At 42.6% G+C, this 124,772-nt stretch overlaps 1 protein-coding gene across 3 annotated transcripts; it reads left to right on the top strand.

Annotated features, from left to right (window-relative positions):
- The first annotated feature begins 44,388 nt into the window (after window positions 1-44,388).
- Window positions 44,389-120,106, top strand: MXI1 (MAX interactor 1, dimerization protein). 3 transcript variants are annotated; one of them, XM_067537119.1, is made up of 7 exons: window positions 58,390-58,493; window positions 59,050-59,296; window positions 60,018-60,150; window positions 85,263-85,292; window positions 114,634-114,748; window positions 115,911-116,082; window positions 118,198-120,106. In XM_067537119.1, exons 2-7 carry the CDS (start codon window positions 59,224-59,226, stop codon window positions 118,359-118,361), a joined length of 687 nt encoding a protein of 228 aa, XP_067393220.1. In that variant the 5' UTR covers window positions 58,390-58,493; window positions 59,050-59,223; the 3' UTR covers window positions 118,362-120,106. The 3 variants fall into 3 exon arrangements, with proteins under 3 accessions (XP_067393218.1, XP_067393220.1, XP_067393219.1); XM_067537117.1 differs by lacking the exons at window positions 58,390-58,493; window positions 59,050-59,296 and adding an exon at window positions 44,389-44,752; XM_067537118.1 differs by lacking the exon at window positions 58,390-58,493 and having other exon boundaries at window positions 58,891-59,296.
- Window positions 120,107-124,772: the final 4,666 nt, after the last annotated feature.

Here is a 124,772-nt window from a genome sequence, read left to right as displayed (position 1 = left end):
AAAGCCCAGAATGCTCAAACTGGATTGCCTAATGCACGGCCCGATTATCAGAGGTCTGAGCATCCACAAGTTCCACTGAAGTCCCTGGGAGCTGATGCCCAGAGCTTTCGGCACCCTCGTTTGAATGTTGCAACTAAATAGTTGGCTGGATTTTCAAATGTGCTGAGCACCCACTCCCCCAACTTACGTGAAGGGCAAACAGTCAGGGCTGCAAAGTCCACCTGAGATGGGTGAGTCCATCTGCACACGCTCTGCCTTGCATCACTGGCAATAAAGACTCTGCAGTCGTGGCTCTGCTCACTGTGCCGATTTCACTCTCCTGTGGCTGCAGAGGCAAGAGGATATGGTTGCCATAATAAGGGCCAAACTAAAGCAGATGCTCCCAGCACTTGCCAACCCTGTTGCCTCCATGCACTTCACAGTATCCCACACGCTCTGGAAAGCCTCCCAAGATAGGGTCCCTTAGCCTTAAGCCTCCCAAACAAATGAGATCACTGTAACAGCACCAAATAATGAGGCAGCCTTTGACCCACTCCTTATAGTATATGAGATCATAACCTCTTTGCTGCATAAGAGGCTCACAATGGGCCCTTTCAAAAAAAATATAGGAAGTCATTGAAAGAGAATAAGCAAAACACACACTGTCTGGGTTGCATTTACCGTCTGAGGATCAGGTTTCACGGCTCAAGTTCTGGTGATTGAGCCCCCTCCATTGGGGATAGGGGAAGGATGATTGTTGTGGATGACTGATTTTCTATTTCAGTGTATTCAGACCAGCTAATTGTCAGTTAGTAAACATGTCTAAAGAATTGTGGGCCCTGTGTGTGGATGGGGGAATGTCGCTAAAGGAGCAGATGGCACTCTGCCATGTTCTGTATGAGTGGCTCTATGGCTTGTCTAGCTGTCTGTGTTAGCAAAGTGCAGCCTTTATGTTCACACAGACTGTGTGCATGTGAAGTGGGAACAGTGGGGCGGAAGATGCTCCTCAGAACTTGGTGGCATCCAGAAGCAAATGAAGGCACACGTACGTGGTGGCAATTAGCAAGCCAGGAGCAAAATTCTTTTTAAAACTCTTTTTGGCCCAAAAGAAAATCCTGCAGGTTGGATGCCAGGTCTGTTTCCGGGGGGAGCATACTTTGGCTTGGATACGCATCTGGTATCTCATCTCTGCTCTTCTTTTCTTAGGAGCCCTACTGGATTTTTATAAGGCTTACGTTTACAGTGCTCTTTATTTTCTCACCGCTATCCCACTAAGAAAGGCCTACAGCGCTAATGACAGTGTCAGGGCTAGCTCTTGAATGTCATGCATGTTAATGTTTAGCACAGTGGGGTGTAAGGGAGAGCAGGGGCTTTAATTCCCATGCCAACTGCCACTGCCATGGCTGCTGGGAATTAAATGCTTTGACAGAATTTCTCCTGCATGGTGTGTGTCTATAAAACTCAATATGGGTGGATGAGGGCAGTGTTTCATTTCTGGCCTATTTTGTTGTTTGGATGTGTAATGACTGCTTCACAGCAAAGGCTGAGTTGAGTCTTTCAATTAAAGCAGGGATTCAACCTCTTTGTTCTATAGGAAGAATACAGTGTATCCTCCCCACAAAATCACAGCATTTACTAAGAGTACAGAGTGAATTTTCAGAGACTTGACAAATCCATTAATTTTAAAACGGGCCCTTTAAGAAATCTAACATGTGGTGTCTGACCTGTCTTTTGTCCCACCTGATCTTAATAACTAAATAACAGATTCTACAAACTTTCAAAACCTATTAAATTTGTATAATCTTCCTGAAATCTCATGCATAGGCTACATTTGAAGAAGTTGGGTTGTAATTCAGCAGTGCTGTTCATCATTACTGAATCTAATAGTTACTACCATGGGGGAGATTTCAAAAGCACTAAGGGATTTAGGACCACCGACCCCATTGACAATGAATAGGCCATGTGCTCCTAAGTGTTTTTAAAAATTCCACCCCTAAACTATAATAATAATATAATAATAATAATAAATACCTAATTTCTAATGTATTTCTTTAGACAGGGCTGGGACAACTGCTGAGGTCACTCTAATGTGTGGCCATTGTGACTGGAGAGGTCACTCAACCAATCACTGTCCTTCCTCTCCAACTAATTTGCATGCTACTGTTCTATTGGCTGATGTGAGTAAGTAGCAAGAGGGGGACGGTATGTGTGTTGAGTTTTCATTGGTAAATGACCTGACCCTAACTGTCATTCAAGTTCCACAGCTGCATGCTACCATCACAGCTGTTCCTTTTGACAAAGCTCTTGCCCTTCATCAGAAGGGAATTCCATTCCAAAGGGCCAGATCAGGTTCATAGGAGCAGAACTCCCACTGAGCAAGGTGAAAATCTCCCTCGGGAGCACGGAGAGCATGAACTGGGGGATATGGGTGACACAGAAACACACACAGTTCTCCAGTTATCTCCCCTTTGTTCCCCTGCTTCCATTTAAATATGTATTCAAAATTATTTTTTTTTCTTATTGACATTTTAATTAAGGCATCTAAACAACTTTAACTTTTCCCTGTAGTGGTACTATGCAAAAGCCATATTACTATGGTTAAGGCATTTTATTGTCTGCTAGCCCAGATTAGATTAAACTTACTTTTAAAGCTAGATCAGGGTTGTTTTGGGTTTTTTTTTCCTATTTCCCTCCTGGTGTCACTGCAGGGTAGATTTAAAGATGTTTGGGTGCCTTCCATGAGCATTCTCTCCACCTGTGAAGTCAAGCATCCTTGGTACCATGAACCCAACCACATGGATCTCAGAGGGAGAGAAATTACAGCTAATATGTTTTAGAAAACTCTAGAAAGGATCTAAAACCGCTTCTGTCAATCACTGTTGGGATTTAATGTTCAGTACCTCATGATCTGTCAGGGCTAGGAATACAAGCTGATTCCTACTACCGTGTACCTGTTTGTATCCCAGATGGATCATGGAGTCTTTAGCCTGCCACTTAATCATCGAAGACTTAATATTGCCTATCCAAAACCACCAGGTAGTGAAATCTGGATGGAAATGAAGATGTGTGTTTGTGGCAGGTTGACTTTTCTTCAGTGGTGGTGGCTGTTTGGAGAGTACATGTGAGGCTTCAGGAAAATAATAAATGTACCTTATCACATGGTTCTGCACTTGCTCACCTGAGACTCACACCATGTTATGTGAAAATATGTATGTAAGTGTTCGCAATGTGAGCAATTTATATGTGCCTTTCGCCCAAGCAGCTCAGAGTTTTACAAAAGTTGGTACGTCATATTATCTCCATTTTATGGATGGGGAAAACTGATATGGAGAAATTAAGTGACTTGCACAAATTCAAGCAGCAAGACATGGAAATCAGGAATAAACCCTCAGAAACCTTGATTCTCAATCTCCTGCTCTAACCCTAGTAAATTATGCTGCTTTTCTGTTGTACAAAAAAATATTTTGTAAGTTTAAATCTTAACTACTCTTCTGTATCTGGGTATATGACAGTCTTCTCTCCCACAAAGTGTGTAACTATGGGCTAGTTCACACTTACTGTGCGATTCGGCGGCAGTCGACGGGAGTTACGCAAACTAAGCACAGTAGTTTGCATAACTGACGTCGACTGCTCTGCTTCCTTCTGCGCGCTGTTCTCACTGCGCTTCCCGTTGGCTCAGCGCTACGCTAGTTGAGGGGGTGGACTTAGTCGACTTCCTGATCGATTGAGCAGGTCTCACTGACTGCTCAATCGATCAAGAAAGATCGATCTGGCGGTGGCGATTTTGCCGCCGTCAGTCTGAACATAGCCTATGTCTTACACATTTAATTATATCCACTGACACTGAACGTCGTCTTTCCCATGGCTGCTTTTTATTTTTCAGCTTTAAAATAAAACTCAAATCAGGGGCTCACAAATCATTCTTTTGTTGTTCAGGCAGGGTAGGACAATATTTTGCAAATACTTAAAAGGTGAAATTCATAGATAAGTTTATAGATTCCAAGGCCAGAAGGGACCATTGTGATCAACTAGTCTGACCTCCTGCATGATACAGGCCAGAGAACTTCCCCAAAATAATTCCTAGAGCACAGCTTTTGAAAAACATCCAGTCTTGATTTAAAAATTGACAGTGATGAAGAATCCACCAGGTAAATTGTTCCAATGGTTAATTACTCTCATGGCTAAAAATGTACACTTTATTTCCTGGCTGATTTTGAATCTTCAGCAGAAGTACGGGTAACCATCTGAAATTATAAAACTACTGAATATGTAAGAGTAATAACCATTCATTTCTATCCCTCTACTGTTCTCGCTTCTGGTATATTATCAAAATAATTTCATTCTCCTTCATCTAGACCAGTTGATCCTTCCTGGATTTGATTAATCTGGTTACATCCTGACATTACCTGAACGAAGCAAGCTTGGGAGACTTTGTTCTGCATGCATTCGGGTAATTTGAGAAGCTAACCTACGTTTACTCAAGTGGCTTGCTGATAGCCAGATGCTACTTGGGGCTTACTTAAACTGTACTGATTGTGCACTGATTCCTGGGCTGCAGGTTGCTTTATGATTGAGAGACCCTGACTATCTGCCCAGTATGAGGATGGAAACCATGATTTTGCACGCTGGCTGTTTCTCTGCCATCAAGACAGCGCGGCACCATGCACATTGTTTTGTACTAAAAGAGCAGATATGTTTGTTTATGAAAATTTCAACAAGTATCACAATACAGTTTATTTTTTTAAAACTTGACTCAGAAAAGAAACGGTATGGCAAGGAGGAAATGTACTTGTCAATTTTTCTACATCAGCCTTTTTTAGATTTAAATGCAATTCACAGCTAGTAAGTCTGACTTTTTTTTGTCCTTTCCTCTCAGTCTTCCCCCCTTCCCCCCATATAACTTAAACTGAAGAGAGAATGGCTTTTAAATTCTGCCAAAATCCCAGTTATTCTCTCAGAATGCTGAAGAGGAAATGTTAATTTGATTATATTATAAATAGTGTGTGTAAGTGAATAGTGTATTATGTATTTTAGATATAAATTAAAAAAAAAAGCTTTTCCACCTCCATACTGATTACGTTACATACAAGATATTATATGCCCACCCACCCCCCACAAATACACACTGTATATGTGAGGCCTGGGAGGGAGGGGAGTTGTGCATGTGTATATATAGTTGTAACTTCTTGCTAAATGGGAAATAGGACGTTAGCAAGAGACGGCATGCAAAGCAGACTAATAAGATATAAAATTTGGCCAGAGAAACTAGTCTGTTTTACAAAGGAGTTCAGCACCTTTTATCTGCATGACAATAATCTTGTCTGAGCTCTCCCTTGACCCTGCTGAGTTGGTGTGAGTATCACAAGCACTTGTGGACACAGTGCAGTGCATTTCAGCCATGGATCCCAATACATCTGCAGCCCCCTACCATCTGCACTCATTGTCTGCTCTTCGACCTCACTGAGCATGCATGGCTAAGCTAACGAGTTCTCACTTTGTGCTAAATCACATGTTGGCTTTAAAGGAGACGACAGTACAAATGACCCTTTTGAATGTGCACCCTTTTAAAATGAAATTTCCTTTACAGCTGGTGAATCGAGCTGACGGCCGGACATAAATATATCTGTTTTAGATGGAACCTGTTTAGGAATGGGCAAGAAACAGTAAGATAAATCATAGTTGGATCAGAATTTTTTTTATTTTGCAGGTGACAAGAAGATGCTGTTTTGAGGCTAATAGTTGGGAAATTTGTTTTGAAAATTTTTCAACTTCGGCTTGGAAAATGTCTAGAGAGACTGGGTGGGTCTGAGTTCTATCACAGTGGTTCTCCTGCAAGAATTGATTAGCTGGTGGTGGTGCCTAAGCAGAGCTGCAACCTCTGATAAAAGCAGTCCATGCTCTCATTTGGATACAACTGATGCTTTCAATGTTGTTGGTTTTTCTATACACAAAGCATAGCCATATTCTTAAGGGACAACAATAAAACAAGAAAGAACAAAAGGAAAGTCTCCAGGAACGAGAGTACAGTGTGTGCATCTCCTCTGTAACAGGCTGCACCTGATCTGAACACACAATGGCATCTGCCTCCAGCAGGCTTCTAGAAATGTAAAGATGCAGTATGCAAAACAGTTTAATAACAAATACATAGCTTACATGCACCACAAAACTCTGCAGAGGAAGCACAGAATCTTGCAATCTGATCTAGACAGGTAAGTGAATTAGATGTCTATTTCCAACTTTAAGACCATGAACCTACATTATGTGCCATTACTAATTTGTGATCTTAAACAGTTTTTGAATTTTTTTTGTAATCTTTGCCTTACATGTTTGTTTACATCAGCAAATGAGGTTCTACTCAAGGATTATCCCAGTTCAGGGAATCTTTGAGAGAAAGAAGTGGTTCTTGCGCGTGTTCAGTGACTTTGAGCCAAGTTCTGTGGTCTGTAATCAAGCAAAACTTTCACTGGCTGCCAAATATGGCTCAGGGTTGAGCTGGGTGAATAACTGATTTTTTTGGGTTTCCTGGCAGTTTCAAAAAAAACTGTTTCAGATTGAACCAAATTATTATTTTTTTTTTTTTGGCATACTGAATAATAATAAAAAGGTTTCAGGCCAAACAAAATGTTCTGTTTCAATTTTGAGTTTTACATTTTATGTTTAATAAAACTGAAGGAAATTTCACAACAAAAAGTAATCTTGAATTAAAATATTAAAACGTTTTGTTTTGAAATGTCAAAATGAAACATTTAGACTTTTTTCCAGAATTTTTTTTTTAGGTTTGGTTTTTCAGAACAATTTGGTGAAGCTGATGTGAATCTGCAAAATGTTGGGGTCAACCAAAATCAGCATGTTTCATCCAAATTTTTTTTGCCAAAAAATTTCATCCAGCTCTATCCCAGAGAAATTGCCTATATGGGCAGTTTTCAGAAAATCTCTCACATTATTCTAATATCAATTCAGCTCTGCTGGTGACCGCAAGGGTGGGAGAGTGAGTGTATACATGATGCTGGCAAATTTTTTTCTGATTTGTAGAGCCCTGAACAGACACACAAATGTGATTCCGCATCTGAACCGCATCCGCGAGAATCAATTTATCCGCGAGAATCATTTTATATGCCGTCTGATGGAATTTCAAGACTTTCTCTGTGTGCTGCTGGAGCTACAGTGTCCTAGAGCTGTCTCCATCCTCCACCCATGTGATGCTCATTGCAGTGTTTGGTAGTTTGTTGCTTTCAAGTTGGGTAGTTTTGTGGTTGTCATAGCCAGTTACAGATCTCCTTGATAAATCACAAGGTAAAACATTGTACGGAACAATACCCTGAAGCCAGCCATGATTTTTTTTGTTCATCTACTGTCCATTTTCCACTTTTTAAATTTGCTTCCCCTTTAATATATTTTGGCAGGCATGCTTAAAAGTACTGACCAAAGTGCTTGCCAAAAAAACAAGCAGGCCTTGAGTGTCAAGGAGGTGTGGTTATTTTTTTGGGGAGTGGGGAAGTGGATTTTGGAGTGGGTTGGGGTATGGCCCAGCAGCTTTTAAGTTGACATCACCTGACCCAGAAATGACTATTTTGTTCTGCTTGCAGATATGTGCTCTTGGAGGAATCTTCTGTATGGAGAACATGAACAGCAAGTAGTCACTGACCAGGCTATGGATACGCAGTAAGGATAACTTCGCAACATACATCTGTGCCTGCTTTGGGAGAATGTGCCAAACTACATCCAATAGACGTAACTTTCCAAACTAATTTTTAGCTGTATTTTTAAAAAGGCAAATTCATCAGACCCATGGTTTGGGCCTGATCAGCTTTTCATTCCCCAGCCAAGCCCACAAAACTATTCTCCCTGTCATAACTCCCCAATGTCTAAAGCATGTAAATGGCTTACTTGCTGGAAAATTTAAATTAAATGGGGCAGCATTTCATAAGGAGAGAAAAAAAATCCTGGTATGCATGGAACATTCCTCCATGTTAGTCTGTGTCCGGCATCTGAATTAAAGACCTTTTTGTTGTGTGGACTCCGCCATGCTCTTACTGAGGTATTTGAATGTGTTATTTTTTGACAGCTGCCTCTAATTTGATAGATGTGATTAAGGGATTGATTTTAGGATTAGTCATCGTTACTTCTCTGGCCCTAAAGGAATTACAATACTCCTTAACTCTCTTTGTTAACCAAAAGGCTGTCAAAGTTGTAGCTAGGGATTTAGCCCTTTATTCCTGCTATCTGACTTCAGCAACCGAAAAGGACATTCGTACTGGTCAGCCAGCTGCATAGACTGAGGAGCGTGGCTAGAACAATCCCACACGTTTTCCAAGCAGACAGAGATAATGTCAATTTCTTGATTTCTCCTATTGTCCCATTATTATGAATGACCTTGCTAGCCTAGTTAATTTGTGTACTATTTGCATTCATTTGGTTACCAGTGTTGGAGCAATTATTATAAAAGAATAGTAAAATTAGGGAATATTTTTTTCAGCTTCTAGAATTCTTGGTGGAGCATCTTTGCAGTTCCCACTTCAGGTTATTTCCATCAGATTTCTCATCTCCGTCAGTGGTTACCACTGTTTAAAAAAAAAAAATGTACACAAGATTTCAAACAAAAAAACCCCTCTATTTTCCATATTGCATTTAAAAAAAATCACTGGCCCTGGTGTTTAGGGCCTGTTGTTATAACCTTTCCTCACTTATGCTCCAATCAGCGATTGTGTTTAAGCATGTACTCAACTTTAAGCGTGTTAGTAGCCTGACTGAAGTCAGTAGCACTACTCTCATGCTTAAAATTAACCATGTGCTTAAGTACTTTGCTAGATTGAGGCCTTAGATCCTGATGCAACAAATCATTTAAGCAAATGCATAAGTCCATTGCTATTCAGTAGAACACTTAAGAACATACTTAAAATTAAGCATATGCATAAGTCCCTTTAAAGTCAGTGGGATTTGAGTATATATTTAAAGTTAAGCATATACTTCAGTGCTTTCCTGAATAGAGATGGACTGCTGAACTGGGGCCTAAGAAAGTCATTACTCACGTGCAAAACAGTAGTATAGAACTATTCAGATGAGTAAATATCGCAGGATTGAGGCCTTTAGTGCAGTATGCATAGTTTGACCAGGCAGTTTACACAAGTTTATAACTATCAAGCAGAGAAGTCTGATTGGGTGGGGTTTTTATACAGTATTAACTGAAATGTTTTTATATTTTCTTTCTAATACTTCAGAGAAAAAAGTTTCTCCTCCACTGCGGGTTTAGAATTGGGGAAATACGACAAAAAGAAAAGCTCATACATTTTGGCTTTTATTAAAGAACAGTCTAGCCTTGTGCTTGGGTTCCTTGCCCTTAGGGCTTCATCTTATCCAGTTGATTTTGGTCAGGTTTTAAGCCCTTTTGTATTTGCTTTTTGTGACTATTTGAGTAGCAATTTAACTTGCAAAAATGCTTGTGCAAAGTGCATATTGTGCTTGCATGGTCAAGAATTTGATTTGATCTATGCTAAGGGTGCCCGACCTACAGCCCGCGGGCCGTACACCGCCCACCAGGGCATTTTTAAGGCCTGCAGCCGGCTTCAACACAATATATTAATGGCCAATTAATTTGTGATTAGGCATAAGGTTGTGTGTTGTTTTCTTCCTGTTTTCTATCATTCTTATACACGGTTTATGCATTGATTTCTTTTTGTTTTGAAATGGACAATACTGTGCATAGAAACAGGTTAAATATAAATCAGTACAGGTGATTTTAAAGCTGATTAAAATATGTAGAATCTGTTTGGCCAACACAAGGTTGTGCTTAGGTTTATGTGGCCCTCCTATGTAAAAAGGTTAGGTGCCACTGATTTAGGCTAATTGACAGGTCTGCTCATTAGCGTATTTTTAGAAGATTGAAAGATTGACACAGGCCCCCAGAGCACTGACTAGATCTTCTTTTTTAGTCTATTTTAAAATGTGAATAAATAGACAAGATCTAAGAGATTCAAAGCCTCATCGACTTCCTTAAAACTCTTCCTGATTCCATGTTACACTTCTCCAATTGGGAAACACAAACAATACCATGTGACTTCCGCCCAATCCTAGCTCAAGTATAAATGCTGAATTCTTCCAGATAATTGTCATTCCATCTGCAGAAAAATGTAATTGCAAAACAATTCATTTAATTATGAATAATAAGTAAATTCAGGAAATTGTGAACTAGCACAGACACGCCAGGATCAAAAAACAAGACTAACTTCACCACAAGTTGTGTTATGAAATGTCTGCTTGTGTGTGAGAATCAAACAGAGAATTTGCTAAAAATATATTTATCAATTAAGAAATGGTCTCCCATTATATAAGAAAAGCCCCGCTGTTTTCTAGTACTCAAAATCTAATCTAATTTTTATTCTTAGAATCATAGACTCATAGAACTAGACAGGACATTGAGAGGTCTTCTAATCCACTCCCCTGCACTTAAGGTAGGACTAAGTATTATCTAGACCAATGGTTCTCAACCTTTCCAGACAACTGTATCCCTTTCAGGAGTCTGATTTGTCATGTGCACCCCCAAGTTTCACATCATATAAAAACTACTTGCTTACACAATCAGACATAAAAATACAGAAGTGTCTCAGCACACTGTTACTGAAAAATTGCTCACTTTCTCATTCTACCATATAATTATAAAATAAATCAATTGAAATATCAATATTGTACTGACATTTCAGTGTGTAGTATATAGAGCAGTATAAACAAGTCATTGTCTGTATGAAATTTTAGTTTGTACTGGCTTTGCTAGTGCTTTTTAGGTAGCCTGTTGTAAAACTAGGTAAATATCTGGATGAGTTGATGTACCCTCTGGAAGACCTCTGCATACCCCCAGTGGTACACGTAGTCCTGGTTGAGAACCAATAATCTAGACCATCCCTCACGGGTGTCAGTCCAACCTGCTCTTAAAAATCTCTAATGACTGAGGTTCCACAGCCCTTCTAGGCAATTTGTTCCAGTGCTTAATTACCCTGACAGCAAGTTTTTCCTAATGTCCGTCCTAAACCGACCTGGCTGCAATTTAAGCCCATTTCCTCTAGTCCTGTCCTCAGAGGCTAAAGAGAACAATTTTTCTTCCTCCTCCTTGTAACAACCTTTTATGTACTTGAAAACTGTTATCATGCCTCCTCCCTCCCAGTCTTCTCTTCTCCAGACTAAACAAACCCGTTTTCTTTCAATCTTCCCGAATAGGTCATGTTTTTAGACTTTTTTAATCATTTTTGTTGCTCTTCTCTGGACTTTCTCCAATTCGTCCACATCTTTCCTGAAATGTCGTGCCCAAAACTGGACACAATACTCCAGTTGAGGCCTAATCAGCGCAGAGTAGAATGGAAGAATTACTTCTCGTGTCTTCCTTTCAACACTCCTGCTAATACATCCCAGAATGACGTTTGCTTTTTTTACAACAGGATTACACTGTTGACTCACATTTGGCTTGTGATCCACTATGACCCCCCAAATCTATTTCCACGGTACTCCTTTCTAGGCAATCATTTCCCATTTTGTACATGTGCAACTGATTGTTCCTTCCTAAGTGGAGTACTTTGCATTAGTCCTTATTAAATTTCATCCTATTTATTTCAGACCATTTCTCTGGTTTGTCCAGATCATTTTAAATTTTAATCCTCTCCTCCAAAGCACTTGCAACCCAGCTTTGTATCGTCTGCAAACTTTATAAGTGTAATCTCTATGCTATTATCTAAATCATTGATCAAGATACTGAACAGAATTAGACCCAGAACTGATCCCTGCGGGACCCCGCTCAATAGGCCCTTCCATCTTGACTGTAAACCACTGTAAACAAAGTTTGTTTGTTTATGAGAAAATCCTGTGAGACAGTATCAAAAGCCTTACTAAAGTCAAGATATACTATATTATGCTTCCCCCCCATCCACAAGGTTTGTTACCCTGTCAAAGAAAGCTATTAGGTTGGTTTGACTTGATCTGTTCTTGGTCAAGGAAGCCAAAGCCCTCCTGGTGACACCATTCTTGCAGCCAGGCATTCACCTCCAGGATGCATCTGTCTCTGCCCTGGGCCTCTACCTGTGACTGGAGGGATCAAAGAGAACACCACCCACGCCCCCAGCTCCTTCATCTTTATTCCCAGAGCGCTGTAATCACCTCTGATCTGCTCAGGATCAGACTGCAAAGTATTATTAGTGCCCGCATGGGATAGTAGTCATAGGGCCCAGTGATTGACAATCCCTCCATAACGTGTCAGATGCGGGCCCCTGGCAGGCAACGTACATCCCAGGATGCCATGTCAGGCCAACAGATGGGTGCCTCTATCCCCTTCAGAAGAGAGTCACCAATCATCACTACCCTATGTTTCCTCCTGAGAGTGATGGCTGCAATCTTCCCATCCTTGGGGGGTACAGAGCTTCTCCTCCTCCACCTGTGGGGGCAATTTCTCATTGCTCATTGCCAGTGCAGCATAACTGTTCTTTATCACTATGGTGGGTGGGTTGGGAGCATGGGTGGAGCACTGCTTGCTGCCAGTAGTCACCAGCACCTGGTGTCCTTCGTGTGACAGAGCCACATCATCCTCCCCCAGGGGCGTGGCAGCAGTCCTCTAGCTGGATAGCTTCGTCAGCCTTGGATGTTTCTATATGAACGCGCTCAATGAATTTCTCATGTGCACGGATGCTCCTCTGCCCAGCCACCTTCTCCTGTAGCTCTCCCACCTGTTTCCTGAGAGATTCCACCAGGAGACACCTTTCACACTGGCTGATCCATGTCTCTCCCTCTTTCCCCCCCAGCCTGGCTTTCTGAGATCAGGAAATGCAGGCCACAGTCTCTACAAATCCACACAAGAATCTGGGTAGATGCATCCATGGTTAGATTCTCTGTCTGGATGCAAGTGCAGGAGACAAGCAGCATTGGCACTGGCAATGCAGCCTTTCCTAACCATTGCGACTGTATTATGACTCCCTCTCAAACTCCCTTGTCTGCAGTCCCCTGTTCGCTAGCTCCCCGGGTCGCTTTATTAGCCTCTGGCTTTTAAGGCCTTCTCTCCTAGTTAAGCCCTACACCCCTCGTTAATCTCAAATCTTATAAAAGATGATCAAGGCTGATCCAGAGAATAAAGCCTCAAATAGTCACCCCACACACAATCCTATCTTGTTGATGTGTTATCTTTAAGTTAAAGCCATGAGTTGGGTGTGATCTAGTGGCTAAAATACAGAACCATGTAATGGAATTCCTTGGTTCTATTTCCTGCTCCACCACTGATGCTGTGGGTAACTTTGCGTGTGTCACTTAACCACTCATCTTCAAAAGGGGAATAATGATTGTACTTACTTGAACTTAGTAAAGCTCTTTGAGATCTGTGGATGGAAGGTGTTGCTGCATAACTGCTAAGTATTGTTTTAGTATAAAAATGGATCCCTTCAAAGTTTGTTTGCTATGTATATATTTGAAAGAATACTGTGAATTTCTGTAGCTGTTGTAATTCTTACCTTTCATTATTACAGAGAATTTAAATTTAAAAGGTGGAGGCAAAGAATCTAGAGATGGAAAAGACCTACTGAGTGCTCCATTCCATTCATCTATCAATACAGGTTCAAGCTGTCTTAATTTCTGCTGAAGCCAATTACATACAAACACTCTGTAGCCCTGGTGGTCTGCAGATTATTTCTAAGGGATCTATGAAAGACTTAGACTTAAAACTGACAGAACAGAATTCAACTATATATGCAGACGATAGATTCCCAAAGGGGTCTGCACCTCCGTTCAGAATTTTCAAAGGAGTCCATAAATGAGAAAAGGAGGAAAACCACTGCCGTAGCCTGTATGTCTCAATATATCTATGTATTAGCAGCTCTCACAATAAGAGCTGCTTTCAGAGATTTCCTTCAGTGTCCTTTGGACCTGCAATTTGCATCAAGGATTCTTGTATAAACCTTTCTCGTTATCATAACAAATGCCACTAAGCAGCTGAATGGCTTGAAATTAAGTTGTGCACTCGGATTCTTTTCCCATTTCTACACTTGCGCTTCATAAGCCCAAGAGAGAGCATGATTTTGATCAACCTCTAACTTCCAGAAAGAACCATTGGATTCTACAAGCCAACTTCTCTGCTGGCATAAATTGGCAAAATGCCACTGAAGTCAATGGAACTGCACCCACTTAGACCAGCCCTAGATATCAGGGACGGAAAATCTCCTGCTTCAACCCTTGTAACAAAAGAACTCTAACCCACTGTAAGATAGCAATGCCTGCCAAAGTATCCCATGGACCAGTGGGTATCACTTCCATCTGACCCAAGCCATTTCACTTTCATCCATGCTCCTGAAACAGTCAGGAACTGGGAAGTAATGAGACTGCAGAATGTTTGAGGATGGGGCACTGAGCTGAGAATCACCAGTGTGATGATGACACTGTAGCCTGTGTAGATAAGGCCTTAGCCTCGAGTGTCTGTTAATGGTGCAACCAGTTTAATGGCACCTGTGGCTTAGTGCATAGTGCACTGATCTGGGACTCAGGAAACCTGAGTTCTAATCCATTAGGTCAGCTTGGGTGAGTCTCTTCATATCTCTCTCTGCCTCAGTTTCCCCATCTGTAGAGCAGAGATAATTATACGGACCTTCTTTGTAAAGCTCTTGGTGATCTACTGATATACAAGATATTGTTGCCTGTTTTCAACATGACCGGCTTGTCAAAGTCAAGGCCCTGGGATGCGCCAGTTGGAAGAAGAAATTGATGGAGTCTGATATTTTCTTTGAGGCAATCGTGTTTATTTCCAAGGAATGTAGAAAGTCCTGTGTCTCTGAATGCAGAAGGAACCAAGAACAAAAGGAGCAGCTTCTTAGCTTACGAGCCCACAAGCTACTTTAGCCAATACCAGACCCAAAAGTTCTCTCTAGCTTTTTCCAGGGTCACTCTGTGTTCACCGGCTCCTTCTTGGCTTTCTTGCGCCTCTAGCTGTGTTGCTGTCTTTTTTTTCATTTTTTAAGTGACCTCTCTTCCCACACCTGCCTACCCAAAACAATACCCAGCCAAAAGCTCCTAGCGAGTTCACACACCTTTTGGCTTAGGTAGGGATTTATGTTTACAGTTCTGTTAATTGAAGGGTGAGTTCACACCTATCAATCTCAATGGGATTTTAACTCAACCTATAACAAGGTTTAATCCAGCTCATAGCAATATACGTAAAATCGAGATATTCTTAAATATTCCAGCTCATCTTGGTTCTGATCTTGGGCAATCTGTACTTGACTGTTAGCCTCTTTTTATGGTTCCTGTCTCAGATATTATGTTTCAGTAAAGTAACTTTCTCTATATCCTTGCCTCTTACAGCTGGAATATCGCATTGCATTGAAGAGATCATTTCCCTTTCTCTGAGTTGCCTGCTGCCTGTTTCTCTAAGATACTCGCCTTTCAGATACTGGTTTGTGTTGTATGTGGGTGAAGATCCAGCACCACTAAGTCAATGGGAATCAATTGATGTTAGGGTAGAGAGGGTGGTTTTGTGGCTAGGGCACTGGACTGGAACTCAGGAAACCTGAGTTCAATTCCCTGCTCAGTCACAGACTTCTTGTGTGACCTGGAGCATGTCACTTAGTCTCTCTGTGCCTCAGTTCCCCATGTGTACAGTAGAGATAATAGCCCTACCCTACCTCACAGGGAAGTTATGAGGACAAAATCCACTAATAATTAGAAGAGGCTTAGATACCATTTAAAGGAGGACATGGAGGTACATAGATAAATAGATAGGATGAGGCCCTAAGTGCAGGGAACCCGAGCACAAGGCGGCTAGACTGTTCTTTAATATAAGTCATGCATTGTAAGAACTCTTTTAAGCAAACCCATGAATGGAAGCCAGAGCCCAGGACAGAGATTCTTATCACATTTTCCATCGTTTATGGTTTGTTAGAATTTTTTTCCTACTCCCCATTGTTTGCAATGACTCTCAGGGAGGCTTAAAAATAAACCCTCTTTCCCCAGAGGCTTTGTCCTTTTCCCTTTTGGCAAGCTTTGATTTCCTGTCCTCCTAGCACAGCCTGAGACAAAAGCGGCCCTTTCTATGTTTATTTGCTTCCTCCCTGTTTGTGTTCATATAGTACCATCGCCCCACCTGTGGGAACAGGGTTTAATAAGTAGCAGCTGCCGCAGTACTAACAGAGAGCACAGGAAAGCATGACGTTATTGTCATAAGGGCCTACATAAATTAATCTTTTGTTTTAGGGGTCATGTGTGTGTCTGTTTTAACATAGTAGTGAATGCATGATGGATATTACCATGCATGGGTGACATGAATATTTAGATCCCTGAAAAAGCTAGATTATGATGCCTAGGACCCCTCTGCTATTCAGGGGCATTGGATTGGAAGTCAAAGGCTACATCTACACACCAATCAAAGACCCATAGCATCAAGTCTCGGAGCCCTGGTCAGCTGACTCAGGTTTGTGGGGCTCAGGCTGCGGGACTGAGAATAGCAGTGTAGACCCAGCAGCCCAGCCTGACCCCGTACATCTACACAGTAATTTTTAGCCCTGAAGCCCAAGCCCCACGAGCCCAAGTCAGCTGGTCTGGGCCAGCCGCGGCCCTGCGGCAGGTCTTTTATCCCAGCATGGATGTACCGGGAGCTCAGTGCTGTGGGGCTTTTATTGCTGTATATATGTATCCTAGGAGACCTGGGTTCTGTTCCTGCCACTGACCAACTGTGTGACCTTGGGCAAGTCAGCTCCTGTCTTTATGTATCCGTTTTCCTCTCTGTACAGTGGGGATAAACTACACTTAGGCTTCATTTGTGAAGCCCTTAGAGATCTGGGGATGGGAAGTGCTATGTAAGGGATAAATATTTGCAATTATTCTGTAGATAGGCCATGTTTACCTCTATATCAGTGTTGGATGTGTGGGTTTCTACCTTTGTATACATGGTAGTGTTACATAAAGTTAGTATGTATAAATCTGTGCACCGAAAAGGGAAGGGGATGGGCATTTGTAGCTTTTTATACTGCAAGGCATTTCACACTACAAGGAGAGATTTATTTTAATCACCTTGCTCTTATTTGTAACATCTTGGGTGAAACTGACTTCACCTGCCTACAGCCCAGCTAATAGTGTGATGGGAACCAGGGCTGGGAAGGTGAAATTCACCCTCAAGCCTATGACAGGGAGTGGGGCTATAGCTTTTACTCTATCCTATAGTTACAGCCCCTCCCCCTGAGAGCTCCACTTTCTCCCCAGCCTGTGCCAGTTGCATGTGATGTTAGGGCCACTGGATTCAATATCCTCCTTCCCTAATGCCATCATCCCATGCAGAATTAACACAGAACCTGCCCCAAAGATCCCAGAGGGTACAGAGTCCCCCATGTAGCGGCTCCTCTCACAATCCGCACCCCCCTGGTGAGGTCGCACTTCGGTGATAAGTGAGAAGAGGACCTCCCTTGATTATCTCTAGCCACTCTGAATCCCTGGGAATTCCAGGAAACCTTCCCAAGGTTCCCCTGTAGTTACACACCAATTTGACTGTCGGAGTGGGTAAGGGCCATACTGATTCACAAGGGATCACCTGCTTCTCATGTGACCTTACTCAACTTAACACTCTTCTCCCCTTCCCACTATGCCACCACAGACCCCAGCGTTTCAGTGCCCAGTGACCTTCAGGACCTTTCCTCCAGGAGAAATGACCCACAAAGAAAAGAATCATTAGTGCTGTTTAGCTCAAGACATGCTTTGCTGTGTGTCTGTAAATTCTAGGCCAAATTCAGCAGAAGTGGGAGGATTTGCTGAAGACAGAGTATGCCCCTTATGGATAAGAATCGGAGGGAGTGTAAAGGCTTAAAAACCAGAGGATCAGCAGGTGTTTCCACATGATGGCAAACTCCAGGGCAAGTGATGCAAAGCCAGCCAAACCTCCAGTAAGGCCAGTGATTAGTCTAGACTGAAGAACCCAATTTACTTGGACTGTGCTGTAGTCTCCGTATATAATGAAAGCAGCCTTTGCCTTCATTTCCATAAGCCCCCTTGTGCTGCTGCCCAGTCCACTAATCAACCAGTGGGTTTCTAAAGAACTGATTATTCCCACTACCTTCTTGCAATTTTGCTTTTATGAATTTAGTTTGTATTTAGCCCACTGGCCAGCTGAACCCCTACCTTACTTGTTAAGCAGCCGCTCTTTTGCTTGTTAAAGACTTGAGTGTCTCGCAAATGCAGTGATTAAGAAAATGACTGATATACATATGGAACAGCCAGTGGATTTCTACATGTGACTAATAGAAGCCATTCAAGCTCTGTGCAAGTGACGTGGCTTTCATTTTCTCCAGGATATTTGCTTGAAGACTAATCTCTATAAAAAGCAAATACATTTTAGTGAGGACAAAAAACATACTTTACACACTGGAATTTTGCTGTCTGGATTAGATGCATGGAATTTGTTGCATTTCACATGCTTGGTCCTGATATGTTTATCATACTGGCACTTAGTTGCATTTTGACAAACCAGGTTAGTTAATCACACACATTGTTTTAAAGGTCACCTGCAAAATCAAACAAAAATGGGTTTGGGTCCCTTTTATGTGCCTCTTTATGGTCCATAAAGAAGGAAAGATTTTTATTTGTATATTCTATTTTTAACATGGATTGTTTTGAATTTTCTTCTCTGCTAGATTCTTCTATTAGAAATTCAGAGCTTGTTTTACCCTGACAGATTCTATGGACCACTGGAGAACTGTTATGATTATGACAACGCAGAGCTAAGGTGTGAAATCAGATTAATTGAGATAGGAGGTAATTTTCAGTCAGCCTCTTTAGAATTCTTGGGTTTTGATTGCTTCTTAAAAACTCCTGTTTAATTCAGTTGCCTAACAAACTCTTGAAACAAATACCTTTGCTAAAGAATCAACACTTCAGTCCCTTCAGTTATGGTCCAACAGAGCTTTCAATCCACATCTCTGAGACCACCCCACAAGTTCTATGGCAAAAGCAGGGAAGAATAGGCTTGATATTCCATATATTGCTAAGGTGAAAAGTACCGGGGGGGAACCCCTTAAAGATGTCTCAGTCCTTTATAAGTATAAAGTGGCAATAAATAAAGAACATAAATAAAATAGAGGCATGACCCTTTTTTTCCTCCGCCTTTGTGGATCATTGCTAAAGGGAATAAACTGAATCATAAAAATGTATGGCCAGATCCTGAGCTGATGTAAATCAGCATCGCTATGGTGACTGAAATGAAGCAGCACCAGTTTACAACAGCTGAAGATCTCCACTATAATTTTTGTTTAAAAGCTTTTCTTCCGGTGTCACAAGATTTTCCTACAACTCCCAGAAAAATCTGAAGATGTGATGTCAGTATGCTGGTGTCCCACCCTTGTCTGGAGCCACTAACTACAGAGGACTCCAGAATTAAACAGAAACGATTCTCTGCTCTGATAGCTGTTTGTGTAAACCTTGCTTATCTGTACAATCTGGCCAGCAATGCTAAATTACACTCTGTTTAATGTGTAGTTAGGCGCAGATAATTAAATACCAGTGAAACTAGTATCCCAGCCAACAGGGCTGAGGAGAAGCAGCCATAATCCATGTGGCAGCTGTGGGAGACGGGCAGAAAATATTAACCTTCTTATTTATGTCTTTTATCTAAACTCCATTTTATCTCTGTCTGTCTTGTCTTGTCTTGTCTTGCCAGCATTGTCTGCATAGCAAAATTGAAACCCCTACCGAGTGCGACTTCCAGTAATTGGTTTGGCTGAACTGCAACTGAGCATGGTAAAGATGCAAGTAAATACAAAGAGAAACTGTGTTCAGCAAAGGTGCTGAAGCCCAAATTCTAAGCATGGTCCTTCCTCATCCCCACTCAAAGTCTGATGACACTCAGGACCAGTTTGGCTAAACCAACGGCTGACAATACACTTAGCAGCTTCATTTTACAGTGCAGACAAGTCCTCTGACTTTCTTTGATTGGTTTCTAGGACTAAAAGCCCACTGTGCTCCTCATCCCATCCAACTAGGGAAGCATCAGAGTGCCAGGGAATGATAAAACTAGGACCAAAGGGCCTGATCCAGTGTCCACTGAAGTTAGTGGGATTGTCTTCAGTGAGATTGGATAAGAGCAAAAGCACAAGGAGAGTTGAGCTGAGGTTGCCCCCTCAGGGAGTGGAAAGGTTCTGTAAGGTGGGTCAAAGAGCAGTTTCCATCAGTAGTTAGAGTTCACACCCAAGGTGTGATTGCCGGGAGATCCAGTTCAAGGGGACAATGCAGTGAGGTGGGTGGTGTTAGGGTCAGATGAGGCAGTAGGGCGGGGGCAGGGCAGGAGGTCAGACAAGGTCAGCAGGGTCTGAGAAGCAAGCAGTGGGCAATGACTTGTTGCTCAGGCAAGGCCAGAAAGGAAGAAGGAAGTTGATATATAGCCACAAGCCAATCAGGGTCAAGACTGTGGCCAAGGAGGAAGCAGGTTGCGGAGCCCTGGAAGCTGACCCAGCCAAGGAATTCTCTGGTAATCCAATGTGTCAGGGTGGCATGACGGCCAGTGTCGCTTCTCGAAAACCCAATGGGCCTGGGTTCGAGACCAGGGTCCTGACAGATTTCCATTGACTTCAACAGATGCTGGATCAGCAGATGCTGGCCCTTAAACCTTTGTTGATTTTCAGTGGGAATGGGGTGCCAAACTCACTTAGGCCCTTTGGAAAATCCCAGACCAACAGCCATTTCCTGCATTAGAACTCTCTAAATTACTAGTCCTATGGTTCCAGACCCAGATACTCTTGGAGTATCAGGAATTTAGTTGCCTTGTAAACAAATCATGATTTGAGACCCTCTGTGGTCTTTCTCTGCCTGTTGGAGCCAGGATTTATCATTGGGCTGAACACAGGAGAAAGGTGTGAAGGCAGGCATGGCCGATATTTCCACAAGTATAATTTCTGTATGCATGCAATGCTGTCTCCAGTTCACCACACCCCCACCTACATCACATTCAAGTCCCTCATTAGGATTCACTTCTCCCTCAATACTCATAAGAGAACCATGCCAAATATTTTAAGGTACCAAAACCCTCCTATGAGTTGTTCCTTTTTCTCGGCTTCCCAGTAAATCCCATCTTCTCCATCTCTTTTAGACTGTGAACTCTTTGTGGGCAGGGACTGTCTCACTTTGGGTCCTCTGCGGTGCTGAATATTTTACTGGTGCTTGACAAATGTAGAAGGGTTGGAGTCCTGTACTCATTGAGGCTGGCTTGTGCACAGGATGAATTTGAGCACTTCAACAAGGCACAGTTTAGACTGTGCCCTGATGATCCAGGCTGACTTAGGCATGGACCTGTATAAGTGATGTTTACAAACAGACAAGCAGGATGGGGTATACAAACCCCACACTGGGCCCAGTTGGTCCAGCCCTCCAGGCCTGCCAAGCATGCTCCAACTGGAGAAATGGGTTAAAAGGGATTTCTGAAGCCCAGGAAAAGGGTAGTGAACAGGCTGCAAGAGAAAGAAATCCTTCTCCGGGAACTGAGACAGAAGGTTGTGCCTGACGGGACTACAGAGTGGGTAGGGCCTTTTCTCCTCACCACCCCTTTTGAGGACCTGATGCTTTGGACTTTTTTTTGTTGTTGTTGTTTGAGAGACTGCTTGTTTGACCATGCCCCAAACTGAAGGGGTCTACTGGTAACAAGTAGTCCAGGGAAGTGAACTTGGACGTGCTGCAGGAAGGACTCTGCTGGTATTGCTTCCCACAGGGCCCTGGATGGGGCAGAAATTGGGTGGGCTAACCACTAGGTCACCCGGCCTTCCAAGTCCCCTATCACAACAAGGTAGGCTAGAAAGTGTGTTCTAGTGGCTGAAGGACAGGACAACAGGATTCCAAAGTCTTATTCCTGTCTCTGCTACTGATTTACTGTCTGGCATTGGCCAAGTCACTTCACTTCTCTGCATCTCAGTTCACCAATCTGTAAAACAGAGAGAACCATTTGGATCCATATCTACCATAGGTCTTGTGAGGTTAATGCATTAGCATTTATAAATTATTTTGTGAGCCTTGAATGAAAGTGCCCTAGATATGCATAGAAAGTTACATGCTCTATCAAATAGTGAATAATTCTTAGCAAATAATGTATTCCAATTCTTTCTGTTCACAAATTGTCCATAATCAGCTGTTGATCTTCTCAAATGGATGCATTATTTGCAGTGATTTGCCAGTTAATGTGATTGACTAGCCCCTGGCAGGGTGTTCATGAGCAGATTGTAATGAGGGTCCAATGTTTGAATTACAAGCCATGGTGGTTGAGCATGATCTATGAGCTCCTTGGTGCTCACATTCTGGTTCACACATTCAAAATTCACTTTCTGTGGATAGTTATTTAAAATTCACCATCTCTGTGTACATTTCATGCCCACAAACTAATTCACTAGGAAAGCCATAGAAAGTGAATGCAAAAAAAAGGAAACACAAATGTACCCAAAGTGAACTCTGCTTTTTATTCAAGCCAATATGCATGGAAAACATTTTTTAGGTACTTGTCCAGTTCTGCTACCAAGTTCTCATAAAATACTCACAGCCCACTCCAGAACATCTCCCACAAAACCAACTCTGCATCTGCTGGAGAGACCCCTATGCCCAGGTCATATCCCAAGGGGAGACTTCTGGCTCCCAGCCTGTGGCCACTTTATGCCAGCAAAGCTGATGCGAAGTGGCCACAACACTGGATACTGCACTTCCATCTGTCACGTGGGGATATTTGCCTGCTCTGTTGGATCCTGTGAGACTTAATGCACTATAAAGTCTTTTGAGATTCTTGGAAGAAAAGGTGCTATAACTCACTGAGAAGTATTTGATGTATATTTCAATAATAACATGAGCTCTTCACTAATAATATAATATGAGCCACCACCATGTTTCAGGCCCTATGGTGGCCTCCGTGGAGACATCATGACATCAAGTTTGCTACAAAGGTGCGGATCTATAGAACCACGGTTACGTCAGTGCTATCATACAGCAGTGAAACGGGGGTATTGAGGATGGCTGAAGAACACCAGATGGTTTTTGACATCTTCCTCAGCTGCTTCATGTTAAATGGCAGGACAAGATCAGAAATGAGGATTTTTGTAGCCCATCCCACTAACCACGTCCATCAGCCCTGGCTCGGTTTCAGTGGCTTTCTTGGTTCAGACATATTACTAGGATGGAAGACCAACAAATTCCAAAACATGTTTAGCAAGGAATGCTGCTCTTCAGCCAATGATCCTGTATGTGTCACCAAATGCTTCAGTGCTGCAATAAGACTCCCAATGATGGAAGTAGATGGTCTGGCTGGATTTTCAGTCTTAAGGACCTACCCAGAGATTGACCTGTGTGGCACTTGATCTGCAAGAAGACTATGTTCCTTTGGGATTTGCTGGGATGATGAGCTCCATGCTCTGAAGTAACCAGGCATGAGCAAAATTGCATGAAACCCTGCTGAACTTTGAGGGTTCTCCTAAATGAACCTCCGATCTGAACTGCCCCTTGTTTCACCCGCCTCTACAAATAACTTCATCTTGTGTAGACAGGGGCACATTTACGTATCACGGGCCTGATCCTGCTGTCACTGAAGCTCTGTTTCTTTGCTTTTCCCCAGCAGGTGCTGCAAAATACTTCACCCCCTCTGGGTCTGAAGATGCCACTTGTGTAATGAGTGGAGATCCACTTATAAGGTTAACTTACTTTCTTGCCCAAAAGGTAAGTCCTGTTGAAAATGACAGAGCACAAGGCTGTCTGCTGCTATGGCCAGTCCCTTTGATAAAGAAAGAACTTGGGGAGATAATTTTGTGGGCTTTGTTTTCTTCGTTGTATAGTCCCACCGCTTGGACCTCAGTGCTACCTGAAACAGCAGTGAGCTAAAGATGGGTCCTGTGACAGGGTGAAGGTGTGCTCTCTGGTCGCCTGTGAGCAAGGGATTAATCTCAGCTCAGCTGCCCCTCACAACCACCACCGCTTGCACCAGTATTTGGGGGAAAGGCTATAAATTAGCTGTTGGGAAGACAGAACGGAGAGGAGCTGCCTAGGCCTGTGTGGACTCCACATCTGGGTCTAGCTTGACGTTATCCTTTTGAAGCGAGACCTTGTCCCTTTGTCTTGTTTCTGCCATATCAGTCTCCCAGCTTGCGAGGCCAAACCCAGACCCTGGCACTGCACACGGAAAAGAAGTGTAGAATCAGATCTGAACCAAACAGCCGCAAACTCTGAGAAACAGATTAAGCCCCTCTCTCCAGCAATCCAGAAAAAAGGCATTGTGGGTACTGCCAGGCAAAGAGCACCACACCCAGAACTCCCTGCTTCAGTGCTGGCACAAGAAACCCTGGTTAAATTGGAGCAGGGTTTTCTGAGGCCAGGTAGGTAACATCGCATTCCTTTATCTTACTGATACCGCTTGGAGCCTGGAGTTAGCTTTGGGGGCAGAGTTCACTTCCTGTTCCATAAAGGAACAGAAATGTCCAGATTTATGGTTTGCAGAGCACTTGTATATGACATGAATTAGTCTCTTCTTTGTCCTTCATATCCAGTAACTGGGGAACATTTGGCTGTAAAGTCTGTGGCCAGTATATTATCAGGCTTCCCCTAATGTTAACTTCCAGACCTTGATTGAGGTTGTTTATTTAGCAATATTATCACCGTCATTTGAATTCTGGGAGTGTCTAGAGCAGGGCAACTTAGAGATCAGTGGCCCTAAATTCTACAGGAAGCATGTCTTGTAGCAGAAGGCATGGGAATTTTGGCACAATTGCCAAAGAAGAGAGGAATGAAATGGAAAAGATTTCATGATGACACATCTGAGCCTGGGGAATCATGTTCTACCATCTCTGAAAATGACCCAGAGTCTTATTCAGAAGGAATGTTTTCAATGCAACTTTGGACAATGTCATCTGCGAATTAGAGCACAGATTTAAAGCAATAATGATATTTGTTTGACATTCCGTTCAGTCCTAAAATATGTGATACTAGAGCCTGGGGAACTGAAAGAAGCTTCTAAATGTCTACTTTACAAGTATCCTACAGATCTTTCTGAGAATTGTCCTTGTGAAATGTTGCACCTGAAAAATATCTTCAAGTCTACTTTTGGAAAAGAATATGAACTACCCCCACTTACCTTATTAAATGAGATTTACAAAAAAACAACGGCAACTAATTTTCAATGATGTGTGCATAACCCTATAGATTTTTTGCACACTGCCAATGACTGTGACAGAAGCTGCAAGAAGTTTCAGCAAGCTAGCACTCATCAAAAACTGCAGGCATTCTACAATGGGGCAAAAACGGTTAAGCCACCTAGATATCTTATCTATTGAGTGTGAATTTGCAAGAGAAATTGACTTTGGAGGGGGCTAATTCATGATTTTGCAATGAAAAAGGTCAGAAAAATAAAGCTTTAAAGTTAATTGGCCTAATTATAAAATGTTTGTAGTCATGTTGGTCCATTAGAATAAAAACATCAAGACATTGACAGGATAATTTATAACCTTTATAATGACCAAAAAGTTGCAAAATAGTCAGCAAACTTGTAGGACTCAGGCTGGGTGTTATTCTAAACAAAAATAGCAAAGGCGGGGGGTGGGGGGGGTCATTTTTCAGAAATGTAGACTATGTAACAGTAATTTCAGAATTCAAACTTTTTTCATGGCTCATGATATTGTATGTATGGGAGGAGGGATTGTGGTATGTGTGTGGAAGGGGGCCCATCTTACAAGTTTGTACTGGGCCTGAAAAAATTATGTGTGCATCCTGGTCTAGAGGCCTGTAGTCAGGATCAGGGTCCCACTGTGCTAGATGTTGTAGAAACAAATAAATACAGTCCCTACCACAGAGAGTTCAGTCCTCACCAACTTCTTCTTCACCTTGAAATCTCAAAGGCCTGTTGTCTGCAAAGACAGAGGCCATTTTGTGCTTAAAATTGGTGTGGGTTTCACTGTTTTCCCACTTGCACCTGATGTGTAATTTGCCTCACTACTTAGGTCGTTGCTGAGCAGGACAGTCTTCTGTGCTGTCCAGCTGTAGCTCCGAAAAAGGAAGGAGCAGCAGTGCAGTTTGGAGAAGGAGGAGCTACGTTTCAAAATTAACTTAAAAGCAATATCAAAAAAATCAGGGGAGGCTTTGATCTTTCTGAATATTCCCTTTGTTCAGCAATTCCTGTCTGCTTCAAAGGTAAGGTAACAATCCCCTCTCTGTAGTCTTCTCTGGGCTGTGGTCATAAACATACCCCTGAAATATACAGTTTAAATAACCCAAAGCCCTACAACCTTCAAATCAAGTAATGAAGATCTTTCCACTGTTCTTTTTATTAGAATAATAAAAGGCGACATGTTTCCTCAAGGCTCTCGCCTCCTGGTTCTTCCTCCTTATGATGGTATCACTGGCCGTTCAAAGACATATGGTGAAGTTTCCATCATCAATAAGTAACAACAAAGTAATTTTGTCTCCTCTAGCCATAGACGGCAATGGTGCCTGCTTGCTTAATGGTAAGCATATGGGAGATGGAGCAACACTTCTGCTTTGGTGTGGAGTCTTCTGCCTTTAACAAAATAATAGTGGCTCACTCGGCCTGGAGGCACTCTGGGGAATGCTAAACCTAGTGAGGAAGGAGTGTTGTCTAGCGGCAAATGGAGACTGCAAATCAGGAAACTGCCACATTCACTCTGTGAAATTCAGCCACAGGACGGGGACCAGTGCAAGGCCTATGTTTAAGCCCTGTTTGGAGGACCTAAGTGATTTCTGAGCCCCCATATGATCATAGGCAAAGCACTTAGCCCTCTTGTAAAATAGGCATGGGAAGTTGTTTGTGGTATTATGTCCAGAGCTGTGAACATCTGTAAAGGGGTTGGTGATTTCCTTAATCAGGGAGGTAGCATAGCCTAGTGGATAGGGCACTGAGCCAAGCCTCAGGAACTCTGGGTTTGGTTCCCAGCTCTGTCACTGGCCAGATGGGTGAACGTAGCCAAGTCCCTTCTCTGTGCCTCATTTTCCCCATCTGTTAAATGGGGATGTTCCTGACATCCTTTGTAAAGTGCTTTGAATTCCACTGCTGTTGAGAGAGCGTAAGTGGTGTTGTTTTTAAATGAAAGGTGCCAGAGAAATGTCTACCAAATATTATTTGATTGAAACAGGAACTTTTCATTAAATCTTGTATTTCCCATGACTGTTCTTTCCTCTCTGAGGAGAAAAGCAAGCCAAACAAAGCAGCCTCACGAATGTTAGATAAGAGGGGTTTAGTGGGAAATGTTGCGTATTAATTTCCTTCATTTCTTACCAGCAATAATTACACTGTGAGGCTTTCAATTTGTATTTCAATACGTCATTTACATAATAACAAAGCTGAACGAGTTGGTAGCTAATGACACAGCCTGATCTCAAGGTTTTGTTTTCCTGTAAGTAAGTTCCTTTCAATGGAAATACTTTGATGTCTGTCAGCAACACACGCTCTTTTAGAGACAGTTTCCTATTTAGTTATTGACACTGTGTCCAAAGGCTCTTTTCCCCTTCTCATGCTTAGATATTGACAATATGTCTAAGAGCTCTCTTTCCCCTTTCTTTCCACCTCTCCTCTCTTCTCTTTTCTGTTTCCAAGGCCAAGCTTGTAAGCCAATAATGGTAACTGGGCCAGAAAGGTAAAATCAGAGTCTAGGTCATTCATTGAGCCCAATCCTGTGTAGTGCTGTTAATAAGAGGATTTCTCAACCCCTTGCTTCTCTGTTGGGGTCTGTGCTGTAATATTGTTTCATGGGTGAGATCAGGAATCAGAAAACATGAATGCTGTTCCCAGCTCTACCACTGACCGATCTACCATGTGACAAGTAAAAATCACATGACCTCTCTGTCTCAGTTTCCCCATCTGTGCAATGGGGATAATACTTGCCATAATAAAGCACTTCAGGATCTTTGCATAAAAAGTGCTCTGAGCATTAGGTGCTATTATTATTGGCCCAAATCCTGAGGCCCTTTCTCATTTTGCATTCAGTGCTTACTCAGGCAAAACTCCCTTTGATTTGAATGGGAGTTAGTAATAACAACTGCCTTATTCAGACTATTACTTGCTCACTGTAAAGTCAACAGGGCAAGTAAACAGCATAAAGGATAGTTGCGCTTAAAAAGGGTTTTTAAAATGGATAGAGGCTGTTGAAAATGTGGGGAGACAGATTACTTCCTGAATATCTGGTGGGGATACCCTCGCTTCTTGCATTTCAGCAGTAACTCTCTCCCATAGGCTCCCGCAATCTTTCTTATAGGATTAGGCATTGAGGGAATTTATGCTGTCAAAGGAGATAACTGAATTCCCAGCTCTGGATGGCTGCAGTATCCTGGTCAATGCAAACAGAACAACTAATGTTGAAACTTGGATGACCAAAATATTGGTCACATGAGTCACGGAAAACCTGACTGACTCGGAAAGGCAGCATGATGGAGACGATCTCAAAGACTGGCTCCCTTTCGGAGATTATGAAAACAAGGAAAGCTCCAACTCTCCAAAAGGATTTGGAGCCAAACTGTGATCTCACTCTCATTGGTGTAAATCATGAGTAACTCCAGATCAGACTCTGCTCCTTAGGGCCGTCTTCTACTATGAGACATTTTATTCCTAAAACACTGTTAACATTAAGGAAACACAAACCATGCCCATCATTTTATTGATGCCTTTGCCCCTTAAAATATCTTTTAATTGTTGTTCTTTGGTTGGTTGAGTTGACATTTGTTGTGTTTGTTGGATTCCTACTGACCTTACGAAATGAGCTTGCAAAAAAAGTGCTAAGTAGAGAGTTGGGTAAGCTCTTGGGGGCGGAAACTGTCTTTGTATGTTTCTACAGTGCCTGACTTTGAGCATGGTGGAGAGGGTCTAAGAATTACAGTACATAAATATGAAACAGTATTAATGGATAAACTATCAGATGACTATACTTTTCATGTTAAATGTGCTCCTTCCATAAATAAAACCCACCACCAGTAAAATCCTGCGACGAGTAGAAGAGAACACACACACACACAGCAAGATGAGACCATCTAGATTACTCAAACTATATGCATACGTTTGAGGGGAAAATGTCCAGGTTGTGGTTGTTTTTCTGGTTTGGATTTTATTTGGTTTTGTTATGAGTGGGGTTTTTTTGGGTGTGTGGGTTTTTTTTTTTTTTTTTGTGTGCAATCCTTTTGCTAGGAGTTCACGTGCCCAATTTCAGAAGATTTCTAATGAAAACCAGCACAAACTAATGGGTGACCCATCAGTTTTTATTTTTTTATTTTTATTTTTGTTTGATTAGCCTGGATATAAAGCAAATAAAATTCCTGAATAGATTCCAAAAGGTATTGCCAGTATGTGCAAAAATGGATGTTTGTAAACCCCGCCCACTGCCAACACATCAATCCAGTTTTGTCCACGATGTTAAGAAAGCATTGCTGGAATGTAAGTACATTTTCTTCTGAGAGAACTGCTGCCTTTTCTTTCTATAGATCTTCCCCCCCCCCCCCCCATTATCACTAACTACCTCAGAGAGATATAAGGTCTGGTCTGACTAGAATTAAGGACTGAAAGGATGAATAAGTCACTTAGATCTTGTATGTGGATCCTCAATTATGGGAGGTAAGTATGAAAAGAAATACCTTGGGTCAAATTCATCACTCATTCAGTGGAGTTATACCAAAGATTAATGTGGCCCCTTGATGCTGACTCCCTCTTTGGCCTGGGGTGAGTCATTTAACTTTTTCTGCTTCAATTTCTCTGACTGTAAATTGGGCAGAATAATAATTCCATACCTCACAAGCTATTGCAAGGACTAATTACTTGAAGGTTGTAAATGCTTTGAAGATGAAACATACTGTACAAGAGTTAAATATTGGTGGAAATATTTTGAAAATGAAAGCAATAGTCGTTAATACAGTAATTACAAATCTTAATCGTACTCTATACACCTTTTTTCCCCAGGGATCAGAAAGCACTGTACAAACTTTTACTGCATAAAGGTCCAGGCCTGTAGCTCTTACTCATACGAGTTGTCACTTTAAACCACTGGGATTGTGTGTGTGTGTGTGTGTGTGTGTGTGTGTGTGTGTGTGTGTGTGTGTGTGTGTGTGTAAGAGGTGTGGTTTCAGACCTAGCACTGTACATAAAAATAGCTGGGTTAATCATTGCAGCAGCAGCTCACACTACGCTACAGTAACCAGGGCTCCAAGCTCCTACTTTACAGTCAGAAAGACTGTACTTGGTTTATTCGGGCTGGCATAGAGTCTCAGTTGTCATGGAACTCCAACCAGACTTACTGTATCAAAACACAGGACAGCAGGAGGCTATTTGATATGAAATCAGTTGGTGTGGTCAAGTACTCAAATTCAAAAAAGGATCACATCTGGGGTGTAAGCTATTCCTTTCACTCTTTCCCATGAACAGCAATCTGATCATGTTCCAAATGATTTACTGGTGTATTGTAAAGTCCCCAGGAACACTTATTTTAATAACCCCTTTGGTATTGGTTCTTCATTCCACTTAATTTGCTGCTGGTGCTCCCTGGGAATCAATTGAAATGGGTTATTTGGATCCATTGAAATATTTCCAACCATGGAAGTCTAGGATGCAGGGTGGGCCAGTTACACCTAGGACTACTCAATATTTATATTGTGGTGTATGCAAACCTCAATACATCATGCATAGGATGGCACATAAAGTAGGAAAAGTATTCTGTATTGCAATAAACATTCAAAAATACATTGCAAGGGGTTTCAGGAAGAAAATGTTGGAAGAAAACATTACTTAAAAATTTATGAATGCCCATCAATATTTTAAGGGGCAAATTCTGAGCTAATTCTGGCTTATTTTACTCACCCGAGCAGATCCGTTGCCTTCAGTGTGACAACTTGGATGAGCCCGGCAACTGGATTGGCTCTAAGGTAGTGTTGTATACAGCGTATTTTCTTTTTCTTCCTACTCTGCCTGCTAAGGGATGACTTCCATTCCTATTAGAATAAGTGTGAGGGGTAGGTCCAAATCTGATGGCATCATTTGGCTTAGGTGCATAGATGCCACAGTGACTGGGCTTGGTATAAGAACTTAAGTAGACTGTATGCAAAATTGTTTGCTGAAAATAGTACGGGTTCTTCCTGCACTGATAATGCCAAATGACCTTCTCTTTATCTGCCAGCCCAGGCTTGTTTTTAGACAGTAGATCAATCAATGTATTCCTAAGAGTGGTGTAAAATTCACATTTCAGTGGCTAAAGAACTAGATCCTCCATTTGGCCCATTCCACCGGGGACATGATCTCAGGACTTTAGATGTGTAATTCCATCTATCTAAAAAGATAGCTGAACCCATTTTTGCCATACAGAGCCACCCAGACCTGCCTGGAATATCCAGCAGCTAATCCATCCACTGAAAAGATGTACCTCTCCCCTGCCGATGCATTACAGCATGAGCCTCAGTTGTGCTTTCTCTTCAAGGATGGAAAGATGCACATTGTTATTTATTATCTATATTTCAGTAGTGCCTAGCAACTCCAATTAAGAATCTGGGCCCAAGGATGCTAGGCACGGAAGGACTTGTAATAAAGATAAGTGTACCTGAGTCCAGAGAGAGTACAATCTAGGTGACAGGACATAAACAAGACAAATGGAGGTGAGGGATTAAGAGAATGAGGTAACCATAAAAAGAATTTATCATAAAAGCAGATGTTGGTTTGCCACATGCTTTACCAGTGCCAGACAGGAGTGGGTTTTGGGATATCACAACAGAGGTCAGTTTTAAGGAAGAATTTAAAAATGCTGGGGTGGAGCTTTACAAATACTGAAGGGGAATCCCCCCTCACATGCATATGGGTGTCAGAAGGAGAAGCGGATAGGTGGGCAATTGAGGCTGCCATCTCTGGCAGAGTGAATGAAGGTGGAGGTTGGCAGCTCAATAAGCTAGTAGATGTGGGTGTGTGGGGCTAAATGCAGAAAGCCTTGAAAGTAAAACCAAGGAGTGTATGTCTGATGCAGCGGAGGAATACAACAAGGCCAGAGAAGAGATTACAGTAGTAAGGGACAACAGTACGAAGGCCTGAACATGAGCCTTGGTGGTCCATACAGGCAACGCTAAATCTGAGAAATGTTATGCAGATTGAAGAAGCAAGACTTGGATGTGGGCTGGTTGTGTGGGTAAAGAGTGAGGGCCATGTCCAAGATGACACCTACATTATGGACCTGAGTAACTGGATGGATGGTGGTGTTATCCACGGTGAGGGAGGATTGGAGAAGGAAAGACTTGGGGTGGGAATGGGGATCAAATTATCAGATTTTGTCCCTGTTGAACTTGAGTTCCCAGCTGGCCATTCACAAAGGTATCTGCTGTATCACGATTTGAGACAACACAACTTACAGGTGATGTGACAACCAACATTTATGGGCTCCTCTTCTGGTTTTTGGAGCCAACCCCTGGATCCAAGTAAGTTTTCTAATTGTACACAAACTACTCAAACCAAGCACAACTTTAAGGTTTCATGTACAACTATAATGGGAGGAAAACTCCAGTAACATATCCCAGCATCAAATTCATCTGTGCCACTAACAATATTGGATGGCTGAATATGTCAGTATGAGGCGGGGGGTCCTTTCAAAGCATTTCTTAGAGCCAATTATTTCTTATGCACCTGGCAATTAAACAGGAAACACTAATTACTTCTGCAGGATAACTCAATTCATTGGACTGTAGGTGTGCTACTAACTCAGGGCTGTATGAAACATAATGAAAACAAACCACTGGGAGCTTCATGTCAACCACCAGCCTCAGGCATATAGACTTGACCAGATGCCAGGATTACTCACCCAAGTGAGGACTAATCTCATGAGCAAGGGCTGCAGGAACAGACCCCATCACCATTACAAGCAAAAAAGCCAAAAGGCCCAGGGGTTTAGTTGAAAAAGACCTGTCCATTCACGTCTGGCACTGCAGTTCAAGTTCACACAGCAATGAGTGGATAATCATTTGCATTACCTTAACACTCTCCATACTGTGCGTTGTCACACGTTGGAGTACAGGGCTGATCTCTCTCTACTCTTCAAAATGCCCAGGAATGAATCATGATGGAGAATGAATTATCTGTCACTCCCTGAAAAGAAGTTTCTTCCAGACAATGGGCTAAGTTAAGTGTTGTGGCAGACTGGAGGAAATTGATGGATTGTGGGAGGGACGGGAAGGCAAACTTAATTTTCCAGGCCTTTGTGTGCTTCTAAGTTGTTTTTGAAAGCACTGATGGTCCTACAGTGAGAATGTAAATCACATGCGCTAGAGTGAAACACTTTTGTGGAAATGAAAGATTGTCTTGTGATATAGGACCCGATCTGGTGTAATGCTGCTTCAACATTCTTGCAGTCAATACAGTTGCGCCCACTTGTACCTGGGCTGCATTTGTCCCTGAAAGAAAAGAAAATGAAAGAACTCCTATATCATTGCCAATGAGTCACTGGCAACTGTACCTGATCCAAAGCCCACTGAAATCGATGGGAAACTTCCCTGAGTTTTGGATTAGGCTCCCAGAACCCATGCAGTTAAGAAAGACTTGATTTTCATGTAGATCCCCAAAACTCCCTTTCAACCCTTTAGAAAAAATTTGCTTTTCTTGTTCCAGTGGAATCAGAGAACAGCTTGCAAAAGAAGTTCCCTGACCTCACCAAGTATGCCAGGTGAGGAGACTCTTGTTCACTTTACCCAGAAATGCCCATGCGTGATATTTTGAACCCAAGAGAAAATGGCATTGAGGTGAGATTGTAGGATCCTAAAAAAGGATACAAGAAACCACAAAGGAAAACCAGGGTGTGCCAATAAAAGTTTCAGGCATATCAGATAACAGAACAGTTGTTCTGTTACCTACAGATGAAATTCACCGCTGTGCAGAGGGCTTATGCACCATATTTTGAGGACTTAAGCAGGATTTAATTGGCCTGTGGGCTGGCCATCTGTGCAATGGTGAACATTACCCAACATTACTTGTCTACACTGAGAATTTCAGCCACAAGTGGAAATGAGCCACATTAGTGATTGCTGGATTTGGGCCAAATTTCCAGTGTAGACAAGGCTTAAGAGGTGTGTGTGTGTGTGTGTGTGTGTGTGTGTGTGTGTGTGTGTGTGTGTGTGTGTGTGTGTGTGTGTGTGTGTGTGTGTGTGTGTGTGTGTGTGTGTGTGTGTGTCAACTAGCAACTTTCAATGGCAAATTTCCAAAGGGACCTTTAAAATTCCACTCACTAACTTTTCTGCCAAATGGCTGCCTATGCAAAATGTGTGGGTTCAGATTTAGAGGCTGAGTTAGAAATTTATCCCTAAAGGTTTTGGAAGAATTTGAATGAATAATTTTGAAGAAACATAAATGGTAATAGTGCTGCTCTTTTATGTATTCTGGTTAGAGGTGGAAAATATTTTTGATGACTCTAGGGTTTTATCTGTGCTTTAGAAAAGAAAAGAAAAACTGGTGTAAACTTGTAAAAATATTACCTCTCTAGACCTCTTATTAACTCTAAATAAATCATAGATTTTCTGTTTGATCCTATCTTATGCTCAGCAGCCTTTCCATGTTAGCAAAGGAGAAGAGCTGATTAATAATGTCTTTTTTCTATAAGTAAACCACTCAAGTTTATTGTGGACTGGGTTATACAGAGAACTTAAAGGGCCAAGAGTCCTGAGTACCATGGAAATTTCTGCTCTCTCTGTGCAGCACTATGACTTTAGACATCAGTTGTGACACTACTGATAAGTCTTTAGGTTTGAATGTCTGGGGACAATGGACAGGCTGCCCTCAATGGGAGGCCCTTAACTCTGGAATTCATTTTCTTCACTCGTCTGTCAGGGCCCAAGTCTGTTGTCATTTAGGGCACAGTGGAAGTTTCACCTGCTCCTATTAAAGTCAGTAGGAGTTTCGATGTCCTGCAGGAAAGCATGTGATTATTTAGACCTCAATTCTAGAAGCCAATCTGTGCTGGTGGATCCCTGTGCCTGTGTGGACCCAGACTGAGCTCAAATGGGACTTCATGTGGGCACAAGGGTCTGCTAAACATGCAGCAGTAGGCAGTTAAAGACCAGAGCCTGGAAGTTCCACGAGTCACATGTCATTCATGTTCAGTACAATGCTAAGCACAAGTGGATGTCCGCAGAAGATGATACTAACAATGAAAGATGTGGGATGGAGCTTAGTTGGAGGCTGAAACCAAGATCCTCAAAGGTACTGAGGTGCCTAGCTGCAGTGAAATCAACAGGATTTAAGGACCCCGGCCTGAGTTCACTGAGTGTGACATTGCCAATGAGCATGCATCTAGACAGCAATTTTTTGGTATACTTGTTCGGAATATTGTTAGAAACAGAAAAATAAAATAAATACATTGATCAATTGGTGGGGGGGCAAAAAATCTAGCTGGCTTCAAGACGGAACTTGATAAATTTATGGAGGAGATGGTATGATGGGACAACCCAGTTTGGCAATTAACTGATCTTTGACTACTGGCAATAGATATGCTTAGTGGCCTGTGATGGGATGGGTTCCGAGTTACTACAGAGAATTATTTCCGGGTGTCTGGCTGGTGAGTCTTACCCACATGGTCAGAGTTTAGCTGATTGCCATATTTGGGATTGGGAAGGAATTTTCCCTCAATGCAGATTGGCAGAGACCCTGTTTTTTTTTTTTTTTTTTTTTGCCTTTCTCTGCAGCATGGGGCACGGGTCACTTGGTGGTGGATTCTCTATAACTTGAAGTCTTTAAACCATTATTTGAGGACTTCAGTAACTCAGTCATAGGTTAGGGGTATATTACAGGAGTGGGTGGGTGAAGTTCTGTGGCCTGCATTGTGCAGGAGGTCAGACTAGATGATCATAATGGTCCCTTCTGACTTTAAAGTCTGAGTCTGTGATTTGGAAATGGAAAGGCAATTGTCACAGTGTAAACAAGTCCCTGAAAAGAAATGCTTATCCTGGCTATTGTTCTTATCAAATAACAACAATGCTTTCAACCTGCTATAGGGTCAGCTAACGCCACCCCCGACTTTCCATGCTGAAGTGCTATGGCCCACATATGCAGCATCACCTACACGCACAGATCAGCCCTTTGGGGTAGGAACCATCTTTTTGCTCTGTGTTTGTACTGTGCCTAGCAGAGTGGGGCCCTGTTGCATGACTAGATGTTGCTAGAGATGCTCTTGCAATACAAATAATAATGGGAGCATGATCAGGCCCTGCACTTAAAGGTCAAGTGAACTTCTGAGCCCTTTAGGAGTCACTAAAGTTCTGTCACAGATTGATGTTGGTAAATCATCAGGGTGAAGTTGCTTCCAAAATAATAGTAGTAGTAATAATCTATCACTGTATTAATACTAATGTATAGAAAAACATGGAAAGGGATGTCACAACAACCCAACCCAATTCTTTTTTTATCTTGATATTATCACTATTGCACGGAGTGAAATGTCTGCTATTGACAGATGGTCAGTATAATTATCACTTGAAAAAAAGGTTTGTCCTTCAGAAAGGGCAGCAACAGACTTGTAAAGGCAGGTGAAATTTTAAAAAAGGATTAGAATGGGATTATCCCTGAGAGAGAGAGAACAGGTGCATCAAAGATCCTCTGCTGAGAGAAAATCTACAGTCCTTTTTAATTACATATTTTAAAATATTCCCTTTAAAATCTGCAATTTGTGTTTCATGCCAGCAATCTCCACCCAAGATAGCATCAGTGGAGGAAGTCAGAACGGCTGCCTGAAAAACAAGTGAATATTCCTAAGTGGAACACTTTGCATGCTTGCTTTCATTCTTTGAATGAAAAATACTATAAAGGTCTGGAGGCTAAGAGTAGGGAGAGCTTTCACCATTTCAACTAGAAAACATGATCAAGTCTAGCCTGAGCCTTTTTATTTATAGTTAAGACACCAGTGCTGCTGCCTGACCCGCTGTGAAAAAATTATTTTTTAAAAATACAAATGTTTGTGCTGAATATTAGTGCCCAGTGAAAAAACACAACAGTATCTCTTATCACTTCCATTGCACTGAACTGAGCTTTCTATGTAGCAGTGCATGTATTTGCTGAACTGAATTAAAAATAACTGTGATACTGCTACAGATGCGGGGAAGATCCTCACGTGGAGCTATGTCAGTTTAGCCCAGCCAATGAGCTGGTCCAGGGTTTTTGCTTACTCCTTGCACTATTTTGGCTTTGCTTTTCGTTGCTATGCATAATTATGGCATGGGATATGAAAAAACAAAATCACAGAACAGCAAAGCATGCCAGTTAGAAGTGGGAGTATCAGTCCAGGCACACAATGGTCCTTGGGTCTTTGGATCTCATGGTGTCTTAGTTTTGCACTTAAGAACGTATTGTCCTGTTCTATTAAACTTTCTAAACTGGCTGGAGTTAGAACAAAGACTCTTCATGTTGTTGTCTTATTTATTGTGACTTTCCCCTGGAAACTTGCCACTTACATTATATGTTCCAAAAATGCTGAGCCTGGTTCTCTTTTCACTTACACTGCTGTAAATTGGGTGCAACCAATTTTAATCAATGTGCATAGGCGTAAAACTGGCCTCACTGAGAGGAGAGGCAGCCTGATTTCAGTCTATGCTCATGAGTTACGTAGGAGCATGTTCCCTCCATTGCACAATACGGAGGGAAGCAGATGGGCACAAGTTGTTGCTAAAAGGGACCCGGAATCTCCCGCACAGATAAGTAATGCCTAAGCAATATGCTCTCTGAACAGGATATATTCCAGTCAGGCAGCAGAGTCAGTGTTGCCAGTTCTCATGATCTTATTTTGGGTCTCACAATATTGGGTGTTTTTCTGAGCGTCCCAGCTGCTGGAGTAAAGAGAGTGCATACACATCTCAACTTTCATTTGAAAAAGAAGGAAGTTTCCTGCCCTCGTGGCTGTGGAGAAAGGCTTGAAAACATGGCCCCAGTGAGAGCTCAGAGCTCAGGAACTAAAAGGCAAATAAAGAGAGTCCAACATTTATTATTTTTTTAAAAGTCATGGTTTTTAAGCCAGTCTTGTGATTTTGGGGTCCTGACTCATGATATTTAATCACATGGAGTTAGCAATTCTGCAACACTTTATCTTAACAACTTTAACAATTCTTTTTGCATCTGTGTTGTGGTTATAGTGTTTGTCCTCACACTACAGTATCTTTTTTCTTCCTCCCCTTCTTCCCCCCCCCCCCCCCGTCTGCTTTCTTGCAGCGCCCCACTGCCTGTAAAAGTCCTGATGTCAGTGTGCAACACGCACGCCTAATCCTTCTTCCTCCAGATCCTTCTCCACACATGCTCCTTCTGTGTATCTTCCCAGGGTTACTCCATCAGTGGTAGAAATGCTAAAAATGGACATACATGTATTTTTTTATCCATCAGTCCCTCTATGTCAAGGTGCCCCAAAATGTTTACCCTTCAGCCTCACTTTAATCAAAGCGGATGGACTCAGGTCCCACCTCCCTGTGTGCTGGATACACAGCTTTCCTACAAGCCAGCTGTTGATGAAGTACTAGACAACTCAGGTATATGCAGATGTAGCAGACTTATCCTCACACTTTCCATGAACTGGAGGATGACTTAGGAATCCTTCTCCCAAGGGAACAGGGCTCCATTGGGGGGCACAGACTTGGGAGGATGGCTGAACGGGGGTACAAAGTAACAGGCCTTTAATGGAGCTCCCACATCTCCAGCTTGTCCCACTATTTGGTCTGCCCAGCCTGTTCCCCTTGAAGACCCCATCCCGAACACTTGGGTCTCTGCCTGAGCAGCCAACCCCTCATTCATGCCCCTGTGGGCAAGGCCCCATGGTTAACCATTGCCACTGCCATCACCCACCTACCACACATGCTGGGTGCCTGCAGAGGAACACCTGTCCCAGGGAAACAGCCTCTCTGCTCTCAGTATCAGCACCACAGCGGGGCCCCCAGTGTCCAGGCAGAGTCTCTGCAGGGGAATCCCTGCTCACTCCCTGCACCTCAGCTGGGTGTCCAGGAGAGACTAGATGGAGCCGGGATTGCGGACACGGGAGTCCAAAATCCTAAACAACTATTGGCACATTCTTCTTTTCCAAGTGGTAAATACAAAGAACAGAGAAGAGATCTGGGCCTCTCCCAGACATTGCCCACAGTTTGAGAAAAACCTGCTCTATATAATGACTTGTGTCTGCTCTGTTGCCTTTCATTTGTTTCTTAGATGATAAACTTCTTGGGGTAGGGACCATGTCTATATGATGTTGATCAGAGTGTTGGTGCTCAGTAATTACTATTATTAAATACCTTGAATAAATAAATAAATAAAAAGCCTTGACTCTTCAAGAGTGACTAGTGATTTTCATTTCCTCCATGTTTGCGTGCCCAGCTTCAGATGCCTTAAAGGGACCTTACTTTCAAAAAGTGCTGAGCGTCCACCTTCTGACAGTCAGGGCCCCCTAAGCTGTCTTCAGATGACTTCCCAAACACTCAGGCACCCCAGTCCCCTACTCATTACTGAAAAGATTTGCCTGACAATCCAAGTTTCTTAAGAGACATCTGGACCCTTTGCAAAACCTGACATGCATGAACAAAATAAGTTTTCTCTAGGCACTTGGGGATGAACGTTTTGAGGGATTGTGATGCCGTGTCTGAGAACAACACCCCAGAAACTCCATATTCACCAGTGTCATGTAATTATATGTTCTGTACAAAGTATGCCTTGTTTGGTGGTATTTTATTTATTATTTTATTTCAAGACTTATTATTTTACGTCTGGATCTGTTAAATATTAATATTCTGTTGTATGTGTTACCATAATATGTGAAGTTATAAAATATTGCTGTAAATGCTACTAGAACATGTTGTGAGGTAGGAAACACCTAAACCAACTATTCAGGTGCAACAATGAAGTGACCAGATGTGCTAACAGTCCATGAAGGAGGATCCGCTCTTTCAATCCCCATCCTTGGAGACTTCACCAAGAAAGCACATACACAATGGGATATGATTGACCAAGGGGGAACAGCTCCTCTGCCACATGTATGGACTGTTTTAGCAAGCTAGAACGGACTATAAAAGAAGGGGAGAGACATCATAGCTTGGCTCCACTCCCATTCAACTGAACACCTAAAGGGTCATCTAGAAGATGAAAGGACTTTGAAAGAGGGGAGGGGAGTCCCAAGCAGGAAAAGTTGCCAAGCCTGTGTTTAAGAAACTGCTTGAACCAGCTAACAAGTGTGAACATTGCTAATTCAAGAGCTTGTTAGTGTGTAGAATTTAGACTGCAATCTTATGCTTATTTCATTTGGTAACTTTTTAAAATCTCTTTACACTTGCCACTTATAATCACTTCAAATCTATTTTTCTGTAGTTAATAAACTTGTTTAATGTTTTATCTTAACCAGTGTGTCTTTGAGTGAAGTGTTTAGACAAACTGCTTAGTAACAAAAGCTGTTGCATATTCCTTCCACTTTGAGAGAAGGGCAGACTGGATAAGGATTTCCACTGGTCAGGCTTTTTTACCAGGGTAGACAGTGTGGAGTTTCTAAGGAGCCAGCTGGAGTTTCTCTATTGTTGGTTCATGTGTGGCTGGAAAGCATTCATTGAACTAAACTGGATGTGGTTAGTCCCTGCCTGTGGAGGGCTGTGTAAGTACAGTACCTATCAGAGGTTTGTGGCTTTTCACAGCATCACAGTGTGAAAGGAAGCCCAAGCTGGTCAGACAGAGGGATCAGTGGTATCCGTACCAGGCAGTACCTGAGGGGTTCTGCATACTGTCACAGGAATAATCTGAGTTCAGATCATTTTGGTTTCCCTGTTGTCGTAACAGCAAAAATGGGAGTGTGGTCAGATAAGAAGTGGGAGAGCCAGGGCCTCAATTATTGTGATTCTTCCGTCAAACCTGTGGATGTTGAATTGGGAAAGCAATGTAAGTTAATGCTCCTTAAGTCAAAACCGATTCACCCAACATGCCTTTAAAATCCAGCATAGGATAAAAGTACAGGTGCATGTGTAGGGAACCAATAGATGTGGTGAAGGCTGGAGGAGGCATATGATCTGCAGTACAAGTTCTGAGGCTCTTTTGCTTTGGATCTTCACAAATGTTTTTGACCTCTATGGGGAGAAGGCCCAAGATTTGTAAGTTCTATTATTTAAAGTGAATAGAATATTTTCCTGATAGGCACTTTTCCTTTGCTGTATTCCCTTCAATCCTCCTTCAGTGATGGCAAACTCAATTTACTGAGTTTGAACAAATATAGTAAAATTCCTTAATATATGAAATTGTCTTCAGATTTACTAGTGTATTGTATTTCTCTCTGTGTTGCTGAGCCTTAGCTGATGTTACTAGTGTGGAAACGAATGGCAGTAGTCTCTGATTCCCTCTTACTATTCAATTCATGCTGTGGTTAGAAAGCAATAGTCTCTGTGATCTATGTATTAATGTGACTGATTTTCAGGATACACTTGCAAAACACGGAATGGGTCTTCTCTCAGTTAGTGCAGCTAATAAATAAAACTACATTTTAAATGCCTTTGGCATGTTCAAGTGGGTTGAAATGACACCTTAAATGCAAATTCACCTCTCTTGTCTCTGTTGATGACTCAATCTCTGTACTCTGGACCGGTCTTTCTCTGTCCCAATTAAAATCTCAGCCTTCTTTCTGACAACTCTTTGGGGGTGTCCAGCTGTCAACTCAAGCTAAACATGGCTAAAACAGAGCTCTTAATTATTCTCCCCAAGTCCTGCCTGCTCCCTTTTTTCTCAGTCACAGTGGACAACACCACCATCTTCCCTGTCACTCAGGCCCATAACCTGGGTGTCATCTTTGACTCAAACCTCTCTCTAGATCTTCACATCCAGACTGTCTATATCTTACTGATTCTTCCTGCATAACAAATGATAATTTAGAATAATTTAAGAACACACTACTAGATCTCCAAAAAGCCCAAATCCCACAACTGAGGAAGAAGGCCATTCTCGTTAAAAAAAACTGGTCTGGTTTAGAGGGGAAGTGAAGGCCGCTACAGAAAAATTATATATATAAAAAAACAAGGAAGAAAGGAGAAGTTGATAGTCATGAATATAAATCAGAAGTTGTAGAAAATTGATAAGGGAAGCAAAAGAACACAAGACGAAATCTATGGCCAGCAGAGTTAAGGATAATAAAAGGGAGTTTTTAAAATATATTAGGAACAAGAAGAATCCTGACAATGGTATTGATACACTACTAAATGGAAATGGTAGACTTATTCATAATAATGCAGAAGTGTTCAATAAATATGTCTCTTACATATTTGGGAGGAAAACAAATATATGTAGTCTCATCATACGATAATAGTAATACTCTTTCCATTACATGAGTATTTCTAGAGGATGTTAAACAGAAGCTACTAAAGTTAGACATGTTTAAATCAGAGGTCCAGATAATTCGGATTCAAGAGTTTTAAAAGAGTTGGCTGAAGAGCTTGCTAGACCATTAATCTTGATTTTCAATAAGTCTTGGAGCACTGGGGAAGCTCCAGAAGACTGGATGAAAAGCAATGTTGTGCCAATTTTTAAACAGGATGACTTGGGTAACTATAGCCCTGATGGCCTAACATCGATCCCGGAGAAGATAATGGAGCAGCTAATATGGGGCTTGTTTAGTAAAGAATGAAAGGAAAGTAATTGATGCCTCATTATTTCTTTGTGCTCCCGTCTGTTTGTATCCACCTTTTATTTTATACTTAGATTGAGAGTTCTTTAGGGCAGAGACTGTCTCTTTGTGCTATGTTTGTACAGCACCTAGCACAAAGGGGTCCAGGTCCATGATGGGCTCCTAGGGCTACCACAATATAAATAACAGTAATAAAATAGGGTAAATATGCATAAACTTACAGAAATAAGAGATGGGCGAAATCTATTATATCATAGATCTAGCATTTGCTGCCAGTGCACAACTCTCCTTCATTGTATATACTATTCTTCAGTGCTTTATCCACTTATGTCCGTTCAATGATACTGTAATGTTCTAAGTAACCATTAATATGTAGTAATAGTATATCTTTTAAAAATGAACTCCCTTAGCCTCTCTGCAAGGTACTTAAGTATGTGCCTAACTTTAAGCACATTATTTCAATGGAACTATTGGCATGTGCAAAGTTAGGTATGTTTGTAAGTACCTTGCTGAATCAGGGCCTAAGTGACCTGTCAAGCTAGCATATAGGTTTCAGTGAACTGGGTGAATAAGCGTTTGAAAGGTCAAGTCCTGAGAGGGGTTGAGTCTGATTTTGGCTGTTGAGCACCTGAAAAGCAGGCCTCAAAATGGATACCAAAAACAGGTACCCGAGATCACTAATCGCTTTGGAAACACAGGCCAAGTTGTTCTAGTGTGCTTATGTACAACCTTTTCACCTATTTAACAAACGTGGTGCTCTCAATTTAGTCTCTCAGCGATTTTGTCTGTACAATCCAACATAAAACAGTCTGAGAATAAAGGTAACTTCTAATCAATTGAGCCCAAGTCTGGAACAGCAGGTGTGTTACTGCCCAGAACCTCGGTGTGTTAGCAGAGGTAAAGAAAGCAGGGAGGTGCCACTTGCACACTGCCTCTCTGAGCTATACTTCAATTTCACAAACTTTTTTTTTTCAACTTGCTTCCAGATTAAAAGTAGTAAAACGGAGAGGACATCCATTCTATGCATGGAAACACTGTTCTAAACGTAAGAATAATTTTGTTTATAAAGCACACCCTACAGATTCTAAAGTGCTTCTCACACTGTAATTTATTTATCTTTATTTCTATTGTGATAGTACAAAGAAGCCACTAATAAAGGATTGGGGCCAAGCACTGTGCTAGCCCCTGTGCAAACACCACTAGAATGCAGGCAGTTCTGGGCTGGAAGATAAAGTAGCAGGACACTGGAGATGCCAGCTGAGACCAGAGTACCGGTATGCTGAGCACTGTATAAAGACGTAGTAAAAGTCAGTCCCAGCCCCAAAAGGCAAAGGGTGGTAACGTTCAGTATCCATACAGAGACCAGAGGCAACTGGTGAAGTTCTGATTTTTGTAGGTCTCATCGGACTGTATAAAGTTCTGTATGTAGCTGGCCTAGTAGAGAAAATATTTCCTCTTTATTATAATTGCTTGAGATTGTAACTGAAAACCTCAGAGGTTTATATAGCTAAACTTTTACACTTGGCAAAAAAAACAACTTTGCCGTTGAAAGATGAACACAGCATATGTATGACTAAGAAAAAGGATGAAGCAGTAGTTTTTAAATCTTCCATAATCAAAGTATTCTAAATTCACCCTCTTCCCCCAAAAATATAGCTGTTTTAATTGGAAGCAGGATTAACATTAAGTGTAATCTAGCCTGATGTATTTACTACTTGCCAGGCAAATTTTCCATTAATTTAAATGGCGAGTGAAGAGCAGTTTAAATTAAAATAAAACCAAGTCACCCTTTCCATTAGGCTTATTGTTTAGAACACAACTAGCACTAGGACCACATCGGAGTTTCAAAGTCAGGAGGTCCCTTGATTCATTCAATCTCTCTCTCTCTCGCTCAACACATACAAACTGGAACAAGGGCAGAGAAACAGAAAAGTCGGTGAAAGAGCTTTAAAATTTAAAATTTGAATTTACAGAAGCCATGGGGAAACGTGGCCGGCCGAGAAAAGAACTGAAATGCGAGGATGATGTTTTGCATCCTTCTTTAGGTCAGCAGCAAGAAATGCTAGCAGCAGATATGTCCAGGTGCCCATTCAGTGACATTTTCAACAGTAGTGGGGACTCCATGGAAAAGATCAACACTTTCCTGCAGAATGTCCAGATCTTGCTAGAAGCGGCCAGCTACTTGGAGAAAATCGAGAAGGAAAATAAAAGTAAGTTTTGTTTTGTTTTTTATTTCTTCTGTTGTTCCTTAAAGAGAAAAAAAGGCAGGAATGTTTGATGACAACAGAAAATGCGTGTGAAGATGTAACAAAGAGAGAAAGCTACTTGGGCTCTGACTGCCAGACGAGACTAAACTGTTAGTTTCATGCCAACCAGACAGTGATATTCTGGGAGGGGGGAAAGCCTACCGTTTAAAAATGCATCAAGTCTCCTATCTATACATTACACTATATAATAGTAGCATGTTTTCATCCCAAACCATATTCAGATAAATACAAAGACAAGTGTAAAATGCGTCAAAAATAAATGAAGGGGGGTCCAGTTTGAAGCAAACTTTATGAAGCAGGGAGCCAAATAATAAATAGTTCGAGAGTTTAATTAAATCTCTTGTGCATATTTCAGGGCTTCCCTACAACTGAGCGAACGTTTTTATTTTCCTTTTCCAGATTTTTTTAAAGCAGTCTGAACTGAACAACACATTAATGGGGGGAGGGGGAATAATTATATCTAACAAGGGATTTCTGCCACCACCACCTTGTACTCGTCAGCAAAAATGAATAATCCAGAAAGATTCACACGTTTGCAGCGTTTTTGAGCATAACTAATAGACAATAACAGCAGCAAATAAATAGCCTGGCTGGTGTTTGATCTAGCCTCACAACAATGAAGGTCAGCGAAGGAAGCAAATAAATGATCAGGTGCACCGTGTCAGCCTCCGCAATGATTTTAAAAAAACAAACAAACCCAAACCTTAGCTCCCTTGGGAATTTAAATTGTTGATGTATATTTAAGAGGGAAATTGCTTGATTTGGGAAAATGTTCCTTAGATAAAGTGTGTTGTTCTCTTCCCTCCTCCTCCTTCCCCCTCCCCTCCCCATGCATGTGAGTATGTTTCAATCGCAATTAAATCAGCCAAACCTTTGTTGATCGCAGTCTTTTTTAGAGTGGGGTGGAGGAAGTGTGTGTGTATAGAGACTTATTTCCTAAAAGGGTGGTGTAATAGGACTTTTAAAAAAGAGGGGGGACCCTCCCATCCTGTCTTGTACTAGCTAATGCCTTGGAATCAATGTATTTCTTAAAGAAATCAGTTTCGTCTCCCAAAACAAGGTCGTATGCTGAGATTCCACAGTTTAGGGGAGTCACCAAAGTGGGGAAGGCAAGTGTAGTTAACTGAGTGACACGTCCTTGTTTTCCTCCCTTACGCATGGGGACAGTCACGTAGGCAAGAAGCAGAACTAGCCAGGTAGCCAGTGGAAAAACGTGCAAGGTGGCTGTCGCTATGAAGGACTTGGACAGAGCAAGGTTAATCACTATATTGGTCACCTCATTTCATTTGCGCAGGTGGTAGTGCAACTAACTAGAATAACTAGATCAGACCTGCCTCCCAATCTGTGATCAGGGCAAATTGCATGCAGTTCTCTGCAACACACACTCAGTATCCACCAGAAACGTATTTTGACCCCGTTTTAATTATTTCTCTTTCTTCATTTTGTTATAATTGTCAAAACATAATGAGAGGCGCAGACGGAAGGGTCAATAAACTTGTGCAGTAGGATCCAGGAATATGAACTTGAGACATAACTAAAGAATTGACGTCACAAAATTCCCCTCTAATATTTCTTTTCTGGAAATATATACGGCATAACACAATGCAAAATATTGTTATAGCAGATGTCTGCTGGGAGATCTCGTTCATCACCTAAGGATTGGGTTGTAAGAATTATCTAGTATTATGCATTTGAAATATAAAATGTTAAACTGCAGCCAAAATATCCCATCTCCATCTCTACCACCTCTCTGAAGGGGGAGAAGGTATCTCTGCCGATAAAGCCTGCATTAAAGAATTAAATGCATTCTGCACGTGATGGGGAATCGGGTTGCTTAACATCCTAATATGTGGCTAACAGTTTGCAAACAGTGCTTTTTTTTTTAAATCAGAAGCCATTCTTTTTAAAGGGGACATTATCAAATTAATATTTTTTAAAAATACACACACACACATCCCCTTTCTGTATTTACAACTGCAACCAGTACATTTGACTTAAGAAAACCAAAAGCAATTACCCTTTGTGTGTTGTTAATGCCTCAGAGGAAGAGAGAGAATTGTTGTTTTTTTTTAACCTTTTTCTGCTGTTGGTTCACTCTGCTCTGTCTTTTCAGCTTGGACAATAAAACAAGGCTAGCTAGTTTCACTGCTTGTCCTGATGCATGCACTGGTCAGTGTAGCAAATGTTTGGGACTGCAAAGCCCCCAAGGAAATTTTTTAATCTATACCAAAGTCTGTGGTCAAGGAAACACGTGTATATTTATTTCTAAGTTGGGTGACGCTATTTCTATGCAGGAGGGTTTATTTATTTATTTATAACAAGTCATAAATGTTGGGCCTGAACTTGACAGTGTCCTTTTTTTATCCCACCCTCCTCCCGCCTCCAAAGTTTCTTTGAGGCCAGTCTAGCCTGCTGCTGCCTCAGGTGCACTCTGTCTCCCGTCCCTGCTTGTATCACACAGCCTGCTGCTTCTCAGTTGATCGCAGGCTCCTCCTTCCAATAGGAGCCACATGGTTTCCACATGGAGACAAACTCCTCTCATCTGACTGGACTTGACCGAGCTCAGCAGGCGTGGTTCTGGCTGGCCTCTCCGCCAATGGGAAGCACCTGTGTCCTTCTTGACATCACTCGTTGCTGAGCCTGGAGCTTAGGGGGTGGCACCAGCAGCAGAGCAGTGTACTTGTTGGGATTTGTAGTCAGATGATGTCATAGTCTCTGCTTAAAGTGGCAGGGAGCACGCACACTACACTCGACATTGTGCTGCTCACCAACCAAATTAAATTTGGCTTTGTTGTTATAACAAGGGACCTGATGCGTGCCTGCCGAGGTGCAGCCCAATCCAGCCCCATCCTGTTCCGTGCAGCGGGTTAGGATTATCAAAATCCTGGGCCTCTATTTTAGTACAAAACAGGTAACGAAATGCAGCCTTTGTGGCACAGCTGGCCCGCATCCTTTTATGCTGCTTGTGCAACAATTCATGTTTATGCACCCTGTGTGCGTGTAAATGGTTCTTCCTCAAATATGCAGTGCTCTTTTACTTCCTTTAGACGCATTGTAGGAGGAGAGTGAACTATTCGTTGATTTTTGCAAGGAGAGAAAAATAGGACTGGGAGCTTTTTTGCATCTAGCATCTCTCCAGTGGGATTGATTTCTTCTAACATGATCATCACTTTAAGAACCAAAGCTAACGCCTTCCCCCATTTACGAAACGTTTGCAGCTCTCTCTGCTGTGCTTTCTGTTTGCTTTAATTTTGTGAAGCCCATCACAATGCTTGTGAATGCCACTATACAAATTAATTACCGTATATGTTCGTTGAGAAGACTGCTCTTATTAGCAGTCGCTGTCACTGAGCAGCTGCACATTTGCATGCAGTTTTTAATATAAGATGCCCTTGTTTAGCAGGCACAGCTTTTATCCATACAAGCTGCAAAAGAAAGTGATCACATTTCAGAGAAGCTGCCTTTCTATCAAAGCCACAGCAGGCATTAATTGAAAGCCCCCGCATCTGAGTGCTGAAATATGGTTTTGCTAATAATAAATAAAAGAACACAGTGCATATTAATATTTTAAATAGCTAAAATCACTTACTTCCTTACATCAAATATTATTTTGCTGTTTTTACAGATGACAAAGGATCTGAATATATAACCAACTTAGATATCATTAAGTAGAGAAAACCCACGTTACCTTGCAAGAACAATTTCCTTATGTAAAAAAACCCTGATGATTATTATGGGAATCAAATCTGCTACTGCTGCTTTTTTAAAAACAACAAAAAAAACCCTAGAATCTAGTCTTAAAGGGACACTGTCAAAATTACATTTTTAAAACAGAGATTTCCTTACTCTTGTGGCTCATAACACCCAGTGGTTGAGTGGGTTTTTGTTTGTTTGTTTTTATTACCACTGGCAGTTTTTGTAATTATCAGTTTCCTAGTTTAGTTTCTGCATTTCACTCAGTTGGGAAACATGAAAATGGACCGGTCAGTTTCACTTTTGCAGGGGCCAGCATGACATAAAGCTGGAAGACTTGAGTTGCAGGAAACCTGAAAGGGAATATTTACATCCAGACAGACAAACAGGGCTGCCAACCTTCCGTAAACCCGTAAATAAATGAAAATGTCCATGAAATTGGGTAGAAATAAAACATTGTATTTTGACATTGTCATCGTTCAGACTCACATTTTGTATCATAAAAACTACACTGACCATGAATTTATCAATTTCCTATTTTCTATTATTGCACACACCCAAAGAACCTGATTGATCAATTAACTGCAGCTACAACAACTGCGTAATTCCAAATGCCTGTGTACAGAATATCGTGAGTACACACTTTTGTGACATTGTATTGTTTATGGTATTTTTAGTGATGTCAGTAAAAGTTTATAGTGTCAGTAAAAAAATCAACTTCAGATCTTCATGTCAGTAAAAACTAAAATGCAAGGTTGGCAACTCAGCAAACAAGTCAACATACAAACCAATAACCAAAGGGAAAAAACTCTCCTTTTTCATTGAAATTCACAATAATAATAATAATAATGAAAATATTATTACTGCTAGTAGTAGGTTTTCCAAAAACTTTCCATTTTTATATTTAGAATATATTTAACAAATGGTTCATTATAGAAGAACTGCTTCAACCTTGTGCTGTACTGCAGTTGCAGTTCAAAATGTGACTGTCATAAAACAGCTGGATTGTGCAGTTAGTGTGTTGCTGTCAAATAAAAAGGCTACCTGAATTACGAGATGATCTCTCAGCATGACAGACCCCAGAATACTAAAGAAGGGGTGTAGCAGGGAAGAGATGTATCTAAAAATATATGCTCTGTCTTACTGGACAGACAGTGATGGTCTCAACTCCGATTATTGCACCAAAATGATCCTATGCCCTTTAGCCTGCCAAAGCAGGAACTATTAGTCTGTGCACCCTTTGCTGACCAGCTGACAAAGGCATAGGTAGTGTCTGCTGCGCTCTTGTATCTTCACAGCCTATACACACCAGCTAGCAGTAGCATAGGTGAAAAGTGAAGAAAGTTTGATGCTAATGATGGATATTGCAGCATCAACTGATGGGTAATCAGCATCAACACGTCTTCCTTCCCCTGCAATATGCTAATGTCACTGAACCTCTCCCACTCCCTTTGACCAGATTATAATTATTTAACTTTTATATTATGCTAGCATCTAAAGGACAAACAGGTCATAGCTCCACTGTGCTAGGTGCTGTACAAACATAGAGAATGACAGTCCCTGTCCCAAAGAGCCCAGCACTAAAAGATAAGGCATAGCAGATGGATCAGACAAAGAGAAAAAACAGAGTAAATGAAAGAGATGGGACAACAAAAATAGGAATTCTTAGCCGAACAAGAGCAGTAGTCACAATCACAACCTTCCTAGCTGTTATCAAGTGGCAATTTTCTCTATGCAGTATTGCAGAGGTACATTTTGAGGAGTGCCTTGAAGGAGGGTAAGGTGGTGGCTTTATGAATTTGGGAATTTTCGTCATGTGGAAAGGACGGCATGGGAGAAAGCGTGAGGGTGCTCATGGGAGAGATGGAAAGGCAGGTGATGGAGGCTGGCATCATGGGCAAAGCGAAGAGCAGGAGTTAACGTCACAATAAGATAAGAGGGCAGATAAGAGAGGGATTAAATTGTGAAGGACTTTTAAAGTAATGAAAGAAGGACAAGAAGTTTGTGTCTGCAGTGGAAGAATGGAAAACCAGTGGAGGGAGTTAAATAGGGGGTAGCACAGTCCCAGTGCCAAGCCAGGAAAATGACCTCAGCAGCAAGATCAAGTTTGCCAGCTATTCTTCTCTGTCAACACATGTTCTCCCATACCTTGCCTGACATACCAAGCTAATTGGTGTTTAATTAATCATTATATGGATTTAAAACACTGTCACAAACTTTCTTCACAGGGGATTAATAATTCCAGGATATGGAACCTTTCACCTGTATGTAGGGCAGCATTCTCAATCAAGTTGGTAGTGTGGTAGCAGTTCAGTGGCCTTTGAGAAATGAGCTGATGGTTTCTCTCCTGTTCCCCCTGGACATGTTTATCATCCCAGACACCATCACCATGCTTGTGATTAATAGCAGAGCAGTTAAGGATCGAATGGTCCATGTGGAGACTGAACTGCCCATTTATTCCTATTGATGATCCTTCCAGGTCAGAGATGAGGTGTCCATGGAGCAGTATATATGTTGGCACCACCACTGTCTGAGTTGTACATGTCCTGGGGCTAACCAGAGAACTCCACAGTCCAGACCTGTCACCAGCATTAAAATCCCTTACAGTGATTAAATTCACTTTACCTTTTTAAAATTGGAGATCTTAACTCTTCACAAAACAATCAGCATGAGACAGCCACATGTGGGTGTGCTATGGCTTCATTAGAAAGAGCTGTTTCTCCATTTAAAACACTGTATTTGAACTAGTGAAATATAATTGAGCTGTTATTTTTCCAACTGGGCTCCAGGAAATAAGTCGCACTGCTGACTGGCTGTTTGGCATAGTTCTCGCTACACCACCACTAAAATCTCAGGCCCAACGCACCTCGGTAACTGACAAGTATAGGCTTCCAAATGATCTGTTCTTATAAAGTTAACTCTGGTTTTAAAGGGGGCAGAAACCTCCTGTGAAATATGCCAATGGCTATTTTCAGAAATCAAAGGTCTGCTGAGGGCAATCCTGCTGCATATCATAACCTCTGGAAACTCTCCATTAAAGACCGACAACTAGAAATGAACTGCAGCATCCAAAAGTGGCTGAAGGATTGAAGAAATAACTCCTCTGGATTTTGGAATAAAAAGACCGTTAGAAGGATGTAGAATGAATTATAATGATCTGTGTTAAACAACATGGGCCCAGCTCTGCCCTAGCATGTACACATGGGACTCCTAATGTCAACAAGAGTCGCACAAGCATGTGATGATCTCATTTGATGTAATGTCTATATATGTAATAGGTACAGCACACAGTATTTACTTTGCTTATTACACATACAGCCATCTGTTGCCAGGTCCTTAAAGGCTTGAATGTAAGTGAACAATTGTTTGGGACACTAATGTCCTTGTTTGGATGCCTAGCAGAGATATTCATTCATGGGACAGCTGACTTTATCCTCTGGCAGAAAATAACCACAACTTGCTAGAAGCCTGGCTTTCAGTTGCTAGCTATGTTTCCTGACCTTGCATGCTGAGAATGGTTAACGAGTGATCTTAGAAATGTCCCTAGCTATTGAACAGTAGTTTCTAAGGTAGAGGAAAATGGATCCCTGAAGGTGAGTCAACAGCATCTTTTTAATGCAGCTTCTCCCACTGGCTGTTACTCTTTTTACCAAACAGAGGTAAAGATGCAATATGTATTGCCAAGCTGTATTTAGCAAAGCCAGAATTTTTAACTTCACTGTTTGCACAACTCCCGTTGAGTCAACGAGAGCTCTACATAGGGCTCAAGGGCAGTATATGTGGTCTTAAAGCAATGTAGTCAATGGAGTAGTATAGAGCTCTTCTTCCATCCAGCTAGCAAGGAGCCTCCATCTATTTCTCCCAGATTTTGATCTGGCCAAGTGATTTATGCATTGGTCACCTCCAGGTTGGATTACTGTGCCTCACTCTACCTGGGCCTAGTAACAAAGTTCACAAGGAGGCTACGGCGGGAGAAATACAACAAGGCACTCAAAGATAAAATCCTATGACTAAACCAAGAAGGTCTCTGCAAAATGACCATACTTCTCAATGGTAAAACATTTTGAAAACGTGTGAAGAAATGTCCTTATTTACCCATATTCAGAGAGTTTAGCTTCCTTGCATCTTAGGCTTTCTTTTCTTGGATATAACATCCTTTTTTAAGTGAGATCCTATTCTTACTAACTTTACAGTTTGATCAATCCAGGCATAAGTCAATCAAAAGACTTGAGCAAAGTCATGAGGTAAGTCATGGACACAGCTTGAATTAGAATAACCTGTGGAGGAATGAAAGTTTGAAAGCAAAGCATCCTCAATATACTCGAGAATGGAATTTGAAGAGCCTATCTGGCTGTGGGTTTTTCCCCCTACTTACCTGCTGTGAGATGTCCTGTTGACACTTTGGCCTGGATCCTCAAAGGTATTTAGGCTCCTAACTTCCACAGAAATCAACCTTTGAGGAGCTGAGCTTTTCTGCCTTTTGCAGTCAAGCTGTACAGAAATAGATCTCATGTTTAGGTCCAACAGCATTGATTTTTACCTCTTTAGAACTGTAAGCTGTTGGAGGGACAGGGCACTACAAGTGGTTTAAACCAAAGACTTAATCCTGAGATGGGGTTCAAACACAGCTGATACTGATGAAGGTATCTGTGTCATACTTTGCAAGAGAATGGTTCAAGAGTGGAAACACAAACCATATTCTAAGGGCAACATAAATCCTTTATTGAATGCACTGCAAAACTGGAGACATGCAGGTGGCAGGCTGTGCTTGGGAGGTCTCAGTCAGGTGAGAGAAATTCTGCTGTGTGCAGTGTTTAAAACTATCAATAAATGAGTGGTGACTTTATAGTCCACATTGGCATGCAGAAGAACTGGATGTTAGTCCTACCCTTTTGTTTCCTAGGCCATCAGGAGCTGGGGGTGCTACAGAGCTAGGGCCTTCAAACATTTTGTGTTCAAGCCCTATTGATAATCAGTGATCCCTCTGAATCCTGTCTGCACCTCCTTGGTCACAAGGGTGGTGGGTCTAATATAGTGTTTCAAAGGCAGGATTAATAATTGTGAAGGATTGTTTGGAGCTCCAAATACTACCCCTTCACCCCTGCAGAATATATATTGCAGTTAAAATACAAATAAATAGTTGTATGTCAGCTATGGTAAACGAAAGACATACATATATAATGTTGCCATTTCTGTGGTCTTTCTGGAGATTGCATTAACTACTGGGAGAGAAGGTGTTAATAAAATAAAAAATATTCAGGGCAGGGATGGAACACCAGTTGATTTTAACCAAAAAATAATAGCCTGTGTTTAAGATTTCAGGCTTGAAAGTACTGTATTTTCTAGGGCCTGTGGCCTGGTGGTTAGAGCAAGGGATTGGGTAACAAGATTCCTGAGTTGTATTCCTGGTTCCACTTACTGGCTCTGTGTGTGACCTTGAGTAAATCATGTAATGCTTCTATGCCTCAGTTTACCCATCTGTAAAATGGAGAGAAGAAAATCTAAAGGCTGGGGTCTTGTGAGGCTTGATTAATTACTTATTGTAAAGAACTAAGAGATTCCCCTCATGGAAGGTGCTTTACATTAGTGAAAAGTATCAATTATTATTACTATAAACAGAACCTATTCTACTTGATTAAAACAGTCAGGCAGAATTTCAAATGTAAATATTCACTGATTCCTGCACTGCAGCTTTCTTCTTGGATTTAAATTGTTGCTAAAGAGTAGGCTATCAGGGAGATTAACAAATTCATTATTAAAGCTGGAAATGGAGGGCTGCCGAAGAGCCATTTAGAAACATGTAAAAAGCCCCTTTCTAAAGGGTGAAGCTGCAGAACACAATGAAAGTGAATCACAGCTGCCAGAGGAGATGCCAACCAGCAAGCACTTATAACCAGAAAACTGTACTTACAGATCATCCTGAGTCACTAAATTAAATGATCTCACTGTCCCCTAAAATACCCTTTCCTATTCCCCTCTCCAGCTTTGCATGTGTATCGCTTGACTACATTTTAATTTGACTTTGGATTTTTAGTTATCAGTCAATGTCATCAAGCAATCCTAACCTCTCAAAAAAGCCACCTCATGTTATTCATTTTCCACTCACATTTGTCTCCATCATGTACAAATCTCACATTTTGCAGTCTGACCCTACCCACAGTAGGGCTTGAAATGACAGCTGAAATACTCCTCCAAAACTGCCATAACATAGCTTGCATACCTCTCGAATGCCCCTCATTCTGAAGGATGTCCTGCGTTTTCAGCCCCAAATTTACTGCTGCCTTGCACAGACCTTCTGTGATCTCTCCCTCGTCAATTTAAGCTATTTGCATTAGAAATACTGGCTCATGACACTGAGGCTATAGTCAATGTTCAGGTCAAAAAACTGATCCCACATAGGTTTATGCACAATCTCCCCTGCCATTGTTTGATCCCACTACTGCACTCTTTTGTTTCTCTTACCTTGTGTCTCTGATCCCCCTTGGCGGGACTTGGACTTCAGGAACTTGAGAGAGAAGTTTGTGTCCATACATGCTGTGCCACCCCCTTTGAATCCCACCACTGACTCCCCCATTTTAATTCAACAATGCCCTTTTAGAGGCAACAAAAATCCCACTTTAGGCAATCTGAAAAGCTGTTCACAGTGAACAGTGATAAAGGCCCAAGTCCTGTAATCCAGTATAGGAGGCCTCTTGCACTTGTGTGGACCCTCATGAGCTTTGCATGAATGTAGGAATCCAGGCTAATGGAACAGATTACAGGATCAGGGCCACAGAAGGTGGCCTAGGCGTGTTGTTTGTTTCTGAAGGGTCCTACCAGCGACCAGCTGAAGTGGTGATGAGAGGAGCTCTGAGGGCATGACTAATGCAGACTGGTATGGGAAAATTCCCCTAGAAATGTTTAGACAAACCAAGAATCAGGCTAGTGAATTATTTGATACTGTGTGAGGCACTTAAAAAAAAGTAATATTTAAAAAGTCCTGAATTATTTTTAAAAAAGTCTTATCTAGCTGTCCATTTATATCCTAACACCGTAAACAGGTTTGATCATGCAGTAGAGGGTCATAGTACAGCACCATAGTAAATAAATGAGATCACTGAGGCTTGTGAGGGCAGGATGTAGTCACCTGACAGAGGAACCCATCAGATATTGAATTGATACATTTGACATGAGGCAAAAGGCTATTTCAAAGTGACACAGTGACAGAGCTCTTTTCCCCTTTAGATTTTGGATGGTATAGACTTATTTGGATGGTATAGATTTAGGAGGGAGCAATATCCTAAGCAAAAAGTCACATTGCCTAGCACAGGAATGTTGATGGATGAAGAATATTTTGCTAATGTAATATTTGCTGTTTTTGTTATAGCCCCAGCTCCTGGAGTCAGGTGAAGTGAGAATCTCAGCTTTCATTTAAAAATAAATTTCTAGGCCTCCTGGATGTGGCAGAAAGCTTGAAAATGTGACCTCAAAAACCAGAAAACTAATAAAAAGGAAACAATGTATTTTTAAAAATCTGAAATGGCAAATCAGCCCAATGAGTGTAGAGAAACCAAACCCAGATTATTTCATGGTCTCTCATCTTCATTTTTGACAACTTTTTATATTTTTATTGAGAGTCTCAGGATGTTTTGTTTAAAACCCCTGCTCCTGGAGAGAACTCATTAGGTGATAATCTCAGCTTTCATTTAAAAAAATAAGTTTCTAACCCCTATAGTTGTGGATAAATGCTTAAAAATGTGACCTAGATGCATCCTAAAGGCTCAGAAATCAGAAGTCAAATGAAAATAACACCAGTTTAAAAAAATCAATGATTTTTACACCATTCTAGTTATGGGAGAGTCAGACTGATTACTTTTGAACATTTGGGGTTGGCAAGACGGTATCTGCTCTGAGTCATGTCCCTCATTTTGGGTCTTGGTTCACCTTCTAAGGCTGGCATCACACATGCAGTCACTGGCAGGTTTCAAGCTGTACCACAGTAACCTTAAAAGATGCTGTCAGAGTTCCAAGTCCAGCACCCTTACCCCAATTGTTTGTCACTGTTTAAAAAAGGGAACATTAAAATATATTTTTAAAGGCACTGAGTATAATAGAGAATGGGCCACTGTGCCTGTGCAGCAGTGACTCTCTCAGGGGTTTGTTTAACACTGTTACTACTTAGCATATGTATAGAGCTTCGAATGTACAAAACAGTAATATTGTTATGTGGGGTTATTCTACTCTTGTCACCTTTTTTTCATGGATCTCAAAGCACTTTACACACATCAAAGAACTCAGGCTCTTACAGCCCTATGAGGTAGGTAAGGACTCTTGTGCCTGTCTTGCAAATGGGAAATTAAGGCACAGAGCAATCAACTTACCAATGTCATGCAGCAAGCCAGTAGTATCAGAGCTGTGGCTAGAACCCCAATATCCTGACTCACACGTACATGTACTAAACCTGTTCTCTAGCTAAGGACCAGGGAAGCTAAAGGGTATGAAGAAAAGAGCGACTAAAAACACCACCACCACCAAAAAAAGCCAACCCTGAAGTGGTCCTGCACCTTTGGTTCAGATCTAGATTTCTCTTATTATAAAATACTGCATTAACTACTCTAGGCCTGATTCTTCACTGCCTTGTAGTCTTTCAGAGCTGTCCAAAGCAGATGTAAAAATGCTACCATTCTGATTTAGCAGAATTCTGCACCCATGTTGTAGTCCCTGCTTCAGTGATGTCCATAGCCCTTGGCCTATTACTGTGGAACAGTGGAGTATTTTTAAGGGCAGGGACACAGTTGCCTGAAAGTCATTCCTGTCCAGCATTTGTCATGTGGCCTACATGAAATGAGTTGATAGTTCTTTAGTCAAATTTCCCAATGCACAAGACCTGTGTTTAGTTCCTGGCTCTTGCACAGGCTCCCTGTGTGACACGTCGCGTAAGCCTGTACCTTGCAAGCTGCTTCGTCTCAGCATAACTCGGTGCCTGCATGGGGTCTGCCCATTCAGAGCCGTTTGGAGGATCAGGGCCTAACGCGTTCTGTGCCTTGGTTTCCTATCTGCACGTTCCTTCTCCGTCCCTTTTATCTATTTAGAATATAAGCTCTGGTGGACAGGGAAGGTCTCTTACTCGGTGCAGGCTGTATTGCCAACTCCAGACATTCCCGCGTCAGAACCCTCCAGCGGCATGAGACTTGCTTAAAAAAATCACAAACGTTTTTAAAATAATACATTGGGGGTTTTTTTTGTGTGTGTGTGTGCGTGCGTGCGCGCATGTGGCTTTGGCACTTTAAGGGGGCATTGTCGGCATCTCCTTTCCAAGCTCCTCTTCTCCTCCAAAGGGCCAGAAACCTTTTTTTCCCCTTTCTTAACAAAAGGCAAGCTGAGATTCTCCTATCATCCCAGGACTCCGGGAGCAGGTGCTTTAAGGAAAACAGCCAGGGGGGCGAGAGAGCGGCCCCGCCGTCCTGTGTGCCGCCCCAGGGCTGCTGAGCAGCGCAACCTACTGAGACGGAAGGTGCCAATTCCTCTCCTCACACCCACCTGGGTCCTCGCTGCTGTCCCGGCTCTTGGCGACGGCCTCAGCAGCGCACAGGCCCCACAGCCGAGACGCCTCTCGCAGCGGGGCTGCCTGAGGCGGGCCGGTTCCCTGCCTCTAGCCTCACCCCGGATCAGCGCACGCGACGGCTGGGGATGGGGCAGCGCGCGCCAGCCTCCCCTCAGCAGGCGCGGGAGGGGGAGGTCGCTAGCCTGCAACTGCCAGTTAACGCTCTCGCCTCGCCTCGCCTCGCCCCGCGCGCGCGCTTCTGCTGCTGTTAAACGGCGTGTGCGGCGAGAGAGGAGGGCAGGGAAGCGACACACTTCCCACAATGCATCGCGTTGTTTCCCTCCCTCTCTCCTTCCCCCCTCCCCACCCCCGCGCTGGGAGGAGGCCGGAAACTACATTTCCCAGGCGGCTGTGGGGCAGCGGCGGCCGTGGGTTCCCAATCCCTCCCCCCGTGGTCGCTCGCTGGAGGTAAACAAACTGTGTGAGAGGTCGCCGGGTCGGGCGCCGCCGAGGGGACAGGTCAGGGGGCGAGGGCTTGGAGCAGGGATATAGGGGTAGGACCAGGGGGACAGGACCACGGGGGTAGCAGCAGGGTGTGGGGGGTAGGACCAAGGCTAGGAGTGGGGGGAGGTAGGGTGTGGGGTTAGTGATAGGGCTAGGAGAAGGCAGAGAGTGGGGCAGGAGCAGGGTTAGGAGGGGGCAGAGAGTGGGGCAGGAGCAGGGTTAGGAGGGGCAGAGAGTGGGGCAGGAGCAAAGTGTGGGGGTGGGAGCAGGGGGTGGGGGCAGGATTAGGAGTGGGGGGCAGCATGTGAGGCAGGAGCAGAGGCAGTGTGTGGGGGGAGGGTGGCGGGGTGTGGGTCAGAGCTTGGCCAGAGAGTGTGGGACAGGGTCAGGGCTAGGACCAGGGGTATCTGGCCTTTGGATTCTCAGTTATAAATTATTCCTGCCCCAGTGGGTCTCTGGAGGCAGTAGGAGACAGAACTGCACCCCAATCCTGTGTGGCTTCCCCTTCCGTTTCTCCCAGAAGGGAGACTTATCCTGGGGATGCTGTCATTGATGTGAAGAGTCCAGATCTCAGGGAGAGAAGGAGCTGTCTCACCACTCCCCTTGGCAGCTCCTGCTGCCTCAAGTGGGTGTTTGGGGTTTGGTGGTTCAGCAGCTGCAATCCCCCCATCCCCCAGCCACCCGCCTGGGGGCCATGGAGCGGGTGCAGATGATCAACATCCAGCGGCTGCTGGAGGCAGCGGAGTATCTGGAACGAAGGGAGAGAGGTAATGGGGGGAGGGATGCTGGGGTGACAGCTCCCCATGGAGGGAGTGGGGTTGGGGTGAGAAGGGAGAGGGAGAATTGTGGTGAGAGAATCCCATATAAGGAGGGGAAGCACCCTGCTGGTGGGTGGCGAGAGCTCCCCGTGGAGGAAGGGAAGTTGAAGAGGTGGGGATAGGGTGAGGGGCATCCATGCATGTGAGGGTTGGAATGAGAGATCCCTGCAGAGGGGGAAGATTGTGGGGAAAGATCTTCACTGAAGGGATGGAAATTGGTGTGAGAGCTTCTTGGGGATTAGGGTGAGAGTCGTCCCCCCCCCCTCCCCCAGAGAGAGATGGGGTGGGTCTTGGGCTGCGGAGAGCCTTAAAATGCAATGGGAGATGCCCATTTTACACTGGTCAAACAGCCTGAGCAAGGACCAGGGAACCAAGTTGCCTAGGCCACTGTGTCTGCTTTCAGTGTTTTCAGGTAGCTGGGGTCTTCTCCCCAAGATTTACAGGGGCTTCAACCTCCTTTCTTGGCACGGGGTTAATAGTCCCATCTCCCACGATGACATGGCTCTAACCCCTTTCTCCCACAGAATTCTGCTTCCCTTCTGTTTATTGCAGATCACTTGCTCCCCACTGCTAGGTTATTTAGGACTCTGGCTCTCCCTCCTTAGGTCATTGGATTCAAATAAATGAAGCATTCTTCACCCTTTTCTCCCATCTGTTGACTTTTGTGCAGAGTGTGAACATGGCTACGCCTCGACCTTCCCCTTGGTACCAAGCACTGGACTGCAGGATCCAAAGCCGATGCGGAGGCTGAGCCGGGTGAGGAAACACAGCAGCGGGGGCAGCAATACAAGCACTGCCAACAGGTACCACATTGGGAGGCAGGGGTGGGAAGTCATGAGGTGCAATGAAACCCAGGGTTGGGGGAAGAAGGGGAGACAAAGGATAATAGCCCCTGGCTGGAGACAGCTGTACCTGCTACCGAGAGGTACCCTGCTGAAAAACTGGGGGGAGTCTGAGGATGCTGGGGACCTGATACTGGGAGCAGAGAGGGCACCGAGGGTCTCTAGGTGACTTGACACTGCCACCTGATTCCAAACCACAGTGTTGAAGCTGGAAAGAGATATCTTGGGCTGGGACAGCAATACTAGTATGGCCAATAGGTGTCCCCTCTCTCTCCTCTTATGCCTACCTTCCAACCTCAGAAGTTTGCTGACTGTCAGAAGGTAGACAGCTTGTGAAGCACTTTGGGGTTGTAATGATAGATGTTAGCCAAAGGAAGGAAATGACACTTTCAAAATAGCTCTGGATATTTACTAAATCAGCATCTTGTGAAATGAGACAGAGGCATAACACCAGTTCAGAAAATCTCAGGCTGTCTTTCACCCAGATTACTGGCCTTTAGAAAGGTGTGGTTTCAGTCCTCTTTCCATAAGGAGCTTCCTGCTTTCTGACTGCTTGCCAATCACAGAACTTCAGTTTTGGAATTCACCCTTTTATAGAAGACCATGTTCTCTTGGTTGCTGACCTGGTAAATCTAGGAAGGACAGCCTGCAGCCCTAACATGTTGCCTTTGATTCCTTTCTGCCACCTTCTCTTCCTTCCAGCTGAGATTTAACTCCTTTTCTGTTGCTTTCTCTCATCCCTGAGAGAGTGGACTATTCTCACTGGGACCTCTTGGGATGAAGATGCTACAGAAATGTAAAGAATTAGTATTAAAACAGGAAACTTCCAAACTAGCTATATATTCCTCAAACAGAACTCACTCTTACTACAGCGAGGCTTACATGATATGTAAAGTGAAGGAGGGCTCTTCAAATGATAGAACTTTTAGGGCATGGGGAAGGGGTTGTAGATTGGGGTGGTCTTGTGTATTCTTTTCTCTCTTCCCCACTCCACTTCCCACATGCTTGGTAATAAATGTGGTTGGGAGGGAGTAATATTGGAACTATTTACTACAGAGGTTTCCTCATCAGGATCAACATCATCCTGGATTGTTTGCTGCACTTGAGAGAGGAGTGTGTTTTAATTTGCTGCATTGCATAGCTGCACAATTTCCCTGTTGATTTCAGTGCAGTTCTATTCATATTCTGCTGCCCATTGATCCCAATCCAAAATCTCAGGTACCTTACCTGTGCTGGTGATTGTGACTGTAGTATTAAGATCTGTTTTCTGCTCTGTGTGGGGTGGATCCACAGACCCTCAAAGATTCACTCCTCCTGCACCACTTTCCCTCAAAGGCCTTTGTCATGGTGACCTTCCCTTTGACGAGGAGGGCTGGAACCAGATCCCTTGGGAGCTCCTTAGCACCAGCTCTTGCATTTACTAGAGAGTTATGCAAAGCGCTCCCTCTCCTGGGGTCTGAATGCTCTGAGAACCCTGCCAGCACAGAGCCCTGATTTGCAGCCCTCATGTGGGAGTACATGAAATGAGGCCAGTATGCTACTGGGCAGGACATGTACAAAATAAAGATCTCCAAGGCCACCAAAAATAGAGACACATTTTGTAGCCTTATTTAATGCCTCCTTTGTATGCTTGATATAGAGGGTGAAGGGGGTTTTTTGGTTGTGGTATTAGCATGAAGTATGTTGGCTCTCTTTTTGATATTTGTTGCATGCGGGAGAGCTTGTCATTAACTGGCTGGGATATGTGTCTACTAGTGCCCTCTATTGGATGGTGTTGGACCTGCTCAGCTGTAGGACATAGGCCTTATGCTGCTGATAGATAGGCTTGGCAAAATTTGATTTTGATTTTTTTTATAATTAAGATGGATAATATCAATGTTTATTTTTAAGAATTTTTTTCAACATTTATCCAAATTTTCACAGTTGCATAAAATTATGGGTTTTAAGCATTTTTGTATTTTTATCAATTTAAGTTTTCACAGTTGCAGGACATGATGGAGGTTCACATAGTGGCGGAGGAGGCAGACAATATTTATTTAATGATAGCAGATGTTGAGATGCAAAAAGTTTAAGCTTTGTAATCATTAAAACACAAATTGTCAACATCATATGTCAAAATATACAAAGTAAATAGCCTTACATCAAACTCAAGCACTATATTCCTTATTTTGCTTATATGTAAATTTCAGTGATCATTGATGGAAATATTTTTTCATCAGTTTGTGCGTGTGTGGTGAAATCCACATTTATTGATTAAATACCTAATCCTTCTGAGCTACTTATAAATAGTGAGGGTTCTCTTTTAGTTCAAGTTGTAGCCAGCCAGTGCTTCTGGAATGAGGGGATTGGCGTTCCAAATGGCCATGACGTGCAGTATCATGACAACTGTGCAGTCCTAGGGGATCCCAGATTTTCTTAAATCTGTTTTGCATGACTTTGTGAATGCAGCATTAATATTAGTTAAAATAGGGTCAATCGAGTCCCTTTCTGTTAAAATCCAAAGACACACTTCAGTAGTCACTGTGTGTAGTAACTGTCTAGTCAAGTCATCTAAGCTTTGATATTCAAAACCTGGTATCGGTTTATGGGTAAAAACTTAAGTTCTGTGATGGTATTTTTAAAAAGATTATTTTTCTCACGAGATGGGTAATCCCATATTTTTGTAACAACATATCGAAGTCCTGTTTGTGAATGCCCACTGCTACATTTTGAAATCTAAAGTACGATTGACAAAAGGTTCTCTCAAGCACATCTAATGAAATACACTTGATCTTTACTTTGTGTGTCTTTTAAATTAGGACACTGGTTCATTTAAAAAGAAAAACATGCAGTGTTGGATGGCGGAAAGTTTTACAGATCCTGGATGTTCTTGTTTTCATTGGGGAAAAATGCATAGAGTTAAAATCCAAACATTTCCCTGCAGCATCTGCAACCCAGACATCGCAGCTGTTTCTTTCCAGCATGTTCCATCCTGTCATGGCACAGTTACTAGAGAGACACAGAGGAGTGTAGAACCAGCCTATATGGTGATGCAGTCTCTATTTTTTAAAAGATATGCAAGTTCTTCCAAAGTGAGAGGGTTTTTTAATATTGCATCCCAAATATAACTAAAATAATGAAGAAAAACATTCTGCATATAACGAAACAAAAAAAGGGAACAAACAAACAAAAGTTAGGTTCAGTTGCCTCTGGGCCATTTCTGTGCCCCAATGGCAAACAGGGGTGACCGTGACATCATTTAGAATGTTTGGGGGCACTGCATTGGCATTGCAGCGTCAGGCTCTGCTGGACCTGAAAAAAGTGAAGTCCTTTTTTAGGTGATTATACATAAATAATCCAATCCAAAGCCCGTTACATTAGTGGCGTTCCTCCACTAACTGAAGTGAATTTTGGATCCACCGGTTGTGTGGAAAGCCCCTCTTGGTCATCATGAAGCAGTGATGTTCCTGGAATTTAATAGTTTAATTCTGAATTGCCTTGCTTGCCTAAGGTGTGTCTCATGCAGTGCTATGTGCTGTGCTGAACACCCTTTGGATTCTGCTTTCAGTGTGTTTCCCTCTCTTCCCAATTTTGACTCTGATCCTGCAGTTGATGCACAGGCAGATTACTGTGTCTGTGGGGCAGGCCCTCTAAAATCAATGTCTCTTGCAGGATAGGGGCCTATGTCTATTTTGCATGGGTATTTTAAAGGTCTTCTTGGATCAATGACTAGTGTTATGTAATAAGGTCCCAGTAGTCAAACACCTACACATGTGATTAGCCTTACTTGCATCTGCATCAGTGTCTGCAGGCGAGGCTTTCTGTGCTGCAGAACCTAGTAACAAAGGAGAAGTTTAAAAACAAAGTGCCTTGACTCTTAACTCTTTCCTTTGCTTTAGTTAAATCCCCAACATTCTTTAGTGTGGAGGATTTTTTACACAATCTTAACAAGATTAGGTTGATTTTCTGTTCTCTATGTGAAGATTTAAAAAAAAAAAATCTTTCATGTTAGCATGCAGTGTCCTTTATATAATTTACATATGTTGGGAAACAAACACTTGAGGGACAACACTTGATTTCTGTGAACTTGTAAGAGGAGAGCGAAATATACCATTGGAGGTTATACTTATCAGGAAGTTACTGTCTTTGGTATTATTCAGAGCTACTTGGATCCTCCACATATCAGTAGAAGTGACTAGACCTGATTATGTGGCAGATACATTAAACTTAAGGCTGGACAAGTTTGACTTTTATTTATAAATTTTGAATAATAATAATAATATCCAAGGGTTTATTTAATCAATTTAAGTTGTTGCACAAACAGGAAATAACAGGGATGTTAACTGGGATTTTACCAAAATGTAATCAGTTTAATGATATTAAGATTTATAACAGATCAGAAATTAAATTATAATATTTGATTGTCATCCTTTATATTTGTTTGATGATCTCCCAAGCACACTGCAAAGTCTATGTTATCTTGGAGGCATTTAGGGGCTAATACTGTGATGTGCCAAACACGATCTGATTGGTGCTGAGAGCCCTCAGGTCCCAGGGAACTCTTTGTTAGTTGAGGGTGCTTAGCACCTTGCAGGTTCAGTACTCATGGCATCAGTTAGTCAATTGCAAGTGTTAGGTTTGAGGCAATTGCAGTTTCTTCTTTTGTTCTCTTCCTCCTAAAGCTTTAGGGGTCAAAGTTTCAAAAGTACCTGGGGACAGATTTCCTAAGCACTCAGCACCCACAATAATTGGGGTCTGGTTTCCAAAAGAGCTGACTACCAGCAGCTCCCATTATGACACTTGTGGCCACATTTTCAAACACACTGGGTGCTGAGGTCTCTTGAAAATCTGTCTGTGTCCTCTTCTTTGCTCTCACACCTTCACTAGTTATGCTCCTCACTACTTTTTATTTTATAGCCTTCTCCCACCCCCAGCCCCAACTCAGTTTAAAATTTGTTTTTCACACTTCTAAACTCCACGGTAGGTTCCTTGTTGCTGCTTTTTGGTAGCTAGTATCCACTTCCCCCCATGACCTTTAAAGGTCTCATCAGAGGGAAGGGGATGCTTCCTCTAGTACCCAAGGGTTTAATTTTTAAACTAGCTTGTACACTGTGTCCTGACTGAGTGGGGAGAAGATAGGCAGATGCATAGAGGAAACCTCTTATGCTACCAGTAATGGCTTTGCATGCCACAGATTCGCAAATACTGGTGTGAAGGTGAAAAAAATGTGGTAGGTTTGTTTGTGGCCATGTATCTGTCTGGCGTTAAAGGAAGGCTGATTACATAGTGTTAGCACTCTGTGCTCTGTAAATTCCGATTTCCCAATTTAGTAAGGATGAGGAGAGGGCCAGTTTAGGGAAATCATTTCATATACTAGATCAAAGTCACACATCTGCTGGGAACTCTCTCCCCTTTCACCACTCAAACACCCACCCCTATTCATTCAGGTCCCTTCTTATAAGGCAAATCTCCTGAGCACTTCTATATCAATGTAGGGGGTGGCTTTTTATTGACGTCTCTGTGCTCCTTCATCTGGTGTATTTTTGTTTCTGAACCATACAGCTTACCTTTGTTGGGGCCTGAATTCTGATCCCTTTATGTGGAGTAACACCTTACTCCACAAACGGCCTGAGTGGGCTGCTATTAAACATGTGTAAAGGGATCAGAATATGGGGCAGGGGTAAACTCAGAGGGCAGGGACTGTGACTTCTGTATAGTATACAGCCCAAGCATGCTGATGGTGCTCAGAAACTAATGATATCTGGCAAGACCAAAGTATTTGTGCCTGTAATTAACATAGTTAGGGCTACTTTATGTGTATAGTGCAGATCATCTGTTCTGCTTTTGACCTGGAATGAGGTTTGTTGTGCTATTTGACTCTGACCATGTACAAGGAAAGGATCTGAGACCACTGTCAAAGGAGGTCACTTTTTCTTTTGTCTCACAACCGTCAGAAGGTCCCCTTAATTTCCAAGCTCTGTTAGAAATAAAGGCCCCAATTCTTCAAACAGGAGCCAGGGGGATATTCTAGTTCTCCCCCAAACAGATCCCTTTGCAGGATCAGAGAAGAAAATCTCTGATCCTGCAAAGGGATTTGCGAAATAGAAAAGGAGCAAACTATTAAGGAAAGCAGCCTTCTATATAAGGTTTCTAAGAGGGTCGGCTCTAAGAGCACAGCCAAATTTTTACGTGGGTTTTTCTTTGAGCAAATTATGCTGAATCTTCTGTTCTGAGAATGGGTTGTTTTTTCCCCTCCCCTTTCCCTGATGTAGTTCAACTTGGCCAGACTGGTGTAAATTTTGCCTCTGATTCTGCCATAATCAAGGAGAAGAGAAGTTCTAAGTTTTCAGTATTGGAAGTGAACTCGCTCTCTGGTGGAACATCTGCATATTAGTACAGGAGGGTGGGTGTCCTCCGGAAAGTGTTTCACCCTATAATACCATAATATAGCACCACTAGTGAACACATCTCTACAGTACAGTAGATGAATGTCCCAAGTGCACAATGGGCCAAATTATTCCTTTCTGTAATACCATTGCCTTCGACATAGTTACACTAGGGATTTTGCTGGTTGATCTCACTGAACTAACAAGTCTGAATGTCTTTTAGAATCTGGTCTTTGAGGTTTAGTTTACCTGGTGATTTCCCCTCATTTCATGTAGTTGCCATCAATACAAACTGCAAGTGTAGACCACTGCACTGCTGGAGTGCTTGAAACGAGGGTAAGGTCTGCTGATGCATGTTGCAGCTCTCCTTGTCTACACTTAGGATTTGCATAAGTGGCTGGAGCCTGATAGCTGACATTGGAGATAATTTCCAGTGTAGACAAGGCATCATAGACAATCTGTTTTGAGCAGAGTTGAGTGTTGTCATTCTATTATCTACAGTTGTCATGTAAATAGGAGAAATACGGAAAATGAGGGAGGGCCTAGTAAGTCATTCAAGAATGTAAATCACAGCACAGAAAAAGTAAATAGACCTTTATAGGTGAGATTAGGGCAGGGTTTCCAATTGTGAGACTCCTGTGATATTCTATATCATCTTGTTTATTTTACAACCCACCATATGGGAGAATCCTGCAGAATTTCAATTAATGCTGTTCTGGTTGTGCTTTATTATTAATATAGCACCATAAGTGTACACAGCCTGTACAATAGGTGAGCTGTTCCAAACACATGATGGGCCAAATTCTTCCTTGCTGTAACTCCATTGGCTTGAACGGAGTTATACCAGAGACGAATCTGACTAATTTAGTGCTTTCCCCTGCCATTCTAGGAGCCCTTAAAAGCTGATACACAGTTACCAGCACCACAGGAAAAACACTAGTGTGCAGTAGCACAGCAGGGATATTGTTGGTTCTGGGCCCAGTTGCCATTTATACTCAGGCACTTAAGTGGGTGTAATATTATTTAAGGCTCCTATACACAGTCAATGTGGTATAAAGGGGCCCTAATGTAAATAAGAATCAGGCCCATATGTTGGGTTTATGTATATAATTTATACTGCTGTATCTATCTTCTATAAATTATTCCTTTCTATGGCCAAAGGCCCATCAACCCACGTGGAACCTGGGTATGCTGATCATTCTAGGAAAATATTCGGGGCTTACTCTAGAAGTGGCACTAATCAGCAGGTGCTGCAGTGGAATTGTCAGTAGATGGGGCTCAGGCATTCTTAGCACTATGTTGTCTAGCCCTGCTCAGGGTTAGAGGATCACGTTAAAGCCACTAGTAGCCAATCTACATTGCTTACGCTGGCTAAGCTGCACTGGTGCTAGAGCAATGGCAGATTTTGGTAAGTGTTTGTTGGCTTCATTGCCTTTTGATGTCAAGCCCCTGTTGCTGCGAAGAATGAGTGCTCTAGGACAATGGAACTGATATTTTGGCTAGCCTTTGTTGTTAGTTCCTGGATTCCTCTTTGTCTGTTTCTTCATGTTTCCATGAATAAGTATATATTATGTACAGCACGCAGTAGATTCCTTAGTTTAATTAGTATTCCTTGTTTGTCAGTTTTTTGTCTCGCCCTCCTTTCACCCCTGCTGTGTCTATTTCTCTCTGGAATGCTTTGTCCACAGCTCAAGTTTGTGTTAACTCACAGTCGTGCTGTCTCTAAAGTTTAAACCTTTGCTTTAGCAGAGCCTTGGTTGATACTTGTGGAATTGTCTCCACCAGCTGCCCTGACTCTTAAGGGGTTTATCCTTTTCCTCAAAGGCACTGAAGGAGAAGCGAGTGTGCTTCCTTTACCTTTGGCTCCTGGTTGAGCTTTAAGATCTGATTCTCTTGCTGGCGTAAGCTTCCTGTCCACTTTTGCATATCAAGCTGCTGAGTTAATTGTCTTGCTTTTTGGAGTTGCCACTGTTCGTTATCTCCTAGGCCTTCCTGACAAACTTCTGCCTGAATTCAAAGACTGGCTTCTGTTTTTCTCTTTCTGGGAAACTCGATTCCTCCTTCCCCACTGCCTTTGAGCCAACAATGATATGATTTGTTTTTTGTTGACTATTTTGGACTCTCTCCCTTGATTGGAGACTGTGGGTGTCCAGAGCTGTGCACTTGGCTGGCCTTTGCCCAGCTCTTGAGACACTGTCCCGTTGATCATCTTGTAGGGAACAGTCATGCATTTTCCATCCCTCTGGATATTTTCCCAACTTTTATTTCTGTGTTTTCTACTATATATCTATTCTTTGGTCCTAGTTTGATTTTTCATAGATATTTTGTTTCTGTGTCCTATGTTGTTTTACCAGTCTAAATTGAATTAATCTGGATGATTTTAAACATGATCTTAATCCGTTGTTTGTATCTTGCTTCCTTCTTACAAAGCTGACATGTAGGCTGCAATTTAGAACATTGCTTTTTCTGCTACATTGATTAAAGTTGTTCTATAAGATACAGTTTTTTGTTGATTTTTTTTTTTTAAAGAACTCTAGGCCCAATTATTTTGTTAAACCGTTGTACATCCGGAGTAACTGAGAACAGAATAGACCCATCTGTTTATTTGCCTTCATTTTCTGTAGGTCTCCCAAGTGCTGAGATACTACACTCCTGTAGATTGGGCTCAGGTGGCCTATCATAGGCTATGAATCAGGAGACCTGGGTTTTATTCCTGGTTTTGTCATTGGCTTGGGGTATGACCTTAGGCAAGTCTCTGTGCTTTTGTTTCCCCAATTGTAAAGTGAGGATGTTGATAGGTATCCTTCTTTGTGACTCTGCTCTGAGATCTAGAATTGTAGATAACATAAGGGCTAAATTGTTCCAATGATACAGGCAGCTCACAGTTCTGAGCAGAAATGGAAAAAATCATGTCTGATTGGACCTGTGTAAGTACAATCATTTTCTCTTTAAACAAAGTTGGTTTTAACCAAGTGGCACTTTGAATCAAATAGTCCCATTTCCTGCTGTCTCTCAGGGGAAACATCCCTTGTTTGGGGGACGTTCCCAAGGTAAAAAGCCATTCTCGCAGTTTCATTGAGGTGAAATATGTTTTTCTAAACAGAATTTTGCATTGCAGTGGGCATTTCTGAGGTTATTTCTGGATATGACCTTCTTCCCACGTGAAATTACATCTTAGTAAGAAGCATGGTTAGCGCACGGGACTGGATTCTTGAGTTCCGTTCCTGATTCTGCACTAACTTGTGAGACCTCAGGCAAATCATTTAACCTCGACAGATCCTATTAGCTATAATGAAGATAATAGGTAAAATTTTCAGAAGTGACTTAGGCACCTAGGAGCTAGAGGGCTTATCTGCATGAACATTTAGTTTGCAGCAAAGTGAGATGTAAATGTACCCTGCACTAAGGGTCTGTGTGTATCTTGCTGCCATATACTAAAGTTCCCTAGTGCATTGTGATCTACCGTGCTTTCATGGGTGGTGGGTATAAATAGGCCAGCTGTCGCCGGATGCCTGGGCTGTGGTGGCCCAGCTCTTCCTCCTACACTCCAACCCCACTTAGGGCTTGGAGCTCTACGGGGTGGCCTGGGCTCAGGACTGCTCCAGGGGCTGGCTGGGGCCCAGGGCTGCGACAGCAGGAGCTGAGGGTGGGGGGGGGGTGGAGTGAAGCGGGGGCAGGGCGGGGCAGGGAGCTAGCCTCTCTGAAGGGGTGGTGCTCATGCCACCCATGCCTACTTTGAACCTATATGTTCAGGCCTTAAATTGGTTTCCAGTGTGCTTGAATATTCAGCAGCCAAAAGAAAAACTCAATTGGTATTTCATGAATAATTATGCTTAAACGGTCCAGATTATTTGGCTTATTTGGCTAAGGTTGGTAGCTACTTTATTTCTGCAAAATCTTAAGGACTCTGATATGTTTTCATTTTACTTTGTTTATCCAGGAGTCTTTGACACTAGAACAACATTATAAAGATCTTTAAACTTTATTTAGCTTCTGTGGTTTTTGGCTTTCAGGATGTACTGCACAAATGATTTGAGGTCCATTCTTTCTGCCCATTTGTTTTAGTATGTGAGCAGAATCCCTTATGGTTGTGATTTAGGAGGGTTCCACTGAGCTCTGTTCTTGGCTATTTATTTCTTTTGCATCCATATTCTGTCAGCGATTTTAATAAAGCCATGAAGATGCTGCTGCCCGTGTCATAGATGAACAGAGCTCTTCAGCTTCTGGGACTGTCATTCTGGTACCTTTCAATAGCATTAATTCACTTAAAAATTAAACCAACCATAACTGAAGACTTACTTTTACTCCCTACTTCTAGACTTGGTTTGATTTGCTTGTTTTTAATCTGTTTCTGATTATTCTATAGTGAAGTTTGGATGTGCGATTAGTGCAGTGTACACTTATACATGCTGATTTCATCCTTCTCTAGGAGGCTCCCAGGAAAGATCCAGAAGGAGACTGTGTGGTAATGTGAGGAACATTCTGTGCAGGAGAGAGATTTATATCTAATACCGACCATGGGAGGTTGGGAACGAGAGAGGTGTCTTGATCTCTTCTCAATATATTATAGGTGGAGCTGGTAGCATTGCCTATTTTAAAGTTGCTGACACTTCACATAACCATTCTAAGATCTTGTTTTCAGTTGCGTATAACTTTGCCAAACTTTAATTGTTTTGGGATTATATTGTCCATACCAGGTGTCCACTTCAGGCCGAATTTTTCTTGAAAGTCTCAGCCAAATGGTTCAACTGTTTCCAAGAACAAAGCTAAAGAAAAATGTTTTGCCCATTTAAAAAAAAATAAAAAATTCTTAGGACCATTTTTTGAGAAGCTCTGTTCTGTATACCCCTCCTGAAGCTCTAGTACTACCCACTGTCAGAGACAGTGTAAGTTAGATGGACATTGGACTGACCCAGTCTGGCAGTTCTTTTGATTTTATGTACTGGTTCTACTGCTCTAGGGCCAACTCCTGCCCTTTCCCCATAGCTTAGATGGAATGGGGCAGCTCTTCTACAGAAATTAGGGGCAAGATTCTAGAATTAATGCCTTCTACATGGAGCCCTGCATCCCAATATGTAAGCTTGTCATGGATTGGTTACGTCGCTATACGTACCATCCGCTTCTCTTAGATCTGAGTATAACATGGTACCAACATCACTTCAGCTTTGGCTTGTGACCCCTTGGGATACACTGCTTTCTGTGCTAAGAATGGGGCTTGAAATCATCCTTTAATTCTATAAAACTGGGGTCCAGTGGCACTATAGGCCTTTAAAATAAAGTCAGTGGAGGTCCTAGCTGTGATTTGTGAGAGGCTTTGTGAGGTAAGACACTGCTTAAGGTGATTGTCTGAAGATTTTGCTATCCTGTCCCCCTACTGAGGGGCACTTCCCCCATTGTCTGTCTTTTCTCCTGATTAGTAGCTGAGACCATCTGCAGGGCCATTGCTTCTTTTGTAAATACAAGTAAACAGTAACAGATGCCAGTGACGCTGTGTCCCCTGCTCTGCTTCCCTGCTGGAGACTGAGAATGTGAACTTTGGAAGGGGACTTATTTGGTCCTGGGAAAAGGCTTTGATCACAGCCTTGGAAGGAATCCCATGTCAGTCTAAGAGCAACAAAGGAACTAGCCAGAACTTGGGGACAGATCAATCTGGTGCAACTCCATTGACGTCAGTGGGGAGATGAACCCTCGTGCATTCTGTCTTCTCAGTTCAGTCCCTTATGGAAAAACATGTGCTTCAAATACCAAAGCCAACATGTCTTTGAGGACTGGAAGATAACGTTGAAAGATAATACTGAATAAGAAAAGAACCTGTAGCTGTTGAGCTACCTGCCGTGAGGTGTTTGGGTTCACTGGGAAACGAAACTGAGCTGGGACTCTAGTATTTGGCATTTGAGATTTTGGGCTGTGATTTTTTTCCCCAAAGAACATTTAGGCCCCCAAATCTCACTGAAATTCAGTGGGATTTGAGCAACTAACTCTTTGGAGCTCCTTTGAAATTCCCAGCCCTGAGCTTCTCCAGCTCAACAATAAGATTTGGTGTTTCATGCACAGGCTGTACTATTTGCAGTACAGTAGCACATAATGTACTCAACCAAGATCAGGGCCCCATTGTGCTGGACGATATACAAATGCATGGTAATAGATAGTTCCTGCCCCAAGGATTTTATCATCTGATCTAACATGGCTAACATGCTATATTAATAAACTGCTTCTAATCTGAGACAAACTCACTTGTTGCATCATAGCTGCTGGAAGGAAAGAGGGATGGAAGATGAGGGTAACACTCACAGGAAGTTCACAGGTCCTGATCCAGAAATTAATAGGAGCCTTTATGATGACTGTAAGGGGCTTTGGATCAGGCCCATGATTTCATAGACTAGTTATGGGTTTGATCCAGTGGCTTTGGAAGCCAGTGGAAAAACTCTCATTGACTTCATTGGGCATAAGACCAGGTCCTGTGTACACAACTAGGTGACTTTGGATCAGTTAATTTGAAAAAATATAGAGACAATAAAATAGCTATTGAACATCCCAATTTTCCATCTGCCTAACCCTGTCAGTTGGCACCTTTCCAGTAGAAGACCGTTTTGAGGAGAGATCTGAAGAAGGGGGCAGCATTTGATGTAGTAGTTCAAGGAGGATAATCCATGCTCATTGGGTGGCACAGTAGAAAGCACAGAGGCTTTTGTTGGAGGAGTAGATAGACAGGTGATCAAAGGTTACAGTTGTTGGCAGAGCCAAAGGGCAGCGCAGTAGAATACCAGAAGGGATAAACAGTTGGGGGGAAGATGTGAAGGGCTGTAAAGCTAAGAGCAAGAAGCTTGCATTTGATGTTCTGGAGAAGGGGGAGCTAGTGGAGGGACATGAAGGCGTGAGGATGATGTGACCAGAATGACATGTCCCTAGTGAGATGGATAGATATTGCCCTAACAGTATTATATTATAAGCCTTCCTAAACTCACTCAAAGGAACCATATTATGGGCTAGAAAAACATATTTTTTCATTATAAGCCTCGGCATGGTGAAAGGTGGGGTGAGTAGATTTTGTCTGGATAGCTGGTCAGGGACTGTCTTTTGTGTTTGTTCAGCACGTAGCATATCTGATCCTAGGCCATGACTGGGGTTCTTAAGTGCTACAGTAATACAAATAATAATGTCAATTTTGCAAAGCTGAGCTATAGACTTCTTCCTCTGGCAGCCCAAAATTTCTCCCTGAGGATGAAATTCCCCCTACTTTGAAGGTCCAGCAGAAGGCCAGTTGCATGACCTAAACCTCCTGGTAGACTGTGTATGAGGCCCCAGGAAGAGTGGTGGCATAGGAAGCCTTTACATCCCCCTGTAAACTGTGGAGGGAGTCTCTTTGCCGCAGCACAGTAATCTAGCTTGAAAGTCCATGTTGATACAAATTCCATGCCCTAAAATCCCACATCTGATAGACTTGAGTCACAGCCCCCATAACCTGCCTGTGGATTGGGTCTGTTGGGTGAGTTCTATCTTCCGTACCTTAACCTTGCTTTGTTCACTGTGTAAAATCCAGTCCCTCAGTTTGTGTGTTAGGGGTGACCTTTTGCCCAGAAGAGCTAGAGTTTTGCATAAATGTTTTTGGCTGAAACTATTATACTCAAAGAATTGTAGCCGTTACTGTAATTTCTGTGCCTTTGAGAGGCTGGGATGTGGTGCTTCTCAAATGGAGATGAAATGTGTATAAAGAAATCCCCATGATATATAATGAATTCCCAGTAAAGCAATAAAGCTGCTATACTGTCAAGCAGTTCTTGCTGTATATCTATGGGTGTCAAAAGCTTGTCGTTTTCACCAACAAAACTTGGTCCAGTAGAAAATATTACCTCACCGATCTTGTCTCTTGGTGTTAACCTTAGGTATTCATGAGACTGCTGATTTGAAGAGAATTAATTGGAACTTGGCATGGATTATGGGCATTTATTTTTCAAGATTGCTTTAATATGCCATGGAAAAACATACTTTATTTAAATAAAACAACTGGGCTAAGCAGATGTATTATTTACTGCATCTTGCTCTTGGAGAAAATTTGGTGTAGCAAGATATTTTGATAGCGTATTATTAGAAAAGGTCTGGGATGGCAAAGTTGTTTATAGGAGTGTAGTAGTTTATGGTGTGTTGTATATTAAACTATAGTGGCTTATTATAGTCATTGTTTTGCATGTTTTCTGTATGGGCATAATGTTTTATTATTTTTTGTGTACAGCTGTAGACATCTGTGTGATGAAGGCACTGGGAAGCTCTTCTTTCAGTCTCCATTTCTGGTTTCATATTAAAAACAAACACTGTGGGGAACTGGCTAACTGCTTCATTATTTCTGTCATATTAAGCTTTTAAAGATCACTCCCGATCTCTTCATGAGTTGTTTCCAAAATATATTAAGTTGGATCCTGTTGTATTAATTTAGGCTAAATATTTTAGGCTAAAGGTGTTAACGTAGCCCAGTCACTGTCTAACATTAAACATTATTAAACAAGGTCAAGTTATACCATATACAAAGACCTCAGCCTGTTTAGTACTATGGCAAACACACTATTAAAATCCTTTTAACCTTTTATTAAAGATATAGAAAAGAAGGAAAAACAGTTAAAGCATTTGAAATGTAAAATATTAAATAAGACTTCAATTTTAACAACATTGCTTGTTCCTTTTTCCATTCACTGTAGACAATTTTAGTTAGGAAAAGCTCCTTGTTGTTTGACTGTCTTGCAACTGGTACTAACTGTCCTTTTGGGGAAAAGAGAAGAAGTTAGTTTAAATGTGCTGGAGATGTCGTTCCTGTTCTTTGTTCTTAAAGTCCAGTCTTAGAAGAAAAAGCCCCCGTGTTTGACAGTCTCTTAAATGCAGTGTTGTTGTAGCTTTGTCTGTCCTAGGATATTAGTGAGACAAGGTGGGTGAGGTAATATCTTTTACTGGACAAATTCTGTTGGTGAGAGAGACAAGCTTTTGAGCTACACAGAGCTCTTCTTTATGTTTGGGAAAGGTACTCAGGCCTGGTCTACACTGACAATGCAGGTTGACAGAATGCAGCTTTCGTTGACCACACAAAGTATGCGTCTCCACTGGCATATCAGTTCCGCCGACCTAAATCGCGGTAAAATTCAACTTAATAAAACCACTTCCGAAAGTGGCGTAGCGCTGAAGTCGAATTCTGTAGGTCGAATGAGTGTCAGTGTAGGCAGAGCGCAATGTAAATCGACGTCATTGGCCTCCGGGAGGTATCCCATAATGCTCTGTTGTGACCACTCTGCACATTCACAGTCTGCTGCACTGTGACCACATAACCAGGAAATAGCTCCTCCCCTCAAGACCCAGGAAATTTTGAATTCCTATTTCCTCTTTGGTCAGCATGGAGAGAGCTTGCCACCACAACTGATCGTGGCATCTGCACTCCCGAAACGCACTCCAGCCTGGAGTCGACCTGAAGTCTTGGATCTCATTGATCTGTGGGATGAAGAGTCTGTTCTGACTCAGCTCCGAGCAAGCAAAAGAAATTGGATATCTACGAGAAGATATCTCTCGGCATATTGGAGAAGGGACGCACAGTGGTGCCGCATTATGATCAAAGAGCTGAGGCAGACTTATCAGCAAACTAGGAAAGCTAACAGTCGTTCTGGCTCCCCACCAAAAACGTGCCACTTTTATGAGGAGCTGCATGCAATTCTCGGCAGAGATCCACCACTATGCCACCATGCAGCATTGATACTTCAGGGGGAATCCGAGGCCAGGATGAATGAGGACGAATCTGTGGACAAGGAAGATGATGAGGAGAACGGGTCAGGCAAGTGAGGTATCTCTTCTCCCTGAAAGCCAGGAGCTGTTTGCAACACAGGAGCAGCCAACCCAGATACAGGAAACCACGACTGACCAGGATGGCAGGGAAGGCACATCTAGTGAGTATGTATTGCAAATTGCCTGTCTTTGCTTATATCCCCAGTCCAGAATCTTGTACCAGCAGGAAAAAGTCATGTGTGTGGCAGTGGGGCTGTGCTTCCTCGTACTTGGTGTGCTTAAGCATTGGGTTCACCCCAGAGAAGATTATTTATGTGCACAGGGATTCTCCGAGAATCCTCCATGTGTATCTCTAGGAAGCTTTCATGTAGGTACTCTGCAATCCTTTGCAGAGGGTTTCTAGGGAGTATATCCTTATTTCTTGCACTGCGATAGGACATTTTCCCCTGCCATTTTGTTATTTATTGTGCAGGCATCATCGCGGAACACAGCATAGCAGCATAAGGGCCAGGCCTGCGGCCAGATGCCTGCAGCAAATCCTCCCTTCCCTCTGTGTGACCCTCAGCAGGCTGATATCACTCATGGTTACCTAGGGAAGATGGTGCACGTTTACAGTACCCGCCCAAGGAAGTTTCTTTAAAGTGTGTGTTATTCCACAGCCGGGGATGGTTTCTTAGTTCAGCACACCACAAGTCCCTAAGCAGGACGTTGTTGCTATGGGTCTTGGGCAACTGCAAACAGATTCCCCATTTTTTTTCCTCCCAAGACAGTTAACCCATACCCACCCCCCACCCTTTTACTGCCTGTTAAAAGTCTGATCAATGGGAGCTTCACATCTGTGCTGCTCTAGGGAGCATGGACTTGTGCAGCCCGGGCACCGGGGATTTCCCTAACACAGATGCACTAGCCCCTTTACTTCCCATGGCTGGAGCAGCGCTCTGACCCCTGCAATAGTTAAGCAGTGGTATGCAGTTCTAGTGTTCCCAGGGGAGTTATTTATAAATTGTAACATTGCTTTTCATCCTGGGGATAAGTTAACAATGGGTACCTTGTGCTTTGCTTCCCTTACAGTGGACAACGCGGCCTTCAACACACTGTCTCATACTCCTGCAGAGCGCCTGTCGCAAATAAGAAGGCAAAAAAAAACAACTTGGGATGACATGTTTAATGAGATAATGAACACCTCTGCAGCTGCTGACACAGCTAAGAGCGTGGAGGATTTCATTATCTGACAGGCTGGACATGGACATGGACAACAAAAAGGCAGCACAGGAGTATGAGTATTCAACACAAGACGAGATGCTGCGTATAATGCATGATCAGTTAGACATGTTAAGGCATCTGGTTCAGCTTCAGGAAGCTCAGCCGCAAGACAGACTCCCTCTGTAGCCCCTGCAAAACTCAGAACTAACTCACTCTTTCCTAGCCCCCACCCCCAAGCGGTCTAGGAGGAGGTTGAGCAGGGTGCAGTATGTGCTGCACTCCTTGCCGGTTGAAGGGAGCAGAAAGAGGTGACAGCCCCGTTAAGGAGTAGGAATGTGTGATTCTTTTGTGTGTGCACAGCCAAAATGGGCACTTTATCCCCTCTCAGGCCCCACACGATGTACGTGGAGCATTCAGTTATCTTCCTTTTCCCCCCTCTGTGAAGGATCACCAATAAAAAAGTACTGCTTTACAACTCATTGCTGTTTGTTTATTGATAACAAGGGAATAAAGGGAAGTGGGGGTGGGGGGAAAGGTTGGAGGGGAAAACATACTACTTCACAATTCATTGCTGTTTATTTATTGACAAGAAGGGAATAAAGGGAGGGTGAGGGTGGGGGGAACAGGAACAGTGGGTGAGAGGGAAGGGAGGGAACTGGATCTGTGGAGGATGGGTAGGGGATGTGAAGTGAAAGCACAGCGCAGATAAGCAATGGACATTACTGTTGTGTCTCTTTGCAAAAGCGGTTTTTCAGTGCTTCCCTGAGATGCAGCACTCTGGGATTGGCTCTCAGCGTTGCAGTGGCATCTGGCTGCTCAAAATTATCAGCCAGCCTATCTGCCTCCACAACCCAACCCAATGGGAACTTCTCCCACTTTGTCTCACAGACATTATGGAGCACACAGCAGGCAGAGATAACGGTTGGGATGTTTTTTTCACCGAGATCTAACCTAGTGAGCAGACTGCACCAGCGTGCCCTTTAAACATCCAAATACACATTCCGCCACCATTCTACACTTGCTGAGCCTATTATTAAAACGCTTCTTGTCGCTGTCCAGGTGCCCGGTGTAGGGCTTCATTAGCCGGGGGAGCAAGGGATAGGCGGATCACTACTGGCATTTCAACATCGCCAATATTTATTTTTTGTTCAGGGAAGGAAGTGCCTGCCTGCATCTCTGTGAACAGACCCGAGTTCCTAAAGATGCGCGTGTCATGCACCTTTCCAGACCACCCCACACTGATGTCAGTGAAGTGTTCCCTGTGATTCACAAGGGCCTGCAACACCATTGAGAAATATCTCTTTCGATGTATGTACTCTGTGTCAAGGTGGCCTGGGGCTAAGATAGGGATGTGTGTGCCATCTATGGTCCCCCCACAGTTTGGGAACCCCATTGTGGAAAACCCATCCACTATGTCCTCCACGTTTCCCAAAGTCACTGTCCTTCTTAGCAGAAGTCTATTAATGGCTCGGCACACTTGTATCATAGCTGCTCCCATGGTGGATTTACCAATTCCAAATTGATTCCCAACTGACTCATAGCAGTCTGGCATTGCTAGCTTCCACAGAGTGATGGCCACTCTCTTCTCCACTGTCAGAGCTTGTCTCAAGTGACTATTCTTGCGATTCAGGGTTGGGGAGAGCTCTCTGCAAAGTTCAGAGAAAGTGACCTTTTGCATTCGAAAGTTTTGCAGCCACTGCTTATCATCCCACATCTTCATAACAATGCAATCCAACCAGTCACTGCTTGTTTGCCAGGACCAGAAGTGGCGCTCCACCGACTGCAGATGGTGTGTGACAGCCTGCAGCAAATGGGAATTGTTTTGTTCTATGGCTTTTAGTGTTTGTGATGCTTACAATAATAGTGCAGAGCTGAGCGGGCTCCATTCCTCTCAGGCCATGGCATTTTGCATGGCAGAGAGTGAAGGGTTTGAAAAAATGATGCGAAAAGGCGATCATCTGTTTGTTTGGACTGGGATAAGAAGGAAGGGGGGAGGGAACATGTTGCATCATGGGAGGACGACAACCTTCCCAAAAGCCTTTGCGGCTAGTTGCATTGTGGGATAACTAACACAGTGCACTGCTTTGATTGTCGACCCAAGCAGAGCTAGTGGGGATGCAATCTCCTGATGCAATGAGCGCAGTGTGAGCATGCTTGTAGAACTTCTAAAATTCGGCAGGTGAAAGTCAATTTAAAATAAATCGACTTCATTCCACAGTGTAGACATACGCCAAGTGTCTCAGCTAAATACAAGATTGAGCAGGTGATTGAGCGTGAGTTGTTAGCACATAGTCCAAGGGCCCATTCAAGTTGAAGTAGCCTGTTAACATCCCTTTAGTCATAGCACAAAAAGGAGGCTAGTGGGTCACAGACTGTTGTAATAAGCCATAAATTCAATGTATTGTATTTGGCTGTGACACTTTGTGTTTTTCCCCTATCCTGGGACTGACACGGCTATAACAACACTGCATACATGAAGAGGTTGGCATATTTGGGAGCCATCCTAGTACCCATGACTGTTCCCGGGGTTTGGACAAATTTTTTGTTGTTAAATGGAAAATAGTTATGGGTGAGGATGAAACAGATGAGTTTTGTGATGTGTTTGGGGTGGATATCTGAGGGTGGTCTGCTGTCTTGTAAATATTTGAGGCAGGCAGCTATGCTGTCATTGTGAGGTATGTTGATGTATAGGGAGGTGACATCCATGGTGGCAAGGATGGTGTTCTGGAGGAGGTTGTTAGTGTTGCGGAGTTTGTGGAGGAAGTCAGTTGTACCCTGGAGGAAGCTAGCCTTTTTTGTGGTGGGTGGTTTGATGATGGCTTTCTATGAGATTTTATATTCCTTCAGTAAAGCGTACTGTGGCCAGGTATGATGGGTCTGCCTGGGTTCCCTGTTTGTGTATCTTAGTAAGCATGTAGAAGGTCCTGGGGATGAGTTTGTAGAGTTTCTCTTGGAGTTGTTTGGGGAAGGATTTGATGATATCCTTAAATTCCTGGGTAAATTGTGGTGTGGGGTCGTCTTTGAGTCCTTTATAGTAGGTGGTGTCAGAGAGCTGTTGGTTGGCTTCATTAATATAGTCATTGCAGCTGAGGACTACTATGGTGTCCCCTCTGTCTTCTGGTTTGATCACTATCTGGTGGTTAGATTTCAGGGACTGTATAGCTGTCCTCTTGGCAGTGGAGAGATTGTGGTGGATGTGATGTTTAAGGATTTCACAGGTTTTTCCCCTGCAATCAATCAGTATAATAATCAAGAGTGTAGTTTCGTCTGCACTAAGATGGTACTAAAGATGATGATAACTATCATCCCAGCTGGTGGTTGGGATTCAACTGGAGCCAGTAGGGGTGGCGATGTCATCTGGGTCACTGTCTATTCCATTTGGGTAAGGACATTTCTTAAGATCAGGATGATGGCGGCCTAGGGGTCCCAGGAAATGATGTGAGTGGCAGCCATGATGATAAAGCTAACTCCAGTAGCTTCTGTCTGTTCCTTCGATCTTTTTTCCATTTTGTTCTTCATACTTTCCCAAAAAAATCTTTCTTTTAGGTCTCCAAAAAGGGAGTGATGGGTGGAATAGTTTATTATTTTGTCCACCCATTAGGCCTAATACCCAACATACCAATTTTGGCTTATTAACTTCCACGTCCACACGTCCTATTTTTAACAAGCATAATTTCAACACAGTCCTTGAGTCATATCAACATGGCCTTTTTGTTTAGACTGATTTGCTTATTCTGTCTCCTTTTTGTACCTTTTCCCATTAACATTTGTTATATGTTATTGTGATATTTTATGAACTTTCCCATTTTTTTTAGAGTTGAGCTCATAATCAGAATACATTTGTAGGCTCAATTATCACAACAGTGCTTCCATTTAGTGACACTTTATAAGATTTAAAGGACCACTGTTTTGTTTTTTAAATAAATGACTAATGTATAAAACAAATCACCTTTCTGATAGAGCCAACTTTGAATAGGATGTCCTGAATTTTTTAATTTTATTGGGTTTTTCCTCCTTCCCTACTGATTATCTTTTTGAGGAGGGGCTATAGGATAGGCTGAGAAAAACAAAAGCAAACATGCTTGGGCCCTCCCGTTTCTCTCTTTGAACCTCTCTGTACCCGTGCCTCTTAAGTTTCAGCTTTGCTGCTACTGGTAAACACCCACTGGCATAGCCTGGGTGACAGCATGTATGTGAGCTCCCTCAGATCAGTGCATGAGAGTGATGTCCTAATGCAGGAGGTACAAAGTACAACTGATCATCAACAACAGTGAAACTGACTGTACATAAAGTGATGTCAAATCTACAAAGTAAAACAAAAAAATCAAGAGAAATATGTCTAATCTCATTGGTGTAACTTCAGGGTTACTTGCAACAATTAACAAAATGTTCAGATTTTCAAGTGGATGGTATCTCTTATGCCAATATTGTTTGATCAGAAAGCTGATGCTGTTCTATAATTCTGGATATTTAACCATCAAAGTGAAAGCAATTGATAGCCTGATTTTTTGTCCAGATTCCAGTTGATCATAATCAGAAGCAACATGAAGATTTTTTTTTATTTAAGTGACACTTGGCAGTCAGTTTAGACCCAATATTTTGTGGTTAACTTTTGTGGTAAATTTTTTTTAAAAGTTGTTATAAAATCTAATATTAACAGACATGGTCATGAATTTTATTTTTTCCATTTCACTGACAACAATGTCTTAGTTAAATCCAACTAAATCTTGTAATGTTTGCAACTCAAAGATAGAGAAATAATGCCGGTGCAGGAGATGCGGAAAGTGCAACTGAGTATAAACAGAAGAGAAACTGCCTTTTCTATTTTCATTGCCCAGGCTGAGTAAAATATAAAAATGCAAGTGAGTCAAAATGATAACGAGGAAATCAGACTTTTGAAAAAGGCTTATTATAGTCTGCTTAAACATAGCTGGTGGTAATAGCACAGGTGACAACTTGGCGGAATCCATTTATGTTTGCTGAGCTTCTTTTGTTCAGATTCAGCTGTGTTGGGAAAGTTTTTGCAGACGATATGGTTAAAAGTCACAGCATAAATTTCCCGACTTGATGAAAAGACTGTGACCCCTCACAATTGTGTTGTTCATTGGAAAGAAGATAGGTAATAAAGAGTCTCCTGTGTGAGAGGAGTAGGAGGAACCTGCTGTTTTAATTTTGTTCACAGCAGTGAGCCAAACTTTGTTCTTTCTGTGCTGGCCTTGATAATTGGCTCAATATAATATAGGAATTCAATTCATTGCATATCTTTGGCTTTATAACTGTTAATAGAATAGCAAGGAAGTGCAAAATCTCCTGCAGGAACATACAGTAAATAAAACTAATAATATGTTCCAAAGAATTTGGGGTCAGATTTTAAAGGGACCTTGACCCAGCCTCTGGGAGGTTGTTTTTTGCAAATAGTTCATGAGCACTGTCATTTGATGTGTTAAATGATAGAATTTACAGTCCAGTTGCATGAGCATATGGGATTTGCTCGTTTAAATTGTCACTTGCATAAACAAAGGGTGCATGCCACTTCTCTCTCTCTCTCACACACACACTCCAAGTAATCAAGCCCCCTTACCTATTGCCAGGGTACAGGGCTGCAGTGCAGCTGTTCTATTCTATGAAGTAATTGCAGACTTATGCCCTCGCCAGCCTACTTGGGGCTGGAACAGAGGACCCCTCCTCCCCCCCCCTCCAAGCCAGAAGTTTAAGTGGTATGGGCAGCTTCCACTTAGACTTTCACCAACAGTACACATGCAGGTGACTTGCACATCTCACACGTGGCGAAGTGGAGACCACATTTTGAAACTTGATCCTCGATGTTTAGGTTTACCAGCTGTCAGAAGATATATGTACAAATAAAATAAAAAATGTATTCTCAAGATCCAGCATTACCTGCTCATTTAACTGGGAGAATAAAAGGTTGCTGCTTTTCTCACACTTTGAGGGTAACCCTCTTTAGCGATTTGCATGATGGAAAATTAAACCAATTACTTTGGGAGTTGGTCCAGCTTTAGGAGTCTGTGTAGTGTACTGTGCCTTTAAAGATATGTCTGCACTTTCTGCTGGCAGTGTAATTCCCAGCTCAAGAAGACATACCCATGCAAGCATTGATCAAGCCAGTGCACTAAAAATAGTGTAGCTGCAGCAGTGCGAGTGGCGGGAACGCTAACTGTCCTGGGAACATGGCTCATCAGGTTAGCGCAGGCATGTCTCTTCAAACTGGAATTTACACCTCCAGCTTGAAATGCAGATATACCCTCAGACACATTCCACTGATGTGCCGTAAAGATTTTGTTCGTCTATCTATAGGCCCCAAACCATGGCTAGTTAAGCTTTAATCTTCAGGGGCTTGTTTCTGTTAAACTGTTTTGTTTCCCAAATGTCTGCAGGTTTAGTTGTGGTCTTTACTGAACTCCTAACACCTGTTCAGCACTATTTTTTCCTCTTTTTTGGGAAGAACTTAATTAATAGAGGGTTTCCCTTGGAGCTGGGAAAGGGTCCTTCATTAAGTTCCCTAATTGTAGAATTCTCTGCAGGATTCTCCAGATGGGAGATAGAGGATAATCTTCTCAGAGCTCCGGAAGAAACGTGATGCCAAATTACAGAAAATAGATCCTTTTTATTAAGCTCTTGGCTCATTTACTCCTATTTTAGGCTGACCTTATATATCAAAGGGACATGTTAGATTAAAATTCAAATATTTTAAAATAAAATTACCTGATCTGGGCTGCTAATAACACTTTAGATTATAAACACTGATGAAAAGGCTCTAATATCTAACTATCTCTGTTAACATTGTCATCACACAGACAGAGACAGTGAAAATAGACTAGTCAATTTCCAGTTTGTTTCTAGTTACTTTAATTTTCCAGCTGTGAGTTATTGTTTGAATAGCAGCTGTTTGACGCTATACAGATATAAAGACGAGTATATGTTTTCAGATGTTTCTAGTGATGTGAATGTGAGGCTAAGTACCTTTTTAGGGTACAGATGCTCTGAGTGTTGTGAGGGTGCTGGTATCCCCAGTTGTTAGAGGTTCTAGAGGTGAGCTGGGGAGCCATATTTTAATCCCATGAGCACTGCCTCAACCCCCGTAGTGCTTGCAGGCATGGTAGAGGAAATGTTGCTCGACCCTCATCCCTGTATGTATATCCCGCCTTCACATATCCAAATGTTTGGGCAGATTTTGGACTCTGGGAGCAAGAAGGACAGATCTCACTAGTGACCCTTTGGATGCCTTGTCTGGCATTGCTTTACAGAACAACTTCCATCTAAAGATCTCAGAGTATTTAAGGTACATGAATTAAGGCTTATAATAGCCTTGTGTAGTAGGTTCGATCAATATTCCCATTTGACAGATGGACAAACTGAGTTTCAGAGAGGTTAAATGGCTCAACTGTGATCACACACTGAGTCAGTGGCAAAGCCAAGAATAAAATCCAGGTCTCCTGACTCCCAGTCCTCAGTTTTCACCATTGCCTCCATTCTGGGTTTTGGACCTTTTTAAATATCTGATGCAAATTTATAGTAGTGCATTTGAGAACAGCAGTTAAATATAGACCTAGCATAGGAAGCATCTCTCACAGCAAGAGAAAATGGAGAGTTATGACTGAATATAAAATATACACAAATGGTTGACTATATGCTGAGTTGTATTGTTGGAAATGTTTATGGCTTGCAGTGATTGGAGTACTGTGCTGTGAGGTTGAAGGTGGCTAATCCAAATTTTTGTTTGTCTCCTAGGTCTACACACAATGAACTAGAGAAGAACCGGTAAGTAGCTAATGAGTTGAATTCTAAGAAATACAAAGCCCAGTCACTGTAACATGCTTTAACATTACACATGCTGGTGTGATTTCATCATCTCAGGCAGCTGTGGATTTCCAGGTAGGTTTAAAGTCCAGGCAAAGATCCTAAAAGATCTGAAAAAGAAGCCTTTATTTTTGTTCCCATAAAGGCAAGAAGTGACCCAGTTTTGCAACTCATCTGTATGCAGAGTAAATACTGTTCCTCTTCTCCTGACACTGAAATCTGATTGGGTCATTGTCCCTACATGAGGTTGCTAAGGTATCTGGTTTCTCAGGCATTGGTTAATACATGTTACCATGAACTGAAGGGCAGTGCTGTGCTTTTTAAAAAAAAAAAATTTTTTTCCTTGGCAGGACTGTAATATTCTCTACAGCACAGAAGAAAATGCCATTGTCCAGAGAATCTGAAGTCTGGCTAACAGTGCTCCTGTAGAGTGTTGCTCTCGTAACCTGTTTTAGGACAGAGCCTGTTTATCCTTGACTCAGAGTTTTAGCAAGCCCTGCAGTTTTGTTACTTGGCTAGCCCTGCTATATGACTCAACCCTTTTGTAACAGGAGTTAAAGTAAGATAAATGCCATTGAGACGATGGGAGTTCACACGCAGATCAGATTATAGCATTGCATTCAGGATGCTATAGTTAAGGTTGTGTCAGGGTTTCCATTATAAGTGTATTTTGGGTTTTTTGTCGGTCGGAGCAGAAAGAGCCTCCTAGGCTGGCTGCTCCTCTCCTGTGGAAAAACCCATGGGGTGGGTTACTTTGAATGTACAGCCCAGTGCTTGTTGCTGCATCTTCCTACATGTCTTTCCATCAGTTCGTGGGGAGGGCAGCATCAGGGGGTTAGGCATGGTTAAGCTGGGAAACTCCAGCCCAGGCTTGTATCACTGACCAGACCTACAAAGATGACATCTCTCCCACCTTCTTGGGTCCCCTGTAGGGGTTCATTCCCCTCTGTTTATCTACAGAATTAGTTCCTTTGTTCTGTAAATCACAGGCTGGTTTCCTGCGGTTTTCATTCAAACCTTCCTTACTGCTCATCATTCCACCTCTGTAGGGCATAATCTTTATCACCCCCATTCTGCTATGTCCATAGTTACACTCCCTTCTCCCCATCTGCACTAGGATGAAAGCTATCACCATTATAAAATCAGTCTTTCCTGGAAACGTGCTAATAGAATTTCAATGCTGTTTCCCTAGTCAGTGCATATCAGGGCTCAGCATGTTAGAAACTGTTTTATAAGCCCCATGGTTTTCTTCTTTTGGGGAAGGAACCCTTGAAGAATGAATGGCCTTGTGGAATAGTGCACATAAACAAACTCTGAGCAGGCCCTCCTGTGTGTAGCTACCACCATACTTTGTACCTCTTCTCTCTGTGGTACTTTCAGTTCCTGTGAGAACCGTCTGCATTCGGGCGCCTTATGAGATAGCATGTTCCTTTCGAAGTTGACACTGAGCTAACAACGAGCCACTTTTTAATATTACTGAAACCTATGGCAGAAGATGCAGTAATGGGCAAATTCAAGGACACATGGGTTGAAAACTCCTATTTTAATGAGCAAGGGCATGTAAATTGTCACAAGAGGAATAAAAATTGGTGCATGTTTATTTAGGAGCTCTTTGTTTCTCCTTCAGGTAGTGTTGTTATTCAGTGATGTACACACACAACTGAGTATCCTTTAGATATCTAAAAATATAGAAAAAACAATTAGTAGCTGTCATTGCTTCCCAATATTTATACTGGCAATAAGACAATGAGTTTCATGCTGGAAATATATATTTCTGGGCTCCAAACCAGTGTTCTCTGTGAGAAGAGGCTCACTTCCTGGGTAGATTTTTGTCACGTTCTATCTGTAGTGTCTAAATTTGTCACTACTTCCAGACTTTGTGGCTGACAAATGGCTTTGTTGCTGACAGTTGCTAATTTTTTCTGTTATTACAGATGATTCCTTTTGAATCTCACTGTTATCTCCATTATAGACACACCCTATAATTTTCAAAACTGTCCACTATTAAGTCCCCAACTCAGTCCCTTCCCCTTTCCTCTCCCACCCTCTGCTAACAGCAGACTGTCTGGCATGTGGTAAAATTTTATTTTAACCCATTCAGCAATTAAACAGAGTTTCTTTCAAGAGCAGGCAAGAGTATGGCTGAAAAAAGAAAACATTTTGTAATCTTTGTATTTAAATACACTGTTTTTCTCTAGCTAAATTTTGCAGGGTTGAGAAATTAGAATGTATCTGGATTATAGTCTTGTTCCTCTTTGATGTCCGAAAGCATTTGAATGTTAAAAGCATAACAAAAATATTTGAGCTAGGAACATACATTACTTTATTCTGGAAGGGTGAAGGGTCCACAGATACCCAAGAGATTCTGATAAGGAGGCTGTGGATTTGGGACCCAAATAATAACTGTGATGCTCAAGTGAAATAGTGACATAGTGTTCTTTGATTCAGTTTCTTATGTAAAGTGATTGCCCTGAAGTTTATATCAGGGTTTTTTTATTTACAAAAGATTAATGTTAATTTATGGTTATCTGGCTTTAATAGTCGTGTTGGAAATTTTTGTGTTTGTGTGTTTTTATTTAATGAGTGAAGATTTTGGTTCCTTTGAGATGAGTCATATCTTGCATATAAAGTGGAAACCAGTTACTGTTTCTTATGTGCAGCAAGATGCCCCTAATACAAAAGTACATCTTAACCCTCAGATTATTCAGTGATAATGTTTAAAAGCTGCAGAGAGCCTGCAGTGATGGTTATCTTATGGTATAGTTGTTTTGGGCTTCTATAATATATTTGGGTCTTAGGTGGCTAGGAGATTTCAGAAACCCCTGCCTTTGATCATATGTTTTGTTTAGCTTTTACCTTTAGAATATTGCCTTTAATTTGGTAGGAATACATATATTCATTTGGAGTCTGGAGTTCACTTTAGGAAAATGTGTTCTTAATTGGAGTTCAAGAAATGAATAATACATGATCAAATCCTAAATTTCAAATGCACGAGGCTTTAAGTCAGGAAATACTATGGAGCATGTATAACATTAAGCATTTTTTACTTCAGTGGGATTTAAACACCTGTTTAAGTGCTTTCTTGACTGGAGATGTTGTCCTGAGTAAAGAGTTCTGGAATTGGCTCCCAGACTGTCAAATAGTGAGGATAACTAGTCCACTTCCAAAAGACTGTGCAATGGAAGTGTGAAGAAGAGATGCCCAATGAAAGCATGTTGATGTCAAAGGAAGTGTCCCCTTTAAATACGAATGCTTAGGTTATTATTTTAGAAACACATTTTAGTTCCTTTATTTTTTCCACTTAAACTCTGGTCCAAGAGAAAAAAGATTGGTCATTTGCAGAATAGAAAACTCTTGAAAAGCCTACTGCTGAGCTTTGAAGTTTATTAGGATCCAGTTGTGAAACTAACTTCTCTGTTTCTCAGACTTAAATATAAAAAAAAACAACCCTAGATTTGCTTAGTAGTAAGTTTAATGTTATAAAGACAGCAGGAGTAACTGACATTCTACTTTTTAAACATTCTAGTCTCTACCCCTATTGGAAGGATGTGGTTGCTGTGGTGTAAACGAATGCTACATGGCAGTGAGATGACTTCCTTGATTCTTTGTAAAGTGGCAATTTTGGTAAACCAACATGGTGTTATCATTATCTGTTGGAACATCTATGTCCTCGGCTATATAGAGTAAAGCTTACTGGTTTTATGAAGTAGCAGATTTGGTTTGAAGGATAAACTTAACTTTTCAACTTTATATTTTCACACACATTTGACTGACCTTTGTGTTTTCAGTGGTGAACTTTGCATCCTAGGGGTGAACCGTGTATCCAAGTTCACTATAAAGCATTTGGAAGAGGAAAATTGCTAAGTACTGTTACAGAAAGCATTGCATGTAGTAAGCAATGCTCAGAGGTGACCTGGCAAGGAAGAGCATTTGTGCCCTTTTCTTATTTGTGGAGAAGGCCCAAAAGCTTTTCTTTCTTTTTTTTTCTTTTTCTTTTTTAGTAGTTTTTGCTTTTATTTTATATTACAAATTCAGGTCTTGTTTCTCTTGGGAGACTCTAGGAGTGGTCAGAAACAAATGAGATTATGGTATAACAAATACCCATAGAATGAAGCTGAGAAATTGAGTGGGGAAGGAATTGTTAACCATGCTTTGTATTTGCTACCTGCTGTTTAACTCAAATATCTGACAAATGAGGAAGAAAATAAATTTTGGTAAAACATTCAATGCCCCTCTTCAAATCACCCCTTCAAATCAAGGTCTTCTGAATGCTTCTGCACCAGTTCTCTGATCCTCCAAGGAGACTTCCAGTTAAAAATGGGGAAGGTCAGACTTGATGTCACTGATGCTTCTTAAAAGTAACAAGCAAGCAAAAATATGCTCTCAGAGGAATGGTGGTGAGGGGAACCTCTCAGGAATTCAGTATGCATCCTCAAGGGTACTGACAAGCAGAGGTATTGACTAGAAGATTCCTGATTTTGGCTACTCTTTCCTAAGCTCCTGCACAGCTGCTTCCATCTCCTTACTGAATAAGGCACAGAGCTAGGGAAATAGAGATGTAACCTAGAGCACCTCCCTATGGTTACAGTTCTCTCAAACCCTAAGTGGAGTGTCTCTGATTATCTTGCAGAACAATAACTGTAGAGACCCGGCTTAGATTGCTGCAGGTCTCCATCCAGAGAGGCCCAGCCCAGACTATTAAATCAAGGCAGATATATAAAAAGAAAAGTCTCCATCACTTGCTTGACGCTCCTGTGAGGAATTGGCGCAGAGAATCTATTCATTCCTCTTTTGTGTCCCCAAAGTGAGCCCCCACATTTGGAGGAAATCTGCAGTTCTAGAGTTAGAACCCCCCTATGTATTAATCTCTTGCATTCAAAGCTCTCTAGATATAATTTCTGCTCTAGTCAGTAGAAGCAGTATGAAATGGTGGTTTGCTGCTTGTTCATTGTCTTGAGGGATCCAGGAGAGTCTTGGGAGCTGTGTAGGGAAAAATAGAAGTCATAGTCATCTGTACCTAGGTAGTATCTAACTTGGAATGTACTACAGCCAACTTTGGATCAAGAAACTTGAATCTCTGCCGAAACTTTCATCTTCAGGTTTCCATTTCAGCATGTTGCTAAGATTTTATTTTAGGATGTCTCCTGTATTTGTTACATTGATGAATGGGCCTAAAAATGAAGGCCATGTGCCAAATTCATCCATGGTGAAACTCCACAAAACTCAGTGGCATTACACCAGGGAAGTATTTGGCCCCAGGTACATAGATGAGTAATCTACTTTCTAAGTGTAGTTTTGCAAGCACACTAATAGTACAGGAAGGCTGGCTTCTCCTTTGGCTCTCCCAAATCTGTCTCCAGAGGCTTCACAGGCTTTTTCTCGGTAGCTTGAAGTGCTGTTTGTTGAAGTGTTGAGTGAGAGATTCTGATGCAATGACTTGCCTTGTTCAAGTGAATAACATTACTCACGGGCCCATAAGCATCACTAGCTAAAAACCACTTGGGGAACTCCTGCTTCAGAGAAGGTGAGGTAATAAGAACATAATTTCTGAAATGGGCTACCAGTTAGCTGCAGCTTCAAGGGCTTTGTACACTTTGATGGGAGTTAAGATTGCCTGCCACTGTTTATAATAAGAGCAGCACAGAACAAAAATGCCAAAAGGAATTGTAATACACTAATGCAGATCCCCCTCCCCCTCCCCCCATGTATATGATAACGAGAATTTAATTTATAATAGAAAATGTAAGCTTGAAACTTTCTCTCCTTTTGTTTTGTTCTATCTGAAGTACTTATATGGCATCCATCACCAGTGTCTGAGCACCTGACAATCATATTTATTCTGATAGCATCCCTCTGAAAAAGGACAGGGCTATTATTCCCATTATGCAGACAGAACAGAAGCACAGAGACACTTAGACTATGTCTGTGCTGCTGTAGCATTTTAAGTGTAGACACTTACTACAGCGACAGGAGGGTTCTCTGTCGCTGAAGTAAATCCACCTCCCCAAGAGGTGGTAACTAGGTCAATAGAACCGTTCTTCTGTTGACCTAGCGCTGTCTGCATAGGCACTTAGGTTGGCTTAATCACATCACTCTAGTGTGGATTTCGCACACCTGTGAGCAATGTAGCTGGGTTGATCTAATTTTCTAGTGTAGAACAGCACTAAGGGATTGAACTGAGGTCACACAGGAAGTCTGTGGTGGAGCAGAAGTTGAATCTGAGTCTCTCAAGTCCAAGGCCAGCGTGCTTACCACTGAACCATCCCCTTAGGATGTCACTGAACCCTTTCCTTTTCTCTTTGCTACACTCCTCTCTCCACTCCAGTCCCCTTCCTCTCATCCTCCCTCTTTAAAACATTCTCCTTTCCTCATTATTTCCCCCCTCATCCCCCAGTCTCTCTGAGGAGAGACTAAAAGATTAGGGCTGTTCATCTTAGAAAAGAGATGACTAATGGGGTGCGGGGGTGGAGGATACAATGGAGATCTATGAATCATGAATGGTGTGGAAAAAGTGAATACGGAAGTGTTGTTTACCCTTTCCCACAATACAAACACCAGGGGTCATCCGTTAAAATAAATATGCAACAGGTTTAATGCAAACAGGAGAAAGTACTTTTTCACACGCTCTGTTAACTTGTGGAACCCATTGCCATGGGATGTTGTGATGGCCGAAAGGATAACTGGGTTCAGAAAAGAACCAGATAAGTTCATGGAGGAGTGGTCCATCAATGGCTATTAGCCAAGAGGGTCAGGAATGCAGCTCTGTGCTTGGGGCTACCCTAAACCAGCTGGGATGGGAAGACAGGGTGGATCATTCCAACTGCTCTGTTCTATACCTGCCCCTGAAGCTCTGGTGCCGGCCATTGTCGGAGACAGGATAGTGAGCTAGATGGATCACTGGTCTGACACAGTAAGGCAGTTCTTATGTTCCTCCTGCATCTCTTTCTGTCCCCTGAGTCTCCTTTCCTCCTTTGCTACCGGGGGCCACAGGGCTACAATTGACCCAAAGACTTTCCCACCCTCTTGTGGAGCAGCCACACTGCTTCCTTAGTAGTCCTCCACCCTTTGTGCCCTTTTTAGCTGGTCTCAGCCATGAGTGGACATCACTTCTTTTCCTGGCTGAGAATGGGTATGAAATTTCTGGGTCTAGATCCTGGAGCTGAGGTGGTCCTTTTTAGGAGGCCAAAGAGTTAGGTGGCTTATGGATCACATGAGCAGTGGTATTTAAGCAAACTCTCCCTGTAACTGAGATTCTTAGAATGATGCGGGGGAGGAGAGTAGCCTCCCCTTAACATTATTTTAGTCTAGTTGAGGTTGTTTGGCTGCGAATGACTCTGTCCTTCCCAGATCTTTGTCTCTCCTTATCACCACCTGCAACTCTCTCTTGCACAAAAGCCGTTTGCACAGCTGTGAGCAAACAGACCCTGCAGGTTGACTCCCAAACAGCACATGTGACAACAGTAAAACAATTAAATAGGCAATATGCAGCTAGGGGTCAGGAAGTCTCCTCTGGTCCCTTAATGCCGGGGAGACTGCCTGCAGCGTTAGCAAGGGTGACTATCTGATAACACAGGCCAGACTTAAACCAGTGCCACATCACCACCTGGTGTACAGCAGAGCGTGATAGGGAAGCCCAGCTTTGTGAATCCATGTAGCTCTGTTACTGCCTGTCTGAGATTACATTTGTCCAGAAACATATTATCACTTACACAGTGCTCTTTACCTTCAAAGCACTTAATAAATCCTCATGAGGCCCTGTGAAGTAGGTTTTGGCCCCTTTTCACAGAGGGGAAACTGAGGCACCGATTTTGAGAGACTTGCCCAAGGCTACAGACGGTGTTAGTGTCAGAGTTTGGATAAAACTCGGGAAATCCTGCACCCCAGTGCTGTATGTAGTAGACCTATGCGTCTCTTCCAATGTGTATTGAGCTTAAATATTCATGGCAGCCTTTCCAGCGTAGCCTTGTAGCTTATGCTGCGTGAAGTTCGCTAAGATTGTAAGATTGTTCTTCCCCTGTTAATTTATCTTTGAGAGAAAATACATGAAACAGCATGGTTTATTTTTTAAAAAATGCGCTTGCAGGCATCAGAGGCCTTTGCTGTTAGTCTTTGCCCAGGAGGCTAGGTTGAGGACCTAACTTCTTGAGAGGGGACTGTGGTGAGTGTGGAAAGTTGCAACACTAGCTTTAGCATACATGCATTTCCTGAGGGGGGAGGGTTAAAACCAACTCATAACTGACTGTGTAATGCAACCTGTGGCAGGACACTTGGACTGATAAATCAATAGAAGTAACATTAGATAGCAGACAGACTAAAAGCCCCACTGGAAATGGTACAGAAGCTTGAAAAACAGTGTTGTCTTCCTAGAAATAGCTGCTTTGAATGGTATCTTTGGGTTAACACGTTCCACTTCTTCTGATAAATGCATTTTCTTAGGCTAAATTGCTGTGCTACTTACAATTATAGTAAGTAGTAAACATTTGCATTGAACCTAGACATTAACATGAAGTCAAGTAGAATCAGCTGTCTGTGTGTTTTGACCTATTATTGATCTAGGGTGGGCTTTTCAAAGCACCTAAATCACTTAGGATACATCTACTCTGCGCGCACGCACACACACACACACCCCTGGGCTGCGTGTCTCAGAGCCTGGGTCAACTGACGGGATTGTGGTGCTTGGGTTATGGGGCTAAAAACAGCAATGTAGACGTTTTCACTAGGGTTGGCACCCAGGCTCTGAGACCTCCCCCCTTGCTGAGTTTCAGAGCCCAGGCACCAGCCCAAGCAGAATCATCTACATTGCTGTTTTTAGCCTTATGAGCCTGCAAGTCCAAGTCAGCTGACACCGGTTAAATGACTGGCCCAGCATCGCCCCGTGACTCAGTGTCAGAAGTGGGGATAGAACCCTCTCTACACATCTTATCTTACTGCCTCCTGATCTGCAGTCTCTGAGCAGGTGGGATGCGGCCATGCTGCAAGAGGACACTTGGTTTAAGCAAGGGGCATGTCAGTTATGAGGGGGAATAGGACCAGTGTTATGTGGGGGTGAAGAAGAGTAGAAGTGTGTGCCAACCTGATTGGGTGGTTGGGGAAGGGGAAGAGGACTGACACGTGTAAGGACTCAGCCAGGTCTGGTGTAAGTTTCTGAAGGTGGGGAAGAGTGTGGGGAGATGTTCAGCCACGTGGTGAGACATAGGAATGGGAGAAGGCAACGGGAGGTGCCATAGGCGTGCGCAGCACATTTGATTAGGGTGTGCACACATTACCTATGGAATTTTACCTGCGTCTTACCCGCCGCCATAAAAATTACCAGCGTCCTAATGTTCAGCGGCAACTCGCATCGCGCGCCAGGTCCTTCCCCGCCGCCGAAAAGAAGGACAGTGTCCTTATTTTTGGCGGCAGCACGCATCACGTGATTCCCCGCTGCCGGAAAAGCTGCCGCCGGGTATCTCGAGCCCTGCATTAGGGTATGCCTGGGCATACCCGGCACACCCCGTGCGCACTCCTATGGGAGGCGGTTTGGAAGTCAGGATGCTTCCACAAGGGGAGTTTTTAGGTGACTCAGAGCTTGGAACAACTGTAACTAAGCACTCACTCGGTCTTGCAGCTCTACCAAGGTCCAGTGGTGTACTGTGGGTCTTCAGTGCCCAGGGGCCATACTTACATTGGCGCTCCCCCCAGTAGGCAGTGCCTCGCAGGTGGGGGTCTGCAGGCCCGTATCCCGCTCTCCACCACTCCTCTTCTGGCGGCAGCGCCCCATGGGCGGGGGGGGGGGGTCTGTGGGCCCATTTCCCACTCTCCCCCTCCAGTGGGGGCAACGGGGGGGAGGCCGTGATGGGCTCTGGGGATCCCTGCATCTCCCTCCTTGCGCCCAGTGCAGGGGTAGAGGGGCCAAGAGGATGCCCTGATGCCTGCCTGTGATGGGGCAGTTCCAAGGAGGAGGGCCTGGCTGGCGCTCCTAGGCCAGCACCCGGGGACATGCCCCACCTCCTCCCCGCCACGCCATCTTGGGTACACCACTGCCAAGGTCCTAGAGCAGTGTGCTCCTTGAGGCTTTGTAGGCAGCCAGACCTCTCCTTTTAATACATAATCATATTTACTTTCTCTTCCCCACGTTCCCAAATACAGATACGTTGTGGAGGGGAGATTGCTTGGCTCTCCCAGGAACATGGCTCTTGGGGTGGATATGTACATTCTGCATCACCTGCTCCCAGGAGACACATTCCCACACTGCTTAAATACCCAGTGCATTGAACCTTTGGCTCTGCATGATACACGGGGTTGGCTCAATAGTGAGTGGGGTCACTGGCCAGTTCCTATGTGGGGAGTGCCAAGTCTCTGAATTTCAGGAAGGAATGAATTTGAAGAGAGAATGGTGGGAAATCAAAATAGCTTATTGTAGATGTTAGAGGTAGAAAATATGTTATCTGGTCTCTTGGGTCATCTAGTGCTTTCTCCTGCCAACTCAGACTTGGTGCCCCCAGAATGTTTACTTAGGCTTTGTTTGGTCTGGTTTTAAATGTCTTCAGTGATGGCGCTGCTTCTGCTTCCCTCGGGAGACTCTTCCACAATCTAAAAGTTCTCCGAATATATCATTATTTTTCACTGTTTCAGTAGCACCTCGAGGCCCAGGAGCCCCATTGTGCTAGGTTTATTTTAAAATATGTATATATATATATATATATCAGTGAACAACCGGTGGCCTGCAAAACACTTACTGGTTTTCAGAGAGCTGGCTGATCATATGGTGCTGGCTCTCCTCTGTTTCCAGCTGCTAAATTGCATTAAGAGAAGCTAAAAATACATGAAATACTTTGAAGTAACCAATTTCTGCTCTTCCCATGAGGGCATTATGTAGTCACAGACGGGAGGGAAGTTGGTCTGTGTGATCATGAATGGGAGCAACTGGAGAGGCACCTTCAGACACTGATGATGTCATCAGTGTCCAACTGCTTTTTAAAATTTCTAATCTGGATGTTCTTTCCCTGTGCTGATTGGGTCTTTGCTCCAACTCAGTCTCTTTAGCTTCACTCTGTTTAGACCCCACCTCCAGTGTCTTCTCTCTCTTCCTTGGTCTCTTTTTAGCTGATTCCATCCCAGCAAAACCCCACCCAGAAAATTTAAAATCCTGGCACTAAGGTGATGTTCACAAACCATCCCAGTGTTCAATTTGCTTGTGTACCGTATCCCTTCCCCACAAAGCTTTATTTGCCTTGTCTGTTTAGATTGTGAGCTCTTCAGGGCAGAGTTTCTCTCTTCATATACATTAAAGGCTGCATCTAACACAAGGCCTTGAAAATCTCTCTACCCCCCTTACTTTAATCTCCCTGCTCCCAACCATCCTTGTTTTCCGGCTGTGGGAGGGTTTGATGGAACTTCCCTTCCAAAGTTATCATTTCTCTCTCCCTCAATCAGTTGGTGGGGGAGTCACAGCTGAGTGATGCAAAACGATCCTTTGCTTTGCATGCTGCCTCTGTGGCACTTCCAGACCCTGTAGACTAGACAGAGAACAGGAGGCTCTGGATTGAGCTGGACTCAGTGGTTTGCACAGTGGTTCAGTGAGAGAATGGCTTTAGCATTGCTGGTTATCAGGATAAAACTCAATCTTCCATATGTCTGAAACATTAAGAGGAAAGACCTGAATGTTGAGCAAATTACCTTTGAAGAATGAGTGCTTATATCCATTCAGACACTGAAAATGTTTCGCAAAACACATACACACACCCTCCCCCCAGCCTCCCAAAAAACCCCATTGCTGCCTTAATGCCAGAAGAAGTAGGAAACCAGATCAGAAGAACAGTTTGTCCTGTAGGATATTCTGGGTAATATGACCCTCTTAGGAAACACGCAGTGACTGTGCTCTCCACCGTGACCCTTTCTAAACTTTCTTGGCTTGAAAAAGCAGCATACAGACTTGATGTTTGCTGGATAAAGCACATATGGGGATGTATTGCTGCAAAGGGATTGCAGGAGACTGGGAGGGAGGGAAGCCTCTATTTGCTCTGATATGATTTCACAAAGTCTTGAGAAGATCCTCTTGAGTCATGTACCCAAGTTGGGGTTTCATTGATGGAAAGTTTCCCAGTGGACTGTGGGAAAGCTTAGTGTTGTAGGCCTTGAGAAAGGAGGAGGGCTTAATCTGTGGGTTGAGCAGGGTTGTGAATAATCAGCACTTGCTAAAGCAGCAAGCTTTCTGAAAATGCACAAAGCAGCAGCAGTGGATTTCCATAAACCCTCCACACTGGGGTCATTACTGCCTAGCGACTCACCCCTAAGTCATTCTGGGTAGCCAGATTGGATTTGCCACATTTTAAAGAAGAGTATTTGTTAAAACAATTCAAGGAGTTAATCAGTGTTCCTAATTCTGACAATTTTATCTCAAGTCTGATATTTGCTGCTTAAAGACCCAGTACCTGGACTCAAGCATTAAGTGTGAATCTCAGCTTTCATTTTTTAAAAAAAGTCATTTCTTGCTCTCATGGCTTCAGAGAAAAACTTGAAAACATGACCCGAATGTAACCTAAAAATTCAAAACCCAAAAGCAAATAAAAAGATCCACACATTTATTATTTTTAAAAACCATATAACTTTTTAAGCCAATCTGATGATTTGGGATGGACTGACTCATTATTTTTGGACACTAGGGGTTGGCATTAGTGCAGGGAAGACTTGTAGTTTAAAGAAGAAAAGCTCTGTAAATAGTTTGCTGGGTTAGCAAAATCAGCCTGATCTTGCATTCCAGGCTGGTCCCATGGACTTTAGTATAAATTCCACCTAAGTACGGCTTGCAAGAAGGCTTTTTCATTGGTTGGTATCATTTTCTTTTTGTGTGTATTTTATAGTGTTCATTGGGTTTGATCTATTAAAATTCATGCTCTGGTTATTAACCTGATGTGTGAATACTGAATTAAATAATTAACACTTCAAGCCATGCATCTCTCTCTCAGTGCTTAATACATGGCTACCATTACTGTACTGTCTGTGCACCTGGCAAACATTAATGGATTAAGCCCCACAACATTCCTGTGAGGTAGGGAATTCATATTAGCTCCATTTTACAGATGGGGAACTGAGGCACACAAAGGTTAAGTGACTTGTCCAAGGTCCCATAGGCAATCTGTAGCATATCTGGGAATTGAACCCACCTCCCCTCCAGTGTCCATTCCACTACTAGACCATGCTTCCTATCCATTCAGTCAGCTGAAAATTCTGCTCTTTGGAGTTGCCATGTCACATGTGTTGCCAAAAACACATCAGAATGCAGCAAAACTGGTCAGAATTTTGCTGGGAGAGGCTATAAATCTTTACTCAGAGATTAGTTATTTGTTTTTCATGATGGTAAGACCCACATGAAACTGAATTAAAAGCTATTCCTGAATGAATGACTTTCAATGAAAATTCCTTGGTGGCTTTTTTTTTTTTTTTTTTTTTTTAAGATCAGAGATTTAGTTGAAATGCATGCAAGGAGTGGGCGCAGTGTATGGAAATTGTAGTGCGTGGACAGTCACTTCTCTGATTAACAACTCTACTAGGAAGTTTCCCTGAGCAGTACAAATGTATGTAATGTGCTTTGCCTGTGCTTTACTTTTACAGGGTATGTATAATATGTAATGCACCATTACTGAAGGTAGTTCTGTAGTTGTAACTTGTGTGGCTTTATTTGATAAGTTCTACCCCATTATTTGATACTAAACCAGGGGAAACAGATTTGAGGATCAGATGTTCCTGCTAATTTTTTTTGCCTCCCCCAGATCATCTCCTGATTTATTCCCAGATTGAATCTTGATCCTTCCATTGCAGGATGGGTACTGAGCAAGTGAGCACGTGGCACTAATCCACCCACAAATATTAGTGGAGTGGACTGCAGCTGTCCGTGTTCTTTGGAAATTAGAACTGTGCCCTTCTACTTTATCGCTTACTGAGACATGGGCCTTTAGTAACCTTATACAGCAGATCAAGGGTTCAACCAACAAGAATCTGTTCTTAATAAAGTGACTCCTTGAATCACATGGGAGGGATTCTGGAGCTTCTAGTTGAGCTGAAAAAACAAAGTCAACACAACTGATTTTCATTTCCCATCAATGCATTTGCTTTACCTGTTGCCCAAGATAATGATTCCCAGATGGTCAGTTCCATAGTTTTGGAACTGGAGCAATGGTAGGAGGCAACTTTAGTCCTATTCCCTTGGCAGGTCAGAGGTGCAAAAGAAGGGAGGTGTAAAATAAGGATCAGGAATGTATAAGATACAGCTTTACTTAAATCCACATAGTTCCTGCCTCTCTTGATGGTAAATTCAGCTCTTTGGAGTGCTGATCCTGTTGACTCAAAAAGAAGATTGCACCAGCACCCAGAGCTGAAACTGGGCTCCACAGAATAACATAAATAATATGCATTTTTGGATTCACTGGGACAGATTCTGATCTCATTCATAGGGGTTTCTGTCAAAGGGTTTCCACAAGTATACATGAGACCGGTGCCATTGTGGTGCAGTGTAAAGTATTTGGCCACTGATGTCTTTTTCTGTCCAGCTTCCCCTATTGTGTAATATGCACAGTAACTTACATCAGCACTGAACATGGCACCCAATGTGAGGCATTCCCAGACCCTTAAAATCCAGTATCCGTGTTATTTCACTGATTTAATTCCTCTACAAAAATCCATAGCCAATAGGAGAAAATGGTATTAGGGTTTCTTTAAATCCCTTTGCCCAATCACAGTGCTGTTTTTCAACCACATATTAACTATATTTATGGGGTTTTTCCTCTTAGTTGGTAACTTTTTTTTTTTCTGGGATAGCTTATGGCTAAAAGGTTAAATTATATGCACATCTTGCTTCCTCTGTTCCAGATGTATGCCCTCTGCATCTGGATGGTACAGTAGATATTTGATGGCTACCTAAATATTTCTGACAGTGTGAAGTGGTGTTGGATTAAGAGCACATGCTTTCCTTATGGTATAAAACCGCACAACAAACATTCCCAGCTGGCACATTTGTAGAGTTATTTTGATCAAAGAATTGTGATTTCCTTCCACCATATGAAGATGATCAAATATAGTTTCATAAAAGAAGTGGTACATCTTGAGTCTCATATTAATGAGCATTAACAACATCTTGGCTTTCATAGTTGTAGATTAGTTTTGTAATTTAGAGAAGCATGCAAGTGTGTGTGTGTGTGTGTGTGTGTGTGTGTGTGTGTGTGTGTGTGTGTGTGCGTGTGTGTGTGAGAGAGAGAGAGAGACTCTTAATCCAATGTCATTTTATGTTAACTCTGCATATTCCTTACCTGTAATTTACCAAGCAGTAAATACATTGTCTCAAAAAATTGGCTGATACCTGACTGCTGATGAAAGCATGAAGGATGCTATCTGTTACAGAGCAAGTGCTTGCTGCTTAAAATGATTTTAATAATAACACAATATGTCTGAAATGATGTTTGTGTTATGTGTGCTTTGCTTCTGGCATTCGTAGAGTGTGTTTTCTGTATGTCTGTGCACAACACACCAGGATCAATGTGATGATTTTAAGAAATGAGGCTTTAACTAGAAATAACGTGTGTTTTTTATTACCCCAAAGTAGGTGCATCCGTGAAACTGTGAGAATACAAGATGATAAGCTGAGAAGTGTTGTGGTTTTTGTAGAAGATTTTGCAATGTTTAGGCTTTTTTAGTATGGCTGAGTAAGTGTGCTCCGGAAAGTGACTAATAGCACTGACTTGAATCAGTTATGATACTGACAGGTGCTGTTCAGATCACCACAGTAATATGTTTCAGTTCTGAGAGGCAACACGTTTACTCTTCCAATCCTAGGTTCTTCTCAAGGAGATGCTAATTGTACCTCACCTAAATTGGCAAGACACCCCACAGAGTTCATTTCCCAAGATTTTCAGAAGCAACTAGTGATTCTGGGTGCCTCCATCTTTTGGGACCCCAACTTGACACCTTAAAGGGGCCTGATTTTGCAGAGGACTTGGGCTTAGCAGTATGTGAAAATCAGGTCTCTTTAAAGGGTCTTCGATTGGGCACCCAGAATCACTAGATGCTTTTGAAAATCTTAGCTACTGTCAGTTGGGACCTAATTGAAAGTTAAATTTCAGTAAAGTTGCATGTCCATAGGTGACAGAATGGTTTGTTAATGATCGTCAGCCGTCCATCTTCACTCAGATTTGTCAGCATTCAATAGAAGTGCACAGATGCCTTGCTGGGCAGTTGGTGGAGCAGAGGTGTAAATTCCTGCGGTTTCTGAGTGTTTGTCATGCTTTGCAGCTAGCAGCACTGGGTGCCTCCTGAGGAGAGCGATTATAATGGGATTAGCAAGAATGAGAGCATACAACAGAGTTGGCTATTTAAAAACTAGTCCTCTATTTTTAACTTAAAGGCACAATTTTATTAGTCTAATCTTGGCTTTGTACTTAATGTGGTTACACTTGGTATTGCCTTTTAATGCTTGCTTTGCGAGGTGGGATTGTTTTTTTTTAAAGATAAAGACATCTATAGCATGTTCCCTGTAAAGCAGCCTAATGCATGAATGTAGCTGTATCGTAGTTCCAGTACCTTGCTGGAAAATGTCTGCATTATTAGAGGAGTGCATGACCAAGGATTAGTGCCACATTGTCTTGTCTAGAATCTACCATTCCAGCAGGAACTAGGCCTTGTTTTCAGGTCAGAAAAAGAATGTGATGTGGTGAGCATTTAGAGTCAGTGATCACCATAGGATTTAGTGTACTGTAAATAGGCATCTGAGCCTAAAAGGAATTTGGCATGTAACATCATATATTGCACCACAATAGACTAAAAATTAGATAATCAGAGTTATCAGTGATTAAAATACTTTGTGGCCAATGGCCAACATCAATAATAATAGATCCTCAATCTGTAATTTTAGGAAAACAATTAGCTTTGATATTAATAAACTCCATTCCAGAGTGTCCACTGCAATGTGCTGTGTCTCTCCAAAGCTTTCCAGTGATGTCCAAATTCCACCGCTTTCGAAGAGAAGGGGAAAGACTCTGTGTGGACAGGGGCAGAGAAACTGAACCCTACAGCTAGGCAAACTTTTTCAGCATATTATTTTCAGCAAAAAATGTAAGATTGTGACACTGAAACCTTTCCTAAATTCATGTCAGTTTCGCTGAATTTGATCAAAAAAACATCCAGACATCAACCGAAAAAAAATCAGGTTTTGAATTTTTTATTCAGAATGTTTTGTTTTAAAAATATCCTTTTTAATAAAATTAGTCAAAAAATTTTAAATGGTCAAAACAAAATGTATCAGCCTGAAACAAATTTTGTTTTCAGTTTTTTTGGCTGACCAGTGAACTGAAAACTCAGTTATTCATACAGCTGTAACACACAAGCATTAAGAATTTTATACTAGAACTGAATGGGAAAAGTGCTTTTTTTTTTGTTTTTTTGTTTTTGTTTTAATTCACTAACTTCTTTGATTCTTCTCTTTTCTAGATGCCCACTTGCACTGAGCTATTCACCTTCTGTTTGTGAAATGTGCAAAAATAACTGGCCTTCTAGAGACTTGAAACTAAATTTGTGTCACACCATTGTCTCTAAAGAAAAATCAAGTAGGTTGAAAAGCATCAGTGATTATATTATTGCCAGTAGAGAGATTCATCCTGGGATAGGGCACCTCACTTTAGTATTGTCCTTTATTATTTATATAATTTTTGTCACCTCTTGTGAGTTTATTGCTAGTCCTTGCAATTTTTTGGTGCTCAGCTGCTGGAATCATGAGATTGCATGAGAATTTCAGCTTTTATGCAAGTTTCAGGTCATCTTGGTTGTGGGGAAAAGCTTGAAAATATGAAGCCAAGTGCAACCTAAAAGCTTGGAATCCACAAGGCAGATAAAAATATCCTTAAAAGTATTTGAGAACAATCTCATGTTCTTTAAACCAATATCATGGGTTTTGGGCCCTAACTCATAATTTTTGAACAGTTGGGATTGATAGCAGTGTTGTTCTATACTAGGACTGTGTGGCCTCTTCTAAGATCTAGGCACTGCATGCACATGTAGTAAGAGACAGACCCTGCCTTGAAGAGCTTCCAGTCAAATAGACAGGACAGACAGAGGGGGTGGGGTGGAAACAGAAGCGCAGGGAGGCAAAGTGACTTGCCCAGGTCAGTGGCAAAGCTGCAAATAGAAGCCAGGTCTCCTGACTCCTCTGTCCACTGAACTGTGCTGCTGCTCACCTGTGTGCTGTCTCCTGAGCAGAGTTAGGAGGTATGCAGCTCAGGGTCAACCAGAGAGCAAAACAGTCTTTGATCTTAGACTGGTAGATGCCATCTGAGATTGATAGAATGCTGGATGGAACACGTTTGTGGAAGGTGGCCTGTGTGCGCTCATGACTGCAGCTGTAGTGGTCTGACCTTGAATCATGCCATCTGAACAGGGCTCCACATGTGCGTGCCAGCCTGGATCAGGGCCTCTGGGTATATTCTCCTGTGCACCCAAACAGCAGAACCCATGTGCAAAATGTATTACTGTGCACAGTGGAGGGCAGGCTAAGGCGCCCATGGGGAAAGTTTGCCCTGAGTGTTTGATCTCTCCAAGTTAGTCCTAGAGCCACCTGTCCTGGAGAAAAGGCTTTTTTTTTTTTTTTTTTTTTTTTTTGGGGGGGGGGGGGGGGAGGGGTTGGGGGGCAGGATCTTTATTATTGAGTGGAATTCACCATGCAGTGTTGGAGGGCTTGTCAGGTCTTTCCTTTCTTCTCTGATTTTGCAGTGGGAGGAGTGCATATCCCTTTAAGAGCAGGGCATAAGACATCTCTTCAGGATTGTGATGGGGTTATACCAACCCCATACTGAGCCAGCAAGGGTTAACGAGCTGCTGGGGGCCATTCAGGTAATAAAGGGGCAGTAGTTGGCTGACCAAGGAGGAGAACAGACTTCCTATCCTTTGCTCCCTGAGAGAAGGATCAGCTCAGAACTTTGCAGAGAGAGCCAGAGCCCTGCAGAGGAAGGTAGGCCTGGCAAAGGACTATGGAGTTTGGTTTAGGGACTCTTTCTTTGCTTTACTGCAAGCAGGACTGTTGGGTTGTCTGTGCTGTCTGGACAGGCTTGCAGGGCTTAATGAGACTGTTCCAGAAAACCCCAGTCCAGGTGCAATGTGGGGAGCTGCCTTAATAAACTCCCTGGACTTTTGTACTGTACTTGAGTCTGCCCTGAGGTTTGTCTTGGACTCTGAAAAGCATGGTCACGTGGCTATTAAACCATCTGTAACCAGACAGCTCTCAAGTTGAGGAAAGACCTGCTTAAGCTATTGTAAAGGGACCTAAAGAGAGAGAGAACCAGTTTGGATTATGGTTTGTGACTGCTGTTGATGTGTGTTGTTCTAGTTCGTCTTTTATTTTGTTGTTAATTGAAAATAAAACACATAGCAAGAATATTTGTGTGGTCTGTTGTTCTTCAATCTGTCAACTCCTAAGGACTTACAGATCTTCCCAGACTCAAGTCAGTGAGGTGGTTATCTCTCCAGAAAATTGGAGGGCAGTAGAAACTTTTGATTGTACATACTCTCTTTGGCTGGACTGGTCATAACCCCTTCCCAGCCACTTTGGGTCTGCGTGGGACTCCTGGTACTGAAGTCGATGCCATGGGCAGAGTTTCTGCTTCAGGTGCCAAACCCTGGAGGAAGCCCAGCTGAACCAGATCCCAAAAGTTTCTGAATCGTCTCTCCAGGTTTGAATAGTAAGGATTTGTGTTAAATGCTGGACTTTCCTTTTCCTGGAGGAAACTGATTCTGGTTTTTGAAGCTGTTATGCATCTGGCATTTAAAAAATTCTGTATTAGCTGTGGAATTGGCCCTTGAATTGACAGCTTCTATCTTGCTGATCTCTGTGTCTGTAGAATAGTCTCATATGTTTACAAAGGATAGAATCATAGGGAAGGGTCATCTGGTCCAGTCATCTGGTCCAGTCCCCTGCACTTATGGCAGGACTAAGTATTATCCCTGATATCCCTGGCAGAATGTACATTATTTCCTAAAATGTACTAATATATTGTTATTACAGCTTGTATTTTGATAACATCTGGAAGCCCCAGCTGAAATCAGGGCTCTGTACAAATAGAAATCTCCCTGGTAGGCTTGATGTTACTTTGAAGAAATAAGAGGAAAGTCACAAGACCTGACTTTCATACACTGGCCATTTCTTTGCACTTAGTTTTACCCTGTCCTTGATATGCCATTACAGACAGGTACATACTCATCTACAATGATTATTTGTGTGTCCAAAGGAGGTCTATTTAACACCAGACTGAAAATTTGGCTCATAGAGCTGCTTTATATTGTAAACCTAGATTTAAAGAGGATACTGTCAGGTCTGCTCACTGTAGGCCTAACCTGTGTAGGGTGTAGTTTTTGTTGTTTATACAACAACAAAAAGCTTTTATAAAACACAAGGCCAGCAGATATTTTTCCTATTCCTGTTTTTTTTTACAATTTGCACACTCCGTTGGAGAGTTTGCAACCCAAACACATAGCACCATTGTGATGCATGGGAACCAGCAAGTAAAAACTAACTGGAAACAGAAATGAAATTGACTAAGTCTATCTTCCTTATCAGTGTTTGATTGAAACACAGAGGGTAAACAATCAATAAGAAAAATGAGAAGTAAATCAGGTTATTATTTTTTAAAATCTTTTTTCTTTTGGTTTAAAAGATCTAGTAACACAGGTGAGGAATTTTTTGTTTTGTTTTTAAGTATATGCCTTTGAACCAGCGTCCCTTTTAAAAATATATATCAAGTGTGGGGCAACGTGCTCGTGGCTATCATGTGGAATTGTGTGTGTGTGTTGGAGTTATTGAAAATTGGCTGTAAGCCATGACAGCTTTACAGTGTGTGGTTCAAGGGCTTGGGATGATTACATAACACTCTGCAGCAAAGAAAATACAGGCCCTGTCCCCAGCACTTGACTGCCTTCAATTTCTGCTTTAGTTACTTGGCAAAATTGTAGCTTTCTTCTTTCCTCTGATGAAGGACAAATCGTCCAATAAAGAGGAGCTCTGAAACTGAACCAGCCAATAGGAGTTAGGTTGTGGGTGCTATTGGGGGGAGAAATAGTTCTCTTTTGGGTTAGAGGCAAGAGTAGAGAAAAACATCATCATGTGATGGCTGTAAAAGATAAGTAAGCATATGACCTGTGAATTGTTTACAGAAAGAAACTGTATTCTCCTCTCCCACTGCCAGTTTATGCATATGTTTCTCATTACTTCTTCCTGAAATCATTGTCTCCTGATGAATTATTGATACAGGGTCACTTCCGTTTCTCCTGGAATTGTTTTATTTAAACAGTGATCCCTCTTGAATTTTTTAAACAAGCAATTAACTCTGAAATCCAAGCAAAGTTGCTGGTTTCTAATTTCAGGGTAAAATTAGATCCAACTCTTCCATAAGAGAGGGGATAAAATTCATTTTCACTTCCACATGGAGATCCTCCTCTTTTTTTTTTAAGGAGCAGGTTCCTGATTTAGCCTCAAAGGGATTTCAGCATGTGCTTTATGTGAAGAACACACTTAAGTGCTTTGTTGAAATAGGGTGTTAAGAATCTGCCAGTAACTGGGAATTTGCTTTTTCACTTAACCCAATTTTCTAATTTTTATAAAAAGAAAATGCAATCCAACATTTTGGAAATAAAGCTTTCTAAAATAACTTCTTTACTGGCCCCTTTCCTTCCGTGAGTCAGATGTGGTTTTTCCATGGAGGTTTGCGTGTAGCTTATTCCATATCTTTTCTGTTTATTGCAAGAGTTCAGGCCCTGGTTCAGCAAAGCACAGATGCACATGCTTAGCTTAAAGCATGAGTTGTCTGCAGGCTTAGAGTTAAGCATGTTCTTATGTGCTCTGCAGGATCAGGACCTCAATGGAGGAGAATTTTATTCTGTCCTTTTCAGGATTTTTCCCTCTCTGTGATGAAAAGGAAAAATGAGCACAAGTAAAGGCGGGTGTATCTACTGTAAGGGCGTGTGACCTGGCTCCCAAGGAAGTCGAGGAGAGTCTTTCTATTGACTTCAGTGGGAGTTGAATCAGGCCCAAATCCAGGAGCCCATTGCAGGGATGTAGGTGCCTGATATAGCTGGTTGCCTTGCTTGCCCATAGCATATCTGCACCACCAAACCGTTTGTGGTGGAACTGGCCACATGTAGCAGTGCATTCTGGGGTTTTTGAAGCAGCTACCCTCCTAGCGTCCAGTAGCTTTCAGAGTGATTTCCAAACGGGAGGTCTGAAGTTAGATGTGGCTGACTGGGCCTGCAGCACTTACAGCTTCTGGGCCATATCCGGGGGAAGCTACTGCTCGCTGCACCAGAGCCAGGCTGAAGACTTCATCCAGGTGATGTAAAAGTTCAGGCTTGGCTCTTGTTCTCTAACACCTACGTGCTTCCCTCTTCCTTCTGTCTGCACACCCAGAGCTAGGGGCAGGGTGGAGGTAAGTAAGAGGAGCACGTCCCATCTTTGCTACTGTTATCAGGGTATGGGGCAGAGTGGGGAATGTCTGGCCCTCAGTTTCCTGTTTGTTTGTGTGGGACAGATTGGTCTCACTGGTTTCCTGAGAGGTTTTTCAAGCTGTGAGCAGAGCGGTCAAATTCTATCCCCTACCCGTCAGGGTATCAGCAAATACAACCACCCCCTGAAACTTGGAGACTTGTACCCCCAGATCTCTCTCCTATGCTGTGGTTTGGGTCAGGGGAGGGAAGGAATGGCAGAGCAGTTCTTGTGGCAGGACTTGGATGCATATTATACAGCAGGATAACTAAAGCTATGAAGCAAACACACACACATATATGCTTCCCACTAGAGCTTTATATAATGCAATACAATGCAATGATGTCATTGGTATCTGCAGAGAGCAGGCTCTGAAATTACAGCCCTCAGCAGACGGAGGAACGCTCTCCCAGCGTCTGGAGGGGGTCGCTTAGGATGCCGGCTGACTCTGCAGCAGAGCAGGGGGCGAAGGGGTTAGACTGAGGGTTTGAAGCTTGGAGAAGGAGGGGGTGAAATATCAATCCAAATAATATCAGCCTTGAGGGTGAAACTCACAGGCACCTAGTGAGGGGGAGAAGGAATGGGATTACAGGTGCACACACAGCTACCCCTGTGCTGCGGCCCCTCCGTGGTTAGTACTTCGCCAGTAGTCTGCAGTAGCAGTTGCTGCACACAGTGTTCCCAGGGCTTTGGAGCTTTACTACATTTGTTCCTTGGCCCTTCTTGATCATATCCTGAAATCTCTGCACTGGGCAGTTTGGGGCCATCCCAAATGCCTCCACCAGCAGTGGGGAGAGCAAGTCGTTCCTGTGTCAATCCCTCTGCATCGGAGTGAATGTCACGCTCAGCGAGTCTGAGAAAGGCAGTGTCCTCTGACTGGTATTCCCACTCCAGCAGCATGTCCCAGCCCAGGGCTGCAGCCTGAGGGGCCGAGCTTTTGACGCTTGAACCCCTGCTATTCCATTATTAGCTTTCTTTACATGGCACAGTCGTACAAGACGACCACAACAGGCCAGCTTCGGCGCTGATGTAGTTGGGGGCAGCTCCTCAGAATGCAGCAGCCGCAGCTGTTTATTGAATTTAGTGGAGTTGAGCCCTCTTGCACCCGGGCTGAATTTGGCCCAACACATTGAAAGGGAGAGGCTAAGGCAAACCGCCCCCTCTGTGGGCGGTAGCTCTAATCAGTGTTTTCAGCCTGCCGAGTGAGCTACAATGTTGCCCTCTGCTTTTTCTGTGCCAAGCAAAGGAGCCTGTGTGGTGCCAAGTTCCTCAGCTCTCCTTCCTCCCAGCACTCAGCTTCTGCTCCCCAGGGATCCTGGTTTTTGTGGCTCCAGCCAGACAAATCCAAACCACCTGCTGGCCGTCCCTGCATGAGACAACCAGTTGCACGCTGTGGGCTTCCCCATATCCCCCAGAATAGACCAGAAGGAAGGGGAGAGGGCCAGCTGGTTAAGGAAGCATAGAAAGCCCCCCTCCCTCGCACACTTCTGCATTCACCCCAGCGCATGGTATGAGCTTTGGCACATCAGTTACCAGTTCTCAGGCTCAGGGAGTAGAAACCTCTGTGGTAGCCTGGCTTTCTGAAGCATCTTTCCTTCCAAGAGATGGGAGTGACTAGGAAGATCCCACCCATCCTGCCCCCATTTCTACCTGTCACTCCTGCAACGAGTTCACATGTGCTCAGGCCTACTTTGAAACTGACAGTCCCTGAAAGCTGAGTCTTATCCATCTTCTAATGTCTCTAGGATTGGGGGAAGGAGGCTGGAATGGGGCCCCTTCACTCTGATCCTAAATTAATTCTCCCTTTATAAAACTATACCTGCTTCTAGACTTGTTTTTCCAGTTATTAGCATGATCCAGAGGTCTAAAAGGAAAGTTGTGTGGCTTTCTTGTGTGGAGTCTAGACGGTGCTGGTATTTCACAAAGTGCCAGGGAGCCTGAAGCTACGTTAAAGCCACCATACAATAGAGCACCTGGTAGATTAAGGGGAAGGACACACATAACATTGTCTAGACTGTGGGATTATAACAGCCAAGGTAAAACTCCAGGATTTTTTGATAAGGGACCGTAGATTGGCCAGTGGCATCTGTAACCTGTTTGACAAGGTGTTCTAGCTCTGCTGGTCAGTTTCCTGTGGCATTTTGGGCTTTGATAAAGTTGAGTTCTGTGTGACATTTAGCCTCCCATCAGTGTATCAGAACTGCTTTCACATATTGTGGCTTAATTAACATCAGTGATCAGCTTGACTTCAACTCACAGAAGCCAAAAATACTTGAAGTTATGCATCTGCCAACATTTGAAAGCTGAAAAGCAAGATATTTGGGGGAGAAAAAACACCCACCTCCTTTAAACCCCACTGAAATGTGCTGGGCTAGGAGAGGAGGGCTGAAGTGGGGAAAGTGATAAATATTTGGTTGAAGAAAGAAGCCGTGTTCCTCCTGAAGTGGGAACAATTATTCTGTTGAGACTAAGGGTTTGTGTACATGGGGCAGCTGCATAGTGTTACTTAAATCGGTTTTTAAATTGATTTAGGCCTTGTTCACATGCACAAACTGTACTGTGCTAACTGTGCCAGTATATAGTACAACCCACTTGTGGGATGCAGCTATATAAGCATTTAGGTGCTTTACACCAAGAAGCTGTTCCCATAGGAAAGAGGGTAATAAACTGTGCTGGTATTAGGCACTTTTTTACCAGTATAACTGCATCTATATCTAGGAGTTGTACTGGTTTAACTTTCAGTTCTACTGGTACAAAACCTGTGTGTCGACCAGGCGGGAGTTAAACCAATGCATGGCCACTCTTATGTTGATATAAGAGTTTAGTTAAACCTATTCCTAACTGACTCGAGTTAAACCAGAACAAGCCACTTTCAAAGTGATCTCCAAACATCCCTGCAGCCTTTTGCACCAGTTTAACTCTGTTGCTTTACATTCACACCCTATGTTATCCCAGTATTACTTTTTTCATGTGGACAGGTCCTCAGGTTGCTTTATCCCATGTAAGACCTTGTAAAGGTCTTCAAACAGCAGCTGCTTTCATTGACGTTCCATTGTTCTGGGGCAGAAATAAATGATCAAGTTGGCATCTTGGTGTCTATGGCTTTACTTGAGATGTTTCACGTTGCTTAATTTTGTGGTGTAACTTCCCCCCCCTGCTAACAGCTTTGGTTTATCATGTTTGAGAGCTCCTGACATTCACTGCTTATTGAGAAGGGAAACATGAGTTCCTGTTGCCAACCATTAAGGGTTTCTGGTATGAGGCAGTTGCCTGGCACACGCTCTAAATGTGGCTCTATACTCATTCCTGACCTAGGCCACATCACTGCTTCCTAGCACAGTTCTCCAGTGTTTTCCTGGGTTCACCCTGGCAATAAAAAAAAAGTGTTTGGAACATGAACTCACCCAGGCACAGTAACGAATGAGGCGTAGCCCAGGTTTGTGTGACCGCACAGGTCCAGCTGTCTGTACTAAGCAGTGGTGGGTGAACCCACCTACTAGAATCATCCTTGTTCTGGAATGGGACCCTCAGGTTTCTGTTAGGAATGGAACCGGAGGCAGTGGTAGTTGGTGTTACCCTGTATTTTGGTAACACCACATTCAGCCTCCACCAGGATTGGGACCCATTTGTGCTAGGCTCTGTACAGAGACATAGTGAGAGAGAGGCTGGATCTAAACTACAGTTTTGCCTGCATAGCTGTGTCGACACCCCCCACATGCGCACACACACATCCTGCCGCGTAGATGCAGCTTATACCAACAAAGGAGTCTTTTTGCTGGTGTAGCTTATGTCGTTGGGGAAGGGGGGGTTACCTATAATGGCAAAATAACTCCTTTTGTTGGTATAAGCTGTATCTCCATGAGGGGCCTTTGTTGGCATGGTGTATTGGGAAGGCCTTTGAAGTGTAGACTAGCCCACAGTCCCTGCCCCAAAGAGCTTACAGTCTAAGTAGGTAAAGATTAATAAAGTATGGGAGAAAGGAAGTATTATCATCCCTGTGGGAAAGCGCAGAAAGACTTGTCTTTACTGCTGTGTTAGCATGAGTCTAACTTGAGTATTGCCCCTAACCTGGTTCCCGTCCGCTCACACACATCTCTCAACCAAGTTGGCCCATTGAGGGGCTGGGTTGAAGCTCAAGTGCTGCTGATATTGGAGCTAGTACTGCAGTGGGAACATGGCTACTCTGTGAGCTACTAATGCAAATGCTCTGTGTTGCTAATCCAAGCGCTCTGCAGTTCCCGGGCCGTTTTGCAGTGGGTTTGCTCAGTCATTATAGGCTCACTTGAAAGGAGTTAACTCGCGTGTAGATAACTCAAGCTAATACTGCAGTGAAGACAAGCTGGAACCAACTCCATCTCTCCTGAGGCCCAGTGCAGTGCCTTAGCCAGAAGGCCACCCTTCCTTCCTGGCGCAGTGGTGAAACGCTATGAGAGAGGCTGTGCTGAGCTTTTCTAGCTGTAACAGAAAGTGGAAGTGTCTGACAGCTCCTGAAAGGCTGGTATCTCGCAAAATGTCCAGCCCAGTTTTGTGGACTCATAAATAACTGGCTAGTTTGCAGGAGCTTCAGGTCAGAATTCAGAGTTTTGGTGCCAAAGTGAAGCCCATCTCCCAACCTGTTCAGGTCAGGGTCCTGGGCAAAGGTAGGCAGGACTAGTGGCAGGGCTTCAGAGTGAGGGGTCAGAGTCAGGCTTATCTCAAGAGTCAAGATGAGGATCAGAGACAGGGTCAGGAATCAGGCTGAGGGTCAGTAATAGGTGTCAGAGACAATGTTGGGGGTCAGGCAGGATTCCAGATCCAAGTTGGAGCCGAAGTCAATAGTGGGAGCTCAGAGGCAGAGAAGCAGGGTGGTCATGATAGCTAGCTAGGGATCCACATTGTTGCCTGACCACTTCTTGGTACACCCCATGGACTTATATAGGGTCAAGGAGCCAATCAGGGATCGCTGAGACAACTGTCAGTCAGATCACTGAAGGCAGAACTTCATGTGGTGGTACAACCCTTTGTGGGTTGCTGGAAGTGGTTAGCTTACATCTGGGGGGCGGTGTGAGGATATTGGTTGCGTGGTAGTCCTTCAGGCCCAGGTTCAAGTCCTGCCGTCCTCGCATTGCAGGTTGGTCCAGCGCTAGGGCTAAACATCTTTGTGATGTGATTGGCAGAGCACCTGTTGCTGACCATGCCCAGAGCTGTTTATCTACACAAAATGGCTGTCAACTGAAATTGGATTTCCCAAGTAGTGAAAGCTCCTAGTCAGCAATAAGGATTAAATGCCGACAGGTTTCATTGTAGAAAAAGCTGAGAGGGAGGGTGAAATTGACATGGATTCTTTTTTTTATGTTTATGACTTTTTAAAAAACAGATTTCTTAATAAATATTTAATTAAAACACACATTCCTCAGCCAAAGCCTAAATTTCAGCCCCGAGGCAGTTACTGCAGCTGAATTATAGCCCTTTTGTAAAAGGTTTTTATAATGGAAACTCTGACAAACCCATAACTATAGTGGTGCTAGTGAGTGCTGCTCCTGTACTGACAGTTCATCAGCTAAACCCCTGACCCCACTACCCTTAATCATCCTTGCTTGTCAGTGACATAATTGCATGATTACAGACTCTTCTCCCCCACCCCTTTCAAACTGCTAACAATAGTGAATTTCAAATACAAAATGTAAATGAACCGTCTAAACTAATTTTTTTTTCTGTATTCAGATGGATTGAGTTTAGATTCTGTCCCTTTGTGTCTGAACAGGGCTGGTAAAGGCTTTCACTTTTGCACTGGGATACCTTGAGTGTTGACTAATTGTCTGATGTCATGGTGTTATTGATTGGGATTACAAATTCAGACATAAATCATTAATGTAGGGGCTGGGAAAAAAACTTTACTGTTTTCCATAAATCTACTATTAATTCCTGTATACATAATACAGAATGGGAGAAAACAGGACTAGTTTTACTGCAGAATCTGAGTGGGAATATACTTTGAAATTGCTCTCCGAGCAGTTTCCCATATTTAAAAAACAAACAAAATTACAGTGTTCTGTAATAATGGTCCAAACAAAATTGCCACAGTGTAGTGTTTGGGGTTGTTATTGTAGAATATAGTACAAGGGTTGGAAGTAGAGATAGGCAAAGAGTCTTGGGTTCTACTGTTCCCAGAGCACCTGTGCTTACAGCAGGATTTCAAATGCTGGGCTAAGAAATATGTGTGCCTAGCAATCCGAACACCCAGTGTTGGATCTGACCTTTTAATGAGTGATATGTAATTCAGTCACTTTGTGGTAATGACTTCGCTGCAGTCAGTTAGGCTTCCTTTTTGCCTCATATGGCTGGAAAAAGAGGAAGATGAGCAGTGAATGTTACATAGCTCAGTATATAATATTAGGTTTGTTTCCTTAACCAGTAAAGTGCTAGTGTGTAAACACCATTTGACACTTGAAAGTGCCTTGATATAAAATTCTACACAGTATAGTAGACTGCAAATAGCTGGCAGCCTGAAGGTATGTGAAATCAAGCTGACTATGATTCCCTCCCCAAAGTTCATCCAGCCGAGACAGGTTATCAGGTGTGAGCACAAGGAAATAATCTGTCTCTATCAGAGGTTAGCAATAAGGCTAACATTGTTGAGTGGCTAATGTTTGCAGTGTAAACGTTTTAATGGCAGGGCATAAGGTTGTGCAGGTATCTGAGGGAAACAGGTTGATGTGTGGAAAATTGAGCTGGCGAGACGAGGCGGGGTGGGTGGGGGTAGGGGTAGGAAATGAGGTTGATCTTTGTCCTTTGTAAGGATGCAGCTCCTAATCAATATCTCACCCCCTTCAGACGTGCTCACCTACGCCTGTGCTTAGAACGTTTAAAGGTTCTGATACCACTAGGACCAGATTGCACCCGGCACACAACGCTTGGTCTGCTTAACAAAGCCAAAGCACACATCAAGGTAAGCACCACTTTTCCCAGGCTTCCCAGATATTTTCCGTCTGGGCTGTTTCTAACTGTACCACACTCACCCACTGCCCGGAGGTAAATCTGTGCTGACAGAGACTAACACCTCTCAAATACATTACTCCTTCAGTTAAATCATCTATCATTATTACAACATGGGTTGTTAGGAGGGTCCATAATAAACTCTTTAACTCTGGAAATGATTGATTAAGGGAGCAGGAGTCCTATTCTGTACTGTGATCAGTGGAAGACAATAGCAGATCTCACTCTTTAAGCAAAAACACAGCTGATGTGATTTGAGGGGCTGTAATTTGATGGAAAATGTAACTACTTCTTGCATGTCCACTTCTAGAAAATCAGCATAGACTCTAGAAACAGGGATGACTTATGGTTTCCATCATCCTTCATCTGTGGCTCTGCTAGGTTCCCAAAGCCCTCCATAGATCACTTCTGACAAAATAAAGTGTGAAAAAAATCCAGTCTTGTAGGGATCTGGGATATACATAAATCCTCTGTTGCAGCTCAGACTTGGTAAGGGAGAGAGCCTTGCATGAAGGATTGTGTTAGCCTGAAATGACTCCCATCTTATGCAATGTGTTGGCCGTTCGGAAACTGAGAACATTGGCCTGCTAGATTTCCGAGCTGTGATCAAAGGAGTTTGTAATAGGTTACATAAATCACTGTTTAAATGGAAAACTGCTTCTGAGAAATACCTACTAAACCAAACAACAGGAAAGCTAGACATCCCAGGGTAAATTTTTGTGTTACCATTGTGCATAACAAATATTGAATCTGTTTGGTTAAGGGAATTGAGGCCCCCTAGTGGATGAACTCAGTGATGCAGTTTATTGGTTAATTACATACTTTTATAAAGTGCAAAAATTAAAAAAACAAAAAATCCTATATAGATATTCATTCATTCATCCCCCTAAAAGAAACTCCTTATACACATATGTAAGATCTAGCAAAGTTGTAAACCAACAAAGACATGAATAGACTTCATTTCGCCTAGTGACTAAAGGATAGCCTGGTCCGATGCTTGTCTGAGCATAAATCCTTTCAGAACATGGGAAAATCTGAAGCAAAGTATATGGCTGTGCTGTAGGGGGGGAAAAAAAGAATTAAAATCATAAACAAGTTGTATTTTATCATGTCAGAAACTTGAAGAGGCCGAGAGGAGAAGCCAACACCAGCTTGAGAACCTGGAGCGAGAACAAAGATTCTTAAAGAGAAGGCTGGAACAACTGCAAGGTCCTCAGGAGACAGAACGAATACGAATGAACAGCATTGGCTCAACCATTTCCTCTGATCGCTCGGACTCAGAGCGAGGTAGGTGTTCTACGTGCGCCCAGCTTCATTAAAATATTTTTCTAAAAAATCAGCTCTAGTTCAAACAGGAATTAATTAGGTAAGTCTTATGACCTATACTGCACAAGAGGTCAGATGAGATGATCATAATGGTCCTTTCTAGCCTTAGAATCTGTGAATCTACCTAAAGGGATGCATCAGGATGAAGACGGACCTTTCCCAAACATTTTGAGTGGTGAATGATTCCTTCCTTCCATTTTGCTTTTCCTGTTACTTGCCTCTTAGCTTCGCCATTAAATGGGTCTCTGTCTGTATTTGCCAAGGAAAGGATGTGTGCTTTGTCAAGTCATTCTGCCCGATTGTTGGCCAATCTTGCTTAAGTCGGGAAAGGGGGTTGTGATTGTGCAATCAGGTGATTCTTGTGGCATTTGAACTTGACTGCTGTATTTGAACAGTTCTCTAAAGTCAGAGTGCAAAAGTTTTATGTTTTAAAAAAAAAAATCAGTGATCCCAAGTCAGTAACCCAAACACGTGCTTAAAGGTATAAAAATGGGCTGTGCATCTCCTCTTTAAAATGTAAAAAGAAAGTCTAGAAGGAATTTTCAAAAATCAGGGTTCCATTTTCTGCTTGTTCCTGCTATTTCTAAGACAAAGGCTTGTCTTTCCCATTTTACTGGACAATTCCTCTGGAGGACTTGGATGTGGAGCAGGCTCTTTCTTTTCCCTCTGCGGAAGAGTGGGGGGGAATGTTGAATCTTTCACTGAGACTTTTTTTTTTCTCCCCACTATGTATCAAGTATTAGAGGTAAATATGTTTTTAACAAAACCATAGAGTTTTACTCAGCCACTTACTTTATATCTGAGCTGATATAATCTTACGAGGTCTCTAGTTGGCCATAAAAGTCTCTGAGGAAAGAGAGGGCAGAGAAGATTTGGGGGTGTAATTTTAAGATCAAGCAGAATTATTTTTAAAAATGTCCGTCCTCTTTTACATACCATAAAGAACCAACAAAGGGCACAGAGATTGCCCGTCTATTTATTCATGATCTGTGAGCTTAACTGTCTTACCAATTTTTGTCATTTATTTTTTAGGGCCATAGGTAAATTTTTCAAAAACATTTCAGTGACTTGGGAATCTCAGTCTCCTTGACTGTAATGGCCCAAAGTCGCTGAAGTGCTGTTGAACATGATACCCTGTGTCCCTACAGAAACATACTGCAGGGCCCTATATAGATCTATCTCCGCTATCACAACGGTAAGGTATCCCCCAGCACTGTTGTGTGTCACAGTAGCCCCCAAGGACCCAGATCTGTATTACGCTAGGCACTGTGCAAACATACACAAAGTGATAGCCCCTGACCTGGAAGAGCTTATTATCACCTTGGTATCCGAATTCCAAAGGATATTGCAAGCAACCCACTATCATGGTGATAAATTCACTCCAAGCTGCGGGGGAATGCCCAGACCGCAGAACCTGGGTGGCAATGATGGCAAGGTAGCTGGATGCCATATGGCGGGGCTGAATGCTGTGGTGCTGCTTAACACAGGGTTCTTCCACAGCCCCGCAGAGCAGAGCTACTGACTAATGATTAATCCAAACTCCACTGAGTTCTTCATCTTAAGAACATATGAATGGCCAGACTGGATCAGCAGTGGTCCATCTGGCCCAGGATCCTGCCTTCTGACATTGGCCAATACCAGATGCTTCAGATGGAATGAACAGAATAGGGCAGTTTGTCGGGTGATTCATCCCCTGTCATTCAATTCCAGCTTCTGGCAGTCAGAGGTTTAGGGACACCCAGAGCATGGGGTTGTGTCCCTCACCATCTTCACTAATAGTCATTCATGAACCTATCCACCATGAACTGGTCTCATTCATTTTTTGAGCCCTGTTTCCAGCTTGGGAGTTCTGGGTTGGCTGGCAGCAAAAGAGTTTAGTAATGCCTTTGAAACACATGGAGACAGCATCCTCCCTGCTGAAATTGCGCTCTGCCCACCGTCTCCAGGAGATCATTGCGAATCGTTCTGCGTGATGCTTATTTTATCGCTGGAGGGTTGATCGTTTGTTGATTGTAGTGTTCAAGACGTAGCTGCTTGCAATGACACTAACCTGCGTGTGTGTCGTTTTCTTTGCAGAAGAGATTGAAGTGGACGTTGAAAGCACAGAGTTCTCCCATGGAGAAGTGGACGATATCAGCACAACCAGCATCAGTGACATTGATGATCACAGCAGCTTGCAGAGTATTGGAAGTGATGAGGGTTATTCCAGCGCTAGCGTCAAGCTCTCATTCACTTCCTAGAACAAAGTGAGACGTCAGTGCAGGGCGGATTATTCCATTGGAGTAATCTGAGTTCAGACTGGGTTCTAGATGCAGTATCCTCTTTTAGAAATGACATGTCAACAGCTAGACCCGGACAGACCTATATATATGTAGCCCCTTGGGCAATAGGTGGGTTGGAGGCCTCCATAGGAACCTGTATATGTTCATTGGGTCGTGTTGCAAAATCCTGGTTTCCACTGGTGTAGTGAAACTGAATCCTGGTCCTTCTGAAGTCAGTGATGAAACTCCCGTTGGCTTCAGTGAGATCTGGTTTTGGCTCTTACATGATGATCTGGTTTTGGCTCTTACATCCTTTGCTTTGACTTTGTTTATTTGAAAGAGGATACTGGAGATTCAGCCCCTTTCCCTTTCTCAATTTGTCATGAGATCTGAGAAACGTCCAGTTTGTCTCATACTGCATTCAGATAGATCAACTTGGTTTAGACCTTTCTGGAACTTTCCTGGTCCTGAAAGGACTCTGTCCTAATATTTGATCACCATCAGGCATTATTGTAACATAGCAGGAAGTCACAGCAGCTTGGCCATGAAGACTTATCACACAGCCTATGAATAATAATAGGAGTTCAATTCATGCCCAGAGAGAGAGGCAGCAGTGAAGCTCATTCAGGAGAACTATCACCATTCAGCTCAACGTTCTATTGGACATCATTTAAAGTTAGGGTACTAAACTGTAATCTACCAGCACGTGGTGGGCTGCGTTGTGGGGTCAGGCTGTGAGTCCAACAGCAGTACTCCACTGTAAACACACACATACACACACAATTGAGGACAGAAAGAAACCAGCGCGTGGAAAGTGTTGGAAAATCATGCCAAGATACTGAGTCACTATGACCTTTTATTTAAAAATCTTTTGATAAAAGTTTGTAAATGTGTTGGGAGTAAAACACTCTGAATGTGACACGCCTTTTTAGAGCTTATCCATACGAAATCTTAGATGTCTTTTATAATGGATTAACGCCACTGAAAAGGTGTCTATTTTGATGCAGCATTTGACCCGATGAAACACAAAGATGCCCTTTGCCATGCACAAAACAAACAAGGTCTGTGCTAGCTGGGAAAGGTCAGGTTTGCTGTTTATTTCGGTTTCCTTTTTAGAATCATTCCCCTTTGCAAACTTTGAAGCCACCTGATCCCCTACGGTAGTCACAGTTCAGTAGTTAACGTAGTTAAAGTCAGCACTTGTCTCATCTTAATATAACATTCAGCCTGCGTACTCCCCCCGTGCGTATCTGCTGTCTCACCTTTGCAGGTCCTGTTGCTATTGTATCGAATATTTTATAATTTTCTTTGAGATGAGACTTCTAACCTGCACTTTGCTTTCTTTTTTTGTCTTGTGAGAATCATGTTTTGTTTTGTTTTGTTTTGTTTTGTTTTCCAAGTTAAAAACCTTCTTTCAGAGACCTCAGCAATGGCATTGTTTGAAATTTTGTATACCTTTAAGTAATTTAACTACCCCGCATTACTAAGGAAAAAAAATAAAAGGAAAAAATGCTTTATAAAATGCATAACTTATTGCTGATTTGAATGGGTTGTTAATTTCAGTCCTGTAGATTTTATTTTATTGTTTTAGGTAGGGTTGGGCAAAAAAAAGGAAAATGAAGACAACCTTATTTAGCAGTGCAGTGGAATTGTGTTTAAATGTTAGCATATGGTCCCATATTAAAGTAGCACTTTAACGCCATTAAACATTTCTGGATCTGAAATTAATTTTGTTCCTCCATCTTGAATGCTCATATGACTTTAGCATACACATGTTCTTTCTTGTGCTCTTCTTATGCCTGGGAGGGGGGGGGGGCGGGAAAATGTGTTCTTCTCTAATCCAGTTGTAAGAAGATCCTGAATAATTCTAATGTAGATTTTGTCTAATTTCTGTAAATTGCATGTGTTTAAACCTTCCTTTGTTACCAAATCCCCCGAGATATGATGTCATACAATATGAGACACGAAATCGCTGTTCATGGAGTGGAGGAATAATCTTTCCATGCTGTGATGCATTATTTCTGGGTTTTTAATTCTTTTGTTTATTAAAGCCTGAGTCGGGTTGCTATTTCTACAAGTCTGCTTACCCATGTGCATAGGTAATACCCTGATTTAGTGTGTGTGATCATGTCTCCCTCTAGTGGCTGTCCTCAACAGAGATAAGAACCTGCTAGTTACTGACAGTTAATGGAGTTATTCCTTTAGTTCAGTTGGCTGGGGCTTGTTTGTTTGGTTTCAGGCTGAATATCACGGGATTGATCCTTGCTAACAATTGTAGAGCCTGTATGTAGGCAGCTATGAATTGTTACATGTGTTTATCAGCTTAAGTCAATGGGACTACTCACATTAGTAAGAAGAAATCAAGTGAGTAAAGACTGAAGGATCACCGTGTGAACTGATAACCATTGACTGAATCCCTACAACTACCAATTTTTGTCCATACTAGAATTATCAACAGCTGGAATTTATATTTGACTCTGTTCAAATGAGTTCTGGTAGCCACCATTTTATGGCAGTCTCTCTCTGCCACCAGAAGTGAAATGGTGGAAAAGAACTGAATACAGGCAGAGGCTGGTCTTCATTCAGTGTCAATGGAATCTTGTGGTGTGCAGGTCCTTCGGAGATGAGTCCCACCATTCACAATCACTAGTGAATGCCAGCCATCCTGGGCAACCCCACCTTCTGAGTCTTCCTTTTTGGCTGTGTGGTTTTTTTGGAACAGAAAGTACACGAGGGCAATGGTAAAAAAAAGAAAAATCACATTTGAGAAATAACAAAGTTAGAGATCTTTTTTTAAAAAAAAAAAAAAAAAAGAAAGAAAGAAAAGAAAATGGATGAAGGAAAAAAATCAGTGTTGGGCAATCCTGGCAGATCAGAGCTATCTGAGTGTGTGTATGGAACCAATTTTTCTGAAAGGCTTTCCAGTAAAGCCACCTACTTGTATGCCTTTTGGGATCACTTTGATGTTGGCTGTCATCTTTAGGAATGCAGCCAAGGGTCTAGAAATATCTGGAAATTTCAAGTCCAAATACTGCAGCAAGCTGGAAGGCAGGGAAATGTAAACCACTTGGTAGCTTCCAACTACACTGATGTTCACCTTAAGTGATCCACCCAATGGATCAGCAAGTATCTCCTAGTGGAGAAGGCCTTTAAAGGATGAACAGAATTATCCTACAAACCTTTATAGTAGTAGTTAATGACAAAAGGTTGGCAGCTTATTGGTGATAGGCTCCCTTCTAGGAGTTTCACTGTATCCGTTCCTTTCACACCTCTGGACAGTAATGGGAGATCTCCTATGAAATGATCCTATGAAACGTTTCCACAGCTGCTTTGTGATGTTGGTTCAATTCCTTTTCCCCCGCTTTAATGCCATATTGATAGCACTAGCTTTTCTTTATAGATGCTTCTAAAAGCTAAACTAACATTAGTTATTTTATTTTGTTTATTGTTAGTCTAGCCTTTTTCATTGGAATGGTCAAGACAGCAAATTGGCCCAGAGAAGCCACCGTAAATGATTTAGCAGATAGTCATTGCGAATTGACCTATAGTGTGTAAATCAGAGTAGGTGATGGTCCCTTCTGGCTAGAAAACTTAAAAATTAATTAATCGCCCCCTTTGCAATAAGCCAAATAGTCTAATGTTTTGGATCTGCTTAAAGAGCACCGTCAGCCTTAAAAAATTAGTCACTGTTAACTACCCTTCAGTCTTTTCAAACAGAGTCACAGCTTGAGATGAAAATCCAAGGAGGCCTGCTTGATCTTGTTGGGAGCTGAGATGTTCCCTGAAAGCGGTTAGCTCCAAAAGAACTAGCAAAGCAAAGCAGAATTTTGCATCTTCTTCAGAACTGGGAAATGCCCCTCAAAGCTTTTGATCTTTGTACCTTCTCATGTACTATTTTGCCGTTACTGAGATAGCAGTCATTTCTCCAGCAGGCTCATGCAATGCCGTTCTTCCTCAAAGTCTCCCCTCTGATTGTCTTAAGACATTGTTCATCCAAAGCGGAAACTTTTGAGCCTTTAATGTACTCATCTGTGCTAAGCACACTTGGATGGAACTCCATGATTGGTTACCATTCCCTGAGAATCCACTATGTTGGAATCAGGGCCTTTATTTGGGTGATTCTCTCCCCCCTCCCCCCAGTTTAGTTTTCTGTGGTTTAGAAATCAGATCCAACCTCCCAGCAGAGCAGGATTGTTCTGTATGGAAGCAGCTCTTTAGCCCCCAAAAAGAGAGAGGTTGGAGGACATTTCAAATATTCTCTACATACTTATAAGCACAGAGGGAGGTGCATGAATTTTGAAGTATATGTAGTGTCCATAGATTTGTTAACTAATACGGCTAAATCCGAGCTGAGGAGCTACAGAAAATTCATTCCGGAATGAATTTCTGCAACATAAGCCTCTTTAGGGCATCATCTGAACTCTGTGTCTCAAAAGTACTCTCCACCCCAGACCACCACTTTTACTTGGCAAGGTCTGTTTCTGAGCTGCAAACTCCAGCATCCTGTTGTCCTGTCTGTCTTTTCTTAGGTCGCTTAATGCACCATGTGTATAGACCTCATTTGTGCTGCTCATTCGTTGAAATCATAGGACCTGGTCTGCTCCTACTGAAATGAATTGGAATTTTTATCATTCAGTTCAGTGGAAGCAGGACAGGCCCTTAGTTACTTGCTTTAAGTTGAGAATCTTTTTTTTCAGGATCATAACCTTTGTGGTTATGTTTGGGTTCCAGTATTTCCCTGGCATCAGGCCACAGTGAGGAAAACCCAACTCTCCCTGAAGCCTGGGAATAGCTGCAGTCACCAGGGATGACATCCTGACCCCATGGAAGTCAATAGCAAGGGGACCAGGATTTCACCGCAAGAGTAAAGATCCATGTGAGACGCTCACCATTAAAAGGAAAGGTTGGGTAGGCTGCTGATTGAAACTAATACAATAACACTGATTCAGATTTCTCTGTGCATCTCCCCTTGAAAAATGGGCTTTGCCTTGCCTTACCTTACCAGTGGGACAGAGAGATTGAGGTTCTGACGTAGCATAGAGGGGTGTGTTTACATGGCACTGAGTCTCCGAGGCTAGCTTAGTTGACTTGGGCTTGTGGGGCTAAATATAGCAGTGTGAATGTTCCCACTTGGGCTGGAGCCTGGGCTCCAAGACTCTCCCCGGGTTTCGGAGCCCAGGCTCCAGCCTGAAGGGGAAAGTCGATTGCCCAGGGCTCTGAGATGGTGCCGTGGGGTTTTCCTTTGCAGTGTACACACCCTAAGTCTCCAGCTGCTGTTGGTATCTTATGTTCGCTCCCTCAAAGTGGAGAGTTCTAAAAATGTTGAGCTGGGGCCTGACTCTGCTGCTTGTGTGCTGGAAGGCCGGTAGCCCAACCAGTTCTTTTTTTTGATGGCACAGCAGAGAAAGACCTGAATTCTAAGGCCAAGATGTTCAAAAGTGACAGTGGATTTTTGGGTGCCCAACCATAGACACATTTAAGGGGCCTGATTTTCAGAATGTTTTGAGCACTCATAAGTCCTCTGGAAATCAAAATCAACCCTCCTTCAGGTGTCTCCAGTTGGGCACCCAAAACCTCTAGTCAAGTCTGGAAATCTTGGCTTAAATGTTACAAAGGGGGGCTTCTCTCTAGATGGGGATCTGTAGTCTGGAAGTAACATAGACATAATGGGGCTTGACAGACCTTGACAGATGCATTTGAAAGGTAGAAGAAGGTACAGATGAAGAAATTACTTGTACCACAGATGTGCAAATTACGCTGCTCTGAGGCTGTACCAGATTGCTTTGTTGTTGGGGCCTGGGGGGAATGTATTTTTTTTCTTTCAAAAACGTTCTCTGGGTTTAATGTGTTTAAAGGGACATTGATAACACTTTAACCTACGTTAATTGTGCTTCCAGCCTGATCTACCCACTTGTTCTTTCCCCCATCCCAACATACACGCACACTCATCAAAAAAGGTCTGCGACATTGACAACATCCCAACCACTCTGTTGAGCAATCTCTGCTAAACCTGGACAAATGGGTTGCTATGGAAAAGCTCCAGCAGTCCTGGTGGTCTTTGTTCTTGTTTATTGCAGTATCTTTCATGCTCTGTGAAGTGTAGCTGGTAGGACGAATTTCATGTTTACGAGCCTGTACATTGTCCTTCACTGACCACGTCTTTCTCAATTGGCTCCTAGAATTTTTCACTCTTCTTATGGGTGGATGGAGCCAGGTGATTGCTGATTCCCTGCTGCTGTGGGAAATAGGATTGATGGGATGTGAGGGGGCCAGCAGACTTTGAGCATTCTGGTTTTGAAAATATTCAAGTGAATGATCATTTTACAAGAACAGGACCTTCCTGCTTTAGGGAGGGGATGGTACCTAAGGTTCCTGCATCAGGAATGAATC

This window comes from Emydura macquarii, unplaced genomic scaffold (genome assembly GCF_026122565.2).
Source record: "Emydura macquarii macquarii isolate MOO-44397 ecotype Brisbane River unplaced genomic scaffold, CSIRO-AGI_Emac_v2 contig_3692, whole genome shotgun sequence".
Classification (NCBI taxonomy): Eukaryota; Metazoa; Chordata; order Testudines; family Chelidae; genus Emydura; species Emydura macquarii.
Note: the sequence above shows the minus strand (reverse complement) of the source record. Positions and strands in the feature narration are given on the sequence as shown.

What these genes read in the sequence shown, in the direction of transcription:
- MXI1 (XM_067537117.1), top strand. Translation starts at nt 44,521, where the DNA reads ATGGGGAAACGTGGCCGGCCGAGAAAAGAACTGAAATGCGAGGATGAT. An exon ending in AATCGAGAAGGAAAATAAAA is followed by an intron (nt 44,753 to 60,017) that starts GTAAGTTTTGTT and finishes ACTTTTGTGCAG; the next exon opens with AGTGTGAACATGGCTACGCC. An exon ending in AATACAAGCACTGCCAACAG is followed by an intron (nt 60,151 to 85,262) that starts GTACCACATTGG and finishes TTTGTCTCCTAG; the next exon opens with GTCTACACACAATGAACTAG.